The sequence below is a fragment of the Eleutherodactylus coqui genome, chromosome 8 (assembly GCF_035609145.1).
Source record: "Eleutherodactylus coqui strain aEleCoq1 chromosome 8, aEleCoq1.hap1, whole genome shotgun sequence".
In the NCBI taxonomy this organism is placed as follows: Eukaryota; Metazoa; Chordata; class Amphibia; order Anura; family Eleutherodactylidae; genus Eleutherodactylus; species Eleutherodactylus coqui.
Window position 1 is genome coordinate 46,869,850 of NC_089844.1, and position 124,449 is coordinate 46,994,298.

The 124,449-nt window shown below is 49.3% G+C and overlaps 1 protein-coding gene across 8 annotated transcripts; it reads left to right on the top strand.

Annotated features, from left to right (window-relative positions):
* The first annotated feature begins 2,222 nt into the window (after positions 1-2,222).
* LOC136576364 (DNA ligase 1-like) lies at positions 2,223-92,031 on the top strand. 8 transcript variants are annotated; one of them, XM_066575582.1, is made up of 9 exons: positions 2,240-2,302; positions 13,024-13,164; positions 16,400-16,519; positions 31,668-31,815; positions 36,226-36,341; positions 68,350-68,469; positions 90,204-90,256; positions 91,138-91,223; positions 91,306-92,031. In XM_066575582.1, the coding sequence occupies exons 6-9, from the start codon at positions 68,396-68,398 to the stop codon at positions 91,753-91,755; spliced, it is 663 nt and encodes a 220-aa protein (XP_066431679.1). In that variant the 5' UTR covers positions 2,240-2,302; positions 13,024-13,164; positions 16,400-16,519; positions 31,668-31,815; positions 36,226-36,341; positions 68,350-68,395; the 3' UTR covers positions 91,756-92,031. The 8 variants fall into 8 exon arrangements, with proteins under 8 accessions (XP_066431681.1, XP_066431679.1, XP_066431684.1 ...); XM_066575587.1 differs by lacking the exons at positions 68,350-68,469; positions 90,204-90,256; positions 91,138-91,223; positions 91,306-92,031 and adding exons at positions 44,763-44,815; positions 45,694-45,779; positions 45,862-47,572; XM_066575580.1 differs by lacking the exons at positions 31,668-31,815; positions 36,226-36,341; positions 68,350-68,469; ... (1 more) ...; positions 91,138-91,223; positions 91,306-92,031 and adding exons at positions 44,763-44,815; positions 45,694-45,779; positions 45,862-47,572.
* Positions 92,032-124,449: the final 32,418 nt, after the last annotated feature.

Genomic DNA, 124,449 nt, shown 5'->3' on the forward strand with positions numbered 1-124,449 from the left:
ACTCTTCTTCTCCCCGGTCCAAACTGATCCTCCTCTTCCTTCTTCTTCCTCTCACTCTGTTAACCCCTCCCCTACCCCTGCTCGCTTCCTCTCTTCTTGACTCCTCCCCCCAGTCCTCAGCATCTTCACTAGCACGTTTTGCTGCTATCTAAGCAGCAGCAGCATCAGCAGCACTTTCCCTGATCTATGTCAGAATGCACCTGTGGCGAGCCGCGGGTGGGGCAGATTTAAATTCTCGGTGACACCTGATCTCCCCAGCCACTCACTGCAGGGGGGTGGTATAGGGGAGGAAGTTGTAATGCCTTCCATGTCTTTCTATTGGCCAGAAAAGCGCGCAAATGTCTCAGAGATGAAAGTGAAAGTAACTCGAACATCGCGTGGTGCTCGTCTCGAGTAACGAGCATCTCGAACACCCTAATACTCGAACGAGTATCAAGCTTGGACGAGTACGCTCGCTCATCTCTAATTAAAATCTTTTTTAAAAAAACATCCACATAAAAAGCACGTCCTCTATATAGCATTTGTACAGCTTAACCCCTTCCCGCTGCAGGGCGTAAGTTTACATCCTGGCAGCCTGGTACTTCCCGCAACAGGACGTAAACTTACGTCCTGGAGATAGCGCTGGATCACATATGATCCAGCGCTATCCCGCAGCTGGAGCCATCTGTCAGTCACAGCCAGCGTCCCGCTGCAACAGAGGGGGGGGGGCATCGGCGATGCGCCACCCGCTGTTTACCCCTTCCCTGCCGCGATCTAAGTAGATTGCGGCAGGGAAAGAGTTCACAGAGCCTCTGTGTCTCCGGCCGGAACTCGTGATGTCATCGCGAGAGCCCGGCCTGTCACCATGGCAACACTGGCGTCCTGTATTGCCTATGCCTATGATCGCTGTATAAGCGATAAGGCATGGCAGAGCAGTAGCTCTGCCATGCCTTATGACAGCGATCATCAGGGCAGTGGTGAAAGTCCCTCAGAGGGACACAAACAGTGTAAAAAAAACAAAGATTAAAAAAATGAATTAAAAAAAATGTAAAAAAAGAGTACAAAAACCATTTTTTATGCTTTTTCTCAGATTAGCATAAAAAAAGGTAAAAAATAAATAAAACCCCACATATTTGTTATTGTCGCGTCCGTAACAACGCGTACAATAAGTTGCACATGCTTTTGACTGTGCACAGAAAAAAACGCTAAAAAAACGCTAAAAAACTGAGGCAAAATGCTCATTTTTAGCATTTTGCCTCACTAAAAACGCAATAAAAGTGATCAAAAAAGCCGTATGTACCCCAAAATGGTACCAATAAAATCTACAGCTCGTCTCGCAAAAAATAAGCCCTCATAGAGCTCTGTACATCAAAAAATAAAAAAGTTACAGGACTTTGAATGCAGCAATTTAGAATAGAAAAAAGATTTCCAACAAAAGGGTTTTTATTGCAGAAAAGTGGGAAAACCTAAAAAAAATGTTAGAATTTTGGTATTGTTGTAACCGTAGCGGTCTGCAGAAAAAATGGAAAGTCTCATTTATGCTGCATGATTAACGGGGTAAAAAAAAATTAAAAAATCTATGGCTGAATTGATGCGTTATCTCTCTCTGCTATCATTAAAAAAAAAAAAAAAATTTTAAATATAGTCTATGTACCCAAAATTGGCATCGATAAAAACTACAGTTCGCCACGCAAAAAACAAGCCCTCATACGGCCGCGTCGACGGAAAAATAAAAAAGTTATGGCTTTTGATAAACGGAGAAGAAAATCCGCCAAAAATTGTTGCGTCCTTAATAGAGATGAGCGAGCGTACTCGGATAAGCACTACTCGCTCGAGTAATTTGCTTTATCCGAGTATCGCTGTGCTCGGGTCTAAAGATTCGGGTGCCGCTGCGGCTGACAGGTGAGTCGCAGCGGGGAGCAGGGGAGAGCGGGCGGGAGAGAAGGAGAGAAAGATCTGCCCTCCGTTCCTCCACGCTCTCCCCTGCAGCTCCCCGCTCCGTGCCGGCACCCGAATCTTTAGACCCGAGCACAGCGATACTCGGATAAAGCAAATTACTTGAGCGAGTAGTGCTTTTCCGAGTACGCTCGCTCATCTCTAGTCCTTAAGCCCAAAATAGGCCATGTCATGAAGGGGTTAATGTTACTTTGTCACGGCTGGGGGTGGTGTGGTGTTCAGTTGCTAGATTAGGGCAGGGGAGGAGAGAGATAAGGAACAGCGAGGACTGAGTGCTTATATTATGGACTAGCGCTGTGGGGAGCCTCAGTGCCCCTCTTCTCTGTTACCAGGTCACATGTCCAAACGCTGCCAGCGCTTCTAGATGGTAAGTCGTCATCATCTCCCTCGAAGAAGCGTGATTTTAGCCTGATGATGGATTTTATGGGGTCTTTGCTTTATCTCTAATCCCTGGAGGTCGGCTGCAGCCCTTCTGGGCAGATTTTATACTGATTCTACCATTATCATCAATATTGTTAATGTGTGCGTTTAACCCCTTCATGACATGGCCTATTTTGGGCTTAAGGATGCAACAATTTTTGGCGGATTTTTTTCTCCATTTATCAAAAACCATAACTTTTTTATTTTTCCGTCGACGCGGTCGTGTAAGGGCTTCTTTTTTGAGTGGCGAACTGTAGCTTTTATCGGCGTCATTTTTGGGTACATTAATTATATTGTAAAACATAATTTTTTTTTTTTATGATAGCAGGGAGAAAAAACGCATCAATTCTGCCATAGATTTTTTATTTTTTTTTACAGCTGTAATCATGCGGCATAAATGAGACATTCCATTTTTTCTGCGGGTCGGTACGGTTACAAAGATACCAAAATTCTTACCTTTTTTTAGGTTTTTCCACTTTTCTGCAATAAAACCCCTCTTTTTAGAAATTATTTTTTGATGTACGGCGCTCTATGAGGGCTTATTTTTGCGAGACGAGCTGTAGTTTTTATTGGTACCATTTTGGGGTACATATGGCTCTTTTAATTACTTTTATAGCGTTTTTAGTGAGGCAAAATGCTAAAAATTAGCATTTTGCCTAAGTTTTTTTGTGTTTTTTTAAACGCTTTTTAGTCAAAAGCATGTGCAACTTATTGTACGCGTCGTTACGGATGCGACAATACCAAATATGTGGGTTTTTTTTACCTTTTTTATGCTAATCTGAGAAAAAGCATAAAAAATGGGTTTTTTACTTTTTTTTACATTTTTTTTATTCATTTTTTAATTCATTTTTTTAATCTTTGTTTTTTTTTACACTTTTTGTGTCACTCTGAGGGACTTTGACCTCAGCCCTGATGATCGCTATGATAAGACATGGCAGAGTTACTGCTCTGCCATGCCTTATCGCTTATACAGCGATCTCAGGCACTGGTAACACAGGACGCCAGTGTCTGGCGTCCTGTTACCATGGCGACAGGCCGGGCTCTCGCAATAACATCGCGAGAGCCAGCCGAAGACACAGAGGGAGCGCGCTCCCTCTGTGAAGTCTTACCCTGCCACGATCCCGCTGTTGCAGCGGGACGCCGGCTGTGACTGACAGCCGGCTCCCGCTGCGGGATAGCGCGGGATCATATGTGATCCTGCGCTATCCCCAGGACGTAAGTTTACGCCCTGTTGCGGGAAGTACCCCGCAAAACCAATTCTGTTTGATAAAGGAGGACTTTCAATGTCAGACTTTACATCCGGCTGTACAGGGAGGGGCAGCTCCCTCTTCCCTTGAAAATTGTATATATGTTGTTTTACGTTTTTTGTTTGCTTTTTATCCTGGTGGTGGCGCTGCAGAGGTAGGAATTCCATCTTCCTTATTTGCATAAATTACTCAGAAGAGCTTGCATGGCCTTATAAGTCTCCTTACCCTCTAGGTGTCCCCACACCTCTTTTTGATGTATTGACTGAAGGGGGTCATGAGTATTTTGACCCCACAGTTTTTTTCAGGAATTAATTCAATTTAGAGGAGAAAAAGTAAAATTTCATATTTTTGCAAATATGTTATTTTAAAGACATATTTTTTTCCTATAGTTTACATGAAAGTGAGGATTTACACCCCAAAATGGATACCACTGTTTGTGCTGTTTTCAGAAACATACCCATTGTGGCCCTAATCTTATGTCTCTATACACAACGGGGCCCAAAATGAAAGGAGTAGTCAGTGTCTTTCAGAACATAGATTTTGCTTGAAGTCCTTTTAGGCCCCATTGCCCACTTGTAGAGTTCTTGAGCGGCCAAAACCATAGAGAACCCCCACAAATGACCCCATTTTGAAAACTAGACCCCTTAACGAATTTATATAGGGGTGTACTGCGTATTTTGACCCCACAGTTTTTGAATGAATTCAAGCAAAGCAAAAGGAAAAAATGGGATTTTCGTTTTTTTGGCAATTCTGTCATTTTAAAAACAGCTTTTTTTATACAGCACACACATGAATGAAGACTTGCACCCCAAAATGGAAACCCCTGTTTGTGCTGTTTTCAGAAACACAACCCTTGTGGCCCTTATATTATGTCCGCATACACAACGGGGCCCAAAATGAAAGGAGTAGTCGGTGGCTTTTAGAACATAAATTTTCCTTGAAGGCCTTTTATGCCCCATAGCACACTTGTAGAGTTCTTGAGCGGCCAAAACCATAGAGAACCCCCACAAATGACCCCATTTTGAAAACTAGACCCCTTAACGCGTTCATCTAGGGGTGTACTGCGTATTTTAACCCTACAATTTTTGAATAGATCTAAGCAAATCAGTAGGAAAAAAATTACGATTTTCATTCTTTGGGCGATTGCGTCAATTTAAAAACTGGTGTTTTTTTAACATCACACATATAAAGGAAGACTTGCACCCCAAAATGGATCCCCCTGTTTGTCCTGTGTTCAGAAACATACCCATTGTGGCCCTAATAGACTTATAGGACACATGGCTAGGCCTATAATGAAAGCAATACCCGTTGGATTTCAGGGCACAACGGAATAAATGCCAGGCCCCATTGCCCACTTATAGAGCCATTGAGCGTCCAAAATGATAAAGAACCCCCACAAATGACCCCATTTTGAAAACTAAACCCCTTAATAAATACATCTAGCGGTATAATGCATATTTTGACCCCACAGTATTTGAATGAATCTAAGCAAAGCAGAAGGAAAAAATTACGATTTTCAAATTTTTTGGCAATTTTTTAAATTTAAAAACAGTTTTTTTGTACAGTGTACATAGGAATGAAGACTTTCACCCCAAAATGGATACCCCCATTTGTCCTGTGTTCAGAAACATACCCATTATGGCCCTAATTAACTTACAGGACCCATGGCAAGGCCTGTAATGGAGGGAATGCCCGTTGGATTGCAGGGCACAACTGAATAAATTCCAGGCCGCATTGTTATTTGTACGGAATAAAAATTGACTCCCTAAAAATATCCCCCCCCCCCCTTCGCGCCCTTTTCGGCGTTCCCCCAAATCTTAGATAAAAGTAATAATGAGAACTGTGTGGTATTTCCGAAGACAGGGGTAATTACAGAGGCTGGTTGGAATGGGCCCATGGGGCAATAAAACCGTGTATCCCCCCTCCTCTCATGCTTTTTGGGGGTCATTTCTTGACCTCAGTGGCAGGTATGGGGTGTAAAAAGTGGCGCTCTGTGACTCTCCGTAAGCTTGATGAGGTGCGGCGGTCTCACACAGAAGGCGCTCAACAAGCTGCTCCTGGAACTGCAGGAAGGCGAACCTTCCCGGGGTTTGTTGTAAATTGCGTATTACAGGTAGCGGTCTGAATAACGCCGGGCTCACGCAGCCGTAGGTGGAACCCGCTTGCGGAGGCCCGCAGCGGATCCCAGCTGTGAGCCCGGCTGTGACCCTGCGTACGGCCGCGTAATGTACTGCGCATAACTGCGTACTTACACGGGCGGTCATGCGCAGTACACTTTTTTTGTTTTGTTTGTGTTTCCCGCACCGTCACTTAGCGATGACGCGGGTACTCGCAGCCCGTACAAAATGTATGGCCAGCGGGTATATCCACGACCATGGAGCACAATAGGCTCTATGTTGCGGATATCCGCAGTAAAATAGAACCTGCTGCATTCTCTTTTCTGCGAGTGGATTACACAATTCCAACCCACTTATGTGAGCGGAATTGTGTAATCCAATGCGATTGATCTGTGTATTACCGCGGATCAGACGCATACGGAATCCGTAATTCCTATCTGGTCATGTGAGACCGACCTATGTTAGATCGCTACTTTTTTTTTTTTGTGACCGGAGACCGCTCAACGAGGCCCCCTGCCACTGCTCCAGGCTCTCGGTGACCGTTGGTCGCTGAGAGCAAGGAGATTTTAAATTTCCTGGGTTCCCCGATTCTTGCGCATGTGTCCGGTGTTTTGCCGGCAATCGCATGTGCAGAATCCGGGAAGGTTCACGAAGGAGGATTGCGTCAGGGTTCAAATACGGAGGCCTCCGGCAAAAAGTTTCATCTCCTCTCACCAATCGCATTTTTTTTTTAACTTTTATGTGATCACCATTATCCATTGGATAACGGCAAACACGTGACCAGGAACCACTCACCGCGGCCCCCGTGAAGTCTCTGGGCTCTTGGCTCAGTTTTGTAGCCAGAAGCAGGGAGAATTAAAATTATCCTGGCAATCTACAGCTTTTGCGCATGCGCCTGCCATTTTGGCGACGGGCGTGTGCGCAGAAACTGGGGTACGGTCCGTGGATAAATCCGGGGGCCTTATGTACGTACTTTTATCCTCCCTCAATGATATGATCCGTGAGGGGAGATGAAACGTAAGCTTTTTAAACTTTTTTTAACTTTTTTTTTTTTTTGAAATTTTTTACACTTTTTTTTAACTTTACATGATCACTGTTATCCATAGGATGACAGTGATCATGTCCCCAGTGACATCCCTCTGCTCCGGGCTACACATGGCAGCCAAGAGCAGAGGGATTTTGAATTTCCCGGGGCTCGAACCCCTCTTATCCAATCGGTCCCCGCTGACATCTCCTGCCTCCCGGCTACCTACGGGAATCGGGAGCCAGGAGATTTTAAATTTCCCGTGGCTCCGGGCCTTCTGCGCATGCGGCTGACGTAATGCCGTCTGGCGCGCATGTGCAGAAGGCCGGCTTCGGGGCCCGGAGGACCAGGACAGCGGGGAGCAGTGCGGCGGACGGTGGCGAGTAATCTCAGCTGCCCCCATGGATCCGATCCATGAGGGCAGCTGACTCTTTAACTTTTTAACACTTTTTAAAACTTTTATGCGATCGGCGCTATCGATTGGATAGCGCCGATCGCATTGCCAGGGGGACTGCCCGCAGCCCGGGATGACAGCTCCATGCTGTTGGCTACCTGTGGGCACCGACAGCATGGAGCTGTGACTTCCAGAGCCTGAGGGGCATTAATCCTAAGAGGACGCATAATTCTACGTAGTTTCCCGATGGGGCCGTCACTAAAGGGTTAAAGGGGTGAAATCTGCTGTGGATATGCACCAAAATACGCATCAAAATCCACAGAAAATGGTACAGAAAATCCACACCAAATCGGCCATGTGTGAGCAGACCCCAAGGTGGGCCGCTGCTCATGGGCCGGTGCTCTGTGCTTGGCCAGCCAGTCCCTGCTGAGCAGAATAGAGTCACACGAGCTCTCGGCTCGGGGCCCTTCATACAATTTGCTTTGAAGCTCTTGAATGCGTTTTCTTCCTACTTAAAGCAGCAGCAGCGTTTAGCGCCGTTTTATGTTATTCGCCCGTTTCTGTATCACTTGGTTTATTTCAGAGGAAACAGGAATTCCGTATTGTTGTTCTTCCCTATTGGACAGATATGGATCGGTGTTTGTCCAGTAAGATAAAATATGCGGAATCCAAAACCTTAAACATGATGACGTCCGGTTGTAATGTCACCTGCGACATGTCCGTATGGCGGATACGTATTGTGGGCGTGTTATAATAGGCGCGTCTCAGACCAGCCTTAGGCCGCTGTCACACCAGCGGAAGAGGATTTGCGTGTGCATTCGTGCGTGCAAAAAAACACACAACGATGCCCGCAGCCAATGAAACGGCCAATCAGTGTAATGAGGTCACGATGTGTTCTTTTCTTTTGCAAATGTGGAAAAAAAATAGAGAGCTGCGTTTTTTTTTCTCTGAAAGATGCAATTGCGCAAGCAGAATCCGCACTTGTGCGTGAACGCATATGGGATCTATTTTCTGTATATTGCGTGCACAAAATGTTCATGCATATATGCCTGTTTGTAACCAGCCTTACGCCGAATGCCCACCAAAGGATCTTCATTGCGGTATTCGTGGTCAGACACCCCCCCCCCCACCACCACAAATTCCGCAGCAATGTCCGTCCGTAGACATACTAGGTCAAAAGATTCTCCGCAGCCCACGAGCTGAAATCATCTGCGATTATTCCGCTCACGGGGGAGAATCGCAGCATGTTTTATTCTGTGTGGAAAATCACACAGACGGCTTCCATTGCAGTCAATGGAGGCCGCCCGTCCCGCGATACTTCCGTTGTGAGCACTACAGAAGTATCACGGGAATCCACGTCACAGCCCAGTGCCGGCGCGTCATGTGCTGCACTGCGGATGCGCGCCCCCTCGCAGGCCGAGACACTCACGGACAGGTGAGTATGGGTCTCTGGGGGGCACTGGGTCTGATTACGCTGCCAGATTACAGATTCGGAATCCGACGCGGGCATGAGGCCGTAGGCCGGAGTCACACGGGCGCATGTGCGCGTTCAACTTTTGTGCATGCAATATGCAGAAAATAGAACCCGTTGATGTCACTGGGTTTGCGCACAAGTGTGTATTTTGTGCACGCAAACACACAGCATTCTCTATTTTTCTGTGCATCAGCGCAGGACATGAAAATATTTGGCGCACATTAATTTGGCAGTTGCGCGTGTAAATGCGCAATTTTCATTCCGCAAAAACACGTACGCTCGTGTGAATCCGGCCTTGCAATGGGACCAAAGCCCTCGGAGTGGGGTACAATACATAGTAACACTGCGCACATTAGGGTGATGTCCGCACGGCACGGATTACGGTGGAATGTCCGCAGCCGATCCGCAGGGGAAAATACGCATCAGAAGGCGCAACATTTGGTGAGGATTTTAGTGCAGAATTCACCCCCATCTGACGAGGTGAATCGGCGCACAATCCGGCGCTATAATTGGCATTCGGCGGGCCAACAATCCCCTCCGCAGGTCAATGTCCGCGGCGGATCTTGTCCCCGCCGTGTGGATGATTGTCAGTGCGAGGGGCCATGTGGAACATCCACGGCAAATCCGCTGTGTGTGAACACGGCCTAAGGCCTCTCTCATGGGCGCAGTTAGCTGTGTGCGAGGAGGTATGCAGTGACATGGGTACTTGCTGCGTGCCGCCATGCCCCGTACCCTGTGTTGGTGGGTATGTGTGCCAAGATGCGGCGCGCCATGATGTTTTTGCGCACGTATTTCTCCTGCAGTGTGAGTCACAGTAAAGTCTATGGGAGATCGGACCTGCATATTACACCCACAAACTGCAGACGTAATACACAGTGACCAGACGCTGGTGTGAGGGATTGCTAGTCCAGCAATGTCCTGCCCTCTTCTGCCATTAGTGGGCCTTTCTGAGGTAATATGTTGCACATGGTGTCCAGCTGTGGCCCCCCTGTGCTGCAGCTGCCGGGGCCCCTGCATGGACAGCAGGAGATTTATCACTCTCTCACATTCTCCTTCCTTCATCCCGGCTGTCACTTTGACAGAAACTGCCTTCTCCAGCGTGAAATTTGCCATCCTCTCATTGGCTGGTGAGAAGGAATACTTGACAGTGATTGGCCAATCGCTGCATGAGCCTCTGGATGATTGGACAGTGAGATTTCGGCGCCCAGCTAGGGTTGTCAGACTGTGTGCCGGGTTGTACGGCGTGAGAGAGAAGGTCGTGCGGCCGGGAGCAGACATGGGGCGGCGGAGAGGTGAGTGACCGGGGAGGGTGTACGGGGGGCAGCCCGGGGATCCACAGAGGAGCTGGGGGCACTGAGGGGTGCGCGGGCCAGTCGCCATGTGATATAAGGTTGTCTGTCAGTGGGGTCACGTGAGGTGGTATTCTTATGTGAAGGATGAGACCACATATAACACCCGGGAGGAGCTGCGGACGGGGGTTGTCGGGGGAGGGAGGTCGGCCCCAGCGGAGGGAGATCTGCTCCAGCCCCGGCGGATGCGAGTTGTCAGGGGGGGGAGGCAGGTCGGCCTCTGCCCCGGCGGCCGGGGTTTGTCGTAGGGTGTTCGGCCTCTTTCCAGGCAGGCAGGTGCTGTCAGGAAGGGGGGAGGAGGTCGGCCTCTGCCCAGGTGGACGGGGGTTGTCTTATGGATTTAGTTTATGGTACAGTTCAGTTGTGTGATTGCTGGTGAGCCGCAGCGGGTATGAAGGTTGGTCCCAACGTGCCCCTTAAAGGGGTTGTCCCGCGGCAGCAAGTGGGTCTATACACTTCTGTATGGCCATATTAATGCACTTTGTAATGTACATTGTGCATTAATTATGAGCCATACAGAAGTTATAAAAAGTTTTATACTTACCTGCTCCGTTGCTGGCGTCCTCGTTCCCATGGAGCCGACTAATTTTCGCCCTCCAATGGCCAAATTAGTCGCGCTTGCGCAGTCCGGGTCTTCTACTCTCTTCAATGGAGCCGCTCGTGCAGAATGCCGGCTCCGTGTAGCTCCGCCCCGTCACGTGCCGATTCCAGCCAATCAGGAGGCTGGAATCGGCAATGGACCACACAGAAGAGCTGCGGTCCACCGAGGGTGAAGATCCCGGCGGCCATCTTCACAAGGTAAGTATGAAGTCGCCGGAGCGCGGGGATTCGGGTAAGTACTATCCGTTTTTTTTTCTTTTTTAACCCTGCATCGGGTTTGTCTCGCGCCGAACGGGGGGGCTATTGAAAAAAATAAAAAACCGTTTCGGCGCGGAGATCTTAATCAGCTCCTCTTACAAAAAGAGGCAAACTGGATCTACAGACTGCGCTCTGTGTCTCCAACTGGATTGAACGAACAGTTGTCGTTCAACTGCTTCATTGATTGATAGCATGCATGACTGCCTCTACCGACGTGTTGAGTATTAATGCAATATCTTTTCATCAGAAGAACCAAAGACGTTTATTTTTAAAAATAGTTAGCTATTATGCTACACACCACCTATGAGAAAATTTCCACGTACAAGATGTCTCATAACTATCTGTGATCATATTTGTTCATGCTAGTCCGAGGCATTTTATAATACTGATCATTAAATATATATTCTTATCAATGGTGCAAGGGTAGTGCGGGATAACTAAATCTACTCCAATTAATATTTATCGGCGTGTACATACGCTCTGAATACTCCCTTACTCGGTTTACGTATCAGAATCATCTACGTGATGCTCCTTATATCCGTTAGAGTTTATTAATACTGGATACATCTGATGATCCTGGCAGAATGTACTGCATATAACTATCCTTAAAATGAATCATTATATTCAACTCTAATGGTTTACATCCACGAGTATTGTCCCAACAGCGACTACCAGTGATCTTGTTTCGCCACCACAGCATCATTTTTATGCTCCGAGTTATGTACACTACCGTTGCCATGGCTTTGTCTCCAAGTACGCCGCTGCCGTCACTTAGTCCGTCTCCTTGGGTGTCACATGACGCTTTCATCAACGTCTAGCGTCATGTGACCACCGGCGCCGTCAGTGGAACCACGCCTCCGTGGTCCTCATGCGGTCCGCCCCCTCGGGTATCATACGATACTGTCAGTGACGCTCGGCGTCATGTGACCATGACGCGGTCGATGACGCTTAGCGTCATGTGACCTCCGGCGTCGTTAGCGGAATCACGCCCCCCGCGCTGACGTCGCTATGCCATCTACTATACCTCCGGGTTACGGAGCTAGTAGCGACGGTATAGCGCGATCGGTTTGATACATCAGTCACACATTACAGCAGCGGTTGCTGGCCCCCTTCCTTGCACCTGTTATCCCTTTTTTTTTTTTTTTCTCTCTTTCTTCAGTATGAAACATATGTTTACCTGTTACCTAGGTTACATAGCATGAGTGGTACGCCTCCCACTTTGCCTCTCATTGGCTCAGGGGATACACACCCATCAAAAGGTGTTCCCTAATGAACCCTATTTAAAGCTCCTTGGACTAGCTCTCCATTATGCTGTCACTCCACCACAAGGACTGACATGCCGCCGGTTTGTCTTTATTTTCTTTGATTTTAAGTTCTTTGTCCTGACCTAGGGGCTAGTCCCCTTCAGCTACTCACTCGAGTTGCATTATCAGTCTATTTAGCAACTTCAGATAGTTTCTTATCAGTTAGGTAGCTGCAAATCTATCTTGAGGACTTTAAGGGCTTAAGTTATTGATAGCATCTGACGGCTTATATATCTCTTTTTGATCTCATCTTGTACTTTGAGGATAATTTTGTCCTCTTAATGACCATTACCGTGACCATCATTGCCACGTCATAGGTCATTCTTTTCTGATTTTTGTAAATTGCGGTGCACTGGAATTCTTTGCTGCATTGCATTTACATTTAGAGACAGATCATTTTGGCGACCACTGGTCCATGATTATCAGTCCTGGACTATGTGTGGCTTCCACACTTTATAAAAATTTAGCCACAACCCAACCTTTTGGTTGGAACTAGCGCATTGTAACCCCTGAGGAACCCACCAGTTGGGAGAAACGCGTTGGGTAACGCGCATTTTTGCTTTAAGAGCAAACTCCTTATGTGCAAGTCCTTCCCACTATACGACGCACATTAGGATACCAGATTTAGAGTGATTCTACTTTATTTGATCACTTTTCTGGATCTATGATCAATGTTGTACATCAATTGAGCTTCATCACATGACTCGATTTCCCATTGTTCATATTTCAGAAGTGGCGGTTGCTGTCGTTTTTTAAGGTTGAGTCCTATTATACGACTCCAACCTGTTTGGTCACTAGTCACTAGTGGCCTTCTTAATCCTAATCTTCCCCTTATTTGTTTGTATTTGTTTTGTTCTTCTTTTAAAGGAATTTAATAAAAGGTATTTTTTAATTTTATTAGTTTGGAAGGTCCTAGCAGTAAATTTCCCAAAGTTCTGACTGGGATTAGCTGCCCTTGTAAATCTGCGGTCCACGGAGGGAGCAGACCCCGGCGGCCATCTTCAGCAGGTAAGTATGAAGACGCCGGACCGCCGGGATTCAGGTAAGCGCTGAGCGGGTTGTTTTTTTAACTCCTGCATCGGGGTTGTCTCGCGCCGAACGGGGGGGGGGGGGGGTTAAAAAAAAAAAAAAAAAACGTTTCGGCGCGGGACAACCCCTTTAACCCTTTAAGTATGCCGCCCTATTTTTAACACTTTTGTTTTTTCCTCCCCTTTAAAAAAAAATCATAACTCCTTATTTACCCATCGCTGTATGATTGTTTTTTGCGGGACGAGTTGTATTTTTCAATGGTGACATTTACTGTACCAGATAATGTGCTGAAAAACTTTTACAAAATTCTAAGTGGACTAAAATAAAAAAAATGACATTCCGCCATCTTTCAGTACGTCTTGTTTCTACGGCTCAGAAACTGCAAGAAAAATGACACGATAACTTCATTCTACGGGTCGGTACGATTACTACGATGCCAAACTGCTATAGTTTTTTTTACTATACTACTTTTTTTTCCCCCAAAAACATTTAATAGACTTTTTAATTCTAGATATGGCAAAAGGGGGGTGATTTAAATTTTCATGACTTTTTTTTTTTTTACAATGAAAAAAACTTTATTGCTTTTTTTTCACTTTACTTTTAAGTCCCCCTGGGGGACTACGATATGCGATACTGTGATCGCTCCTGCAGCATGACGCCATACTGCATTCTGACAGGCAGTCTATCAAGCCACCCCACGGGGATGGCTTGATAGGCAGTCTCTCAAGGCAGCCCTGGGGCCTTTCAGAAGGCCCCCGGCAGCCATGACACCTGCACGGCTCCCCCGATCTTACCGCGGGGGGGCTGTATGGGTTCGGGGGCTTTAAATGCCGCTGTCAGAAATGACAGCGGCATTTAATTGGTTAATAGCTGCGATTGGCCAAACGGACGATCGCGGGTGTCAGCTGTAGTAAACAGCTGACGCCCGCGCTGTATGCAGAGATGACCCCGCGACCTCTCTGCATAGATACCCCGACGCTCCAGGACGTAAATGTACGTCCTGGAGCGGGAAGGGGTTAATGTACTGAAATTTTTTTAACAATTTCTAAATGGAGTAAAATGTAAACAGAAAGCCTACATTCCGCCATCTTCTGGTTTGTCTTGTTTCTGTGGCACAAAAACTGAAACAAAAATGACATAACTTTATTTTATGGGTCAGTAAGATGACTGAGGTTTTCTGTTTTTTTTTTTGCTGTAGTACTTTTAGTTTATTTTTTATCAGACATTCAATTTTTTAAAATCGTTTTCTGCCACAGTCTTCCGACAGCCGTAACTTTTTTATTTTTCCGTCGACGCCGTTGTCCGAGGGCTCATTTTGTACGGTTTGTCCTGTAGTTTCCGATGGTGCCGTCTTGGAATACATACATGCGCATTTCTGAATATTTTAATTTCAGACTTTTACCATGCGCCATAAATAATGTGTTACTTTAATAGATCCGACTTTTACAGACGCAGCGATACCAAATATGTATTTTTGTTTTATTACTTAGGTTTTTATTGTAAATATGGTAAAAGTTTGTTTTGCAAGAAAACAAGAATCAGCGCCTACTCACACAAAACGATTTTAAAAGGATGTGAGATACTTTTAAGTACTCACCTGGTGCTCGGCCAAAACTCCTGTCCAGGAGATTGACCGGCACCTTATATCCGAGCTGGCTTGTAGCGTCCCTGGAGTCCAGAATCCTGATCACCGGAGAGCGTCTCTGGGGTTTACAGCCGTGACAGGCTGTTTATGTAACCACTCGTATCAAATAGAAAAATTTCCCCGCGCTCGTGGGTTCCAGCAGAGATAGAGGACACAATGTCCATAAATAACTTTAAATGATTTATTAGTTCCTTTGCTACGCGTTTCTGCGGGCTTACCCGCTCTCTTCAGGCATACAATTGAACAACACAGTACACATTTTATACATTACTAAGGCTCACGGGAGTGCTCAGACGCCGACTTTCGGAGCCGCCCTCTGCTTCATGTGGGATAACACGTCATATCATTAGTCAGTAACCCTTTACATACTACTACGTTTCTCCATTGATAAAAAGCAGCAAAATATGCTATTTAAAAGTCCGTTCGACTCGCTTATGCTCTTCATTATCTGCTATATTCCACAATATTATTTAAAAAACATAAATTATCTATATCTATAAATAACTACTACAATTATATTGTAAAAATAGAGATGTTACTATAAACGAATTAACAATTAATTACATTTTCCCGATTTTTCTGCTATATATACTCTATATAACCAGCATTCATTTTTTCTCAAATAGACCCCCTCCATTATAAAAAACAACATTTTATATATAAATACCCAAATAATTTATAAATACATTCTAAAATTATCATTCTTAAAATTTCGTTCTAAAAAATTACCATTTATATTATACTAATATTTCTATTGTTTATACCCTCTATTTATTCTATTTCTATTCGACTGTTATATATATAGAAATAGAATAAATAGAGCTCCGAAAGTCGGCGTCTGAGCACTCTCGTGAGCCTTAGTAATGTATAAAATGTGTACTGTGTTGTTCAATTGTATGCCTGAAGAGAGCGGGTAAGCCCGCAGAAACGCGTAGCAAAGGAACTAATAAATCATTTAAAGTTATTTATGGACATTGTGTCCTCTATCTCTGCTGGAACCCACGAGCGCGGGGGAAATTTTTCTATTTGATACGAAAAGTTTGTTTTGTTTTTTTTTTTACTTTATCACTTTATAAAATGAAAAAATGAGTAAAACTTTTTTTTCCTAATTTTTTCTTTTTAGCCCCCACAGGGGACCACAACTGGCGATGCTTTACATCATACTGCGATCAGGCCTCCCCTCGGGGATGGCTTGATAGGCATTCTGCGAAGACAGCCCTGGGGCCTTTCAGAAGACCTCCAGCTACTATGACACCCGCACGGCTCCCTGTAATCTCATTGAGGGAAGGGGGGCAATATGGGACCAACGAACATCGTTCAGGGCATTTAAAGGGTAAATAGCGCCAATCAGCCGCGTGGCTGATTGCAGCTATTATCGGCGGGTGTCAGCTGTAATAAACAGCCGGCACCCTGCAGCGTTAAGGGGTTAAAGAGCGCTTTGCCTTGTTCCCTCAGAGCCCTGGTAGCTGGTTGTTTGGTCCGGCTTCACAGAGGATTACCCGGACCGGATACAACTCTGGGAGTAAACAAGAATGCTTCCATTCATTAACAGCAAGCACAGATCTTGAAATGGTGCAGAATTAAAACTGTGTTTTTGTTCCAGGGGTGAAGTATCTGAGGCAGGATGATGGCCGACTCCCCAGTGATGAATGGTGGGCATGCCGATCTGTGGGCATCTCATTACCAGATGGTCCTGGAACCTCCTGAAACAAATGATCCAGAGGTAAGACATACGAGACGCTGCGCTCTCACTGCACTATAGGCGCTTCTACACAGAAGACGGATCCTCTGCTGGCTGTAATGAGTGACTGACAGTATAGCTGCCAATCAGTCCTCGTTCTGCCGCTCGCGGTATGGAGGATCACTAGTATTGGGACGACCGGTCACTAATATTGATCATCCTTCACCAGCAGCAGCTCTTTTCAGCAGCGGTCCCCCTAATTACATGGAGGATGTCCTGCCGTCGAATCAGCATTTTTATGCCCGCATGAAAGACCCAGTCAGCCGGTGAGCGAGCGTTCTGAATGTTCATCAGCTGATTGGGGCGCATTCAGGCGGGGCGATGATCGGGGAGATAAACCTTCTGACAAATGTGTGTTCCCATGTAAAAGGGTCTTAAAGAATGAGCTGCACATCCAAGACTCCAAGGTATCTTGGTTCCCTACATCGGGTAATAGATGCTGGGCGCTGACCACTAATGGAATCTATTATGTTGGCCATCGCAGTTGTCATCCAGCTTTCCATGGATTCTGCATGTCATGGACACCTGCATTATGCCATGTTACACTCCACAGTATTGGAGGTCTTTGTGTCATTCAGGCTGCTTTCACACAGGCAAGAAATTGGAGCTCGATGTGTGCGCTGTGAGACGTACAAATCTCGCTTTAATGTGAACCCCATTCTTTTGCACAGGGGGTGATATACATATAGACATGAAGGTTTTTATTTCCTTTTGGTTACCCCACTGCATGTAATCTCTTTGGGCGGTCCCTTGGAATGCCTTGTCCATTGCTTTCAATGGGGCGGAAAACATCGCGCAGCGATGCAAGGCTTCTCATTGGATCGCAACTGTAGTGAAGTGATGGGAGGAGTTTTTGTTCCGAGCTCCTTACATCTGCGGGCACATCGTACCGATAACGGGACTAGTTTCCTTGCCTGAAATAGCGCTCAGCTGTGTGAAGCTAGCCTCAGTTGGGATATTAAATCTATTTGTGACCCTCCCTAAAGTGACCCTCTAGGTCCTCAGCAACCAAACATGGCCGCACTGGTTCTCTGACTATCTGATGCACACCGTGAATTGGTTCACATCGTTAGTCTAAGGGCTTATTTACATGAGCATATATCGGCTGGCCAATATACGCTCCCATCTGAGCAGTTCTTCCCTCCTCCTCACCGTCTCTCTGCCTCTCTCCTCCACTCTGGTGGGTTCAATGAGAAGAGCTGGATGTGGGCGGAGCTCTGCTCTGCCCCGCCCGCTCCAATTGCTGACTGCAGGGAGGGGCGGGGAGCTTAGCTACACTCCACCCACTTCTATTGCAAAGAAATGGAGAGGAGGAGAGAGGCAGAAAGCAGGTGGAGAGAACTGCTCAGATGGAAGCGTTTATCGTCCGGCCGTGAAAACGCCGGCCAATATACGCTTGTGTAAATAAGCCCTAAAACGCTACACCTGCTGTGATTGGCCAGTGTTGTCCACGTGGGCAGCTCTGACCAGTCAGAGCAGCATGCAGTGTCTCAGGATGTCTTCATTCACACCTGGAGGTTTGGATGTGGATTCAGAAAGGACGGGTTCAGTTTCTACCCTTTTTTCCTTCATTTTGGTTGACTTCTGGTTCTGGCTTGAACAGCTGCACATGTGAGCACATCCTTAGGGCTCCTTTTCACTGCCGATAGCGATATCGCTGCGAGAAAATCGTATTGTTAAAATCGCATTGCAACGCTGCAAAATCACAAGCTTTTGCGTTGCGATGCGAGAATCTGTTTTGCCATTGCACATTGCACTGTATGGGCGACAGAAAAATGCAAAATGCTGAAACAATCCTCCTGCTGCGATTTTTAATCCTCGTATCGGAGCTTGTCCTTAAACATCGCTAGTGGAAAGGCTGTCATAGAACAACATGTGTGGGACTTTACTGCGAGAGCTCGCACTGTCACATCGCACTGAAAACGTGCGATTACCTCGCCAGCGGAAAGGAGCCCTAAGGGCTCATGTCCACGGGCAAAATAAGAATTAAAATCTGCAGCAGATCACCCGCATGCGGATCCGCACCCCATAGGGATGCATTGACCACCCGCGGGTAGATAAATACCCGCGGATGGTCAATAAAAGTGATTTTTAAAAAAATGGAGCATGAAAAAAATCTGGACCATGCTCCATTTTCGTGCGGGTCTCCCGCGGTGAGCCTAAAATAGGAATTTAAAAGAATTAACTCACCCGCAGCAGGCCGGGAGGGTCTTCTCTCCTCACGGCCGGATCTTTCTTGCTTCGGCTCGGCGGATGTGCCCGGCGCATGCGCGCAGCACGTCGGTTATGTGCCGACGACGTGCTGCCGGCGTGACGAGTTCATCCGCCGGCCGAAAAAGAAGATCCGGCCGTTAGGAAGAGAAGACTTTCCCGGCCCGCTGCGGGGTGAGTTAATTCTTTTAAATTCCTATTTTAAGCGCTCATGTCCGCGGGGCAGGAGGGACCCGCTGCAGATTCTACATGTAGAATCCGGAGCGGGCCTGATTTTCCCCATGGACATGAGGCCTTAGACTGCGGCTGCATACTAACACACATGTGAGCACATCCTTAGACTGCCGCTGCATACTAACACACATGTGAGCACATCCTTAGACTGCCGCTGCATACTAACACACATGTGAACACATCCTTAGACTGCCGCTGCATACGAACACACATGTGAGCACATCCTTAGACTGCCGCTGCATACTAACACACATGCGCATCAGATAGTCATAGTGGCTCGGCCGTCTGTCCAGGGCTGGAGGGTCGCTTTAAGGGAGTCTTCCGATCTTATACACTGGTGATATGTTGGTAATGTAGGTCAGCACTTTACCATCTCTGGGCTCCTCGCCAGTTGATGAAGTGACTGCAGCACTGATCTAGCACTGTGACACCTTCACTGCTTATCCCTGCCCAACAGCGCCCTCACCAGGCATTGTGCAGAAACCACAGTGTGGTCACTTATATAGGGCTGGCTACACTTCCCTCACAGACGGTCCGGCTGCCTGACGATCAGGTAGATTCCTTTTGGTCTTGGATGGGAGTATTCTTGCCCTTTGCTAGATTATCATATTTCCAGGCTACGGGGGGCTGAATTATAGTAACATAGTAACATAGTATGTAAGGCCGAATGAAGACATTGTCCATCTAGTCCAGCCTGTCTATCCTACTGTGTTGATCCAGAGGAAGGCAAAAAACCCCAAGGCCAGAAGCCAATTAGCCCTTTTGGGGGAAAAATTCCTTCCCGACTCCCTAATGGCAATCAGACTGTTCCCTGGATCAACCCCTAATAGTTCCTACCTGCCTATATACCAGGATTGACACTTAACCTAATATTTATTTCCTGTAATATCCTTCTCCAGAAAGACATCAAGTCCCCTTTTAAACTCCTCTATGGATTTTGCCATCACCACTTCCTCCGGTAGAGAGTTCCACAGTCTAACTGCTCTTACAGTAAAGAACCCCTTTCTGTGTTGGTGATGAAACCTACTTTCCTCTAATCGTAGCGGATGTCCTCTTGTTACCGTCGTGGTCCTGGGTGTAAACAGATCGCGGGAGAGATCCTTGTATTGTCCCCTCATGTACTTATACATGGTTATTTGGTCGCCTCTTAACCTTCTTTTTTCTAGAGTAAATAGTCCCAATTTGGATAGCCTCTCTGGGTATTCCAGTCCCGTCATTCCATGTATTAGTTTAGTTGCCCTTCTTTGAACCCCCTCAAGCACTGTGACATCTTTCCTGAGCACCGGTGTCCAGAATTGTACGCAGTATTCCATGTGAGGCCTGACAAGTGCCTTATATAATGGAAGGATAATGTTCTCGTCCTTCGCCCCTATACCTCTTTTGATGCACCCCAAGACTTTATTTGCCTTTGCAGCAGCTGACTGGCATTGGTTACTCCAGTTTAGTCTATTATCCACTAATACCCCCAGATCCTTTTCCATATCACTTTTCCCTAGTGGTACAGCCATTAAGTGAATATTGGTGACATCCGTTTCTCCTGCCCATGTGCATAGTCTTACATTTTTCAACATTGAAGTTCATTTGCCATTTTTCTGCCCAAGCCCCCAGCTTGTCCAGGTCCGTTTGTAGCCGCACATTGTCCTCCGTTGCATTAATTATATTGCATAATTTTGTGTCATCTGCAAATATTGATATTTTGCTGTGCAGCCCCTTTATCAGGTCATTGATAAATATGTTGAACAGAGTGTGGCCTAATACTGAACCCTGTGGCACCCCGCTAGCGACTGTGGTCCAATCAGAGTACGAACCCTTTATTACCACCCTCTGCTTTCTATCGTTGAGCTAATTTTTTACCCACTTACACACGTTTTCGCCCAGTCCGAGCTGCCTCATTTTGTATATTAGCCTATTATGTGGCACGGTGTCAAAGGCTTTAGAGAAGTCCAGATATACAAGATCAATAGATTCTCCCAGGTCCAGCTTAGAGCTTACTTCATCGTAGAAACTGATCAGATTTGTCTGACATGAGCTACCCTTCATGAATCCATGCTGGTGAGGAGTTATTCCCTTAATCTCCTTGAGGTACTCATCGATGGCGTCTCTCAGAATCCCCTCGAAAATTTTTCCCGTTACTGAAGTGAGACTTACTGGCCTGTAGTTACCAGGCTCACTTTTGCTCCCTTTTTTGTAAATTGGAACCACGTTGGCAATGCGCCAGTCCAATTCTCAGGGTTAAAATTCTAAGTACAGCACCAATCGGGCCCACCCCACTTGCCCCGTTGCCGGCCGTAAGAAGAGACACCACACAGGGATCTGGTATCATTCCTCACACGGGACATGGCTCTCAGCTGTGCCCACCGTCGCCGTCGTGCTTTATTACAGATTACATGAGATCTTATACCCTTTGTCCCCTCACCACTAGGGGGTGATGGGCTCATAACCATATATGGGAAGTCCGGATTTGCGGACTGACAGTGAAAATCATATAACAGTCATTATCTTGATACTGGCGCCTCTGGCTTACGTGCAGAAAATCACGTATTCAATTAACTCCAGTACAAAGAATCACCCACTCAATTCTAAGAAGTCCGGATTTCAGCCTAAGACAGTGAAAATTATGTACATTTGAACATCTTGATATCTTGTTCCAGCGCTTCTGGGAAATCGGCCAAGTACATGCGGCCTTCATGTCTGGTTCTTCTTTGCTGAACTTCTAGAACATCTCTCTCAGCCTTCTAAAGCCTTGGAAATATCTGATGTAAGGCGACATAAGTTTTTTTCTCTCATTTGGAATTGAATAAAACTTGCATATAGGTATAAAAGTATAAAGAAAACATATGGCTATATATATATATATATATATATATATATACCCTCACAAACCCCCCTAAAAAACTTAATATGGAGATCAAGCATCAGACTTTGCACTCTTCCTCGGTCGTCTCTCCCTTGCGTCAGGGTTTCTCCACTGCCCGTAAGTCCCTACTCCTAAAAGGGAGGGATCCCTACCTCATCTCAGAAGGAGGCCATGGATTCTCTGGGCTTATTTCCGGGCATCCACACCCTCTATCTGTACAAGTTGACACCCCACAGGGTGTGCCCTCGCCGGAACCTAAGGTCTTCTGCACTTTCCCTAGGCAAATGGGAAGTCCACTGACAGTCCATCTTATGAGACTGAGGCAGACACAGTACTAGTCCATCTCTCCATTCTTCTGGTAACATACGTGGTTGGCATTATCGGAACTGGTTCTTCATCTTTTTTCAAACAAGGGAAATTTTGGTCACATTAAAGGGATAATACACAAACAGGAAATTACATACCCCACCTCTTTCTGCTAAAATCATATCCAGGGCCACTCTATTTTGGAACGCCATGGATGCAGTGGGCCCTAACTGGTCAGCTAACCCTTGTAAAGCATCTCTGGTGTAGTTTACAAACCTCTGCTGATTGTAAAAGATATAATTCATCTAATCTACATTATTATTAACAGTGACAATAGCAAATAAGATCTCAAAACCTGCTTTAAACTGATCTCTAGAATTAAATTCATGTGGCACCCCCCTTGGCACTCCTATTGCAACTATGTGTACATGTGGATCAAGGTTACCACCTGGAGCGTTAACTTCTCTCTTAGCACGATGCAGTGTTGGATTCTCACCCTCAGTGTAGGCTTCATATTGCACATTTAATTGTATTAATTTGTTCTGAAACAGGGGGCTAGTGTACAGTAGTCAAAGGTGTGTGTTAGAGAAATTGTACCACATTATCGTATGTAAAGGATATGCAGGATCATTAGTTTTTTCAGTGCGAAGTGTGGATCCAAGTGGGTTTTCCTTCGAGCTTGACTGCATTTGGGTGAACAACATCTGGTAGGGACATTCAAACAGGGTTTCTCGCTCAAACTTTTTCACATAGACCCTGTCACCTGGTTTCAGATTGTGACACTCATCTGTAGGACCTGGGAGAAAAGCAGACTACAGAATGCATTACTAACAATTCCTTGGAGAGACCTATGACAACATTAACAAGAAAATCATTCCCCAAACTCAGCTACTGTGGCATGTATCCTCCTAAGAAAAAGAAAAAGTAATAGACACTCAATTCAAAATTTGTCCATTTCCTCTATTGCCTTTTGGATCTACTTTCCCCCTACTCCGCGGATGGTAGGGTGTGTGAAAAGCCTGGAATATACCCAAAACAGACATGATGTGTTGCATTATTTCACCTGTGAAGTGTGTACCTTTGTTTGACTCAATCACTTCCGATACCCCATATCTGCGGATTACCTCATTCATGAGCTTCCGTGCGGTTACCTGCTTATTTACTTTGGTAACAGGGTAGGTCTCCAACCTGAAAAGACATCAACAACAACAAGCACATTTTCATGCTTCCCAACAAGTAGGAGCTGAGTGTAGCCAATTTGCAATCCCTGAAATGGGTAGAGTGGTCCAGGCAAGTGTGATGTGGCAAATTTTACTTCTGCCCTGTTGCTTACGGCAAAGATCATGCAAAATTGGACAAATGATGCAGCAGCTACAGAAAACCAAGGAGCCACCCGTCCTCGTTCAAGCGTCGTCATCATTACTGCGTTGAGAGGTGCGTCTTTCCATCCGTCAGCTGGGCCATTATGGGGCACAGGGACTATGGTAAGCAAGTTCTGTTGACTGTTCACCATACGCCGTCCCTTTTTAGTCCATTTGTCTTTTTCTTAACTGTAAAGTCTTTAGCATATCAAAGTCCAAGTTTTTATCAAAGTCCAAGTGTAGTCAAAGTCCAAGTTCATATCAAAGTAGTCAAAGTCCAAAGTTATTATCAAATTCTTCTTTTCTTCTTTCTTCCACGGCTTGAGGGCCGCTGCCTTTGCTGTGTGGCCTGTGATGGCGTTGCCTCTTGTTTCTCCGGTGTAGGGATTGGTGTGAGCTTTCCACCTTGTCAGGTAGAAGTAGGGTCTCCGTGAGACTGCACCACTGCATCATTCTTAATTGGCTGTCCTGCTGAGGTAAAAAACTGTCTGGCCTTCCATTTTGGGCCTTAATCATGAGCTATGCCAAATGCATACCGGGAGTCAGTGTAAATGTTTGCCGTCTTACCTGTGGCCACTCCACACGCCTCCGTGAGTGCTTTTAATTCCGCTTCTTGTACTGCGACATGCGGAGACATTCTGCTTTTTAGGACATCTTGTTGTGTAACTACTGCATATCCAGTGTGGAGTCGTCAATCACCCTGGTACCATCTATAAAAAACAACTCAAAATATGCATTATTAACAAGGGCTTTCAGTAACTTTTTAAAACTTAAATTTTCTTGTTGCATCAATGCTAGACAATCAGGCTGGTATTCTATTTCAAAAAGATCAGAACCTTGTTGCAAAAAATTAAAAAATTAAAAAATGACTTGCAAAAATTTTTTTAAAATGGCTGAATTTAAAAATGGCTGACTTGCAATACCTAAAATGGCTGACTTGCAATACCTAGATCACCTATGCCTTCTCCTCCCCCCCCTTTAAACCAGGGTACTCAATTGGAAGAATAGTAGCCGGGTTTAAGTTAGTACCACATTGTAAAAAGATTTGATGGATGCAGATAAGGCCTGTAAGATGTTAGCACCAAAAACAGACATGAGTTACACCGGGGAAGAATAACCTACAAAACCTCTACTCATATTTGAAATGTGATCTCCCTTTAAGTGAATTCATTATTAGTCTGTTCCTGCCTGCAGTCTTATCAAAATTTCAGACAGGAGAAAAAAAAACAAAACAAAAAAAAAAACTAGCTGCTCAAAATCCTCACCCCCTCCCTCGTGCAAGAGGAGGGATGAAACATTATTACATACTATTACATCATATAGCTCCACCCCTTCGATATTGGCACATTGCGTCCGTCTTCTCAGCTCCATTTCAGCTTAACCGTCCACACGTCCACATCTCAACCAAGCAAAGTCCCATGCATGGGGAGGACTTTTATCCCCAGTCATTTATCTGCATCACACATTCCACCACAGCCCGAACACGGGTCACCAACTCTCATCCATCCATGCTCTCAAGTCTGCTCCGTCACCCCCCTTGAAGGTGTACCAGTCCATGCAGATGCACGGACAAAAAAAGTTTGACAGACATACATACATCAGCTGAAAAACACCGAGGTGAGTGCTATCATTTTATAAAGTACATAATTCTATTGAGATGAGATTATGAATGAACGCTATTTATGACAAATTATGTGAAAACGTTTGCTGAGTGACTGAGATATTCTATATTTCTGATCTACTGAAGCTATTATATGCTGTATTAAACGCTGAAGTGTTTTAGAATCTCTGGGTATTTTTCAACCCCCCTTGTGACCCTGAGCTCAGAGTGCATCTGAAAGCCCCCCTCTTTTTAAAACATCTCTTATCTCTCCGCGACTATGAAACACATACTGAATAAGTTTTCGCTTAAACTATTGAAAAAACATTTGAACTCATAATTAACACATATGCTGGGACCTTGCAACATTCATTTTCAACCCCTGTATAAGTAAGAATATACATTAGAAATTACTATATTTCCCTGCCTACTAAGACAGTATAACTAATTAAATTCATTTCAATTCATTGCAAGCAAGCAACGATATTAACCAAGGTTGTTATTGCATTTTCTCTCTCGCTGTTATCTTCCTGACCTTGGAGACTAAACACAAGTTCGCAGCTACATGTCAACAGACTCTTCTCCCCTAAAAGCAAGCTGTTAACTATTTGCACATACAGTATATATATATATATATATATATATATATATATATATATATATATATATATATATATATATATATATATATATATATATATATATATACATACACATATATATCCACCTAGTATGGATTATACATATTATCTATTATCTATCTTGTATTATACACATTCCATCTCTCTTTACCAACAAATCACGTGCATTGTAACTTACTTATCGACTTGCTTGCTCCTTCAGCACTTTTCTCCCCTACCTAACTGCCAATATAACCTTCAATAGACACTCTCCTGACGCCCTCCTGATCACTTACTGTACTTTTCAACATTTCACTTACGGATACTTTCTTAAACAAATAATGTGTACATACATAACTTTCTCTGACTGTCTCTCTCTCTCTCCTCCTCCTCCTCCAGCACTGTCTAGCAAAACCTGATCTTCCAAGGCACCTCTGGGTCCTAAAGACCTCCCTCCCAGACACCATTTTGTAATCTGCCATGCGGGTCGGTGTCACACATTTTCATTAGAGTTTTCTTACATTTTACAGATTCATCCACACGGCGGCAGCCCTTGAGGGGCTCTATCTTCTTTAATAAGATCTTACGCATATTAGAACATCAACAATAATAATAACACGCTCCATAGAATGCATCCCTCTTAATTTTCAAATTGTCAGCCCCTTATATACCGGCAGAACAACCGAGGGTCCCTTCTCCTTATGGAACCAGCCCCCATAAAATGCATCTCTCTGAAATCAAATCGCTAGCCCCATATATAAGGCAAACCGACCGAGAGTCCCTTTTTTCTATGAGACTTATCTCACAAAATGCATCCCTCTCTGCTAAACCATTAACAACTAACTAAACTAACCTGAGGGTCCCTTCTCTTGTGAGATTACCGTATATACCGGCGTATAAGGCGACGGGGCGTATAAGACGACCCCCCAACTGTCACCTTATACGCCGGTATACAGTGGAGAAAAAAAAAATTCATTACTCACCTCCCACGGCGTTCTGTCGCGCTCCGGCGGGATGCCGCTCGCTCCGGCAGGCTGTCGCTCGCTCCTCGTCCCCGGCGCAGCATAGCTTTCTGAATGCGGGGCTTGAAATCCCCGCTTCCAGAAAGCTAATACACACGCCGGCAGCCATGACATCATTGAATGGCTGTGATTGGCTAAAGCACACGTGGCTTCAGCCAATCACACTATTCAATGACATAATTGAATGGGTGTGATTGCTAACACGTGCGCCTGTCATGGCTGCCGGCGTGTGTATTAGCTTTCTGGAAGCGGGGATTTCAAGCCCCGCATTCAGAAAGCTATGCTGCGCCGGGGACGAGGAGCGAGCGACAGCCTGCCGGAGCGAGCGACATCCTGCCGGAGCGCGACAGAACGCCGTGGGAGGTGAGTAATAAATTTTTTTTTTTTACACTTTTTTTTTTTTTTGTATTACCGGCGCATAAGACGACCCCCGACTGCAGAGCAGATTTTTCGGGGTTCAAAAGTCGTCTTATACGCCGGTATATACGGTAAATGAAAAGAAAGAGAAAAAAAACTTCTGCAGATACACCAAACAATCAAACAATCTCCACTATCGCTAAAACGCTACGGACTTCAACAACAAATAGACTACAGACTAGTTTCTGGGTGACCGATTGGTGCGCATATCACGGTCAGTGGTCCATGACGGCAAACCCGGAGCCCACACGAGTTACCGTGTAGAACTCTTAACCCAACCCGTCCGGTCACAAACCACAGATAGTCAGTCCTGCTGCAAGACTCGCAGTGTAAAACACAACATAAATATATGTTTCTCTAACCTGGAGTTCTAGGAGTTGATCAGGCTCGGTTTGCAGCAGGACGGTTTCTCAGTAGCGTGGATCCGGGTGAATTGCGCTGTAAGCTCCGATTTTACCACGTTCGGGCGCCATTTATCAGGGTTAAAATTCTAAGTACAGCACCAATCGGGCCCACCCCACTTGCCCCGTTGCCGGCCGTAAGAAGAGACACCACACAGGGATCTGGTATCATTCCTCACACGGGACATGGCTCTCAGCTGTGCCCACCGTCGCCGTCGTGCTTTATTACAGATTACATGAGATCTTATACCCTTTGTCCCCTCACCACTAGGGGGTGATGGGCTCATAACCATATATGGGAAGTCCGGATTTGCGGACTGAGACAGTGAAAATCATATAACAGTCATTATCTTGATACTGGCGCCTCTGGCTTACGTGCAGAAAATCACGTATTCAATTAACTCCAGTACAAAGAATCACCCACTCAATTCTAAGAAGTCCGGATTTCGGCCTAAGACAGTGAAAATTATGTACATTTGAACATCTTGATATCTTGTTCCAGCGCTTCTGGGAAATCGGCCAAGTACATGCGGCCTTCATGTCTGGTTCTTCTTTGCTGAACTTCTAGAACATCTCTCTCAGCCTTCTAAAGCCTTGGAAATATCTGATATAAGGCGACATAAGTTTTTTCTCTCATTTGGAATTGAATAAAACTTGCATATAGGTATAAAAGTATAAAGAAAAATATGGCAATATATATATATATATATATATATATATATATATATATATATATATACCCTCACACAATGGTACTACTCCGGTCTTGATAGTGTCTAGAAATATTAGGTATAGCGGCCTCGCTATCTCGTCACTTAGTTCCTTTAGTATCCTTGGGTGTAATCCATCTGGGCCCGGTGATTTATCAATTTTAGTTTTCTTTAGACGCTTCCGCACCTCCTCCTGCGTTAGGTATGAGATATTTTGTGAGGGGTTCGTTTTATTCCCCTGCATCTCGTGTGGCATTTCCTTTTCTTTGGTGAACACACTTGAGAAGAAACTGTTTAGTAGATTTGCTTTCCCTTCGTCATCATCAATGATTTCTCCTGCATTGTTTTTTAAAGGGCCAGTACTTTCCCTGCAAATCCTTTTGCTGTTTATGTAGTTGAAAAATAGCTTCGGGTTGTTTTTGCTCTCTTTGGCGATCCGTCTTTCTGCTTCCTCCTTGGCAGTTTTGATCGTATCTTTGCATATTTTGTTTTTTTCCCTGTATGATTTTAGCGCTTCTTCGCTGCCTTGTTGCTTTAGTAGTTTGAACTTTCTTCTTTTCGTTTATTGCCCCTCGTACCGTCTTGTCGAGCCACATTGATTTCCTTTTAGCTGAGTTTCTTTTATTTTTAAAGGGAATGACCTGCTCACATGAGTTGATTTGGATCCTTTTGAATTTTTCCCATTTGTCCTCCGTACTGATATTTTTGAGGATGTTGTCCCAATTAATGTTACTGATAGTAGTTCTAAGCTCATCAAATTTTGCTTTACTAAAGTTTACTTTCTTTGCCACTCCCTGATAAGGCTTCCTATTGATTGACAGCTGGAAGTTGATTATATTGTGGTCGCTGTTCCCCAAGTGCCCCTCAACCTGCACTCCCTTTATACGTTCCGGTTTGTTGGTTAGTACTAGGTCCAGAATGGCCCTCCCTCTTGTTGGTTCCTGCACAAGTTGGTTCAGGTAATTGTCTTTAATTACTCTCAAGAACTTATCACCCCTGTGAGATTTGCAGGTTTCGTTCTCCCATGTTATATCTGGATAATTAAAGTCCCCCATGATAATTACTTTGTTTCGTTTTGACACCTCTTCTATCTGCCTTAGTAGTGAGTCTTCAGTTTCTTCTGTTGCTTTTGGTGGTCGATAGAAGACCCCTATCAGGATTTTGTTATTTTTTCCTCCCTGTATTTCTACCCACAGAGATTCCACCTGTTTGTCTCCTACCCCTATATCCTCCCGTAGCCTCGGCTTCAAGTTCGATTTGACGTACAGACATACCCCCTCCCCCTTTCTGGTTCCTTCGGTCTCTTCTGAAGAGATTGTACCCCTGCAAATTCACCGCCCAATCGCACTTATCATCAAGCCATGTTTCAGTAATTCCGACTATATCATAGCTTTCATCAGTCATTCTCGCTTCAAGCTCACCCACTTTACCGATCAGACTTCGTGCATTCGTGGTCATACAATTTATATCATTTTTTTTGTTTTTTAAATTTGTTTTGTTGCTATTTGTACTTATGTCTGATCTATCAGTTCTAACTGTACTAACCCCACCCCCTGCTCGTCCCCCATTCCCTTTGCTTGGACCCGGATCGCTAATTACACTGGCTACCCCACTATTTCTCATTTTACCCTCCCCCCCCCAGTCCCTAGTTTAAACACTCTTCCAGCCTTCTAGCCATCTTTTCCCCCAGCACAGCTGCACCCTCCCCATTAAGATGCAGCCCGTCCCTACGGTAGAGCCTGTAGCCGACAGCAAAGTCAGCCCAGTTCTCCAGGAACCCAAATCCCTCCTTCTTACACCAACTCCGGAGCCACTTGTTTACCTCCCTAAGATCCTGCTGCCTTTCTAGTGTGGCTTTAGGTACAGGTAGTATTTCCGAGAAAAATACCCTGGAGGTCCTTGCCCTGAGCTTGGACCCTAAGTCCCTGAAATCATTTTTGAGGGCCCTCCATTGACCTCTAACTTGTTCATTGGTGGCAACGTGCACCATGACTGCTGGATCCTCACCAGCCCCTCCCAGTAATCTGTCAATCCGATCCGCGATGTGTCGAACTCGAGCGCCAGGAAGACAACACACCGTTCGACGATCCCGGTCTTTATGGCTGATTGCCCTCTCTGTCCCCCTAATAATTGAGTCCCCCACCACTAGAACCTGTCTAGCCTGCCCTGCGCTCCCCGTCCCCGTCTCACTGGAGCAGTCATCCCCCTGGCGTTCAGAGGGCGTGTCGTGCTGCAGCGGTGCTGGCTCTGTAATGGCATCACCCTCATCTGCCAATCTTGCAAACTTGTTGGGTTGTGCCAGTTCAGGACTAGCCTCCCTGGTTCTCTTCCCTCTATCCCTCCTTCTTTCTGTCACCCAGCTTCTTGCCTGCTCTTCTGCTCTTCCGTACTACCATCCGCCCCCACCTCTACCCCAGCGAGTGTCTGCTCAGTGAGCACCAAACTCCTTTCCATGATGTCAATGGCTCTCAGTGTTGCCAGTTGCCCATTTAGATCCAGAATTTGGGCTTCTAAATGTGCGACGTGCACGCATCTTGCGCAACAGTATGCACCCTCGATCGGCTGATCAAGGACCGCATACATTGCACAAGTAGCACACTGGATGACATTGCCAGGCATGTAGCTCATCCTAATGGGGATCTACAATTTACTTGTGGAAGTAGTGAAGATAGACTTGTTCACACACCGCTGACCCGCTGCCGCAGCCGCTGACCCGCTGCCGCAGCCGCTGACCCGCTGCCGCAACCCCTCACCCGCTGCCGCAACCCTTCTCCCGCTGCTACCTCTATGCAACCACTCTCACGCTGCCGCTCTCGCGCAACCTCTTACCCGCTGGATTAGGCTGGGTTACATCGGAGTTGTCATTTCCAGTTTCCTGTTTTATCATTGGAGAAGAAAACTGAAAGTGCTGGAGAGCCGGATCATAAGGTATATATGGAACGGCATCAGAATGTCCAAGGAATGCAGCAGAACATCAGTACCAGGTTGTTCCACCCCGGGCTTCACAACACACCCACAATAGCCCGGATGTCGGCATCTGCTGGCAACCTTTATCCAGTCAGGAACACGTACAAACGATGCAACGTTTCACCTCCAAGATGGCCTTACCTCAAGCATTGTGTGCTTTAAGAAAGGCATTCTGAAGCTGAAACGTTGTGTCTTCTGTATGTGACATCCGGGTATTTGTGGATGTGTTGTGGAGAGCTGGATCCGTCACCTGATGGACACCGGTGGTGCCTGCTGGACTTTATTGCCCTATAATGTGGTCTGTCTGGTTCCGTTATGGCATCTGTCACTTGACCAGAATAAATGGCACCGCGTGCTGGACTAAAATTATTTTTTATTAGGGAATTGAGTATTTATCATAAACTATTTGACTTTTTATTGACAGGGGTGTATGAGGTTATCCGGAAGGAGAAGCAGCGGCAGAGCTACGGGCTGGAGCTCGTCGCCTCCGAGGACTTTGCCAGCTGTGCAGTTTTGCAGGCTCTGGGCTCCTGTATGAACAACAAGTATTCAGAGGGTTACCCAGGACAGAGGTGAGTGGGTGACACCAGTGCATCATCATAATGGGCAGGGCTGATCACATAGGGACGTGTCAGTTATGATGAGGACCGGGCCTGTAAAGGAAATGCCAACTGCTGTGTGTGTCTGGTATCCTTGGTGTTTTGTTTTTCCTTAAATTTGTATAGTCATGGACTAATACAAGACACATTCTAAGGGTAGTTTCACATCTGCGTCAGGACCTCCAGACGGAGGTGTCCTCACAGATGTGGTTGCAAAACTGGGCAGCTGGGCGGAAAGCAGGCAGACCCCATTATAGTCAATGGGGTCCGTCCGGCGCTCTTTGGTTCCATCTACAGGCGGACCCCTTGGGCTGCGGGGTTTCTTCCTTTCTGTTTCCCAAACAGAGGAGGACATTGGAATCCCCAGCGCAGATGTGAAAACACTGTAATATTACTTGTATGCCGCAAAGTGAATAACGATGCGGCGTGGGACTTGGGGCAGGGAAGGAAAGGGTTAAAGAGCGAGCTTAGGTAAAGGGGGTGGAGCTAAGACAGGAAGGAGACGGCCAGAGAGCGGGAAAGAGCACAAACGGCTTGGACAGTGAAGGACGCAGAAGAGCAGACGAAGAAAATAAGAGCAGCAGCAGAAAAGAAAAGAACAAAGCGAGACACAGAGCACAGACGACAGGAGTCTTGAAAGAAAGAAGCCGTTGGAAGATAAAGGTCAGAAGAGTCGGGTGGAAGATAGAAGCAGCGGGAGAAAGAAGGGAGAAGATGGACGACTTACGGTCCAGGATTCAAGAAGTGGTGATGCAGGACGGCACCGGATGGCTTGAAGAGGTGTTGGCAAGCTGCAGGACGATCGCCGAAGCCAGGGAGCCAGTCGGGCAGGAAGAACAGCAGCGGAGGCCAGGAGAGGAGCCAGCAAACACGGAAGAGGCGCCGCGAGGGAGACCGCGCCGACGAAAGCAGCCCCCCGCGAGACTAAGTCCGAGCCCAGCACCGAAGAGGGGAGGAGGAAGAGTCAGCCTGGGCAGCGCAGGCTCGAGGAGGGACAGAGGAGCGAGCCAGAAACTGGCGCCGGAACCGAGAGGTACGGCGGGAGGACCGGCAGCGGAGGCGCAGAGGACACTAACCACCGAGGGTCCGGAGCAAGGCGTTCGGCAGTCATATCGGGCTCCGAACAGCTGCAGCATCGCGCAGCCGGGCGCAGGACTCCAGGACATGTGCGAGGTGAGCGCGGAGGGAGCAGTGGAGAGGAGCAGGGGAGCGCGCGGTCAGGCCGCACGTCCTCGCAAGATGGCGGCGCAGCACACGTGGTGGCACAAGCAGCGCCGGGAGCGCGACAAAGAGGGAGCCCATTTTGCAGGGGGGAGGGAGGACAGGAAGCGCGAGGGGGAGAATAGTTAACAGGGGCCCACGCCTCCATTTTCGTGCGGGTCTCCCGCGGGCTTCTATTGAAGCCTATGGAAGCCGTCCGGATCCGCGGGAGACCTAAAATAGGAAGTTAATTCTTTTAAATCACCCGCAGCAGGCCGGGAGGGTCTTCTCTCCTCACGGCCGGATCTTTCTTTCTTCGGCTCGGCGGATGTGCCCGGCGCATGCGCGCAGCACGTCGGCGACGTGCCGCCGGCGTGACGAGTTCATCCGCCGGCCGAAAAAGAAGATCCAGCCGTGAGGAAGAGAAGACTTTCCCGGCCCGCTGCGGGGTGAGTTAATTCTTTTAAATTCCTATTTTAAGCGCTCATGTCCGCGGGGCAGGAGGGACCCGCTGCAGATTCTCCATGTAGAATCCGGAGCGGGCCTGATTTTCCCCGTGGACATGAAGCCTTAGACTGCGACTGCATACTAACACACGTAAGCACATCCTTAGACTGCGGCTGCATACTAACACACGTAAGCACATCCTTAGACTGCGGCTGCATACTAACACATGTGAGCACATCCTTAGACTGCGGCTGCATACTAACACACATGTGAGCACATCCTTAGACTGCGGCTGCATACTAACACACATGTGAGCACATCCTTAGACTGCGGCTGCATACTAACACACATGTGAGCACATCCTTAGCCTGCGGCTCCATACTAACACACGTGAGCACATCCTTAGACTGCGGCTGCATACTAACACACATGCGCATCAGATAGTCATAGCGGCTCGGCCGTCTGTCCAGGGCTGGAGGGTCGCTTTAAGGGAGTCTTCCGATCTTATACACTGGTGATATGTTGGTAATGTAGGTCAGCACTTTACCATCTCTGGGCTCCTCGCTGGTTGATGAAGTGACTGCAGCACTGATCTAGCACTGTGTCCCCTTCACTGCTTATCCCTGCCCAACAGCGCCCTCACCAGGCATTGTGTGGTCACTTATATAGGGCTGGTACACTTCCCTCACAGACGGTCCGGCTGCCTGACGATCAGGTAGATTCCTATTGGCCTTGGATGGGAGTATTCTTGCCCTTAGATTATCATATTTCCAGGCTACGAGGGGCTGAATTATGAGAATGTCCGCTGGATTAGGCTGGGTTACATCGGAGTTGTCATTTCCAGTTTTCTGTTTCATCATTGGAGAAGAAAACTGAAAGTGCTGGAGAGCCGGATCATAAGGTATATATGGAACGGCATCAGAATGGCCAAGGAATGCAGCAGAACATCAGTACCAGGTTGTTCCACCCCGGGCTTCGAGAAGCAGCGGCAGCGCTACGGGCTGGAGCTCATCGCCTCCGAGGACTTTGCCAGCTGTGCAGTTTTGCAGGCTCTGGGCTCCTGTATGAACAACAAGTATTCGGAGGGTTACCCAGGACAGAGGTGAGTGGGTGACACCAGTGCATCTCATCATAATGGGCAGGGCTGATCACATAGAGACGTGTCCCTTATGATGGGGACTGGGCCTTTAAAGGAAATGCCAACTGCTGTGTGTGTCTGGTATCCTTGCTGTTATGTTTTTCCTTAATTAGTCATGGACTAATACAAGACACATTCTAAGGGTGGTTTCACATCTGCATCAGGACCTCCAGACGGAGGTGTCCTCACAGATGTGGTTGCAAAATCGGACAGCTGGACGGAAAGTAGGCAGACCCCATTATAGTCAATGGGGTCCGTCCTGCGCTCTTTGGTTCCGTCCACAGGCGGACCCCTTGGGCTGCGGGGTTTCTTCTTTTCTGTTTCCCAACCAGAGGAGGACATTGGAATCCCCAGCGCAGATGTGAAAACACCCGTAATGTTACTTAACTGTGTTCTTACAGAAAGCCTTGGTGGTGGCGACAGACAAACTGCCTGTATAATAGAGAAGGTTATTGCTGCTGTACACAGTATTGACTTCCATGGACGGTCCCAAGTTACAAACTTGTCTCCTATCCACGGCATAGGTGATTAAATGTCTGATTGGTGGGGGTTCTGAATTCTCGGACCCCTGCCTATCATGAAAATGCAGGTCTTGTGTCCCCCACTGTATGAATGGAGCAGCGATCAAGCATGTGGGCTGCTGAGGCTAGCAGGGCGTGTGCGCGACTGCTACACCGTTCTTATGGGAAGCCTCAGTCCCCTCTGTTTTTGTGATCTCTGCGGATCCCAGAAGTCAGACTCACACTGATCAGACGCTTATCCTCTATCCTGTGGATAAGGAGATAAGCCTATATCTTGGGACAACCCCTGTAGACAGGGTTGCCCTTGTGTGAGATCCCTTAGACAATCCCCCATCCCAGAGAGACCCAGCTAGGAGCCCCTCATATTGAGTGTTAGAGCTGCCTTACTTAAAGGGTATGAAGAATTTTGCAACAAAAATGTCTGTTCCAGTACATCGGAAATAAAAATGTACCTTCTCTTTTGCCAATAATATGGATTTAACAATCTCTTGCTGTTTTCTGATACAGCGCTATTCGGGTTATGTGATTCCTGTGCAACAGTATTAAACTAACCCTGCGTTAGGGAGCTCTTCCATCGGCCGATTCTTGGCTACTTGTAACGTGTGCTGGAAGACAAAGCATTGTGATCAGCGCTTCATCACTGCGTTCACACACGGCAGATAATTGCATGAAGACTTAACAATTGTTAGTATGATTGTTCAGCTGGCGCTGCAGATTTTAGTGCAGTCGGCACAAGAATCAATGTCGCCATACACGCAACACGTGGATTTTGGTGTGTTTTTCACAGCCTCATTTGAAGGGGTGGAATTCATACTGAATATCCACAGTATAAGCTGACATGCTGCGGACTTAAAACCGCACCACATATCCGTTCTGTACTGACTTATGCAGATCTTTATGCACCATGTGGAAGAGGTTTACATCTCCTCCACGCGGCTCAGACTGTAAATGCTGTGGATCTTCTCTTCAGAAATTGTTCAAAATTTACACCTTGTGTGAAGCTCCTCTAGCAGGCGCTATACTACACTAGGACACCAAAAAGAGGGTCTTCATGTTCTCTCCTGCCTCTACTGACAGGTACTATGGCGGCACGGAGCACGTGGATGAGTTGGAGAGGCTGTGCCAGAAGAGGGCTTTGGAAGCGTACAGCTTGGACGCATAGAAATGGGGGGTGAATGTGCAGCCTTATTCAGGTGAGTCCATGAAGTAATATAACATGCACATTCACTATTTACTGCACCCATAGATTGTAATGGTGCGTATTACACACCAAAAAAAGACGTGCACCTAATATATCTGTGAAAAACGTAGATCCGACTGGCCCAATGTAAATCAATGGGGTTTTTAATGTATTCTAGTAGTTATATTCTTGTGCATAGGAGGCAGTATTATAGTAGTTATATTCGTGTACATAGGGGGCAGTATTATAGTAGTTATATTCTTGTGCATAGGAGGCAGTATTATAGTAGTTATATTCTTGTATATAGGGGGCAGTATTATAGTAGTTATATTCTTGTACATAGGAGGCAGTATTATAGTAGTTATATTCTTGTGCATAGGAGGCAGTATTATAGTAGTTATATTCTTGTACATAGGAGGCAGTATTATAGTAGTTATATTCTTGTGCATAGGAGGCAGTATTATAGTAGTTATATACTTGTACATATTGGTCAGTATTATAGTAGTTATATTCTCGTACATAGGAGGCAGTATTATAGTAGTTATATTCTTGTACATAGGAGAACGGTATTATAGTAGTTATATTCTTGTACATAGGGGGCAGTATTATAGTAGTTATATTCTTGTACATAGGAGGCAGTATTATAGTACTTATATTCTTGTACATAGGGGGACAGTATTATAGAAGTTATATTCTTGCACATAAAGGGACAGTATTATAGTAGTTATATTCTTGTACATAGGGGGCAGTATTATAGTAGTTATATTCTTGTACATAGGGAGCAGTATTATAGTAGTTATATTCTTGTACATAGGGGGCAGTATTATAGTAGTTATATTCTTGTACATAGGAGGCAGTATTATAGTAGTGTAGTGGAAACCCAATATTTCTATATTTTGGAATATTTTGTGAATTTAACATTCTGTATAACCAAATGTCATGTTTGCCTTCTGTTCTTACATTTACACAATATGCAATAATCCTCTCATGAAACTTCTGTTCTCAAAACGCTGACAAGATAATATATAGTATAAACACGTTACATTTTCCATCTGTTTTGCAACTTTGGAAGACAGTATAACTCAGACATGGACAACCGCAGTCTGAAACAGCTACCACAATAATTACCCAAGCAATTTTACTGGAAACGTATGCAAATAACATGGGAGGTCTATGCTATTACTAACTCATGATGTAACAGCCAATTATATCGAAGGAACCACACGTGGGCCTAAGACAACCAGTCATTTCATCCACCACCTGATGGCCAATCACAGATGACCGGAGGATGGAAGAATTGCAAGATGCTTATCCAATAATTAAACAATACGTTGTATCTATGTAATCTTTTGACCTGCCCAGATGTTAAACTCTTAAAAGAGGCTACACGCCCAACATTAAAGTTAGAATTGAGGAAGCTATACATGCTGAACCTTGTGTCAGATGTTAAAACTTCTTATGCGCATTATCAATTCAGAATTAATATGGAAGGGTGTAAACATTCCAAATTGAGTAAGCCGTGGTTCCACAAAGGAATGCCACGACAGTAGTTAAATTCTTGTATATAGGAGGCAGTATTATAGTAGTTATATTCTTGTACATAAGGCATAGTATTATAGTAGTTATATTTTTGTACATAGGGGGCAGTGTAATAGTAGTTATATTTTTGTACATAGGAGGCAGTATCATAGTAGTTATATTCTTGTACATAGACAGTATTATAGTAGTTATATTCTTGTATATAGGGGGCAGTATTATAGTAGTTGTTTTTTTGTACATAGGGGGCAGTGTAAAAGTGTATACACCAAGCACAGGAGAACATTTAAGAACATGATAAAGGAAAGGATACACGTGATACTTTGCTGGGGACTTCCATAATGATTACCAATATTGGTGATTCATCTATATACATTGTGCTGAAGGTGATCTCACCCGTGATCTGTAGGATCGTTATTTAGGATGATTTGTGATCTCTCTGTATTGGAGACACATGTGGAATATTATATGTGTACACCTTGTTTTTAAGGAATATTATTAAAGGTTATATTTGAAAAAAATAATTTTTTTCTGTTCTTCTCGGTGATGGAATAGTTGTTATAAGGACCATTCGGCTGCGGGGATTTGCTTATGATTGAAATGGCAGGTTTTCTGTCACGGAGCATCAATACTGCCCCCTGGCTATTAGAGGCCAAATCAGTTTTCTTGAATAAAGATTTGGACATACATACTCAAGCTACTTTGATTAATTATGCCTTTAAGAATCTCATTAGGCCCTATAAGGAATGTAAAAGGTCATGGTGGGAGGTGCAGAGGCTGACCAACTATTTAGAACGCAAAATAGTACCTCGAGGGCTGAGGGCTCACATTTTGCCACCACTAAAACGAAGAACGGGTCCCTTCATGACACGGTGGGAGAAGGAGGCCACTGAAAGCTCTTTTAGGCTCATGAATCTTTTATTAGAGGAAGAGAAGATAAATCTAGAAAAGAAGAGTAAGGCTGCATTCACACAGGGCGGATTTGCCGCGGTTCTGCCGCAGCAGATCCGCCCGCGGCCGCTAATCTCTGGATAAGCCAGCCATGTGGACGAGGTTTCTCAGAAACCTCGTCCACACGGGATGGCTAATCCGCAGCGGTAAATCCGTCTGAAACCGTGGCTGCGGCCGCCGCAGCCGCGGTTTCCAAAGATTGAGCATGTCTGTTTACTTTCGGTTTTTTGTTTATGTCACGGCCGCGCTCTCCTCTATGGGAGAGCCGGCCGCAACGGAAAAGCATGCGGCCGGGCCGCGGCGGTTCTCCCGGTGGAAATCTCACGGTTTTTGCTGCGGCCAAACCGCGAGATTTCCGACGGGAATCCGCCCTGTGTGAACCCTGCCTAAGAGCTTAGAGGAAATGATTAAGGATACCCGGGGGTTCTCAGGAGAGACAGAAGATGAGAAAAAGGAGAAACACTCAAACCTGCAATAGAAAAGTATACTGGATATCTGAGGGAACGGAAACCTCTTCAGTGCAATAGGGATCTCTGTGATCTCTGGTAATGAGTCATCTAAAGAGGGTCCTACCCAGAGAGACCTAGGGGTAGGGGTGGCACTATACCCAGAATGCATGGTAGGGGAAGATTTAACTCAAATGGAGCATAGTTTTTAGACCCACTAATTTTGAATTATATGTTGAGGAATCGCGGTGGCATGGGGTTTCCTGAATAGCGGTCAATAGGTCTTCCTTCCTGAGAAGTCTGATCAATTCTCATGAGAGGCAATCGCACTCTGCACCCCCAGCCATGAAAGGTGATTTACAGATCATCAATGTATCCTGAAGGGTCAGAGGTTGAGCAGGCAGTAACGAGGAAAGGCTTGTCCTTGATTCCTACTAATAAATTTGACTGTTCCATTTGGACCAAGGATGTTTCACTGTTCTTAAGAAAGTTACGCTGGCACAAGTTTGTTTTTTCTTACTATCCAGAGCAGGAAAACAATGCTCTGAGTTGGGTCTTAATCCGAATGAACTGGATACTCTTACTATGTTAGATGTGTACCTCTTGGGTTCAAAAAGAATTGCACAGCTTGCAGTTCGCCCGAGTGGGAGATAGAGCTGTAGAGGAATTCTACATCCAAACTCGCCAGCTTCGTATCTGGTGATTATATGCCTTCCAGCCGTTTGAGTACATCCGTGGTATCTCTCGTATAAGCTGGTAATGCCTCAACAAACGGTCTCAGGATAATATCTAGATACTTGCTAATTCCTTGGGTCAGAATGACGATCACCAACACTATGGGTCTACCTTTCAGTGGCGCCAAACCTTTATGTACCTTAGGTAGCCCATAGAAAGTCACGATTTGAGGAGTTTGTGGATACAAATTCAAAAACTCCCTTTTCCCTATTAGGGAGTCTTCTTTGGCTGATGACAACATCTCTAAGTTTTTTTTGCAAATCCATCCATTGGGTCATATGATAGGTCTAGCTATCATTTAGGATACATAGACACATATCACGATAGGAATTCCGATCTAGTACCACAATGTTGCCCCCTCGTCGGAGGGCTTATTCACGATAGTTGCATCGCTTTCGATGGATTCTAGGGCTTTCTTCTCCCTTGTGGTTAAATTCTGATGTTTAAATTTCTCTTCTTTTGACAGCTTCGAGAGCTCCTCGTCTACCATTACCGCAAATGTCAATAAATAGGGATGTCTTAGATTTGGGGGGGTTTAACCCTGAACTCTGGGTCTTCTCAGTGATAGTACCCTTGTACATAGCTTGCTAGTTTTTTGATTTGCAAGCAGGCTCTCTCCCAAATTCTTGCTCCGATTTAAGATCAAAAACTCTGGTTACGACCCTGCTTGCAAGTCAAAAAACTCGCAAGCTGAGGCTCAGGGGGGTCTAATACTCACCTGTCACCAGCGTTTCCGTCCTCACGATGGTCTGCGGCTCTGTTTCAGGCTGTAGCGTCCTTCTCCACGCCGACAGAGCATTGCTTTCTGGATGCAGGGCTTGAATGCCCCACCTCCAACAAGCTAATTCTGATTGGTTAACCAATCACAGCCATTCAGTGTGAAAAAGTAGCCAAAAACAAAAAATTATTACAATTTGGTATTGGCATAATCGTACTGGCCTGTAGAATGACTTTATTACATTGTGTGTACTGCTCAGAGAATGCAGTCAAAAATAAAAATAAAAACATGCCATAATTAGATTTTGTTTATCTTGGCCCTAGAAAAAATGAAATAAAAAGCGATCAAAATTTTATATGTTCCCAAAAATTAGATAAATGAAGACTAGAATTCATCCTGCAAAAAACACGGCCTTCTGGAGCGCTGGCAATGGGAAAATAATATGAATACGGCTCTTGGAATGTGGAGACACAAAAGGAAACCTTTAAGAGAGAAAAAAATGTTTTAAATGTACAAAAAAAGCAAAACATAAAAAAAAGTATAAACCTGGTATCGCCGGAATCGTGTGACTCAGAGAATAAGGTTATCACATTATTTATTCTGCACGCTGAACGCCGGAAAAATGAAGTCCAAAAGACAAATGGCAGAATTTCTTTTCTTTTCCCCCCAAATCTCCCTACAAGATTTTTTACAAAAATGATACAATACATTATATATACCCAAAAATGATGCAATCAAAAAGTACAACTTGTCCCGCAAAAAACAAGCCCTCATATGACCGTGCCAATGGAAAAATGAAAGTTATGGCTCTGGGAACGCAAAAATTAGTTGAAATTAAATGATAGTCCCATTTCAAACACCTGCCCTGGTGGGTCTGACAGGGTGGTAAGAAACCCGCCACTGAAGGGGTTAAATGTGGCCTCAGTGTAAGGAGCACGAAGATAAAACATTCCCATTTTGTAGTAGAAACACTGCAGATAAAGCATTTTCTATAACTTAGGGAGGAAAAAATTAATAAAACTGAAAGATAAAGTAATGTTCCTAAATGTTGTGTGAATGTGGCTAAAAGCAGAATAATGGCGTCACTTCAGCTCTACGGCGTCACATCTCACACCATGATATAAGGATATCCATATAGTGAACCTGCAGCTACATCTGTCACCATGGCGACAGCATCAGTGACTGACCAATAGGATCGCAGGATTGGTGTTTGAAAGTCTTCCAACTGTCACTTGTGCTCAGTCTGTTAGAGCTCAGCAGAGTGACGACGGACACCCGCACGTTTCTGCGTGATCTCAGGTAATGGAATGATGTCTCTTCTATATATTAAGACAATGTTTCCCAACTTTGGTCCTCAAGCCCCCAACAGGTCATGTTTTCTGGATTTCCTCAGTATTGCACAGGTGATATGATTATTATCAGTGCCTCAGACATTCCAACAGGCGTTCTCACTATAGGATATCCTGAAAACATGACCTGTTGGGGTGCCTTGGGGACTGGAGTTGGGAAACACTGTTCTAAGGGGTTGTGCCAAGTTATAAAGTTATCCCAAATTATCAGTGGGGGTCCGATTGCTCCATTCACTCAGGGACTGACCAGAACTGTGTTCTTGGGATCGGTGGGTTTCCCAGCAGTCGGGCCCCCAATGATCATAAAGTTACCCTGTGGATCCTGTGAAGTGGGGGCTCTTTATAACTTGGCACAACCCCTTTAATTCAGAGTTCTAGAAATTTCCTGCTGGCTCTGTTGTATTATTTCCCTGTAATGTAACCCAAAGTACTTGTGGGTGGAGCCGGGGCGGTATACACGGCTTATTTTCTGGGGTCCCATATTTTAGATGTGTTATGCATAGGGGGTTGTAGTCCCTTTCACAAAACTTCTAGGGGAGCTCAAGGATCTCCTTTAATCAATTGGCATTGAGCAGCTCTCCTACTCCGACAACAGTGGGCGTCCTGTATACTAACATGATCTGATTATATGAGGATAGCGCCCCCTAGTGCCATTCACAGCATTCCCTCCTTTCATAGCGCAGACCTGCTGGTGATGAGTTGATTACATGGATCCTGCAGCTATCACCAGGTGACTGCCCCCAGCAAGATTAGTGAAGCACTACATGGTGCTCATGTAAATAACTGGGCGTCATGTAATACAGGGTCACTCAGTCTTACAGAGCAGGAACCCATCTTTAACCCCTTGAGGACACACATTATTTGCCTCTTCATTTTCATGTTTTATTTCTCCGCCTTCTAAGAGTCGCAACGGTCATATATTTTTTTGTCACTTTTTTTTTTCTTGTGGGACGAGTTATAGTTTTTAATGTTACCGGTTAATTTACCAAATGTCCTGAAAAACTGAAATAAGTACTGTATATGCAGCATAGCGCTCTGTATATGAGTACTCTGTATATGCAGCATAGCTCTGTGTGTATATGAGTACTCTGTATATGCAGCATAGCTGTGTGTATATGAGTACTCTGTATATGCGGCATCGCTCTGTGTATATGAGTACTCTGTATATGCGGCATAGCTCTCTGTGTATATGAGTACTCTGTATATGCAGCATAGCTCTGTGTGTATATGAGTACTCTGTATATGCGGCATAGCTCTGTGTGTATATGAGTACTCTGTATATGCAGCATAGCTCTGTGTGTATATGAGTACTCTGTATATGCGGCATAGCTCTGTGTGTATATGAGTACTCTGTATATGCAGCATAGCTCTGTGTATATGAATACTCTGTATATGCAGTATAGCTCTGTGTGTATATAAGTACTGTATATGTAGCATAGCTCTGTGTATATAAGTACTGTATATGTAGCATAGCTCTGTGTGTATATAAGTACTGTATATGCATCATAGCAATGTGTGTATGAATACTCTGTATATGCAGCATAGCTCTGTGTGTACATATGTACTGTATATGTAGCATAGCTCTGTGTATATAAGTACTGTATATGTAGCATAGCTCTGTGTATATGAGTACTCTGTATATGCAGCATGGCTCTGTGTGTATATGAGTACTCTGTATATGCAGCATGGCTCTGTGTGTATATGAGTACTCTGTATATGCAGCATAGCTCTCTGTGTATATGAGTACTCTGTATATGCGGCATAGCTCTCTGTGGATATGAGTACTCTGTATATGCGGCATAGCTCTCTGTGGATATGAGTACTCTGTATATGCGGCATAGCTCTGTGTGGATATGAGTACTCTGTATATGCGGCATAGCTCTGTGTGGATATGAGTACTCTGTATATGCGGCATAGCTCTGTGTGGATATGAGTACTCTGTATATGCGGCATAGCTCTGTGTGTATATGAGTACTCTGTATATGCGGCATAGCTCTGTGTGTATATGAGTACTCTGTATATGCGGCATAGCTCTGTGTGTATATGAGTACTCTGTATATGCAGTATAGCTCTGTGTATATGAGTACTCTGTATATGCAGCATGGCTCTGTGTGTATATGAGTACTCTGTATATGCAGCATAGCTCTGTGTGTATATGAGTACTCTGTATATGCAGTATAGCTCTGTGTATATGAGTACTCTGTATATGCAGTATAGCTCTGTGTATATGAGTACTCTGTATATGCAGTATAGCTCTGTGTATATGAGTACTCTGTATATGCAGTATAGCTCTGTGTATATGAGTACTCTGTATATGCAGTATAGCTCTGTGTATATGAGTACTCTGTATATGCAGCATGGCTCTGTGTGTATATGAGTACTCTGTATATGCAGCATGGCTCTGTGTGTATATGAGTACTCTGTATATACAGCATAGCTCTGTGTGTATATGAATACTCTGTATATGCAGCATAGCTCTGTGTATATGAATACTCTGTATATGCAGCATAGCTCTGTGTATATGAATACTCTGTATATGCAGCATAGCTCTGTGTATATGAGTACTCTGTATATGCAGCATAGCTCTGTGTGTATATGAGTACTCTGTATATGCAGCATAGCTCAGTAATAATGTATTGAAAGACTTTTAAGAGAACTTTTCTCACCACTTTTTTCTTTGTGCTTTGGATGTGATGCAGATTATCAGAGACAATGTGGACTACAGAGCCCAGCAGCTTCGGATTTGGATCAGGTAGGACTCTTCATTATCTTCCTCATCTGTTGTCAGGGATAGCATTCCCTGGGCTGGGATAACGGGTAGGCAGGGGGCGAAATAACCCATGCAAGAGGGCTTTAGGGTACACGACGTATGTTTTGGCCCAACAGCTGCCTTCGTCTGCGGCGCCCCCTTGCATTGGTTATGTATTTTTATTTATAAATGTTTTATTACAATAAAGATATTGTTTTATATTATGGTGTGGTAGGTGTTTTTCTTTTTCGGTTTTATGTCTTGTTGTGTAGCCATGTTTAGGGGTTTGTACATTAGATTGTATATATAGTCAAGTATCCTGCTGGTATACCTTCCAATGTGTAGGAATACACTGGGATATGTTGCTTATAGGCTTCCAATTTAATAAAACATACAGATATATTTTTCTGTATATGTGTGTATATGAAATTGTGTTATCTAATATGCTATTCCATGCCTCAAAAATGGTACTGCGATACACTGCCCCGACAGAGGCTGAAGGGAGGCTTTTTAGGTCTTTGTTGGTTGAGTGGATCCTGATGGATAAGTTTGGCACATTTATATCTGACGGATGCAGTGAGGACACAAGGCACCCAGTAATTGTCAACTTGATCTTAGTGGTGGGCTCAGACTGCAGGAGATGGCCCATCTGGACAACTGCTTCTCCAAAACATATTGTCCTGGGGATAGGTAATTGCAGCGGGTTTGGATATTGAAACTGGTGACCATGTAGTACAGGGTGGAGATAGAGAGAACAGATGGCTGCTAACTGACCTTTATCCGTCACACTCTGAGCAGTGAGCAGGTTACATATATCTGTCAGTTTTGTGCCTCTTCCTCTACATGATTGAGCTCATTATCTGCTTGTTCTCTCTCTTCAGCTTATGCCAGCGTCACGTCGGCAGAGGAGTTCCGACTGGTGACAAAATGTATGCAACTCCTGCCGTCCCCTCTCTTCAAGAAGGAGGTGAGTAAACGTGCCAGCTATCATGGACATGTATATATGTAGTCACCTGAGCACACAATTTACTAATCCACTCTATTTTAAGCGCCTCATGCCAACAAACCCGGAAGCCCAGAGACAATATTGGCCAACTATTAAAGAAGTCATCAGACCAAGACCAACAAAGGCAGAGTTGGCACTGCGAGCAAGAGCAGCCATCGCTCGCATGCTGTGTGAAGGGCTGGAGGATGAAGATGAGGAAGAAGAGGAGAAGAAAAAAGATGAGGAAGAAGAGATGAAGGAGGAGGGAAGAGAGGAAGAAAAAGAGGAGAACATTGAGAATGAGGAGGAACGAGAGGAAGAAGATCCTGAGGATGAGGAAGAAGAGGACCAGGAATCCAGCAGTGATGTTCCATCTGACCCACTGAGAGAGATTCAGGACTGGTCACTGAAAAGAAGCAGGATCAGGCAGCGCTCTATCCGCCACAGCAGCCCCCGCATGTGGGGCAAGAAAAACATCATCTGGACGATCCTGCGAAGCACCCTCCACCTCTGAACTATTGCAGTAACATCAGCAATAGTAAAAATAATATAATAATCTTTATAATAGTAATTGTAGTAAAATAAATAAATTAATAGTAGAATAATAAAGATATCAGCAATAATAGTAGAAGGGATTTGATCCAGGGTTCTAGGACCGATCGTCTTTTCCCGGGGTCAAGAAGGAATTTTTCCCTGGTCACCAATTGGCTGAATGTGTCCAGGGTTTTTTCGCCTTCTTCTGGATCAATAATTGTAGCATTAGGGTTAGTGTAATATTACTAATAGTGAAGTACTAATGGTTTCAGGAAACGTAATAATTATAAAAAATGCTTATCTTCTGTATAAACAATGTAATAGTAATAATATTAGTATAGATAGTATAACAGTGTAATAGTAATAAGAAACAATACTAATAATGCTGTAAAATAATATAATAGTAGTTTATGGTTTATAATATAATAATATTGAGGAGTAATGATATTAGCATGCAGGTAATAATAGTGTAATATTAGTAATTAGGAACAATAGTAATAAGACTCTTAAAATGATGATATAATAGTATTTATAATATATTGATCCGGGGTTCTAGGACTGATCGCTTTTTCTCGGGGTCAAGAAGGAATTTTTCCCTGGTCACCAATTGGCTGAATGTGTCCAGGGTTTTTTCGCCTTCTTCTGGATCAATAACTATAGCGTTAGGGTTAGTGTAATATCACTCATAGTGTAGTATTAATAGTAGAAGCAAGCGTAATAATAGTGTAATACTAGTCATTATAAAAAAATAATTACCTTCTGTATAAACAATGTAATAGTTGTAGGTTAAATATTATAACAGAAAATCGTAAATTCTTTTAAAGGCTTTGATCCGGGGTTCTAGGACCGATCGCCTTTTCCCGGGGTCAAGAAGGAATTTTTCCCTGGTCACCAATTGGCTGAATGTGTCCAGGATTTTTCGCCTTCTTCTGGATCAACAATGTTAGGGATAGACATCTTAGAATTAGTAATAGAACAACATAGTACACTGATAATAACAGTAACCTTATAATACTAGTGATAGGGTAAAAATGGTCTAATGATTGTAGCAGTAGTCTGATAGCTTCATATACAACATAATAGCGTTAGAGTAACAATAGCATAATAGTAATAATAGTGATGGAATAATAATAGTAGAATGATAAAACTAGTGATATTATAACAACAGTGATAGGAAAACAGTGTAATAATACTAGTGATATAATAAAAGTATATACTGGAAATAAACAACCTTAGAAATATATCCTGTGTGCCGTCTCGTTTATACTAGTAAGAAAGAAAGATGTGTGAGATTTGGATAAAAGGGGCCTTTTTATCTTAAAACAGCGCCACTCCTGTCAGTATGTAGCATCTGGTATCACAGCTCATGCCCAGTCAGATCCATTATTCCCATCTCATACAAACTCTTTAAAGAGAACTTGTCCCCTCCTATAAGCACCATAAACTAAGACACATGCTTATAGGACGGGTCCGGCGGAGTCCGGGGATGTAATGTATATACTCCCCATTCCCACGCTGTCGCACGCGCTCCACTGTTCTCTATGGGAGTGCGCATACGAACTGAATGAAGAGTCACGCTGATAGATGGAGCATTGACTTCCTGGGGACCCTGGTAAGTATAAACATTACATCCCCGGACTCCGCAGGACCTGTCCTATAAGCATCATACTTAGTTTATGGTGCTTATAGAAGGGGACAGCTACCCTTTAATTCTACAAGGTCCACATAGAAGTTACAGCTCCTGTTTAGTTCTACAACAAATTAACCGTATAAACATTTCCATTTGTAACATTTATGAAATCTTTAATTCCTTGTAAATGGGGCCCCGTGTAGGAATCTCAGTAGGGCCACTTAACTCCAATTACATTTATTCCCTGTCAGCATTTAAAGCTGGATAGAAAAGCATCATCATCAGCGCTTTTCTATCCAGCTATAAAGACTGACAGGGATGGAAACCATGCGAAATACAGACCAAAGAGATCTTCCCTCCTCACATATCGAGCCGTATGGTTCTGTCCTGGCTCCATCCTGGTTTCGGTCCCTATACAGCTTTCTGCACCGAAGACGAAAACCGGGGTGGAACCAGCGCTGAACATGAAATGCTACATGAAAACAACCTAAAGTTACCTTTACATGGGCCGATTATCACTCAAATCATCGCTGCAAAGAGCGATTTCGGGCGATAGTAGCCCCATGTATACGCGACCACCATCAGGGCACTGAGCAAGAAATTGTTCACCTCTTGGAGTCGCGTAAAAACCAACCAACTGTCAGTCCCTGTAAATGGGCAGTCATTCTTCCTCCAGACTTTCAAAAAAATCGTAACTTTTCTTTCCCCATTGCCACAGCTGTCTGAGTGCTTGTTTTATGTGTGACAAGTTGCATTTTTCATTGGTATTACTTAAAATACCATAGAATGTTTTGAAAATTTTTTAAAACTTTCCAAGTGAAGTGAAATGTACATAAAACTCATTTGGAACATTTTGGCGTGGGGTGGAAGGGAGTATTTTTTTTTGATTGTTTTGTTTTAACACAGTAGATTTTTAGTGAAATTTTTAACAACTGTAACAATAATGATGATAAAGCAAATTGAGCAACAAATAGAAGATCGTAGGTATCCATATATGAAAAATTACACAGAACACTATTTAAACAAATGAATTCAAATAAGTGGGTAGAAGGCTAATACGAAAAATGAACTCGAATTTAGGGTTTATGCATTCTTGCTCTTAAATGAGGAACATCGATGATTAATTGATTAATTAATGTGGGCATGAAGCTGTAGGAACTCTGGAGCCGGGCTGTCCAACCTATTCTAAATGTATCTTTTTTATTAAGATCCCTTGAATGCTGTCAAACCAACAGTTTTTATTCACTGATTTAATTATTTCGAAGATAGTAACATAGTTCGTAAGGCTGAATGAAGACAATGTCCATCTAGTCCAGCCTGTCTAGCGTCCTGTTTTGTTGATCCAGGGGAAGGCAAAAAACCCCAAGAGCAGAAGCCAATTAGCCCTTTTGGGGAAAAAATTCCTTCCCAACTCCCTAATGGCAATCAGACTGTTCCCTGGATCAACCCCTAAGGCTAGGTTCACACAGGGCGGATTTGCCGTGGTTCTGCCGCAGCAGATCCGCCCACGGCAAAACCGTTCGCGGCCGCTAATCTCGGGATTAACCAGCCATGGGGACGAGGTTTCTCAGAAACCTCGTCCACACGGGACGGCTAATCCGCTGCGGTAAATCTGGTTGAAACCGCGGCTGCGGCGGCTGCAGCCGCGGTTTCAAAAGAAGCAGCATGTCTGTTTACATTTGGATTTTTGTTTATGTTACGGCCGCGCTCTCCTCTATGGGAGAGACGGCCGCAACGGAAAAGCAAACGGCCGGGCCGTTTCAAAGCCGCCGCGGTTTAGCGGCGGTTCTCCCAGCGGAAATCTCGCGGTTTTTGCTGCGAAACTGCAAGATTTCCGACGGGAATACGGCAAGTGTGAACCCAGCATAATAGTTCCTTCCTGCCTGTAAACCCGGATTAACAAATAACCTTAGATTTATAGCCTATAATATCCTTCCTCTCCAGAAAGACATCAAATCCCCTTTTAAACTCCTCTATGGATTTTGCCATCACTACGTCCTCAGGTTCCACAGTCTAACTGCTCTAACAGTAAAGAACCCTTTTCTATGTTGGTGATGAAACTTGCATTCTTCTAAGCGTAGCGGATGCCCTTTTGTTACCGTTGCAGTCCTGGGTATAAACAGATCCTGGGAGAGATCCTTGTATTGTCCCCTCATGTACTTATACATGGTTATTTGGTCGCCCCTTAAACTTCTTTTTTCTAGACTAAATAGTCCCAATTTTGATAGCCTCTCTGGGTATTCTAGTCCCATCATTCCATGTACTAGCTTAGTCGCTCTTCTTTGAACACACTCCAGTACTGTAACATCTTTCCTGAGCACCGGTGACTAGAACTGTACACAGTATTCCAGGTGGGGCCTGACAAGTGCTTTATATAATGGAAGGATAATGTTCTCGTCCTTTGCCCCTATACCTCTTTTAATGCATCCCAAAACTTTATTTGCCTTTGCAGCAGCTGACTGGCATTGGTTGCTCCAGTTTAGTCTACAATCCACTAGTACCCCCAGGTCTTTTTCCATATCACTTTTCCCTAGCAGTACCCCTTAAGTGTATATTGGTAACATCCATTTTTGCTGCCCATGTGCATCACCTTACATTTATCAACATTGAACTTCATTTGCCATTTTTCTGCCCAAGCTCCCAGCTTATCTAGGTCAGTTTGTAGCCGCACATTGTCCTCTATTGCATTAATTATATTGTATAATTTTGTGTCATCTGCAAATATTGATATTTTGCTGTGCAGCCCCTCTATCAGGCCGTTGATAAATATATTGAACAGAATGGGGCCCAATACTGAATCCTGTGGCACCCCGCTAGCGATGGTGGCCCAATCAGAGTATGAGCCAGTTATTACCACCCTCTGCTTTCTATCAATGAGCCAATTTTTAACCCAATTACACACGTTTTCACCCAATCCGAGCTGTCTCATTTTTTATATTAGCCTATTATGTGGCACGGTGTCAAAGGCTTTAGAGAAGTCCAGATATACAAGATGAATAGATTCTCCCTGGTCCAGCTTAGAGCTTACTTCATCGTAGAAACTGATCAGATTTGTCTGACATGAGCGACCCTTCATGAATCCATGCTGGTGAGGAGTTATTCCCTTGTTCTCCTTGAGGTGCTCATCAATGGCGTCTCTCAGAATCCCCTCGAAAATTTTTCTCGTTACTGAAGTGAGACTTACCGGCCTATAGTTACCAGGCTCACTTTTGGTCTCCTTTTTGTAAATTGGAACCACGTTGGCAATGCGCCAATCCAATGGTACAACACCGGTCTTGATAGTGTCTAGAAATATCAGGTATAGCGGCCTAGCTATCTCATCACTTAGTTCCCTTAGTACCCTTGGGTATATTCTATCTGGGCCTGGCGATTTATCGATTTTAATCTTCTTTAACCGATTCCGCACCTTCTCCTTCATTAGGTATGACATATTTTGCGAGGGGTTTATTTTATTCCCCTGTATCTCGTGTGGCATTTCCTTTTCGTTTGTGAATACGCTTGAAAAGAAACTATTTAATAGATTTGCCTTTCCTCCATCATCATCAATGATTTCTCCTGCATTATTTGTTAAAGGGCCAGTGCTCTCCCTGCAAATCCTTTTGCTGTTAATATAGTTGAAAAATAGTTTCGGGTTGTTTTTGCTCTCTTTGGCGATCAGTCTTTCTGACTCCTCCTTGGCAATTTTGATCCTTTCTTTGCATATTTTGTTTTTTTCCCTGTATGATTTTAGCGCTTCTTCGCTGCCTTGTTGCTTTAGTAGTTTGAACGCTTTCTGTTTTTCGTTTATTGCCCCTCTTACCGTCTTGTCGAGCCACATTGGTTTCCTTTTAGTTGAGATTCTTTTATTTTTAAAGAGAATTAACTGCTCACATGAGGTGATTAGGATCCTTTTAAACTTTTCCCATTTGTCCTCCGTACTGGCATTTTTGAGGATGTTGTCCCATTTAATGTTACCGATAGTAGTTCTAAGCTCATCAAATTTTGCTTTACTAAAGTTTAGTTTCTTTGTTACTCCCTGAGAAGGCTTCCTATTGAATGACAGCTGGAAGATGATTATATTGTGGTCACTGTTCCCCAAGTGCCCCTCAACCTGTTCCCCCTTTATTCGGTCCGGTTTATTAGTTAGTACTAGGTCCAGAATGGCCCTCCCTCTTGTTGGTTCCTGCACTAGTTGGTTCAGGTAATTATTAGAGATGAGCGAACACGTTCGGCTCCGCCCCTTTTTCGCCCGAACACCGAACTTTGCGAACACTTCGGTGTTCGGGCGAAAAAGTTCGGGGGCCGCCGTGGCAGCGCGGGGGGGTGCGGCGGGGAGTGGGGGGGAGAGGGAGAGAGAGAGGGCTCCCCCCTGTTCCCCGCTACTGCCGCCCGCGCCGCCGCGCATCTCCACGCCCCCCGGCGGCACCCGGACACTTACGCGCGAACACTGCAGTGTTCGGCAAAGCCGGTGTCCGGGTGCGGATGTGTCCGTAACGGACACGTTCGCTCATCCCTAGTAATTATCTTTAATTACTCTCAAGAACTTATCTCCCCTGTGAGATTTGCAGGTCTCATTTTCCCATATTATATCTGGATAATTAAAGTCCCCCATTATAATTACTTTGTTGCGCTTTGACACCTCTTCTATCTGCCTTAATAGTAAGTTTTCAATTTCTTCTGCTACTTTTGGTGGTCTATAGAAGACCTCTATCAAGATTTTATAATTTTTTTCTCCCTTTATTTCTACCCACAGAGATTCCACCTGTTCGTCTCCTACCCCTATATCCTCCCGTAGTCTCGGATTTAAGTTTGATTTAACGTACAGACATACCCCTCCCCCTTTCTGGTTCCTTCGGTCTCTTCTGAAGAGATTGTACCCCTGCAAATTCACCGCCCAATCGCACTTATCATCAAGTCATGTTTCCGTTATTCCAACTATATCATAACTTTCATCAGTCATTCTTGCTTCAAGCTCACCCACTTTACCAATCAGACTTTGTGCATTTGTGGTCATAAAATTGATATCGTTATTTTTGTTCTTTAAAATCGTTTTGTTGCTATATGTGCTAATGGCTGACCTCACAGTTCTAACTGTACTAACCCCCCTCCTGCTCGACCCCCATTCACATTTCTTTGACCCAGGTCGCTAGCTACACTGGCTACCCCACTATTTCTCATTTTACCCTCCCCCCCAGTCCCTAGTTTAAACACTCCTCCAGCCTTCTAGCCATCTTCTCCCCCAGCACAGCTGCACCCTCCCCATTAAGATGCAGCCCGTCCCTACGGTAGAGCCTGTAGCCGACAGCAAAGTCCGTCCAGTACTCCAGGAACCCAAATCTCTCCTTCTTACACCAACTCCGGAGCCACTTGTTTACCTCCCTAAGATCCTGCTGCCTTTCTAGTGTGGCCTTAGGTGCAGGTAGTATTTCCGAGAAAACTACCCTGGAGGTCCTCGCCCTAAGCTTGGACCCTAGGTCCCTGAAATCCTCTTTGAGGGCCCTCAAAAATAATTTCAGGGACCTAGGAAGGAATTATGTTGTTATTCCAATGGTGGTCAATGTTGGTTCTACATGCTATCAACATATGGAGTAAGGGGTGCGTAGGGTGGAAGGGAATTGTTCAGCATCTATGTTTAGCAAAGCTAAGGCAGGGTTGGCTTGAATCTGGATATTACTAACGTTTGAGATTAGCTGAAAAATCTGACTCCAGAGGTTTGAAATATATGGACAATCCCACCAGAAATGCATAAAAGTACCATTAGTTGAGCCAAATCTCCAACAGCATTTAGAAAACTGAGGAGACGTTTTATTGATAATATGAGGAGTTGGGTACCATCTATACATTACTATTCTAGAATGATCAACGTGGTTTGTGCTTTTAGAAACAGAAGTAATTGAGGAATATGCCTCACTCCATTGGTCATCTGAGATCTGAATTTTTAGGTAATTTTCCCATTTTTTTATTGATGCTTTCTAAATGGTCTATCAACAGTTGGCTCTGAATCTGATAAGTGGAGAGGCCTTTATTAAGCTCCATTTACATGCAAAGATGATCGCTCAAAATTCATTTAAAAGATAAGGAGAATGACAGTTTTGCGCGATCATTTTGCATAAAGTACTAGTTGGCACTTATCACTTATGCCTATTAGTACTTTATCAGCTTCATTTCCATGCAAATGAACCTCCTAGGAACTGTTGCAGAACATAGCAGAAGGTCTGAGCTCAAATGAAAAGTGTGCAATGGTAGCATTTACAGACAACAATTCATGCTTCAAAGCCTTTGTTTTAACAAATTTTGAGCGATCGATTAATCGTTGCATGTAAATGGGGCTTAAGTGCCCTGAAAAGATGAGAGCCAGGCATTAAGTTTAGATGGGACATTGATTCTTGTAGGGAAAAAGCTTTTAGGAGATGGCTAATTTCAAGGTATTTAAGGAAAATCTGATTGAGGCTTTATTCACATGAGTATATCAGGCGCCGGTTTCATGACCGGACGATATACGCTACCATCTGCTATATTGTACTGCAATGCATCAGATCACACAGGCGTATTCCCTCGGCATAAAAGCGTCCAGCCGGTCAATACAGTGCTAGGCGCTTTTATGTCAGGCAGGAAATATAGTCCTGGAACTATCTTTCCTGGCCGGAATACGGCTGCTGCCATAGACTCCCATGAGAGCAAATGACAGCAGCCAGAAAAGGGAGGTGGGAGGGGGTTTAGCAGCGTGACTATCCTCCTTTCTGGGTGTGTGCAATGGGAGGGGTGGGATGGGGATGGAGCTAATTGCTAAGCTTCCTCTGTCCAGCCCCCTTCAATTCCTGGCTGCCAACAAGGGGCGGAGAGGGGGCGGGAGCTTAGCACAATAGCTCCCACCCCATTCTGCCTCCTCCCCTTGCAGGGAGCCAGTGAGGGGGGAGACAGCTTAGCAGCTAAACGGTATCCGCATGCCCAGTGGCATTCCGAGCTCTGCATATTTGTGCCAGGCCAGGGCAGTCAGAACGGGTGCACAAACGTTACCTTTATGCGCTCGTTCAAGCGTTTTATGGTGCCAGCGGATAAATGTAAAAACGACAACACCCGTGTAAAAGAACCCAAAAGGATATTAAATCTAGTAGTCAACTCTGAGAATAGTAAAAACCGCTCATTATCCCAAAATTGACTAATTTAAGTTAAACCTAGATTTTGTCAGCTAAAGAGATTAGTTTTCGAGTGCAACCTCCAGCAGATCTACTTCAGCTTTTTTTTGCCACCACACTGGCACCAGCAAGAAGAGTAGCTGAATTAGAGGGAAATGGGGAGTTGAAGAATAGTTGGGCCAATAGAGTAGATTTCAGAATCGCCAGCTGCAAATAATAAGTTAATGCAATTGTATATACTTCATCAGTGCTACCCAACACCGACTAGATTTTACAAAATGAACAGGGCGCCTACTAATATATGTCACAGGTGCCAGACACCGGGACCAAATGTTAACCATCTAATATGGAGCTGCCCAGAGATCTATGCGTACTGGAGGCAGATCACAGAATTTCTATGCCAGCTAATGGAAATGCCAGTCACGCTCATCCCGACCATAAGCTTATTGGGGATCCTGGACGAGGAGGACTGGCAGTTTCATGACCGGATATTCCTCATTAACCCTTTCCAATCCATTTTTTTTCTTATCCATTCTCCCCAGCTCCAATTTATTTGGAGCTGGGAAGAATGAATGAGAAAAAATAAATTTTCCATTCAACCTCCTGATCTGACAGAGTTCAGGAGTGTGCGGGTGGTCACTACACCGTGGGGGGAATGCGGGTCAGGTGACACCCAGCAGTCACATGATTGCCGGGCGGAATGTGGAAGTAACAGTGGCCCCCCCCCCCCTCCCACAGTAGTAGTAGTAGAGCCCCCATGAAACCGATATACTTACCCTCTTTCTGGTCTTTAGAACAATGCTACTTCTCTTTTCGGCGCTGCTGCCGTGGAAAGTGTGTGCGCCCGCAGCATTACCACCTCCCCCCTCCTCTCCTCTTGCGGAACTAAAGAGGAGAGGTCAGGGGAGGAAGATCCCAGATGCACACTGACGCAAAGTGATTACCGGCGGGAAGCTGCAGCACCCCACTTGGTAATCGCTATGGTGACCAGACATCCCGAAAGTGGGACAAATGGCTTTCCTGCCAGGGTCCCAAAGCAGGACTGTCCTGTCTAAATCAGGACGTTTGGTCACCTTAGTTAAGGGGTTAAGAGAAGTTGGGGGTCTCTAAGATAAAATTTTACACCCAGGCCCATGAGCGTTTACGTACGCCCCCTGGAAATGGGTGCTCCCAGAAAGTCAGACTGGCAAACTTGGAGAAGATACCCCTTCTTGAACTATTTAAAACATAGTGCTTTAGATCATTATGAAAAGTGTCCCTAGAAAAGCAATGTATTCATTTATACCAGATGGTGGCAGTGATTGCTCATAAAATAGAATAGGAAGTGTATGAAAAGCAGGCCTCCTGTAGAGATAGCTTGTGGTGCAGTCCCAAGCAAACTCAGGGCTTTCCTGGGTCTCCTGAATCTGATTGTGGGACACCAACAGGCTATGGGAAGTCAGGGGGGGCCAGGATCCCCTGCCTTATTGCTGAAGTGCAGCCTGGTGTAGAAAGATCATCGTCCTCCAGTGAAGGAGAATCCCAGCTTGATTATGGTGCTGACGCGGCACTATAGCACTGTCTCAGTGCGGCGCCGCCTGAACCTCAGTGGGTCTCCCACCTGTTGCAGGAAGCACAGGTGCCCCAGGGGACAGCATTCCCAGCCTTGCAGTGCTTCCTAAGCCTCCCGATGTGGAGAGAGGAGACCCCAATTCCACTTGTGGAGAAGATCAGCGGGGAGCGGTAACCCCGAGGATGATTCCCGAAGGTCACCTCGGTAGTGGGACGGTTGAGGATGCTGCCTGAGCTGGGTGCCCAGGAGAACAGGCAGCTTTTGTATCCTTTGTTGTGCCGGAGCTCCTCGCTCATGCGTCGGCTCAACTAAGACTCTAGTCCACGCCCCAATGTCTTGTTTTTATGGCATACAAACTACAGCACAAATAACATGATAACTTAATTATGTGGGTCAGTAGGATTATGATAATATCGCATTTATTTACAAATTTTTCCTGTACTATTTTGAAAAAATAAATTTAAAAAAATATAGATTTTCTGCTGCCATCTTCTGACTGGAATAACTTTCTGATAGCTTTTTATTGTTTTTTCTTGGAAACAGGGTGAAAAAAAAAGTCTCTGGCGTTATGTTTTGATATGTTTTTTTTTTCTGTTTTGTTTTGACATTTTTATTATAATTACAGGAAAAGTTGTTTTTTTATTTCGAGTTTTTTTTACATTAATTTGAATGGGAGTGAAGACTTTAATTACACTTCCAGCTCTGACCACCGATGCAGCTAACCCAAATCATGTCTCAACTTCCAAGGAGGACATATATATGAGCGGACAGAAACTAGTCCAAAGAAAAATTAGTGAATAACCTTTTTTTTAAATATTCTTCCGTCCCTGATCATATGATCGTCATCACAGGTGCTTCACTTTACTAACTTCCAGAGCCGGACGGCAGCCATGTGCTGACAGGACCTGTAATGATGTCACTGTTGTGTGATCAGTTACCGACTCTTAGCTCCGCCCCTGATCGCATGACCGTGGGGTCATCACAGATCCTAAACCAGCATGTAGTACAGCTGTGTGTGTCTGTGACATGCGAATGTAATGTAGCAGGGCTGTTTGTGGTGTGTGTGTGATGCGCATGTAATGTAGCAGAGCTGTATGTGTGACGTGCATGTAGCAGAGCTGTGTGGTTTGTGTGACGCGCATGTAGCAGAGCTGTGTGGTTTTTGTGATGCACATGTAGCAGAGCTGTGTGTGGTGTGTGTGACATGCATGTAGCAGAGCTGTGTCTGGTATGTGTAACATGCATGTACGAGAGCTGTGGGTGGTGTGTGTGACGTGCATGTACCAGAAATGTGTGTGGTGTGTGACGTGCATGTACCAGAAATGTGTGTGGTGTGTGACGTGCATGTACCAGAAATGTGTGTGGTGTGTGACGTGCATGTACCAGAAATGTGTGTGGTGTGTGACGTGCATGTACCAGAAATGTGTGTGGTGTGTGACGTGCATGTACCAGAGCTGTGGGGGGGGGGGGGGGACATGCATGTACCAGAACTGTGTGTGACGAGCATTTAGCAGAGCTCTGTTGGTCTGTGACATACTCATGCAGTAGAGCAGTGTGTGGTGTGTGTGACACGCGCATGTAGCAGAGCTGTGTGGCGCATTGCCACCCGAAACACTGGTACTATAATTTCCTAATAATTACTGGTATGTTATAATATTTGTCATAATACTTGTGTTATAATTCGGATATCACAGCGTAATTTTAATAAACCTGTGTACACAATACTACTGTCTCCATTGTACACCCAGAACTGACGATACCCCCGCCCCTGATATAATCCCTACCACCTTTGAACCATTTAATGGAGGGATTTCTTTTCTGCAGATTGCTGCTTTGCATCCCCTGTAATAGGAGAGGCCATTACTAAGTGTATTACCCCCTGCATAGTCCTCCTAGACAGCCCCAGCATGGGCACAGGGCACATACTCAATTCCTGCTCTCCCAGCGCTACCCATTTTATATTCCGGACTAGAGCTGTGGGGAGCCTCAGTGCCCCTCTTCTCTGTTACCAGGTCACATGTCCAAACACTGCCCGCGCTTCTAGATGGTAAGTTGTCATCATCTCCCTCGACTTCTCAAGAAGCGTGATTTTTAGCCTGATGATGGACTTTATCGGGTCTTTGTATTATCTCTAATCCCTGGAGGTCGGCTGCAGCCCTTCTGGGCAGATTTTATACTGATTCTACCATTATCAGCAATATTTTAATGTGTGCGTTTAATATATGACTATAATTGTAATTATATAGTGAATAAAGTAATTTACCAATTGCGCCATTTTAGCAAAACCAGCTCTGTTTTATAGAGGAGAACTATCAATGTCAGACTTTACATCCGGCTGTACAGGGAGGGGCAGCTCCCTCTTCCCTTGAAAACTTAAAGGGGTGGTCTCGCGAAACCAAGTGGGGTTATACACTTCCGTATGGCCATATTAATGCACTTTGTAATGTACATTGTGCATTAAATATGAGCCATACAGAAGTTATTCCACTTACCTGCTCCGTTGCTAGCGTCCTCGTCTCCATGGTTCCGTCTAAATTCGCTGGCAGCTTGCTTTTTTAGACGCGCTTGCGCAGTCCGGTCTTCTCCATTCAGCACGAGCCGCTTCAGTGTGCTCCCCGCTACAGCTCTTCTGCGCATGCGCAGACGAGCTGTCACTGCTCGGGAGCGCGCTGAAGCGGCCATTCTGCACCATCCTCTGTTAGAGGAAGGTGCAGAAACTGGAGCTGCCCAGCGGAGAAGACCAGCCCAGCCCAGCAGCCCCGAGAAGCCTCCCAGGTAAGTGATGGGTCGGGGGGGGGCTGCCGCTGCGCCGGGGGAGCTAGCGCTAGGCCGGGGGGGCTGTCGCTGCGATGGGGGGGGCTGTCGCTAGGCCGGGGGGGGCTGTCGCTAGGCCGGGGGAGCTAGCGCTAGGCCGGGGGGGCTGTCGCTAGGCCGGGGGGGCTGTCGCTAGGCCGGGGGGGCTGTCGCTAGGCCGGGGGGGCTGTCGCTAGGCCGGGGGGGCTGTCGCTGCGCCGGGGGAGCTAGCGCTAGGCCGGGGGGGCTGTCGCTAGGCCGGGGGAGCTAGCGCTAGGCCGGGGGGGCTGTCGCTAGGCCAGGGGAGCTAGCGCTAGGCCGGGGGGGCTGTCGCTGCGCCGGGGGAGCTGTCGCTAGGCCGGGGGGGGCTGTCGCTAGGCCGGGGGAGCTAGCGCTAGGCCGGGGGGGCTGTCGCTGCGCCGGGGGAGCTAGCGCTAGGCCGGGGGGGCTGTCGCTGCGATGGGGGGGGCTGTCGCTGCGCCGGGGGGAGCTAGCGCTGGGGAGCCGGGGGCTAGCGCCGGTTACCTGCTGTCTGGTCGGCGGCTGCGGGGCGTCTGGTCGGCGGCTGCGATGCGTCCGGTTGCCATGGAGACACAGCTGGCGGCGTCTCGGGAGCGCGCACGTCGGGCTGCAGCGAGCGACTGGGAAAGAGCCGGCGGCCATCTTGAGGAAACTTTTATAACTTGCTGAAACGCTGGAACGGTAAGTACGAACCAGCTAGAAATGTCATTTACAGGGGGGCTTAGTAATGTGTGTTTAATGGGGGGGACTGGGCAAAAAAAAAAATTAACTGCTTCCTCGAGACATCTCCTTTAAAGGAGATGTCCCGAGGCAGCAAGTGGGTCTATACACTTCTGTATGGCCATAATAATGCACTTTGTAATGTACATTGTGCATTAATTATGAGCCATACAGAAGTTATAAAAAGTTTTATACTTACCTGCTCCGTTGCTGGCGTCCTCGTCTCCATGGAGCCGACTAATTTTTGGCCTCCGATGGCCAAATTAGCCGCGCTTGCGCAGTCCGGGTCTTCAGCTTTCTTCTATGGAGCCGCTCGTGCCAGAGAGCGGCTCCGTGTAGCTCCGCCCCGTCACGTGCCGATTCCAGCCAATCAGGAGGCTGGAATCGGCAGTGGACCGCACAGAAGAGCTGCGGTCCACGAAGGTAGAAGATCCCGGCGGCCATCTTCAGCGGTAAGTATTGAAGTCACCGGACCGCCGGGATTCAGGTAAGCGCTGTGCGGGTGGTTTTTTTAACCCCTGCATCGGGGTTGTCTCGCGCCGAACGGGGGGGGGGTTTAAAAAAAAAAAAACCCGTTTCGGCGCGGGACATCTCCTTTAATATATGTTGATTTACGTTTTTCGTTTGTTTTTTTATCCCCATTACCTTCTAATACTTTATTCTCTGCCTATCGTATTTCATGTGTAATTGCATCCTGATATTTGTATCTATAAAAATGCCCCCGTTCCCCTTGTTTTATTATTTCTCACATGTTCTTACATAGTGTGTCCCCAGCAAATACTGAGGGAGGGGCGCCATAACCCGTGTGGCTGCACAATTTTACCAGTGATTTGCTGTGGCCCTGGTTTGGCTGGGTGTGGCAGCTGCACTGTGTACTCCCACCCTAAGGATATATTCACATGTAGTGGATTTGCTGTGGCCGTGGTTTGGCTGGGTGCGGCAGCTGCACTGTGTACTCCCATCCTAAGGATATATTCACATATATTGGATTTGTTGTGGCCGTGGTTTGGCTGGGTGCGGCAGCTGCACTGTGTATTCCCATCCTAAGGATATATTCACATATATTGGATTTGCTGTGGCCGTGGTTTGGCTGGGTGCGGCAGCTGCACTGTATATTCCCATCCTAAGGATATATTCACATGTAGTGGATTTGCTGTGGCCGTGGTTTGGCTGGGTGCGGCAGCTGCACGGTGTACTCCCAGCAGAATAGAGTCACACGGGCTCTCGGTACGGGCCCCTTCCTACAATTTGCTTTGGGCTCTTGAATGTGTTATCTTCCTACAGATGGGGTTGTCAGGGAGTGGCCGCCTGCGTCCCGGCGGATGGTGGTTGTCAGGGAGAGGCCGCCTGCGTCCCGGCGGATGGTGGTTGACAGGGAGAGGCCGCCTGCGTCCCGGCGGATGGTGGTTGTCAGGGAAAGGCCGCCTGCGTCCCGACGGATGGTGGTTGTCAGGGAGAGGCCGCCTGTGTCCCCGCGGATGGTGGTTGTCAGGGAGAGGCCGCCTGTGTCCCCGCGGATGGTGGTTGTCAGGGAGAGGCCGCCTGTGTCCCCGCGGATGGTGGTTGTCAGGGAGAGGCCGCCTGTGTCCCCGCGGATGGTGGTTGTCAGGGAGAGGCCGCCTGTGTCCCGGCGGATAGTGGTTGTCAGGGAGAGGCTGCCTGTGTCCCGGCGGATAGTGGTTGTCAGGGAGAGGCCGCCTGTGTCCCGGCGGATAGTGGTTGTCAGGGAGAGGCCGCCTTAGTCCTGGCGGATGGTGGTTGTCAGGGAGAGGCCGTCTGTGTCCCCGCGGATGGGATTGTCATGGAGAGGCCGCCTGTGTCCCGGCAGATAGTGGTTGTCAGGGAGAGGCCGTCTGTGTCCCGGCGGATGGTGGTTGCCAGGGAGAGGCCGCCTGTGTCCCGGCGGATAGTGGTTGTCAGGGAGAGGCCGCCTTAGTCCTGGCGGATGGTGGTTGTCAGGGAGAGGCCGCCTGTGTCCCCGCGGATGGTGGTTGTCAGGGAGAGGCCGCCTGTGTCCCCGCGGATGGGGTTGTCAGGGAGAGGCCGCCTGTGTCCCAGCAGATAGTGGTTGTCAGGGAGAGGCCGTCTGTGTCCCGGCGGATAGTGGTTGTCAGGGAGAGGCCGCCTTAGTCCTGGCGGATGGTGCTTGTCAGGGAGAGGCCGTCTGTGTCCTGGCGGATGGTGGTTGTCAGGGAGAGGCCACCTGTGTCCCGGTGGACAGGGCTGTCAGGGAGGAGGCCGCCTGTGTCCCGGGGGAGTGGGGTTGTCAGGGGAAAGCCACTTACATCCCGGAGAGGTGGGCTGTGAGGGGAGAGCCGACTCTGTCTCGGGGGAGGAGGGTTGTCAGGGAGAAGGCCTATTTCCTGTGGGAGGTGGGCTGTCAGGGGGAAACTGATTATGTCCTTGGCAAGGTGGGTGGTCAGGGGGAGGCCACCTCTGTCCCGGGGGAGTGGGGTTGTCAGGGGAAGGCCACCTCTGTTCCGTCGGACAGGGGTTGTCAGGGGGAGGCCGCCTGTGTCCCAGTGGACAGGGGTTGTCGTAAAGGGGGGGGATGCCTGTATCCTGTAGGACGGGGCTTGTCAGGGGGAGGCCATCTGTGTGATGCGGGAGGTGGATTGTTGTCAGGGAGAGGCTGCCTGTGTCTCCACGGATGGGGATTGTCAGGGGACATGTGCCTCTGTCCCAGGGGATGGGTGTTGTCAGGGGGAGGCCACCTGTGTCCTGCAGGACAGGGGTTGTCAGGGGGAGGCCACCTGTGTCCTGCAGGACAGGGGTTGTCTGAGGGAGGCCGCCTGTTTTTTGGGGGACGGGATGGTCAGGGGGAGGCCACCTGTGTCCCGGCGGACAATGGTTGTCAAAGGGAGGTCGGCATCTGTCCTGTTGGACGGGGGTTGTCGGGGGGAGACTGCCTCTGTCCGGGTGGACAGTGTTTGTCAGGGGGAGGCCGCCTCTGTCCTGTAGGATGGGGGATGCCAGGGACAGGCCGCCTGTGTCTCGGCGGACGGTGACTGTCAAAGGGGCTAGTGCCTCTGTCCCGGCGAACAGTGGTTGTCAGAGGGAGGTCATGCTCTATCCCGGCAGACCTGGATTGTCGGGGGGAGGCTGCCTGTGTACTGGCGAGCTGGAGTTGTCAGGGGGAGGTCGCCTCTGTCACGGCAGACGGAGGGGTTGCCAGGGAATGGCCGCCTATGTCCTGCGGGAGGTGGGTTGTGGGGGGTGGAAGGGGCATCTCTATCTCTGGGGATGGGAGTTGTCAGGGGGAGGCCGCTTGCGTCCCAGCGGACGGACATTGTCTGGGCATTATCAAGGGGAGGTCGCCTCTGTCACGGTGGTCGGGGGGTTGTCAGGGAGAGGCCGACTGTGTCCCGGTGGGACAGGGGTTGTCAGGTGGATGTCGCCTCTGTCCTGGCAGACGGGGTTGTCGTGGGGAGACTGTCTCTGTCCCGGCGGACAGGGGTTGTCATGGGGAGGTTCGCCTCTGTCCCAATGGACGGGGGTTGTCGGGTGGAGGCCACCTCTGTCCCAGCGGACGGGGATTGTCAGGGGGAGGCTGCATCTGTCCCGGCAGATGGAGGTTGTCAGTGAAAAGCCGGTTCTGTCCCAGTGGACAAGGATTGTCAGTGAGAGGCCGACTCTGGCCCGGCGGACGGGACTTGTCAGGGGTAGGCCGCCTCTGTCCCGGCAGACAGGTAATTGTCAGGGGAAGGCCCCCTACATCTCGGGGGAGGTGGTTTGTCAGTGGGCATGCGCCTCTGTCCCGGCGCATGGGTGTTGTCAGGGGCAGGTCGCCTCTGTCCCGTGGGACGGGTGTTTGTCAGGGGGAGGTTGCCTCTGTCCTGGCGGCGGGTGTTGTCTGAAAGAGGCCGCCTGTGTCTCGGCGGATGGGGGGTGTCAAAGGGAGGCCGCCGGTGTCCCGGCGGACGGGGGTTGTCAGTGGGAGACTGCCTCTGTCCTGGGGAACGGGTTGTCGGGCAGAGGTTGGCCTCTGTCCTGACGGAAGTGGGTTGTTGGGGGGGTGGCCGCCCCTGTCCGGGCGGGCGGGGGCTGTCGAGGAAACACCCCGCCTCTCTCCTATCAGACGGGGGTTGTCGGGGGTAGGCCGCCTACATCTAGAGAGAGGTGGGTTGTCAGGTGGAGGCCGACTCTGTCCCGGGGGAGGTGGGTTGTCAGGTGGAAGCCGACTCTGTCCCGGGGGAGGTGGGTTGTCAGGGGGAAGCCAACTCTGTCCCAGGGGAGGTGGGTTGTCAGGGGGAAGCCAACTCTGTCCCAGGGGAGGTGGGTTGTCAGGGGGAAGCCAACTCTGTCCCAGGGGAGGTAGGTTGTCAGGGGGAAGCCGACTCTGTCCCGGGGCAGGTGGGTTGTCGGGAGGAGGCTGTGTGTGTTCTGACGGATGGGGTTGTCAGGGAAAGGCCACCTCTGTCCCCTCGGAGGGGCTTGTCTGGGGGTTGGCTGCCTGTGTTCCCGCGAGCGGCAGTTCTCAGGGTTCGGTCGCCTCTGTCAGGGAGAAGGCCGACTGTGTCCCGGGAGACAGTGGTTGTCAGTGAACATGCGCCTCTGTCCCGGTGGATGGGTGTTGTCAGGGGGAGGTGGCCTCTGTCCCGTGGGACGGGTGTTTGTCAGGGGGAGGTTGCCTCTGTCCCGTGGAACGGTTGTTGGTCAGGGGGAGGTCGCCTCTGTCCCAGAGAACGGGGGTTGTCAGGGACAAGGCCGCCTGTGTATCGGCGGACGGTGACTGACAATGGGGCTAGTGCCTCTGTCCCGGCTAACAGTGGTTGTCAGAGGGAGGTCATGCTCTGTCCCGGCGGACCTGGATTGTCGGGGGGAGGCTGCCTGTGTACTGGCGAGCGGGAGTTGTCAGGGGGAGGTCGCCTCTGTCACGGCGGATGGAGGGGTTGCCAGGGAATGGCTGCCTGTGTCCTGCGCCTCTGTCCCTGAGGATGGGGGTTGTCAGGGGGAGGCCGCCTGCGTCCTGGCGGACGGACATTGTCTGGGCATTATCAAGGGGAGGTCGCCTCTGTCACGGTGGTCGGGGGGTTGTCGGGGAGAGGCCGACTGTGTCCCCCTGGACAGGGTTTATCAGTGGGGCCCCTGTGTCCCGGAGGGACAGGGGTTGTCAGGCGGATGTCGCCTCTGTTCTGGCAGACGGGGTTGTCGTGGGGAGACTGTCTCTGTCCCGGCGGACAGGGGTTGTCATGGGGAGGTTCGCCTCTGTCCCAATGGACGGGGGTTGTCGGGTGGAGGCCACCTCTGTTCCAGCGGATGGGGATTGTCAGGGGGAGGCTGCATCTGTCCCGGCAGATGGAGGTTGTCAGTGAAAAGCCGGTTCTGTCCCAGCGGACAAGGATTGTCAGTGAGAGGCCGACTCTGGTCCGGCGGACGGGGCTTGTCAGGGGTAGGCCGCCTCTGTCCCGGCGGACAGGGGATTGTCAGGGGAAGGCCGCCTACATCTCGGGGGAGGTGGTTTGTCAGGGGGAAGGCGACTTTGTCCCAGGGGAGGGGGGTTGTCTGGGGGTAGGCTGCCTGTGTTCTTGCGAGCGGCGGTTGTCAGGGTTAGATCGCCTCTGTCAGGGAGAAGGCCGAGTGTGTCCCGGGAGATGGTGGTTGTCAGTGGGCATGCGCCTCTGTCCCGGCGGATGGGTGTTGTCAGGGGGAGGTCGCCTCTGTCCCGGCGGATGGGTGTTGTCAGGGGGAGGTCGCCTCTGTCCCGGCGGATGGGTGTTGTCAGGGGGAGGTCGCCTCTGTCCCGTGGGATGGGTGTTTGTCAGGGAGGGGTTGCCTCTGTCCCAGCGGACGGGTGTTGTCAGGGAGAGGTCGCCTCTGTCCCAGCGGTGGGTGTTGTCTGAGAGAGGCTGCCTGTGTCCCGGCGGACGGGGGTTGTCAGTGGGAGACTGCCTCTGTCCTGAGGAACAGGGGTTGTCGGGGAGAGGTCGGCCTCTGTCCTGACGGAAGTGGGTTGTTGAGGGGGTGGCCGCCTCTATCCTGTGAGACGGGCGTTGTCGGGTGTAGGCCGCCTACATCTAGAGGGAGGTGGTTTGTCAGGTGGAAGCCGACTCTGTCCCAGGGGAGGTGGGTTGTCAGGGGGAAGCCAACTCTGTCCCAGGGGAGGTGGGTTGTCAGGGGAAAGCCAACTCTGTCCCGGGGCAGGTGGGTTGTCGGGAGGAGGCTGTCTATGTTCTGACGGATGGGGTTGTCTGGGGGTAGGTCTCCTCTGTCAGGGAGAAGGCCGACTGTGTCCCGGGAGACAGTGGTTGTCAGTGGGCATGCGCCTCTGTCCCGGCGGATGGGTGTTGTGAGGGGGAGGTCGCCTCCGTCCCGTGGGACGGGTATTTGTCAGGGGGCGGTCGCCTCTGTCCCGTGGGACGGGTGTTTGTCAGGGGGAGGTCGCCTCTGTCCCGTGCGACGGGTGTTGGTCAGGGGGAGGTCGCCTTTGTCCCAGCGGACGGGGGTTGTAAAGGGGAGGTCGCCTCTGTTCCGGCGGACGGGAGTTCTCAGGGAGAGGTCGCCTCTATCCTGGCGACGGGTGTTTTCTGGGAGAGGCCGCCTGTGTCTCGGCGGATGGGTGTTGTCAGGGGAAGGCTGCCTCTGTCCTGGGGGACAGGGGTTGTCAAGGAGATGGGTCGGCCTCTGTCCTGGGGGACGTGGGTTGTCAGGTGGGTGGCCGCCTCTGTCCGGGCGGACGGGGGCTGTCGGGGAGAGCCGCCTCATGACTCAATCCTGAGTCTTATTGCCGTGAGGATACTGCAGGGAGGGGTCAGTGAATTAGTTCTGCAGGTAACCAGGAGGATTTAGTTTATGGTACTTTTTTCAATTTGTTTGATTGCTGGTGAGGCTCAGCAGGTATAAAGGTTGGTCCCAAGGTGCCCCTTAACCCCTTAAGGACATTGCCTTTTTTCCATTTTCGTTTTTTCCTCCACCTGTTTAAAAAATCAATTGTTTTTTGTGGGATGAGTTGTATTTTTCAGTTCTATTTAATGTACCATATAACGTACTAAAAAAACTTAAAAAAATTCAAAGTGGAGTAAAATTTAAAAAAAGTTCTTTCGACATCTTCCCGTGCATCCTGTTTCTAAGGCGCACAAAATGCAACAACAATGCCATGAGTTTATTCTATGGTTCAGTACGATTACTACGATACCAAGCTTATATTGTTTTTTTCCTGTACTACTTTATTTTTATTCAGTCATTTAATTATTTTAAATTATTTTCTGCCGCCATCTTCTGCATGTAAGAACTTCTTAAAATTTTCCATCAACGTAGTTGTCCGAGGGCTCATTTTGTACGGTACATCCTGTAGTTTTCATTGGTACCATCTTGGAATATATACAAGTTTTTGATCGCTTTTCATTGCATTTTTTTACTTGGAGACCCAAAAAGCGCATTCCTGGAGTTATTTTTTTTTTTACAGGCGACGTTCACTGTGTGAGGTAAATAATGCATTACTTTGATAGATCGGACTTTTACGGACACAGCGATACCAAATATGTATTTTTATTTTATTACTTAGATTCTTTTATTGTAAATATGGCAAAAGGGTTGTTTTTTACAGTTGTTTCTTTTTTTTTTATACTAAAACTTTATTAATCTTATTTTTCCTTTTTTTAGCCCCCATAGAGGACCACAACTAGCAATGCTTTGATTGCTCCTGCAGTATCATGTAATGCCATACTGCGATTGGGCAGGCAGTCTATCAAGCCACCCCACAGGGACGCCTTGATAGGCATATTGCGAAGACAGCCCTGGGGCCTTTCAGAAGGGCCCTGGCTGGCATGACACCTGCATGGCTCCCTGCGATCTCATCGCAAGGGAAGGGGCCGTATCAAAATTGACAGTGGCATTGAAAGGGTTAATAGCGCCGATCAGCCACGCGGCTGATTGCAGCTATTGCCCGCAGGTGTCAGCTGTAATAAACAGCCGGCGCCTGCGGTGTATGACGAGAGGTGGCCCTGCGATCTCTCTTCATATATACCCTGCAGCTGCAGGACATAAATGTACAACCTGCAGCGTTAAGGGGTTAAAGAGCGCTTTGCCTTGTACCCTCAGAGAACGGTACCTGGTTGTTTGGTCCGGCTTTGCAGAGGATTACCCGGACCGGATACAACTCTGGGAGTAAACAAGTATGGTTCAATTCATTAACGGCAAGCAAAGATCTTGAAATGGTGCAGAATTAAAACTGTGTTTTTGTTTCAGGGGTGAAGTATCTGAGGCAGGATGATGTCCGCCTCCCCGGTGATGAATGGCGGACATGCTGATCTGTGGGCATCGCATTACCAGATCGTCCTGGAACCTCTTGAAACAAATGATCCAGAGGTAAGACATACGAGACGCTGCGCTCTCACTGCACTATAGGCGCTTCTACACAGAAGACGGATCCCCTGCTGGCTGTAATGAGCGACTGAAAGTATAGCTGCCGATCAGTCCTCGTTCTGCCGCTCGCGGCACGGAGGATCACTAGTATTGGGACGACCGGTCACTAGTATTGAAACGCCTAGCATCCGCGGGGACATCGCACAAGCGTGATATCGGGACGAGCTTCCTTGCCTGAAATATCGCTCAGCTGTGTGAAACTAGCCTCAGTGGGGAAACTAAAGCTAGATGTAACCCTCCTTAAAGTGACCCTCCAGTCCTAGACAAACAAAGATGGCCGCACCCGTTCTCTGACTGTCTGCTGCACACTGTGAATTAGTACACATCGGTAGTCTAAAACACCACACCTGCTGTGATTGGCCAGTGTTGCTCACGTGGGCAGTGCTGACCAGTCAGAGCAGCATGCAGTGTCTCAGGATGTCTTCATTCACACCTGGAGGTTTGGATGTGGATTTTGAAACCAAAACTTGGTGAGGCTCATAAAGGGTAGACTAAAGGACGGGTTCAGTTTCTACCCTTTTTTTCCTTCATTTTGGTTGACTTCTGGTTTGAACAGCTGCACATGTGAGCACATCCTTAGACTGCGGCTGACGTCAGTGTGCAGCCAGGATTCTCCTCCCCGAGTCCCCTGCTCATTAGTTCCGCAGGAGAGGACTCGGGGAGGAAGCGTTCCGGGCTGCACACTGACGTCAGAGCAAGCAGACAGAGAGCGACGCTGTAGTAAGTATATGGGTTGGGGGGCTGCTTAGAATTGCGGGGGGGGGGGGGGGGGGCTATTACTGCGGGGGCTGCTTACTACTGGGGGGCTGCCTATTACGGGAGGGAGGGGTGCTGCATATTATGGGGGGGCTGCCTATTACTGGGGGGTGGGGGCTGCCCATTACTGGGAAGGGGGTGGGGGCTGCCCATTACTGGGAAGGGGGTGGGGGCTGCCCATTATTGGGAAGGGGGTGGGGGCTGCCCATTATTGGGAAGGGGGTGGGGGCTGCCCAATATTGGGAAGGGGGGGACCTGCCCATTACTGGGAAGGGGGGGACCTGCCCATTACTGGGAAGGGGGGGACCTGCCCATTACTGGGAAGGGGGGGACCTGCCCATTACTGGGAAGGGGGGGACCTGCCCATTACTGGGAAGGGGGGACCTGCCCATTACTGGGAAGGGGGGACCTGCCCATTACTGGGAAGGGGGGACCTGCCCATTACTGGGAAGGGGGGACCTACCCATTACTGGGAAGGGGGGACCTGCCTATTACTGGGAAGGGGGGACCTGCCCATTACTGGGAAGGGGGACCTGCTCATTACTGGGAAGGGGGACCTGCTCATTACTGGGAAGTGGGACCTGCCCATTACTGGGAAGTGGGACCTGCCCATTACTGGGAAGTGGGACCTGCCCATTACTGGGAAGTGGGACCTGCCCATTACTGGGAAGTGGGACCTGCCCATTACTGGGAAGTGGGACCTGCCCATTACTGGGAAGTGGGACCTGCCCATTACTGGGAAGGGGGACCTGCCCATTACTGGGAAGGGAGACCTGCCCATTACTGGGAAGGGAGACCTGCCCATTACTGGGAAGGGAGACCTGCCCATTACTGGGAAGGGAGACCTGCCCATTACTGGGAAGGGAGACCTGCCCATTACTGGGAAGGGAGACCTGCCCATTACTGGGAAGGGAGACCTGCCCATTACTGGGAAGGGAGACCTGCCCATTACTGGGAAGGGAGACCTGCCCATTACTGGGAAGGGAGACCTGCCCATTACTGGGAAGGGAGACCTGCCCATTACTGGGAAGGGAGACCTGCCCATTACTGGGAAGGGAGACCTGCCCATTACTGGGAAGGGAGACCTGCCCATTACTGGGAAGGGAGACCTGCCCATTACTGGGAAGGGAGACCTGCCCATTACTGGGAAGGGAGACCTGCCCATTACTGGGAAGGGGGTGGGGGCTGCCCATTACTGGGAAGGGGGTGGGGGCTGCCCATTACTGGGAAGGGGGTGGGGGCTGCCCATTACTGGGAAGGGGGGGGGGGGGCTGCCCATTACTGGGAAGGGGGGGGGCTGCCCATTTCTGGGGGGGGGACCTGCCCATTACTGGGAAGGGGGGACCTGCCCATTACTGGGAAGGGGGGGACCTGCCCATTACTGGGAAGGGGGACCTGCCCATTACTGGAAAGGGGGGGGGGACCTGCCCATTACTGGAAAGGGGGGGGGGACCTGCCCATTACTGGGAAGGGGGGGGGGGACCTGCCCATTACTGGGAAGGGGCGGGGACCTGCCCATTACTGGGAAGGGGGGGGGACCTGCCCATTACTGGGAAGGGGGGGGGACCTGCCCATTACTGGGAAGGGGGGGGGACCTGCCCATTACTGGGAAGGGGGGGGGACCTGCCCATTACTGGGAAGGGGCGGGGACCTGCCCATTACTGGGAAGGGGGGGGGGACCTGCCCATTACTGGGAAGGGGGGGGGACCTGCCCATTACTGGGAAGGGGGGGGGACCTGCCCATTACTGGGAAGGGGGGGGGACCTGCCCATTACTGGGAAGGGGGGGGGCCTGCCCATTACTGGGAAGGGGGGGGACCTGCCCATTACTGGGAAGGGGGGGGACCTGCCCATTACTGGGAAGGGGGGGGGACCTGCCCATTACTGGGAAGGGGGGGGGACCTGCCCATTACTGGGAAGGGGGGGGGGGGCCTGCCCATTATTGGGAAGGGGGGGCTGCCCATTATTGGGAAGGGGGGGCTGCCCATTATTGGGAAGGGGGGACCTGCCCATTATTGGGAAGGGGGGGGGGCTGCCCATTACTGGGAAGGGGGGGACCTGCCCATTACTGGGAAGGGGGGGACCTGCCCATTACTGGGAAGGGGGGGACCTGCCCATTACTGAGAAGGGGGGGACCTGCCCATTACTTGGAAGGGGGACCTGCTCATTATTGGGAAGGGGCTGCGCATTACTGGGGGGGGGGGGGACCTGCTTATTACTGAGGTGGGGACCGGTTTATTACTGGGGGGTTGCTTACTGGGGGGGCTGCCTATTACTGGGGGGGGCTGTCTATTACGCGGGGCTGCTTATTACTGGGGTGGGGAGCTGCTTATTACTGGGGGGGTTGCTTACTGGGAGGGCTGTCTATTACGCGGGGCTGCCTATTACTGGGGGGTGGCTGCCTATTACTGGGGGGGAGCCTGCTTATTACTGGGGGGGGGGTTGCTTACTGGGTCGGCTACTTATTACCGGGGGGGGGGGGGCTACTTATTACAAGGGAAGGGGCTGCCTATTACTGGGGGGGGGGGGGCTGCCTATTACTGGGGGGACCTGCTCCTTACTGGGAAGGGGGACCTGCTCCTTACTGGGAAGGGGGACCTGCTCCTTACTGGGAAGGGGGACCTGCTCCTTACTGGGAAGGGGGACCTGCTCCTTACTGGGAAGGGGGTGGGGGCTGCCCATTACTGGGAAGGGGGTGGGGGCTGCCCATTACTGGGAAGGGGGTGGGGGCTGCCCATTACTGGGAAGGGGGTGGGGGCTGCCCATTACTGGGAAGGGGGTGGGGGCTGCCCATTACTGGGAAGGGGGTGGGGGCTGCCCATTACTGGGAAGGGGGTGGGGGCTGCTCATTACTGGGAAGGGGGTGGGGGCTGCTCATTACTAGGAAGGGGGTGGGGGCTGCCCATTACTGGGAGGTGGGGGCTGCCCATTACTGGGAGGGGGGGACCTGCCCATTACTGGGAAGGGGGGGACCTGCCCATTACTGGGAAGGGGGGACTGCCCATTACTGAGAAGGGGGACTGCCCATTATTGGGAAGGGGGGGGGCTGCCCATTATTGGGAAGGGGGGGGGGCTGCCCATTATTGGGAAGGGGGGGGGGGCTGCCCATTATTGGGAAGGGGGGGGGCTGCCCATTATTGGGAAGGGGGGGGCTGTCCATTATTGGGAAGGGGGGGGGCTGCCCATTATTGGGAAGGGGGGGGCTGCCCATTATTGGGAAGGGGGGGGGGGCTGCCCATTATTGAGAAGGGGGGGACCTGCCCATTACTGGGAAGGGGGGACCTGCCCATTACTGGGAAGGGGGGACCTGCCCATTACTGGGAAGGGGGGACCTGCCCATTACTGGGAAGGGGGGACCTGCCCATTATTGGGAAGGGGCTGCCCATTACTGGGGGGGGGGGGGGGGACCTGCTTATTACTGAGGTGGCGACCTGCTTATTACTGGGGGTTGCTTTCTGGGGGGGGTGCCTATTACTGGGGGGGGGGCTGTCTATTACGCGGGGCTGCTTATTACTGGGGTGGGGAGCTGCTTATTACTGGGGGGGTTGCTTACTGGGGGGGCTACTTATTACCGGGGGGGGGGGGGGGCTACTTATTACTGGGGGGTGGGGCTGCCTATTACTGGGGGGTGGGGCTGCCCATTACTGGGAAGGGGGGGACCTGCCCATTACTGGGAAGGGGGGGACCTGCCCATTACTGGGAAGGGGGGGACCTGCCCATTACTGGGAAGGGGGGGGGGACCTGCCCATTACTGGGAAGGGGGGGGACCTGCCCATTACTGGGAAGGGGGGGGACCTGCCCATAACTTAGAAGGGGGGGACCTGCCCATTACTGGGAAGGGGGGGACCTGCCCATTACTGGGAAGGGGCGGGCCTGCCCATTACTGGGAAGGGGGGGGCTGCCCATTACTGGGAAGGGGGGGGCTGCCCATTACTGGGAAGAGGGGGAGCTGCCCATTACTGGGAAGAGGGGGGGCTGCCCATTACTGGGAAGGGGGGGGGGCTGCCCATTACTGGGAAGGGGGGGGGGCTGCCCATTACTGGGAAGGGGGGGGGCTGCCCATTATTGGGAAGGGGGGGGCTGCCCATTATTGGGAAGGGGGGGCTGCCCATTATTGGGAAGGGGGGGGCTGTCCATTACTGGGAAGGGGGGGACCTGCCCATTACTGGGAAGGGGGGGACCTGCCCATTACTGGGAAGGGGGGGACCTGCCCATTACTGGGAAGGGGGGGACCTGCCCATTACTGGGAAGGGGGGACCTGCCCATTACTGGGAAGGGAGTGGGGGCTGCCCATTACTGGGAAGGGGGACCTGCTCATTATTGGGAAGGGGCTGCCCATTACTGGGGGGGGGGGGGGGACCTGCTTATTACTGAGGTGGGGACCTGCTTATTACTGGGGGGTTGCTTACTGGGGGAGCTGCCTATTACTGGGGGGGGGGGGCTGTCTATTACGCGGGGCTGCTTATTACTGGGGTGGGGAGCTGCTTATTACTGGGGGGCTGCCTATTACGGGAGGGAGGGGTGCTGCATATTATGGGAGGGCTGCCTATTACTGGGGGGTGGGGGCTGCCCATTACTGGGAAGGGGGGGGCTGCCCATTACTGGGAAGGGGGGGGCTGCCCATTACTGGGAAGGGGGGGAGCTGCCCATTTCTGGGAAGGGGGGGGGGCTGCCCATTTCTGGGAAGGGGGGAGGGGCTGCCCATTTCTGGGAAGGGGGGAGGGGCTACCCATTTCTGGGAAGGGGGGAGGGGCTACCCATTACTGGGAAGGGGGGAGGGGCTGCCCAACACTGGGAAGGGAGTGGGGCTGCCCAACACTGGGAAGGGAGTGGGGCTGCCCAACACTGGGAAGGGAGTGGGGCTGCCCAACACTGGGAAGGGAGTGGGGCTGCCCAACACTGGGAAGGGAGTGGGGCTGCCCAACACTGGGAAGGGAGTGGGGCTGCCCATTACTGGGAAGGGAGTGGGGCTGCCCATTACTGGGAAGGGAGTGGGGCTGCCCATTACTGGGAAGGGAGTGGGGCTGCCCATTACTGGGAAGGGAGTGGGGCTGCCCATTACTGGGAAGGGAGTGGGGCTGCCCATTACTGGGAAGGGAGTGGGGCTGCCCATTACTGGGAAGGGAGTGGGGCTGCCCATTACTGGGAAGGGAGTGGGGCTGCCCATTACTGGGAAGGGGGCGGGGGGCTGCCCATTACTGGGAAGGGGGCGGGGGGCTGCCCATTACTGGGAAGGGGGCGGGGGGCTGCCCATTACTGGGAAGGGGGCGGGGGGCTGCCCATTACTGGGAAGGGGGCGGGGGGCTGCCCATTACTGGGAAGGGGGGGGGGCTGTCCATTACTGGGAAGGGGGGGGGGCTGTCCATTACTGGGAAGTGGGGGACCTGCCCATTACTGGGAAGGGGGACCTGCTCATTATTGGGATGGGGCTGCCCATTACTGGGGGGGGGACCTGCTTATTACTGAGGTGGGGACCTGCTTATTACTGGGGGGTTGCTTACTGGGGGGGCTGCCTATTACTGGGGGGGGCTGTCTATTACGCGGGGCTGCTTATTACTGGGGTGGGGAGCTGTTTATTACGGGAGGGAGGGGTGCTGCATATTATGGGGGGGCTGCCTATTACTGGGGGGTGGGGGCTGCCCATTACTGGGAAGGGGGGGGGGGCTGCCCATTACTGGGAAGGGGGGGGGGGCTGCCCATTACTGGGAAGGGGGGGGGGCTGCCCATTACTGGGAAGGGGGGGGGCTGCCCATTACTGGGAAGGGGGGGGGGGCTGCCCATCACTGGGAAGGGGGGACCTGCCCAATACTGGTAAGGGGGACCTGCCCAATACTGGTAAGGGGGACCTGCCCATTACTGGGAAGGGGGACCTGCCCATTACTGGGAAGGGGGACCTGCTCCTTACAGGGAAGGGGGACCTGCTCATTACTGGGAAGGGGGTGGGGGACCTGCTCATTACTGGGAAGGGGGTGGGGGCTGCCCATTACTGGGAAGGGGGTGGGGGCTGCCCATTACTGGGAAGGGGGTGGGGGCTGCCCATTACTGGGAAGGGGGTGGGGGCTGCCCATTACTGGGAAGGGGGTGGGGGCTGCCCATTACTGGGAAGGGGGTGGGGGCTGCCCATTACTGGGAAGGGGGGGACCTGCCCATTACTGGGAAGGGGGGGTCCTGCCCATTACCTGGGAAGGGGGGGACCTGCCCATTACTGGGAAGGGGGGGACCTGCCCATTACTGGGAAGGGGGGGACCTGCCCATTACTGGGAAGGGGGGGACCTGCCCATTACTGGGAAGGGGGGGGGCTGCCCATTACTGGGAAGGGGGGACCTGCCCATTACTGGGAAGGGGGACCTGCCCATTACTGGGAAGGGGGACCTGCCCATTACTGGGAAGGGGGACCCGCCCATTACTGGGAAGGGGGACCTGCCCATTACTGGGAAGGGGGACCTGCTCATTACAGGGAAAGGGGACCTGCTCATTACTGGGAAGGGGGTGGGGGACCTGCTCATTACTGGGAAGGGGGTGGGGGACCTGCCCATTACTGGGAAGGGGGGTGGGGGGCTGCCCATTACTGGAAGGGGGTGGGGGCTGCCCATTACTGGGAAGGGGGTGGGGGCTGCCCATTACTGGGAAGGGGGTGGGGGCTGCCCATTACTGGGAAGGGGGTGGGGGCTGCCCATTACTGGGAAGGGGGTGGGGGCTGCCCATTACTGGGAAGGGGGTGGGGGCTGCCCATTACTGGGAAGGGGGTGGGGGCTGCCCATTACTGGGAAGGGGGGGGGAACTGCCCATTACTGGGAAGGGGGGGCTGCCCATTACTGGGAAGGGGGGGACCTGCCCATTACTGGGAAGGGGGGACCTGCCCATTACTTGGAAGGGGGACCTGCTCATTATTGGGAAGGGGCTGCCCATTACTGGGGGGGGGGGACCTGCTTATTACTGAGGTGGGGACCTGCTTATTACTGGGGGGTTGCTTACTGGGGGGGCTGTCTATTACGTGGGGCTGCTTATTACTGGGGTGGGGAGCTGCTTATTACTGGGGGGTTGCTTACTGGGGGGGCTGTCTATTACGCGGGGCTGCCTATTACTGGGGGGGGCTGCCTATTACTGCCGGGGGCTGCCTATTACTGGGGGGGGGAGCCTGCTTATTGCTGGGGGGGTTGCTTACTGGGGCGGCTACTTATTACCGGGGGGGGTCTACTTATTACAGGGGAAGGGGCTGCCTATTACTGGGGGGTGGGGCTGCCCATTACTGGGAAGGGGGTGGGGGCTGCTCATTACCTGGAAGGGGGTGGGGGGCTGCCCATTACTGGGAAGGGGGGGACCTGCCCATTATTGGGAAGGGGGGGGCTGCCCATTATTGGGAAGGGGGGGCTGTCCATTACTGGGAAGTGGGGGACCTGCCCATTACTGGGAAGGGGGGGACCTGCCCATTACTGGGAAGGGGGGGACCTGCCCATTACTGGGAAGGGGGACCTGCTCATTATTGGGAAGGGGCTGCGCATTACTGGGGGGGGGGGAACCTGCTTATTACTGAGGTGGGGACCGGCTTATTACTGGGGGGTTGCTTACTGGGGGGGCTGCCTATTACTGGGGGGGGGCTGTCTATTACGCGGGGCTGCCTATTACTGGGGTGGGGAGCTGCTTATTACTGGGGGGGTTGCTTACTGGGAGGGCTGTCTATTACACGGGGCTGCCTATTACTGGGGGGGGCTGCCTATTACTGGGGGGGAGCCTGCTTATTACTGGGGGGGGGGTTGCTTACTGGGTCGGCTACTTATTACCGGGGGGGGGGGCTACTTATTACAAGGGAAGGGGCTGCCTATTACTGGGGGGGGGGGCTGCCTATTACTGGGGGGACCTGCTCCTTACTGGGAAGGGGGACCTGCTCCTTACTGGGAAGGGGGACCTGCTCCTTACTGGGAAGGGGGACCTGCTCCTTACTGGGAAGGGGGACCTGCTCCTTACTGGGAAGGGGGACCTGCTCCTTACTGGGAAGGGGGACCTGCTCCTTACTGGGAAGGGGGACCTGCTCCTTACTGGGAAGGGGGACCTGCTCCTTACTGGGAAGGGGGTGGGGGCTGCCCATTACTGGGAAGGGGGTGGGGGCTGCCCATTACTGGGAAGGGGGTGGGGGCTGCCCATTACTGGGAAGGGGGTGGGGGCTGCTCATTACTGGGAAGGGGGTGGGGGCTGCTCATTACTGGGAAGGGGGTGGGGGCTGCTCATTACTGGGAAGGGGGTGGGGGCTGCTCATTACTGGGAAGGGGGTGGGGGCTGCCCATTACTGGGAAGGGGGTGGGGGCTGCCCATTACTGGGAAGGGGGTGGGGGCTGCCCATTACTGGGAAGGGGGTGGGGGCTGCCCATTACTGGGAAGGGGGTGGGGGCTGCCCATTACTGGGAAGGGGGGGACCTGCCCATTACTGGGAAGGGGGGGACCTGCCCATTACTGGGAAGGGGGGGACCTGCCCATTACTGGGAAGGGAGACCTGCCCATTACTGGGAAGGGGGTGGGGGCTGCCCATTACTGGGAAGGGGGGGGCTGCCCATTACTGGGAAGGGGGGGGGGGCTGCCCATTACTGGGAAGGGGGGGACCTGCCCATTACTGGGAAGGGGGGGAACCTGCCCATTACTGGGAAGGGGGGGGACCTGCCCATTACTGGGAAGGGGGGGACCTGCCCATTACTGGGAAGGGGGGGGACCTGCCCATTACTGGGAAGGGGGGGGACCTGCCCATTACTGGGAAGGGGGACCTGCCCATTACTGGGAAGGGGGGACCTGCTCATTACTGGGAAGGGGGACCTGCTCATTACTGGGAAGGGGGACCTGCTCATTACTGGGAAGGGGGACCTGCTCATTACTGGGAAGGGGGACCTGCCCATTACTGGGAAGGGGGACCTGCCCATTACTGGGAAGGGGGTGGGGGCTGCCCATTACTGGGAAGGGGGTGGGGGCTGCCCATTACTGGGAAGGGGGTGGGGGCTGCCCATTACTGGGAAGGGGGTGGGGGCTGCTCATTACTGGGAAGGGGGGGGACCTGCCCATTACTGGGAAGGGTGGGACCTGCCCCTTACTGGGAAGGGGGGGACCTGCCCATTACTGGGAAGTGGGGGACCTGCCCATTACTGGGAAGGGGGGGACCTGCCCATTACTGGGAAGGGGGGGACCTGCCCATTACTGGGAAGGGGGGGACCTGCCCATTACTGGGAAGGGGGGGACCTGCCCATTACTGGGAAGGGGGGGACCTGCCCATTACTGGGAAGGGGGGGACCTGCCCATTACTGGGAAGGGGGACCTGCTCCTTACTGGGAAGGGGGACCTGCTCATTACTGGGAAGGGGGACCTGCTCATTACTGGGAAGGGGGACCTGCTCATTACTGGGAAGGGTGACCTGCTCATTACTGGGAAGGGGGACCTGTCCATTACTGGGAAGGGGGTGGGGGCTGCCCATTACTGGGAAGGGGGTGGGGGCTGCCCATTACTGGGAAGGGGGTGGGGGCTGCCCATTACTGGGAAGGGGGTGGGGGCTGCCCATTACTGGGAAGGGGGTGGGGGCTGCCCATTACTGGGAAGGGGGGGACCTGCCCATTACTGGGAAGGGGGGGGGGGACCTGCCCATTACTGGGAAGGGGGGGGGGACCTGCCCATTACTGGGAAGGGGGGGCTGCCCATTATTGGGAAGGGGGGGGGCTGCCCATTACTGGGAAGGGGGGGACCTGCCCATTACTGGGAAGGGGGGACCTGCCCATTACTGGGAAGGGGGGACCTGCCCATTACTGGGAAGGGGGGACCTGCCCATTAGTGGGAAGGGGGGACCTGCCCATTACTTGGAAGGGGGACCTGCTCATTATTGGGAAGGGGCTGCCCATTACTGGGGGGGGGGGGACCTGCTTATTACTGAGGTGGGGACCTGCTTATTACTGGGGGTTGCTTTCTGGGGGGGGTGCCTATTACTGGGGGGGGGGGGCTGTCTATTACGCGGGGCTGCTTATTACTGGGGTGGGGAGCTGCTTATTACTGGGGGGGTTGCTTACTGGGGGGGCTGCCTATTACTGCCGGGGGCTGCTTATTACTGGGGGGAGCCTGCTTATTACTGGGGGGGTTGCTTACTGGGGCGGCTACTTATTACCGGGGGGGGCTACTTATTACAGGGGAAGGGGCTGCCTATTACTGGGGGGTGGGGCTGCCCATTACTGGGAAGGGGGTGGGGGCTGCTCATTACTGGGAAGGGGGGTGGCGGCTGCTCATTACTGGGAAGGGGGTGGGGGGCTGCCCATTACTGGGAAGGGGGTGGGGGCTGCCCATTACTGGGAAGGGGGTGGGGGCTGCCCATTACTGGGAAGGGGGTGGGGGCTGCCCATTACTGGGAAGGGGGTGGGGGCTGCCCATTACTGGGAAGGGGGTGGGGGCTGCCCATTACTGGGAAGGGGGTGGGGGCTGCCCATTACTGGGAAGGGGGTGGGGGCTGCCCATTACTGGGAAGGGGGGGACCTGCCCATTACTGGGAAGGGGGGGACCTGCCCATTACTGGGAAGGGGGGGGACCTGCCAATTACTGGGAAGGGGGGGGGACCTGCCCATTACTGGGAAGGGGAGGGGGACCTGCCCATTACTGGGAAGGGGGGGGGGACCTGCCCATTACTGGGAAGGGGGGGGGACCTGCCCATTACTGGGAAGGGGGGGGGACCTGCCCATTACTGGGAAGGGGGGGGGACCTGCCCATTACTGGGAAGGGGGGGGGACCTGCCCATTACTGGGAAGGGGGGGGACCTGCCCATTACTGGGAAGGGGGGGACCTGCCCATTACTTAGAAGGGGGGGACCTGCCCATTACTGGGAAGGGGGGGACCTGCCCATTACTGGGAAGGGGGGGGGGGGGGACCTGCCCATTACTGGGAATGGGCGGGCCTGCCCATTACTGGGAATGGGCGGGCCTGCCCATTACTGGGAAGGGGCGGGGGCTGCCCATTACTGGGAAGGGGCGGGGGCTGCCCATTACTGGGAAGGGGCGGGGGCTGCCCATTACTGGGAAGGGGGGGGGCTGCCCATTACTGGGAAGGGGGGGACCTGCCCATTACTGGAAAGGGGGGGGCTGCCCATTATTGGGAAGGGGGGGGGGGCTGCCCATTATTGGGAAGTGGGGGACCTGCCCATTACTGGGAAGGGGGGGGACCTGCCCATTACTGGGAAGGGGGGGACCTGCCCATTACTGGGAAGGGGGGGACCTGCCCATTACTGGGAAGGGGGGACCTGCCCATTACTTGGAAGGGGGACCTGCTCATTATTGGGAAGGGGCTGCCCATTACTGGGGGGGGGGACCTGCTTATTACTGAGGTGGGGACCTGCTTATTACTGGGGGGTTGCTTACTGGGGGGGCTGCCTATTACTGGGGGGGGCTGTCTATTACGCGGGGCTGCTTATTACTGGGGTGGGGAGCTGCTTATTACTGGGGGGGGTTGCTTACTGGGAGGGCTGTCTATTACGCGGGGCTGCCTATTACTGGGGGGGGGCTGCCTATTACTGGGGGGGAGCCTGCTTATTACTGGGGGGGGGTTGCTTACTGGGTCGGCTACTTATTACCGGGGGGGGGGCTTTTTATTACAAGGGAAGGGGCTGCCTATTACTGGGGGGGGGGCTGCCTATTACTGGGGGGGCCTGCTTATTACTGGGGGGGGGGACCTGCTTATTACAGGGGAAGGGGCTGCTTATTACTGGGGGGGGCTGCTTATTACTGGGGGGGGCTGCTTATTACTGGGGGGGGCTGCTTATTACTGGGGGGGGGGCTGCTTATTACTGGGGGGGGGGCTGCTTATTACTGGGGGGCTGCTTATTACTGGGGGGCTGCTTATTATTGGATGGCGTGGGGGCTACTTATTACAGGGGAAGGGGCTGCTTATTACTGGGGGGGGGCTGCTTATTACTGGGGGGGCTGCTTATTACTGGGGGGGCTGCTTATTACTGGGGGGGGGGCTGCTTATTACTGCGGGGGGGGCTGCTTATTACTGGGGGGCTGCTTATTATTGGATGGCGTGGGGGCTACTTATTACATGGGAAGGGGCTGCCTATTACGGGGGGGGCGCTGTCTATTACTGGGAGACCTGCTTATTATGGGGGGGGGGACCTGCTTATTACTGGGGGAGGGGCTGCTAATAACTGAGGGGTGCGGGCTGTCTATTACTGAGGGGGGAGACAAATTATGTGCTGCCCTATCTGTGTGCTGGGGGGGGGGGATAGATTATATACTGCCCTATGTGTGTACTGCCAGGACATTCTAAATGTCATAATTAAATAAGAATGCACTAAACTCCAACCCCCTTCATAACCCCGCCCCATATAACCAAAGCCCCGCCCATGTCCCGGCCAACCCTTACGGGCCTTGTAAAACTGGTCTTGCTTGAAGCCGGTCCCTGGTGCCAAAAAGGTTGGGGACCACTGCCTTAGACAATCCCCCATCCCAGAGAGACCCAACTAGGAGCCCCTCATATTGAGTGTTAGAGCTGCTTTACATAAAGGGTATGAAGACTTCTGCAACAAAAATGTCTGTTCCAGACAGTCTCTTGCTGTTTTCTGCATACAGCGCTATTCGGGTTATGTGACTCCTGTGCAACAAACCCTGCGTTAGGGAGTTCTTCCATCGGCCAATTCTTGGCTACTTGTAACGTGTGCTGGTCGACAAAGCATTGTGATCAGCGTTTCATCACTGCGTTCACACACGGCAGATGATTGCATGAAGACGAACAATTGTTAGTATGATTGTCCAGCTGGCGCTGCAGATTTTAGTGCAGTCGGCACAAGAATCAATGTCGCCATACACGCAACACGTGAATTTTGGTGTGTTTTTCACACCCTCATTTGAAGGGGTGGAATTCATACTGAATATCCACAGTATAAGCTGACATGCTGCGGACTTAAAACCGCACCAAATATCCGTTCTGTACTGACTTGTGCAGATCTTTATGCACCATGTGGAAGAGGTTTACATCTCCTCCACGCGGCTCAGACTGTAAATGCTGTGGATCTTCTCTTCAGAAATTGTGCAAAATTTACACCTTGTGTGAAGCTCCTCTAGCAGGCGCTATACTACACTAGGACACCAAAAAGAGGGTCTTCATGTTCTCTCCTGCCTCTACTGACAGGTACTATGGCGGCACGGAGCACGTGGATGAGTTGGAGAGGCTGTGCCAGAAAAGGGCTTTGGAAGCCTACAGCTTGGACCCATAGAAATGGGGGGTGAATGTGCAGCCTTATTCAGGTGAGCCCATGAAGTAATATAACATGCACATTCACTATTTACTGCACCCATAGATTGTAATGGTGCGTATTACACACCAAAAAAGACGTGCACCTAATATATCTGTGAAAAACGTAGGTCCGACTGGCCCAATGTAAATCAATGGGGTTTTTAATGTATTCTAGTAGTTATATTCTTGTGCATAGGAGGCAGTATTATAGTAGTTATATTCTTGTACATAGGGGGCCAATAGTATAGTAGTTATATTCTTGTACATAGGGGGCCAATATTATAGTAGTTATATTCTTGTACATAGGGGGCAGTATTATAGTAGTTATATTCTTGTACATAGGGGGCAGTATTATAGTAGTTATATTCTTGTACATATGGGCAGTATTATAGTAGCTATTTTCTTGTACATATGGGCAGTATTATAGTAGTTATATTCTTGTACATATGGGCAGTATTATAGTAGTTATATTCTGGTACATAGGGGGCAGTATTATAGTAGTTATATTCTGGTACATAGGAGGCAGTATTATAGTAGTTATATTCTGGTACATAGGAGGCAGTATTATAGTAGTTATATTCTGGTACATAGGAGGCAGTATTATAGTAGTTATATTCTGGTACATAGGAGGCAGTATTATAGTAGTTATATTCTGGTACATAGGAGGCAGTATTATAGTAGTTATATTCTGGTACATAGGAGGCAGTATTATAGTAGTTATATTCTGGTACATAGGGAGCAGTATTATAGTAGTTATATTCTTGTACATAGGGGACAGTATTATAGTAGTTATATTCTTGTACATAGGTGGGCAGTATTATAGTAGTTATATTCTTGTACATAGGGGGCAGTATAAAAGTGTATACACCAAGCACAGGAGAATATTTAAGAACATGATAAAGGAAAGGATACACGTGATACTTTGCTGGGGACTTCCATAATGATTACCAATATTGGTGATTCATCTATATACATTGCCCTGAAGGTGATCTCACCCGTGATCTGTAGGATCTTTATTTGGGATGATTTGTGATCTCTCTGTATTGGAGACACATGTGGAATATTATATATGTACACCTTGTTTTTAAGGAATATTATTAAAGGTTATATTTGAAAAAAATTCATTTTTTCTGTTCTTCTCGGTGATGGAATAGTTGTTATAAGGACCTTTCTGCCCCGGTGATTTGCTTATAATTGAAATGGCAGGTTTTCTGTCAGGGAGCATCAATACTGCCCCCTGGCTATTAGAGGCCAAATCAGTTTTCACGAATAAAGATCTGGACATACATACTCAAGCTACTTTGATTAATTATGCCTTTAAGAATCTCACTAGGCCCTATAAAAAAACAAATGGAATGTGCGCCACAAGGTCCTGTTGTTCCTTTCTGAAGTCACCGATCTCAAATCCCCTAAACATAGGGAGAGCTGCAGGGTAAAAAAGGGGTTCCCAGTAGAGAGCCCCCCAAAAACAAGAAAACAATACACAGTTAAAAAAAACACAGCGCAGAGTTTTTTTTAAACTAGGCCCTATAAGGAATGTATAAGGTCATGGTGGGAGGTGCAGCGGCTGACCAACTATTTAGAACACAAAATAGTACCTCACGGGCTGAGGGTTCACATTTTGCCACCACCAAAACTAAGAACGGGTCCCTTCATGACACGGTGGGAGAAGGAGGCCACTGAAAGCTCTTTTAGGCTCATAAATCTATTATTAGAGGAAGAGAAGATAAATCTAGAAAAGAAGAGTAAGAGCTTAGAGGAAATGATTAAGGATACCCGGGGGTTCTCAGGAGAGACAGAAGATGAGAAAAAGGAGAAACACTCAAACCTGCAATAGAAAAGTATACTGGATATCTGAGGGAACGGAAACCTCTTCAGTGCAATAGGGATCTGTGATCTCTGGTAATGAGTCGTCTAAAGAGGGTCCTACCCAGAGAGAACTAGGGGTAGGGGTGGCACTATACCCAGAATGCATGGTAGGGGAAGATTAACTCAAATGGAGCATAGTTTTTAGACCCACTAATTTTGAATTATATGTTGAGGAATCGCGGTGGCATGGGGTTTCCTGAATAGCGGTCAATAGATCTTCCCCCGTGAGAAGTCTGATCAATTCTCATGAGAGGCAATCGCACTCTGCACCCCCAGCCATGAAAGATGATTTACAGATCATCAATGTATCCTGAGGGGTCAGAGGTTGAGCAGGCAGTAATGAGGAAAGGCTTGTCCTTGATTCCTACTAATAAATTTGACTGTTCCATTTGGACCAAGGATGTTTCACTGTTCTTAAGAAAGTTACGCTGGCACAAGTTTGTTTGTTTTGGGTTTTTTTTCTATCCAGAGCAGGAAAAAAATGCTCCGAGTTGGGTCTTAATCCGAGTGAGCTGGATACTCTTACTATGTTAGATGTGTACCTCTCTGGTTCAAAAAGAATTGCACAGCTTGCAGTTCGCCTGAGTGGGAGATAGAGCTGTAGAGGGATTCTACATCCAAACTCGCCAGTATCGTATCCGGTGATTATATGCCTTCCAGCCGTTTGAGTACATCCGTGGTATCTCTCGTATAAGCGGACGGGGGTTGTAAAGGGGAGGTCGCCTCTGTTCCGGCGGACGGGAGTTCTCAGGGAGAGGTCGCCTCTATCCTGGCGGCGGGTGTTTTCTGGGAGAGGCCGCCTGTGTCTCGGCGGATCGGTGTTGTCAGAGGAAGTCCGCCTATGTCCCGGCGGACGGGGGTTGTCAGGGGAAGGCTGCCTCTGTCCTGGGGGACAGGGGTTGTCAAGGAGATGGGTCGGCCTCTGTCCTGGGGGACGTGGGTTGTCAGGTGGGTGGCCGCCTCTGTCCGGGCGGACGGGGGCTGTCGGGGAGACCCGCCTCATGACTCAATCCTGAGTCTTATTGCCGTGAGGATACTGCAGGGAGGGGTCAGTGAATTAGTTCTGCAGGTAACCAGGAGGATTTAGTTTATGGTACTTTTTTCAATTTGTTTGATTGCTGGTGAGGCTCAGCAGGTAAAAAGGTTGGTCCCAAGGTGCCCCTTAACCCCTTAAGGACATTGCCTTTTTTCCATTTTCGTTTTTTCCTCCACTCGTTTAAAAAATCAATTGTTTTTTGTGGGATGAGCAAGCTGGGTACTCATTTCACCGACCTCGGAAGGATGGAAGGCTGAGTCAACCCTGAGCCGGCTACCTGGCCTATGCGGGGTTTGAACCCGCATATACTTCAGGTCGTGAGCGAGAGCATGCACGGCCACTGCCCTAATGCTCTGCGCCACACGAGGCTCACAATGTAACTATGTGTCGGTTTACATCTATAATCCTGGTCCAGTGTCTAGCTTGGAAACGAGATGCCATATAGACAGGCGTGGAGGCTCTGGTACCCTGCTGTACCGCCTCTAGCTTGGATACAAGATGTGCTACGGTGTGGTGGGGCATGGATGCTGTAGTGCTAAGTTGGGCCACCTCTTGCTTAGATTCAGGATGTGATACGAGCGGGCATGGAATCTCTAGTGCCCTGTTGGGACACTCCAGCTTTCATATAAGATGTGATACGGGGGTGGGAGAAGGGGAAGGTGGCTCTAGTAGCCTGTTTCACCGCCTTTAGCTTGGATACAAGATTTGATACTGGGGGGCATGGATGCTCTAGTGCTAAGCAGGGCCACCTTTTGCTTGGATGCAAGATGTGATACGGGCTGGCATGGACTCTTTAGTTCCCTGTTGCTCCAGCTTTCATAGAAGATGTGATACGGTTGGGCATGGAGGCTCCCATTCACTGTTGTACCACCTCTGACAGCTGAGCTGTCATCAGCTCCCTTCCGACAATGCTTTCAGTTTTCAGGCCCCGTAAGGTGTTACACCCCTGGGGTTCAGCTGCAGCACCACCGGCCGCACTGTGTTCTAATGCCAATTTGGAGCCATTACCCTGGGCGCGGGCCTATGGCTGCTTTGAAATGCCCATAATGAATCGCCTTGCGGGTGGTGCTACACTAACCATAAAGCTACAGTGCCAGTCATTCACAGCGCTTGCTTAGTGACGTATGCAAAGGAGCTGGTGGAATAAGCAGATAGGCAGGTGACAAAGCCACTGTTTTTCCAATGGCAATCTCCTAGTGGTTAATTTCGGTTGGCTCTTTCAGGGTTTTCAGCACGCGGAGCTAAGATTTCGGCCGGAATTTTGCATTCTGTTGTGATAAGTAAAATGCGCGCGTCTCCCTGAGGGCAAAGACTCTGCGGTTGGTGGCATAGAAATAGTGCTCAGGTTGACAGTCACGATTGGGCGGTACTATGGGTCGACCCTCACAAAGGCGAGGGGGTGCGGCAGTGGAGCTGCGAGGCCCGGCGAGCCAACCGACCTCGGAAGGATGGAAGGCTGAGTCGACCCTGAGCCGGCTACCTGGCCTATGCTTGAATGCCCCACCTCCAACAAGCTAATTCTGATTGGTTAACCAATCGCAGCCATTCAGTGTGAAAAAGTAGCCAAAAACAAAAAATTATTACAATTTGGTATTGGCATAATCGTACTGGCCTGTAGAATGACTTTATTACATTGTGTGTACTGCTCAGAGAATGCAGTGAAAAATAAAAATAAAAACATGCCATAATTAGATTTTGTTTATCTTGGCCCTAGAAAAAATGGAATAAAAAGCGATCAAAATTTTATATGTTCCCAAAAATTAGATAAATGAAGACTAGAATTCATCCTGCAAAAAACATGGCCTTCTAAAGCTCTGGCAATGGGAAAATAACATGAATACGGCTCTAGGAATGTGGAGACACAAAAGGAAACCTTTAAGAGAGAAAAAATGTTTTAAATGTACATAAAAAAACAGTATAAACCTGGTATCCCCGGAATCGTGTGACTCAGAGAATAAGGTTATCACATTATTTATTCTGCACGCTGAACACCGGAAAAATGAAGTCCAAAAGACAAATGGCAGAATTTCTCCCCCCCCCCCCCCCCCCCCCCCAATCTTCCTACAAGTTTTTTTTACAAAAATTATACAATACATTATATATACCCAAAAATGATGACATCAAAAAGTACAACTCGTCCCGCAAAAAACACGCCCTCATATGGCCGTGCCAATGGAAAAATGAAAGTTATGGCTCTGGGAACGCGAAAAATTAGTTGAAATTAAATGATTGTCCCATTTAAAACACCTGCCCTGGTGGGTCTGACAGGGTGGTAAGAAACCGGCCACTGAAGGGGTTAAATGTGACCTCAGTGTAAGGAGCACGAAGATAAAACATTCCCTTTTTGTAGTAGAAACACTGCAGATAAAGCATTTTCTATAACTTAGGGAGGAAAAAATTAATAAAACTGAAAGATAAAGTAATGTTCCTAAATGTTGTGTGAATGTGGCTAAAAGCAGAATAATGGCGTCACTTCAGCTCTACGGCGTCACATCTCACACCATGATATAAGGATATCCATATAGTGAACCTGCAGCTACATCTGTCACCATGGCTACAGCATCAGTGACTGACCAATAGGATCGCAGGATTGGTGTTTGAAAGTCTTCCAACTGTCACTTGTGCTCAGTCTGTTAGAGCTCAGCAGTGAGTGACGACGAACAACCGCACGTTTCTGCGTGATCTCAGGTAATGGAATGATGTCTCTTCTATGTACTAAGACAGTGTTTCCCAACTTTGGTCCTCAAGCCCCCCAACAGGTCATGTTTTCTGGATTTCCTCAGTATTGCACAGGTGATATGATTATTATCAGTGCCTCAGACATTCCAACAGGCGTTCTCACTATAGGATATCCTGAAAACATGACCTGTTGGGGTGCCTTGGGGACTGGAGTTGGGAAACACTGTTCTAAGGGGTTGTGCCAAGTTATAAAGTTATCCCAAATTATCAGTGGGGGTCCGATTGCTCCATTCACTCAGGGACTGACCAGAACTGTGTTCTTGGGATCGGTGGGTTTCCCAGCAGTCGGACCCCTCGCTGATCATAAAGTTACCCCGTCCTGTGGATCCTGTGAAGTGGGGGCTCTTTATAACTTGGCACAACCCCTTTAATTCAGAGTTCTAGAAATTTCCTGCTGGCTCTGTTGTATTATTTCCCTGTAATGTAACCCAAAGTACTTGTGGGTGGAGCCGGGGCGGTTATGTAATGAACATATATTTATCTCTATACACGGCTTATTTTCTGGGGTCCCATATTTTAGATGTGTTATGCATAGGGGGTTGTTGTCACTTTCACAAAACTTCTGGGGGAGCTCAAGGATCTCCTTTAATCAATTGGCATTGAGCAGCTCTCCTACTCCGACAACAGTGGGCATCCTGTATACTAACATGATCTGATTATATGAGGATAGCGCCCCCTAGTGCCATTCACAGCATTCCCTCCTTTCATAGCGCAGACCTGCTGGTGATGAGTTGATTACATGGATCCTACAGCTATAACCAGGTGACTGCCCCCAGCAGGATTAGTGTAGCACTACATGGTCCTCATGTAAATAACTGTGCATAATGTAATACAGGGTCACTCAGTCTTACAGAGCAGGAACCCATCTTTAACCCCTTGAGGACACACATTATTTGCCTCTTCATTTTCATGTTTTATGTCTCCGCCTTCTAAGAGTCGCAACGGTCATATATTTTTTTTTGTCACTTTTTTTTTTCTTGTGGGACGAGTTATAGTTTTTAATGTTACCGGTTAATGTACCAAATGTCCTGAAAAACTGAAATAAGTACTGTATATGCAGCATAGCGCTCTCTATATGAGTACTCAGTATATGCAGCATAGCTCTGTGTATATGAGTACTCTGTATATGTAGCATAGCTGTGTGTATATGAGTACTCTGTATATGCAGCATAGCTCTGTGTATATGAGTACTCTGTATATGCAGCTTAGCTCTGTGTGTATGAGTACTCTGTATATGCGGCATAGCTCTGTGTGTATATGAGTACTCTGTATATGCAGCATGGCGCTGTGTGTATATGAGTACTCTGTGTATGCAGCATAGCTCTGTGTGTATATGAGTACTCTGTATATGCAGCATGGCTCTGTGTGTATATGAGTACTCTGTATATGCAGCATGGCTCTGTGTGTATATGTGTACTCTGTATATGCAGCATAGCTCTCTGTGTATATGTGTACTCTGTATATGCAGCATAGCTCTCTGTGTATATGAGTACTCTGTATATGCGGCATAGCTCTCTGTGTATATGAGTACTCTGTATATGCGGCATAGCTCTCTGTGTATATGAGTACTCCGTATATGCGGCATAGCTCTGTGTGTATTTGAGTACTCTGTATATGCAGTATAGCTCTGTGTATATGAGTACTCTGTATATGCAGCATGGCTCTGTGTGTATATGAGTACTCTGTATATGCGGCATAGCTCTCTGTGTATATGAGTACTCTGTATATGCGGCATAGCTCTGTGTGTATATGAGTACTCTGTATATGCAGTATAGCTCTGTGGATATGAGTACTCTGTATATGCCGCATAGCTCTGTGTGTATATGAGCACTCTGTATATACAGCATAGCTCTGTGTGTATATGAATACTCTGTATATGCAGCATAGCTCTGTGGATATGAGTACTCTGTATATGCGGCATAGCTCTCTGTGTATATGAGTACTCTGTATATGCAGCATAGCTCAGTAATAATGTATTGAAAGACTTTTAAGAGAACTTTTCTCACCACTTTTTTCTTTGTGCTTTGGATGTGATGCAGATTATCAGAGACAATGTGGACTACAGAGCCCAGCAGCTTCGGATTTGGATCAGGTAGGACTCTTCATTGTCTTCCTCATCTGTTGTCAGGGATAGCTCTCCCTGGGCTGGGATAACGGGTAGGCAGGGGGCGAAATAACCCATGCAAGAGGGCTCTAGGGTACACGACATATCTTTTGGCCAAAACAGCTGCCTTCGTCTGCGGCGCCCCCTTGCATTGGTTATGTATTTTTATTTATAAATGTTTTATTACAATAAAGATATTGTTTTATATTATGGTGTGGTAGGTGTTTTTCTTTTTCGGTTTTATGTCTTGTTGTGTAGCCATGTTTAGGGGTTTGTACATTAGATTGTATATATAGTCAAGCATCCTGCTGGTATACCTTCCAATGTGTAGGAATACACTGGGATATGTTGCTTATAGGCTTCCAATTTAATAAAACATACAGATATATTTTTCTGTATATGTGTGTAGATTGATTTGTGTTATCTAATATGCTATTCTATGCCTCAAAAATGGTACTGAGATATACTGACCCAACAGAGGCTGAGGGGAGGCTTTTTTGGTCTCTGTTGGGTTAATGGATCCTGATGGATAAGTTTGGCACATTTATATCTGACGGATGCAGTGAGGACACAAGGCACCCAGTAATTGTCAACTTGATCTTAGTGGTGGGCTCAGATTGTAGGAGATGGCCCATCTGGACAACTGCTTCTCCAAAACATATTGTCCTGGGGATAGGTAATTGCAGCGGGTTTGGATATTGAAACTGGTGACCATGTAGTACAGGGTGGAGATAGAGAGAACAGATGGCTGCTAACTGACCTTTATACGTCACACTCTGAGCAGCGAGCAGGTTACATATATAGGTCAGATTTGTGCCTCTTCCTCTACATCCATGATTGAGCTCATTATCTGCTTGTTCTCTCTTCAGCTTATGCCAGCGCCACGTCAGCGGAGGAGTACCGACTGGTGACGAAATGTATGCAACTCCTGCCGTCCCCTCTCTTCAAGAAGGAGGTGAGTAAACGTGCCAGCTATCATGGACATGTATATATGTAGTCACCTGAGCACACAATTTACTAATCCACTCTATTTTAAGCGCCTCATGCCAACAAACCCAGAAGCCCAGAGACAATATCTGCCAACTATTAAAGAAGTCATCAGACCGAGACCAACAAAGGCAGAGTTGGCACTGCGAGCAAGAGCAGCCATTGCTCGCATGCTCTGTGAAGGGCTGGAGGATGAAGACGAGGAAGAAGAGGAGAAGAAAAAAGATGAGGAAGAAGAGATGAAGGAGGGGAGAAGAGAGGAAGAAAAAGAGGAGAACATTGAGGATGAGGCAGAAAGACAGGAAGAAGATCTTGAGGATGAGGAAGAAGAGGACCAGGAATCCAGCAGTGATGTTCCATCTGACCCACTGAGAGGGATTCAGGACCGGTCACTGAGAAGAAGCAGGATCGGGCAGCGTTCCATCCGCCACGGCAGCCCCCGCATGTGGGGCAAGAAGAACATCATGTGGACGATCCTGCGAAGCACCCTCCACCTCTGAACTATTGCAGTAACATCAGCAATAGTAATAAAAATATAATAATAATCTTTATAATAGTAATTATAGTAAAATAAATAAATTAATAGTAAAATAATAAAAATATCAGCAATAATAGTAGGAAGGGATTTGATCCAGGGTTCTTGGACCGATCGCCTTTTCCCAGGGTCAAGAAGGAATTTTTCCCTGGTCACCAATTGGCTGAATGTGTCCAGGGTTTTTTCGCCTTCTTCTGGATCAATAATTGTAGCGTTAGGGTTAGTGTAATATCACTCATAGTGATTAAAGGGGTGGTCTCGCGAAAGCAAGTGGGTCTATACACTTCTGTATGGCCATATTAATGCACTTTGTAATATACATCGTGCATTAAATATGAGCCATACAGAAGTTATTCACTTACCTGCTCCGTTGCTAGCGTCCCCGTTGCCATGGTTCCGTCTAACTTCGGTGTCTTCTTGCTTTTTTAGACGCGCTTGCGCAGATGCATCTTCTCCCTTCGGCTGGTCTTGGAAGCATCGGAGTTTTGGCTCCGCCCCCTTTTCGCGTCATCGCGTAGCTCCGCCCCCGTCATGTGCCGATTCCAGCCAATCAGGAGGCTGGAACCGGCACACGTCATGGGGCGGAGCTACGCGATGATGCGTACAAGGGGGCGGAGCCAAAATGCCGATGCTGCCGAGCGGAGCCGAAGGGAGAAGAAGGGAGAAGACGGATCTGCGCAAGCGCGTCTAAAAAGGCAAGAAGACACCGAAGTTAGACGGAACCATGGCAACGGGGACGCTAGCAACGGAGCAGGTAAGTGAATAACTTCTGTATGGCTCATATTTAATGCACGATGTATATTACAAAGTGCATTAATATGGCCATACAGAAGTGTATAGACCCACTTGCTTTCGCGAGACCACCCCTTTAATGGTTTCAGAAAACGTAATAATTATAAAAATTGCTTATCTTCTGTATAAACAATGTAATAGTAATAATATTAGTATAGATAGTATAACAGTGTAATAGTAATAAGAAACAATAGTAATAATGCTGTAAAATAATATAATAGTAGTTTATGGTTTATAATATAATAATATTGAGGAGTAATGATATTAGCATGCAGGTAATAATAGTGTAATACTAGTAATTAGGAACAATAGTAATCTTAAAATGATAATATAATAGTATTTATAATATATTGATCCGGGGTTCTAGGACCGATCGCCTTTTCCCGGGGTCAAGAAGGAATTTTTCCCTGGTCACCAATTGGCTGAATGTGTCCAGGGTTTTTTCGCCGCCTTCTGGATCAACAATGTTAGGGTTAGGTATAGTGTGATATTAGTAATAGTAGAATATTAGTAGTATTAGCACAAAAGTAATAATATATTAGTAATATAAATAATAGTAATAATACTCTTAAAATCATAATATAATAGTATTTATAATATAATACTAACTAGGAATTTGGTAATTGCGTGAGGGGCTTTGATCCGGGGTTCTAGGACCGATCGCCTTTTCCCGGGGTCAAGAAGGAATTTTTCCCTGGTCACCAATTGGCTGAATGTGTCCAGGGTTTTTTCGCCTTCTTCTGGATCTAAAGCTTTAGGCTTACTTATAGTCTAATATTAGTAATAGTGAAATAGTAGTAGTATTAGCATCTAAGTAATAATAATATATTAGTAATTATAAACAAGAGTAATGATACTCTTTAAATTATATGATAATAGTCTTAATAGAGTTAAAAATATAATACTAACTAGGAATTTGGTAATTGCTTTAGAGAGTTTGATCCGGGGTTCTAGGACCGATCGCCTTTTCCCGGGGTCAAGAAGGAATTTTTGCCTGGTCACCAATTGGCTGAATGTGTCCAGGGTTTTTTCGCCTTCTTCTGGATCAACAATGTTAGGGTTAGGCATCTTAGAATTAGTTATAGAACAACATAGTACACTGATAATAACAGTAACCTTATAATACTAGTGATAGGGTAAAAATGGTCTAATGATTCTAGCAGTAGTCTGATAGCTTTATATACAACATAATAGCGTTATAATAACAATAACATAATAGTAATAATAGTGATGGAATAATAATAGTAGAATGATAAAACTAGTGATATTATAACAACAGTGATAGGAAAACAGTGTAATAATACTAGCGATATAATAAAAGTATATACTGGAAATAAACAACCTTAGAAATATATCCTGTGTGCCGTCTCGTTTATACTAGTAAGAAAGAAAGATGTGTGAGATTTGGATAAAAGGGGCCTTTTTATCTAGAAACAGCGCCCCTCTTGTCAGTATGTAGCATCTGGTATCACAGCTCATACCCAGTCAGACCCATTATTCCCATCTCATACAAACTCTTTAAAGAGAACTTGTCCCCTCCTATAAGCACCATAAACTAAGACACATGCTTATAGGACGGGTCCCGCGGAGTCCGGGGATGTAATGTATATACTCCTCATTCCCACGCTGTCACACGCGCTCCACTGTTCTCTATGGGAGTGCGCACACGGACTGAATGAAGAGTCACGCTGATAGATTGAGCATTGACTTCCCGGGGAGCCTGGTAAGTATAAACATTACATCCCGGGACTCCGCAGGACCTGTCCTATAAGCATCATACTTAGTTTATGGTGCTTATAGAAGGGGACAGCTACCCTTTAATTCTACAAGGTCCACATATAAGTTACAGCTGCTGTTTAGTCATACAGCAAATTAACCGTATAAACATTTCCATTTGTAACATTTATGAAATCTTTAATTCCTTGTAGATGGGGCCCCGTGTAGGAATCTCAGTAGGGCCACTTAACTCCAATTACATTTATTCCCTGTCAGCATTTAAAGCTGGATAGAAAAGCATCATCATCAGCGTTTTTCTATCCAGCTATAAAGACTGACAGGGATGGAAACCATGCGAAATACAGACCAAAGAGGTCTCCTCCTCCTCACATTGAGCCGCATGCTTCTGTCCTGGCTCCATCCTGGTGTCAGTCCCTATACAGCATTCTGCACCGAAGATGGAAATCTGGGGTAGAACCAGCGCTGAACATGAAATGCTACATGAAAACAACTTAAGGGCTCAAGTCCATGGGCGGGTCGGATTCCCGATGCGGAAGTCCACAGTGGAATCTGAACCTGGCCCCAGCCGGCGACCCTGCGTATCTGTGCCCGTCTTCTTTTTTCTCCACTGCAGACGTGTGCGGAACTGACAGCCAGTGTTGCGGCGCACATGCGCAATATAGTTTTTTTTTAAACTCCTGCTTTGCTGCGGACGGGCCGCAGATTGGACGGCTTCCATTGCATGTGTAAATTGAAGTGCGGGTGTCCCCTGCAGATTCCGCAAATCAAATCCGCCTGTGGACATTGGGCCTAAAGGTATCTTTACATAGGCGATTATCACTCAAATCATCGCTGCAAAGAGCGATTTGGGGCGATGGTAGCCCCATGTATACGCGACCACCAACTGGGCACTGAGCAGGAAATTGCTCACCTCTTGGAGTTACGTAAAAACCAAGCAACTGTCGGCCCGTGTAAATGGGCGGTCATTTCTCCTCCATACTTTTAAAAAAATCCTGAATTTTATTTCCCCATTCACATAGCTGGCCGAGTGTTTTTTTTGTGTCACAAGTTGCATTTTTCATTGGTACTAATTAAAATACCATATCATGTTTTGAAGAACTCTTAAAAATTTGCAAGTGAAAGAAGGGGCTTAGGTCCCCTGTCCACGGGCGTTGCCCGGGAGCAGGAGCCGCAGACAAATCTCCGCCGGTCAGCCTATCTGACAGATTGGCTGACCACGGAGAATCGTGGCAATTTGCAGCGTGCTGCGAATTGTCGGCCGCAAGCAGAGAATCGCAACGATTCTCTGCTCGTGGACACGGGGCCGGCGCTTTCCATAGCAATGCTATGGAAAGCTTCAGACGACGTGATTCGCCGGCGATTTACTGACGGCGAAATAACGTCCATGGACAGGGGACCTTAAAGTTATAGTGGGGTTATACACTTCCGTATGGCCATATTAATGCACTTTGTAATGTACATTGTGCATTAAATATGAGCCATACAGAAGTTATTCCACTTACCTGCTCCGTTGCTGGCGTCCTCGTCTCCATGGTTCCGTCTAAATTCGCCGGCAGCTTGCTTTTTTAGACGCGCTTGCGCAGTCCGGTCTTCTCTATTCAGCACGAGCCGCTTCAGTGTGCTCCCCGCTACAGCTCTTCTGCGCATGCGCAGACGAGCTGTCACTGCTCGGGAGCGCGCTGCAGCGGCCATTCTGCACCTTCCTCTGTTAGAGGAAGGTGCAGAAACTGGAGCTGCCCAGCGGAGAAGCCCAGCCCAGCCCAGCCCAGCAACCCCGGAGAAGCGTCCCAGGTAAGTGATGGGTCGGGGGGGAACTAGCGCTGCGCCGGGGGAACTAGCGCTGCGCCGGGGGGGGGGCTGTCGCTGCGATGGGGGAACTAGTGCTAGGCCGGGGGGGGGCTGTCGCTGCGATGGGGGGGCTGCCGCTGCGCCGGGGGGGGGCTGTCGCTGCGCCGGGGGGGGCTGCCGCTGTGATGGGGGAACTAGCGCTAGGCCGGGGGGGCTGCCGCCAGGCCGGGGGGGCTGCCGCTAGGCCGGGGGGGGCTGCCGCCAGGCCGGGGGGGGCTGCCGCTAGGCCGGGGGGGGCTGCCGCCAGGCCGGGGGGGGCTGCCGCCAGGCCGGGGGGGGCTGCCGCCAGGCCGGGGGGGGCTGTCGCTAGGCCGGGGGGGGCTGTCGCTAGGCCGGGGGGGGCCGCCGCTAGGCCGGGGGAACTAGCGCTGGGCTCCGGAACCTAGCGCTGGGCTCCGGGGCCTTCACCTGGGCTGAGGGTCTAGCGCTGGGGAGCCGGGGGCTAGCGCCTTACCTGCTGCCTGGCGGTGGGCGTCTGGTCGGCGGCTGCGGGGCGTCTGGTCGGCGGCTGCGATGCGTCCGGTTGCCATGGAGACACAGCTGGCGGCGTCTCGGGAGCGCGCACGTCGGGCTGCAGCGAGCGACGGGGAAAGAGCCGGCGGCCATCTTGAGAAAACTTTTATAAGTTGCTGAAACGCTGGAACAGTAAGTACGAACCAGCTAGAAATGTCATTTACAGGGGGGCTTAGTAATGTGTACTTAATGGGGGGGACTGGGCAAAAAAAAAATTTAACTGCTTCCTCGAGACATCTCCTTTAAGTCATATACCCTAGATAGCTCGCCTCAGACACACACTGGGAGAGTATAGGGAAAGTGCTGCTGAGATAGAAATCCTACACTACCACTTTCCCTATCTTCAAGAACCCCAACGGTCCTTCTTAGGGCCACAACTGACCGTGTGCATTACTGTTGTGGCTGGCTGGGAACAGTTTTGCACAAAATTTTTTTTTTCATCTCGGGCTGTGCAGGCTATTACAGCTATAGCGTTCTCAGTCTATTATACAGAGTATAGGGAAAGTGCTGCTGACATAGGGAAAGTGGGTAGTGTAGGATCCTGTCTACAAGAACTGCAACGGTCCTTCTTAGGGCTACCTCTGACTGTGTGGATTTTACTGGGTGCCTGCTGGGAGTTGTAGTGCTTCAGTATTACGCAGCTAGGCTGTCAGCGTGAAAGTGTACGCAAATAATTCCATAATTATTTATACAGTTCTCTGTCTGCAGTGAATTAGACCACTGTCTCACCGCTAAACAGTACTGTAATGTTACCGGGGCCACTGCAAAGTATTTCAGCTCAGCCGCTGTGCAGAGCGTCCCACAATACCATTTCCGTTGGTGGGGTTGAGAACGCTGCAATTACCAGCACTATCCACTGGCTTTACAGTCTTCTCGCACTCCACACAGCCTCTATAATCTACAAGTCTCTGCGAGCAGTAAATTACCCCAAGGTATCAGCGCGAGACAGCGGGTTACTTTTTCCTAGTCACAGCATAGAGCCTCCGCTATCTACAAGTCTCTGTGTGCTTTAAATTAAGGCCCAGTTGTCAGTGCTGTACAGTGGGGTAATTTATTTGGCCCCTGCTCTATTCGTAATTTGCCATGATGAGGGGTAAGGGTCGAGGACGCGGACGAGGACACGGAGGTTGAAGTGAGGGTGTGGGCACTGCCCGAGTTCCTGGTCCAGGTGAATCACAGCCGGCTGCTGCAGGATTAGGAGAGAGGCAAGTTTCTGGGGTCCCCAGCTTCATATCACAATTTATGGGTCCACATGGTAGACCTTTATTACAAACAGAGCAGTGTGAGCAGGTCCTGTCGTGGATGGCAGAAAATGCATCCAGCAATGTATTGGCCACCCAGTCTTCTACGCAGTCTACTGCTGCAACTCTGAATCCTCTGGCTGCTGCTCCTCCTTCCTCCCAGCCTCCTCACTCCATGAAAATGACATATACTGAGGAGCAGGCAGACTCCCAGGAACTGTTCTCGTGTCCCTGTCATGAGTGGGAAAAATGGTTCCTCTCTCACCTGAGGAGTTTGTCGTGACCGATGCCCAACCTTTGAAAAGTTCCTGGGGTCCGGGTGATGAGGCTCGGGACTTCCGGCAACTGTCTCAAGAGCTTTCAGTGGGTGAGGAGGAGGATGATGAAGATGAGACACAGTTGTCTATCAGTGAGGTAGTAGTAAGGGCAGTAAGTCCGAGGGAGGAGCGCACAGAGGATTCGGAGGAAGAGCAGCTGGACGATGAGGTGACTGACCCCACCTGGCTTGCTAAGCCTACGGAGGACAGGTCTTCAGAGGGGGAGGCAAGTGCAGCAGCAGGACAGGTTGGAAGAGGCAGTGGGGTGGCCAGGGGTAGAGGCAGGGCCAGAGTGAAGAATCCCCCAACCGCTTCCCAAAGCACACCCTCGCGCCAAGCCTCCGTGCAGAGGGCTAGGTGTTCAAAGGTGTGGATGTTTTTCAGTGAGAGCACGGACGACCGACGAACAGTGGTGTGCAACCTGTGTCGCACCAAGATCTGCCGGGGAGCCACCACTACCAGCCTCACCACCACCAGCATGCGCAGGCATATGATGGCCAAGCACCCCACAAGGTGGGACGAAGGCCGTTCACCGCCTCCAGGTCGCATCACTGCCTCTTCCTCTGTGCCCCAACCTGCCACTCAGATCCAACCCCCCCTCTCAGGACACAGGCACGAGCGCCTCCCGGCCTGCACCCACACCATCACTTCCACTGTCCTCGACCCCATCCAGCAATGTCTCTCGGCGCAGCGTTCAGCTATCGCAAGCGTTGGAGCGTAAGCGCAAATACGCCGCCATGCACGCACAAGCTTTAAACGTGCACATTGCCAAATTAATCAGCCTGGAGATGCTGCCGTACAGGCTTGTGGAAACGGAGGCTTTCAAAAACATGATGGTGGCGGCGGTCCCGCGCCACTATTTTTTACGGTGTGCTGTCCCAGCCCCACACCAGCACGTCTCCCGCAACATAAATCGTGCCCTCACCAACATGGTTACTGGAAAGGTCCACTTAACCACGGACACGTGGACAAGTACTGGCGGGAAGGGCCACTACATCTCCCTGACGGACATTGGGTGAATTTAGTGGAGGCTGGGACCGAGTCAGAGCCTGGGACCGCTCACGTCCTACCCACACCCAGAATAGCGGGTCCTACCTCGGTGCTGGTATCTGCGGCGGTCTATACCACCTCCTCTAAACCCTCCCTCTCCTCCTCCTCCTCCTCCTCCTATGCAACCTCTACCTCTCAATTAAGAAGTGTGAGCAGCACGTCGCCAGCAGTCGGTGTGGCACGGCGCGGCAGCACAGCACAGCGCTGGGCAAGCGTCAGCAGGCCGTGCTGAAACTACTCGACTTAGGTGACGAGACACATGGCCCTGAACTGTTGCAGGGTCTGACAGAGCAGACCAACCTCTGGCTTTCGCCGCTGAGCCTCCAACCGAGCATGGTCGTGTGTGACAACGTTCGTAACCTGATGGCGGCTCTGGAGCATGGCAGCCTCAAACACGTGCCATGCCTGGCCCACGTCTTCAATCTGGTGGTTCAGCGGTTTCTGAAAAACTACTCGCACTTGTCTGACCTGCTCGGCAAGGAGCGCCGCACCTGCGCACATTTCCGCAAGTCCACGACGGACGCTGCCACCCTGAGGACCCTGCAACATCGGTTTAATCTGCCAGAGCACTGACTGCTATGCGACGTGCCCACATGGTGGAATTCTACGCTGCACATGTTGGCAGGCTCTATGAGCAGCGTAGAGCAATAGTGGAATACCAACTCGAACATGGGCGGCATAGTGGTAGTCAGCCTCCCCAATTCTTTACCGAGGAGTGGGCCTGGATGGCAGACATCTGCCAGGTCCTCAGAAACTTTGAGGAGTCTACCCAGATGGTGAGCGGCGATGCTGCAATTATTAGCGTTACCATCCCGCTGCTATGCCTGCTGAGAAGTTCGCTGCAAGGCATAAAGGCCGACGCTTTGCGGTTGGAACAGGAGACGGGGGATGACAGTATGTCGGTTGATAGCCAGACCACCCTTATGTCTATATCTCAGCGTGTTTTGGAGGAGGAGGGGGAGGAGCAGGAGAAGGGGGAAGAGACAGCTGGGCACACTGCAGAGGGTACCCATGCTGCTTGCCTCTCATCTGTTCAGCGTGTATGGGCTGTGGAGGAGGAGGATCCTGAAAGTCATCTTCCTATCGAGGACAGCATGTCTTGCGTACTGGCACACATGGCTGACTTCATGTTAGGCTGCCTTTCTCGTGACCCTCGCGTTAGACGCATTCTGGACAACACGGATTACTGGGTTTTTCACCCTTCTTAACCCACGGTACAAGGAGAACCTTTCCACTCTCATTCCCGAAGAGGAAAGGGATATGAGAGTGATGCAATACCACAGGGCCCTGGTGGACAAAGTGATGCTAAACTTCCCATCTCACAGCGCTAGTGGCAGAAGGCGCAGTTCCGAGGGCCAAGTAGCAGGGGAGGCGCGGAGATCAGGCAGCATGTTCAGCGCAGGCAGGGGAACACTCTCCAAGGCCTTTGCAAGCTTTATGGCTCCCAAGCAAGACTGCGTCACCACTCCCCAGTCAAGTGGGAGTCAGAGGGAGCACTGTAAAAAGATGGTGAGGGAGTATGTAGCCGATCGTACCACCGTCCTCCGTGATGCCTCTGCTCCATACAACTATTGGGTGTCAAAGCTGGAGACGTGGCATTAACTTGCGCTGCATGCCCTGGAGGTGCTGGCTTGCCCTGCCGCTAGCATCTTGACAGAGATGGTGTTTAGTGCAGCTGTCAACTGCCAGTGCCGACATGCTTACACTCATAAAGATGAACAAAGCCTGGATTTCCCCAGACTTCTCTTCTCCACCGGCAGAAAGCAGCGGAACCTAAAGATTCTTTTCGCTGCAACCGCAGATAAAAGCATTCTTCTCTATCACCGGAAAAACGGGGCATTTAGCTTTGTCAATCTGTCTCTGATATTAGTCCTATTCCTCCTCCTGAAACATCTTGTCATCACGCTAAACTGTCAACTTTTCTGTGGCCCAAAAGGCTCATCTAACAATTTTTTTACAATTTTTCAAAGTTTCAAAAATATTGATACTTTAACATGAACCAATTTTTTCAACAGGGCTGCCTCCAGGCTCTGTTACAAATTAAGCTACAGCGAGCTATATCTTTTTTTAAAACATATTTATGGGTTTCACCTACCCTCTCGTATGGGCAAATTTTCAGGGGTACATTTGTACTGTTGGCACACTAATTTTTCTGGCCCTCGCCTATACTCTTATCCAACTAATTTTTCCGGCCTTTGCCTACACTCCTAGTGCCTCAATGTTTCAGGGGTTGGCCTAAGAAATGTTACTGGGGTCTGCCTATACTGTTACTACAGAAATGTTACAGGGGTCTGCCTATACTGCTGCTACATAAATGTTATAGGGGTCTGCGTATACTTATACTACAAAAATGTTATGGGGTTTGCCTATACTTCTGCTACAGAAATGTTACAGGGGTCTGCCTATACTTCTACTACAGAAATGTTACAGGGGTCTGCCTATACTGTTACTACAGAAATGTTACAGGGGTCTGCCTATACTTATGCTACAGAAATGTTACAGGGGTCTGCCTATACTTCTGCCACAAAAATGATGCAGGCGTCTGCCTATACTTCTACTACAGAAATGGTACTGGGGTCTAACTATACTGCTGCTACAAAAATGTTACAGGGGTCTGCCTATACTGCTGCTACATAAATGCTACAGGGGTCTGCCTATACTTCTGCTACAGAAATGTTACAGGGGTCTGCCTATACTGCTGCTACAGAAATGTTACAGGGGTCTGCCTATACTGCTGCTACATAAATGTTATAGGGGTCTGCCTAAACTTCTACTACAATAGCAAAAGGTTGTCAGCAGCACAATGTAAATACCATAAGGTTGAACAGGTGTCCTGCACGCCCACTGAGCTTGGGATCCATACTTGACAAAGACTCTCGTAGTCGAAATGTCATGTTTAGCTGTCTGGGAGGAAAGAAATAAAAGAAAACTTCATTGTTTTGCACCTTGATCTGCTGCCTTCACTACTTTTTCAACATTTATACTTCTACTACAGAAATGTTACAGGGGTCTGCCTATACTGCTGCTACAGAAATGCTACAGGGGTCTGCCTAGACTTCTGCTACAGAAATGTTACAGGGGTCTGCCTATACTTCTACAACAGAAATGTTACTGGGGTCTGCCTATACTGTTACTACAGAAATGTTACAGGGGTCTGCCTATACTGCTGCTAAATAAATGCTACAGGGGTCTGCCTTTACTTCTGCTACAGAAATGTTACAGGGGTCTGCCTATACTGCTGCGACAGAAATGTTACTGGGATCTGCTTATGCCTTTGCTACAGGAATATTACAGGGGTCTGTGTATACTATGGATGCGCTAAGTCTTCCCATCACGGTGTTCTACCTGTCTGCCCCAAAAACACTGGCTGACTAGGGCATGGATTGTGGGCCGAGGCCAATATGTATTTTCTCTCGCGTTACCACAGTTATCTGAGAAACTCGTTTGGGACAAGCAAGAGGAGCGATGCAGCGCTAATGAGACGTTCACAGCTGTACTAGCATCGGAGTCTGCTCTTTGCCCGTGATTGCTGAGGGTTTGTGCAGAGGTCTATGTCCTCGGCGCAGTGAAAGTCTGCCATGTTTGGGCACTCTGATTTCTTTATGTGTACTGTCTTTGGGTTCCTTGGACCCACCCATGCTGTGGGTGCACACAGACTTCCCATAGCGGTGTTTTACCTGTCTGGCACAAAGACACTGACTGACTTGGATAGGGTGCAGAGTGCAGATGGATTTCCCTTTGCGTTATCGATGAGGTATCTGACACCAAAACAGAATGAGTAGTGTGTGGACACATGGATTCCCCATTGCTATGTCACTCGCAGCACCTTGGGCCACACAAGGTGTTTGCTGGGACCGAGCCTGACCCATGGCCCGCTCACATACTTCCCACACAAAGTATTGTTGCATTGTGGAGATGTGTAGAAGTGCTGGCACCTGAGTCCCCTTTATGCCCACGTTTGCGGCTCGTGACATTTTTGCGACGGAGGTGGCACGGGATTGGAATGATGATCGTACGGCATTTTATCATCGATTCTCAACAGCATTGTGGGCTATCACACCCCCTTTTGAAGAGGGTCGCTGCCTGGCCCTGCCAACCCTCTGCAGTGTGTGCCTCCAGTTCCTCCTCATTGCAGACGCACTGAGAAATAGACATGAGGGTGGTGTGGCTATGAAGCGAGCGTGTGGCATGAGGGCAGCTGAAGGCTGCACAGGGACACTTTTGTGTGCGCTGTGGACACAGGGTCGTGCAGGGTGTTGGGCAGCATGCAAGCCAGGAGAAGAGGCAGTGGTGTGACCCGCAGGCAGTGATTTCCTTGGTTGCAGGTAGTGTGGTGCTTAGCTAAGGTGTGCCTTGCTAATGAGGGTTTGTCCAAAGTAAAAATTGTTAGTGGGGGGCAGACGCTAGCCCCTATTGTGCCTTAATAGTGAGACCTGGAAGCCTGAGATGCAGCCCTGCATGCTGCCCCTGCCCTTCCCTATCCGTTTCTGTGGTGTTTCCATGACTTTCGGATGTTCTCTGGTTTTTCACAAGTGAAGACCTATGCGGAGCATCCGTCATATACAAAAATGCTCGAGTCGCCCATTGACTTCAATGGGGTTCGTTACTCGAAATGAGCTCTCGAGCATCGCGAATAGTTTGACTCGAGCAACGAGCGCCCGAGCATTTTGGTGCTCGCTCATCTCTCGTCGTGTGGCCAAAATCTTGGCAAAAAATGTTATATCAGAATTTAATAAAGAAATGGGCTTAAAATTTCCAGGAATAGCGTGCAATTTACCTGCTTTCAAGAGTGTGATAATTGGTGTGTTTAGCATTTCATAGAGAAAGGAGTCCTTTTGAACTGCGTGGTTAAAGATTTTTAAAAGATATGAGGCAAGACTGCTGGCAGATTTTTTATAATTAAAGTACTAACCACCAATTGTTTGTGAGTGAGGGAGTTACATGCTCCATCCCTGATCACATGACTGTGACAACATCAAAGATCCGTCATGGAGAGTAAGTTACATGCTCCGCCCCTGATCACATAATGGTGACATCCTCACAGGTCCTTCAATTTTGACCAATTCCAACCCTTATCACAGGTCCTTCAGTGAGTTACATGTGATGATGTCATTCACAATATTATAAGTGGCACATTGCGTCACCAGAAACACTGATACTATAAATAATACTAAGAACTATTATTCATTAGATAGACCATCCGATCCCAGGGATTTGTTTAGATGTACTCGAAGTATCGTTGATGTCATTTAAATGGTAGTATATCTCCAAATTTTTCAGAGTTTCTATTGAGAAGTTTATATTAAGTGGCAAATGATTAAATCTCCAAGGGGATGACGAGGGTAGATTACATTCCTCTTTAATACATATAGGTATAGGGGCATGGTTTTACCAAAACATGATATCTATGTTGGAGGACAGCATTTTCTGCAGTAGCCATTTATCTACCATACAGTAATCAATGCATAAATATATTTTATGGCGGTGTGAGAAGAAAGAATAGTCTTATTCATTAGCATATTGTATTCTCCAGACGTCGTACAAGTCATCTTTGAAAATTAGATCTTGCGAATCTTGAGTTGTATTAGTTGGATATGTGACCCTTTTGGGGACAATATTAAAATTTCCACAGATTATTGCAGCACCTTGTTTAATACTAGACATTTGAGGTACGGGGGTGAGCATTAGCAGAAGAAAAAACATAAGATTTAGGCTTAAGCTTTGCCTCGGGTAGAGAGGGACAAATATTGAATTTCACGTTACGTGTCTTGAAGAAGAGAAGGGGAAAAAAAGATCACACAAGTTCCTCGAAATGTCAAACATGACAGAAACAATTGAGTGACTATTGTGTATTTTCAAACAGAGGTTTTGGAGACATGTTTTTGAGGAACTTTAGACCATTCCTGACTAAGGGAGGGAGGCCGTTTTCTTGGTGTGGTCTTGGAGTCTTCCCTGGGTGTGGTAATAGACCATTTGGCGAACATGGGTTCCGCTTCCTTAGGAGAAGAGGTATTGTGTATAATTCCTTTTCTGAAAATCAGGAAGCCCCATTTGTAGGGTATTTTTTCTTCTCTTAGAAATGTTGTAAATTTTCAGATTCTCTGCCTCTAGCTAGTGTGGCAGGTGATGGGTCTGAAAAAAGGGAGATCTGCTGGAAGGGGTCTGGGAGGTTTTTGTTTGAGCCTTTAGGCAGGGTTCACACAGGGCAAATTTGCAGCGGAAATTCAGTCTGGAATTTCGCTGCGGCAAATCCGCCTGTGGACGCTAATCCCGGGATTAGCCAGCCATGTGGACAAGATTTTTTCAAAAATCTTGTCCACATGGGATGGCCAATCCGTTGTGGCAAAGCTGGCATAAGCCGGCACTGCGGTGCGGATCCCCTGGCCGCAGCATGTCAATTTTTTTCCCCGCTGCGGTAGCGCTCTCCTTTATAGGAGGGCCAGCTGCAACGCAAAAGCATGCGAGCAAGCCGCTCGAAAACCCACAGCTAAGTGCCGCAGGTTTTGAAGCAGCACTTTCCCGTTGGAAATCTTGCGCTTTTTTGCTGCGGCCAATCTGCAAGATTTCTGGCGGGATTCCGCCCTGTGAGATCCCAACCTTAGGAGAACTTCCTTGTGATCGAAAAAAATTTAACCTTGTGGGAACATCTGTGTGCGCTCCTGCAGGTTAAGTTTAAGGTTTGGGTACTCTATGAACTCTGTCAATCAGGAGGTCGGATTGTTGAGCATCAGGAACAAAAGCAGCGAAGAGATCTGTGAGGAATTCTATGATCTGAGAGTCATTAACGGTTTCTGGAATGTTTCTGAATCTACTATTATTCCTTCTCGATCTATCCTCCAAGTCTGCAGCTTCAATGTTATTGCTGCAATGTCATTCTGTGCCTCATTGTGAGGCCCTAGTGTGTTGTGAGCCATCACAAAATCCTCCATCTTCTCCTCAAGGTGTGAAGTATGTTCACCTATGGCCATGATATCGCTGGGAATAGAGGAAATTTTTTTCTATTATCTTTTGAATGGTGTCTTTAAGGTCATGAAACATAGCTTTTACTGCCTCAGGTGAGATATGATCCCCTGCTGCAGAGTCCCGTAGGGTGACCCCGGACACAGGGCATAGATTGAGGAGCTGGGAAGTCAAGATGTACACTGGTCATAGTGAACCATACTCCTTCCCAGAGGGATGCACGTAGCCTCGACCAGGGCAGCGCTGGGCCTTTTCCAGGCACCCCTCGGAAAGAGATGGCCAGATAACTTTGCGAACAGGTATAGGGGTTCTCACTTGTGATGCCACCATTTCATTATCCACCGCAATGACCCTTGGCGGTAAATAAATGAGCTGCAGACTGTAATAACGTACCTCAGGTCCCTGGGAAGGGTTAGGGCCTGGCAGAACTTTACTTCATATAAACACTGGATGAAAGGCACAGTTTACACACAATGGACGTGCAGACAAACAACAGTATTATAGCACCTCTAGATGGTAATCCCTAGGCATAGGACGGCCGTGTAGGAACAGCAGAATTAAAGTACCTCTGCACGGGGACTTGGCCTTAACTTGCCACCAACACGCTCATGCTCTCTCTCTCTCTTGGGGCTAATTACGGCACGGTCACTAGCATACAGATATTCGGGAACCGCTCTTCCTTCTCCATTCTTCACCACATGGGAGTTTAAGGTACTCCCATGTGGCTGGCACCCTCAAAATGCAACTCTGAGAATCGAAGAACCAAGCAGAGCCCCTGTCACACACTCCAAGCACTCATATTTATATCTTCACTCTTGCACGTGACAAGACAAATTGATACGTTGCAAGCATCTCCCCATTTGCTGTAGCTGTTCAATTCACATAACAGAATGACAAGACACTTTTGCACGGCGCACCTACAAAAGACATTACATGTATGACACTTATGGAGGGGCCAGCAACATAGACTTCTGGCCACTACACTTCTTTCTTCGTTAAACAAGGTAGAGGATTTATGCTCCAAAAAGAGGGGATGCGTGATGGAGTGGAGCTTGTCCTCATATCTTGTGAGGAGGCAGAGGATGAGCTAGCATCTTGAGGTATAATGTCTTGCTTAGGTAAGGTGTTCTGGGTCTCTTTGTTAGGTGAGGGTGAAAGCTGAGATGCTTGAGGTGTAGAAGACGTTCCAGCAGTCGGTGTTGTCTGCTCCCTGTTGTAGGTTGGCTGCAGCTACAATAAAATATGTCAATTTAGGAGGTCTAGCGCCTCTCTTTTTGCTTCTTGTTATCTTTGTAATTATTATGTCTAAAATAGGATATGAAAAGAAACCGGTACCCCAGAGAGTCAGACTGGCAAACTTGGAGGAGAAGGAACCCCTGCTTGAACTGTTTATAACATGGTGCTTTAGATCATTATGAAGTGTCTCTAGGTTATATATGGAAATGTAGATTTATTCATATATACCAGATGGTGGCGGGGGTGGCTCATAACATAGAATAGAAAGTGTATGAAAAGCAGGCCTCCTGTAGAGATAGCTGGTAGTGCAGTCCCAAACAAACTAGGGCTTTCCTGGGTCTCCTGAATCTGATTATGGGACACCAACAGGCTGTTGAAAGTCAGGGAGGGCCAGGATCCCCTGCCTTATTGCTGAGGTGCAGCCTGGTGTAGTAAGATCAGCATCCCCCAGTGAAGGGGAATCCCCAGCGGGGGTATGCTGCTAACGCAGTGCAGTGAGCAGAAGGGTGCAGAAGAAGCCTGAGTGGATGTGCTAGCTTTTGCGTGGTCAGCAATGGTGTCTACTCCGTCTCCGAGGACTACTCGCGCAGTATACAGATTGTAATAAGCCTCTGTACGGTTATGGGGGTTGACAATTCGTGATGCCAGTACCTTTTGAAGGTAGACTTATGTTGATGTCATACGAATGATGAGACAAATCCACGGTGCATTAGGGGTAATCTGAAGGTACACAGTTTACTCAACACTTTGTAAAACAGTCTCTTGAATAATGCACTTTGCAGATTTTGACACAGTAATAACTTGTACAGTCTTCCTGTAGGTAACAGTAGCATACAACCACTACTGACTCCTTGCTTTGCTTGGAGAAATGAACCCGCCGGTCTGTTATCCGGGGTTGTTCTCTGGAAGGCTCTTTTTTTGACTAACAGTATGGAGGGACTAGTGCCAGGCCGACTACACTTCCATTTTCTCTTCTGTTTTTTGTGCAATTTTGTCAGAATCTTTTGTTTAACAAAATATTTATTGGTTTTATGATGTTCCAAAATATATCAATCAGGAATGTCAACATTACAGTCATGTGTAAAGTCCAGGGGCAAGTAGATTGGACAGATAAGTCAGGAGTTATACTCCCAGATATCATTTTTAATAAACATATAAAGTAAAATAAAAGTAAAGTGTCAATTTTCACTTCTTCAATTACTGCAACTCCTAATCAGATTAATCAGTATAAAAATTTGAGAACCATAAATGAGAGTAACGAGTGGGGGAACACAAGAGGAACACAAGGGAATAACGAAAGGGAAATAAGGGATGAGGCTGTAATATGATTTATTATGTGGGTGAGCCTGAAAAGGAAAAATAAAATGAATGTATTCTATTAACCTGGCTGGAGCCATGCTCCTCATAAATCTGTTGAGGGACTAGATGAAATGCTTGAAGGTAAACTAGACTGCCCTGGAAGGGTCAAAGCTCTGGCTGTTGGGCTCCATAGGGGCATAGTCTGCGAATAATGGTACCAGGACGCCCACGTTTTTTTGTACAACCCTTTCCGATCCATAAGAATGGCTGCCGGCTTCTCATTGACCATGATCCTAGATAATTTAGTTTTCCCAAAGTCCATACTAACTGAGGTTTTCCTCCAGCAGCGGGCGATTGGGATCCGTGCAGCTAGGAAGCAATAGGACATCCATTTGTGGGTGTGTTTGGGGATGTTGGGGATCCGTTTACCCAGTAGAGCTTCCCAGGGCCGTCAGAGTCTTTTGAACGAGACGTAAGGTATATTTGTGCTCCACTTTTTATAGTGGGCACTTTTGTAGCTCAGGAAGCTGTTGGTGTCAGCGGGCTTAAAAAAATGTTTTTGATTCAGTACGAGGTCAAGATATTCGACGCTTCAAGCAGAGCTTTTTCCTGAGAGTTTAAAATCATTCTGGTTAAATATGTAATTAAAGCATTAAAATTAGAGATGAGCGAGCACCAAAATGCTCGAGTCCTCATTACTCGAGACAAAGTTTTCGTGACGCTCGAGGGTTCGTTTCGAGTAACGAACCCCATTGAAGTCAATGGGCGACTCGAGCATTTTCTGTATATCGCCGATGCTTGCTAAGGTTTTCATTTGTGAAAATCTGGGCAATTCAAGAAAGTGATGGGAAACGACACAGCAATGGATCGGGCAGGTGAGGGGCTACATGTTTGGCTGCATCTCAAGTTCCCAGGTCCCACTATTAAGCCACATTAGCGGCAAGAGTGGGGCCCCCCCTCCCAACAATTTTTACTTCAGAAAAACCCTCATTAGCGAGGCATACCTTAGCTAAGCACCACACTACCTCCAACAAAGCACAATCACTGCCTGCATGACACTCCGCTGCCACTTCTCCTGGGTTACATGCTGCCCAACCACCCCGCACGACCCAGTGTCCACAGCGCACACCAAAGTGTCCCTGCGCAACCTTCAGCTGCCCTCATGCCACACGCTGGTCTCATAGCCACACCACCCTCATGTCTATTTATAAGTGCGTCTGCCATGAGGAGGAACCGCAGGCACACACTGCAGAGGGTTGGCAGGGCCAGGCAGCGACCCTCTTTAAAAGGGGCGGGGCGATAGTCCATAATGCTGTACAGAAGCAATGAGAAATCCAATCCTGTGCCACCTCCATCAGGAGCTGCACACATGGGCATAGCAATGGGGAACCGATGTGCCACACACTATTCATTCTGTCAAGGTGTCTGCATGCCCCAGTCAGACCGGGGTTTTTTATAAATAGTCACAGGCAGGTACAACTCTGCAATGGGAATTCCGTGTGCACCCACAGCATGGGTGGCTCCCTGGAACCCACCGGCTGTACATAAATGTATCCCATTCCAGTGCCCAGCACAGCTGAGGTAACGTCAGGTTTAATGCAGGTGGGCTTTGGCCCACACTGCATGCCCCAGTCAGACTGGGGTTCTTTAGAAGTGGACACATGCAGTTACAACTCCGTGTGGACTGACAGCATGGGTGGGTCCCAGGAAGCCACCGGCAGTACATAAATATATCCCATTGCAGTGCCCAGCACAGCTGAGGTAACGTCAGGTTTAATGCAGGTGGGCTAAAAATTACTAGGATTACACTGTAGGCGAGGGCCCAAAAAATTGGTGTACCAACAGTACTAATGTACCTCAGAAAAATTGCCCATGCCTAATGTGGCTTAATTTGTAACTAGGCCTGGAGGCAGCCCAGTTAAAATAAAAATTGATTCAGGTGCACGTTTCAACGCTTTAATGAGAATTGAAACGTATAAACATTGTTTACAAAAGTAATATAAATGAGCCTTGTGGGCCTAAGAAAAATTGCCCGTTCGGCGTGATTACGTGAGGTTTCAGGAGGAGGAGCAGGAGGAGGAGGATGAATATAATACACAGATTGATGAAGCTAAAAGGTCCCCGTTTTTGATGGTGATAGAGAACGATGCTTCCATCCGCGGGTGCAGCCTACGTATTGTTTAGGTACCGCTGCTGTCCGCTGGTGGAGAAGTGAAGTCTGGGGAATTCCAGGCTTTGTTCATCTTTATGAGTGTAAGCCTGTCGGCACTGTCGGTTGACAGGTGGGTACGCTTATCCGTGATGATTCCCCCAGCCGCACTAAACACCCTCTTTGACAAGACGCTAGCCGCAGGACAAGCAAGCACCTCCAGGGCATACAGCGCGAGTTCAGGCCACGTGTCCAGCTTCGACACCCAGTAGTTGTAGGGGGCAGAGGCGTCACGGAGGACGGTCGTGCGATCGGCTACGTACTCCCTCACTATCCTTTTACAGTGCTCCCGCCGACTCAGCCTTGAGTACGGAGCGGTGACACAGTCTTTCTGGGGAGCCATAAAGCTGTCAAAGGCCTTGGAGAGTGTTCCCCTGCCTGCGCTGTACATGCTGCCTGATCTCCGCGTCTCCCCTGCTACCTAGCCCTCGGAACTGCGCCTTCTGCCACTAGCGCTGTCGGATGGGAATTTTACCATCAGTTTGTCCGCCAGGGTCCTGTGGTATAGCATCACTCTCGAACCCCTTTCCTCTTCGGGTATGAGAGTGGAAAGGTTCTCCTTATACCGTGGGTCGAGCAGTGTGTACACCCAGTAATCTGTAGTGGCCAGAATGCGTGTAACGTGAGGGTCACGAGAAAGGCATCCTAACATGAAGTCAGCAATGTGTGCCAGGGTACCTGTACGCAACACATGGCTGTCCTCACTAGTAAGATCACTTTCAGTATCCTCCTCCTCCTCAGGCCATACACGCTGAAAGGATGACAGGCAAGCAGCATGGGTACCCTCAGCAGTGGGCCAAGCTGTCTCTTCCCCCTTCTCCTCATGCTCCTCCCCCTCCTCCTCCTCAACGTGCTGAGATATAGACATGAGGGTGCTCTAACTATCCAGCAACATACTGTCTTCCCCCGCCTCCGTTTCCGAGCCTGCCTTTATGCTTTGCAGGGAACTTCTCAAGAGGCATAGCAGAGAAATGGTGACGCTAATGATTGCAGCATCGCCGCTCACCATCTGGGTAGACTCCTCAAAGTTTCCAAGGACCTGGCAGATGTCTGCCAACCAGGCCCACTCTTCTGTAAAGAATTGAGGAGGCTGACTCCCACTACGCCGCCCATGTTGGAGTTGGTATTCCACTATAGCTCTACGCTGCTCATAGAGCCTGGCCAACATGTGGAGCGTAGAGTTTCACCGTGTGGGCACGTCGCACAGCAGTCGGTGCACTGGCAGATTAAACCGATGTTGCAGGGTCCGCAGGGTGGCAGCGTCCGTGTTGGACTTGCGGAAATGTGCGCAGAGCCGGCACACCTTTCCGAGCAGGTCTGACAAGCATGGGTAGCTTTTCAGAAACCGCTGAACCACCAGATTGAAGACGTGGGCCAGGCATGGCACGTGCGTGAGGCTGCAGAGCAGCCACCAGGTTACGGCCGTTGTCACACACGACCATGCGCGGTTGGAGGCTCAGCGGCGAAAGCCAGCAGTCGGTCTGTTCTGTCAGACCCTGCAGCAGTTCGTGGGCCATGTGCCTCTTCTCTTCTAAGCTGAGTAGTTTCAGCACGGCTTGCAGGCGCTTGCCCACCGCTGTCCTGCCACCCTGCGCGACACCGACTGGTGGCGATGTGCTGCTGCTGACACATCTTGATTGCGAGACAGAGGTTGCGTAGTAGGAGGGTGGTTTAGTGGAGCAAGCATACACCACCACAGATACCACCACCGAGCTGGGGCCCGCAATTCTGGGGGTGGGTAGGACGTGAGCAGTCCCAGGCTCTGACTCGGTCCCAGCCTCCACTAAATTCACCCATTGTGCCGTCAGGGAGATATAGTGGCCCTGCCCGCCTGTGCTTGTCTACGTGTCCATTGTTAAGTGGACCTTGGCAGTAACCGCGTTGGTGAGGGCGCGTGCAATGTTGCGGGAGACGTGGTCGTGCAGGGCTGGGACGACACATCGGGAAAAGTAGTGGCGACTGGGAACCGAGTAGCGAAGGGCCGCCGTCATCATGTTTTTGAAAGCCTCCGTTTCCACAAGTCTATACGGCAGCATCTCCAGGCTGATCAATTTGGCTATGTGCACGTTTAACGCTTGAGCGTGCGGGTGCGTGGCGGCGTGCTTGCGCTCAAACAGTTGCGCTAGCGACGGCTGGATGCTGCGCTGAGAGACATTGGGGCCGAGGACAGCGGAGGTGAGGGTGTGGGTGCAGGCCGGGAGACGGTCGTGCCTGTGTCCTGAGAGGGGGGTTGGATCTCAGTGGCAGGTTGGGGCACGGGGAGAGGCAGTGTTGCAAACCGGAGGCGGTGACCGGCCTTCGTCCCACCTTGTGGGGTACTTGGCCATCATATGCCTGCGCATGCTGGTGGTGATGAGGCTGGTGGTGGTGGCTTCCCGGCTGATCTTGGCGCGAAAAACCTTGCACATCACGGTTCGTCGGTCATCTGTACTCTCAGTGAAAAACTGCCAGACTTTTGAGAACCTCTGCCTTTGCAGGGTGGCATGGCGCTTTGGGAAACAGTTGGTGGATTATTCGGTCTGGCCCTGTCTCTACCCCTGGCCACCGCACTGCCTCTTCCAACCTGCCCTGCTGCTGCACTTGCCTCCCCCTCTGAAGACCTGTCCTCAGTAGGCTTAGCAAACCAGGTGGGGTCAGTCACCTCATCGTCCAGCTGCTCTTCCTCCGAATCCTCTGTGCGCTCCTCCCTCGGACTTACTGCAATTACTACTACCTGAGTGATAGACAACTGTGTCTCATCGTCATCGTCCTCCTCACCCACTGAAAGCTCTTGAGACAGTTGCCGGAAGTCTCCAGCCTCATCCCCCGGACCCCGGGAACTTTTTAAAGATTGGGTATCGGTCACGACAAACTCCTCCGGTGGGAGAGGAACCATTGCTGCCCATTCTGGGCAGGGGCCCGAGAACAGTTCCTGGGAGTCTGCCTGCTCCTCAGAATGTGCCATTGTAATGGAGTGAGGAGGCTGGGAGGAAGGAGGAGCAGCAGCCAGAGGATTCAGAGTTGCAGCAGTGGACAGCGTAGAACTCTGGGTGGTCGATAGATTGCTGGATGCACTTTCTGCCATCCACGGCAGGACCTGCTCACACTGCTCATTTTCTAATAAAGGTCTCCCGCATGGACCCATTAATTGTGAGATGAATCTGAGGACGCTAGAAACGTGCCTCTCTCCTAATCCTGCAGCAGTCGGCTGCGATACACCTGGATCAGGAGCTCGGCCTGTGCCCACACCCTGACTTGGGCCTCCGCGTCCTCGCCCGCGTCCATGTCCTCTAGGCCTACCCCTACCCCTCAGCATGGTGTATTACGAGTAGAGCAGAAACAGAACGTTGTAATTAAATGTTCCGCTTATTGGCCTGTGGTTGGAGGCTGACTTCCCTTACGGAACGCACAGCAGAGCCATGAAACAATTTTCCGCACGCCTGTAGTGAGACGTAGGTGCGTATCACTGAGCTAGTGGAATTCACAGCGCAGACGCAGTCAAGTCGCCAAAGGGCAGTGGTACGCCTTAAGTATTTGGCTTCCCTTTTTTTAAAGGGTGAGCTGAAACAGCAGACAGATACTGTATGCAGTGTATATTATGTATACTGTTTCCCTCTGGCGCTATCACGGCGGTGATGTAACGGGCACAGCAGAGCCAGGAAACAATTTTGCGCAAGCCTGCTGTAACGCTTAGCTGCGTATTAATTGGACTACTACCCCCAGCAGACATGTAGTACACTCAGGACGGTCACAGGCAGCCCAAATATAGTATTTTTCCCCAATTTTTTTGAAAAAGCCCACTGCCTATATAGACAGTATATCTCTTTCACCTTTCCCACTGTCCCTGCCTCACCAGTACTGCCCCTATACTCTGTACAATGACTGCAGACTGAGGACGCAATGCTCTGCACGCCCGATATACAAAAAAAAAAAAAAATTGTGCAACACTGCTAAAAGCAGCCTCAACAGTACTGCACACGGTCAGATGTGGCCCTAAGGACCGTTGGGGTTCTTCAAACCTAAAATAACTCCTAACGCTCTCCCTATGACTGGGGGGACTTACCGACTAAACCCGCTCCCCATTAAACAAAGACCAATACAAGTATATGCTGGCGTATTGTGGGTAGGCCACAGCCTTTATTTAACCGTATAAAATTTTAACCGTTAATCCTTTTCTTTTTCTCCTTCCATGCCAAATATTAAAATGTCCAATTCTAACCAAAACGTTTGCTGTATAACTGAGGCGTAAGAAGGCCCCCTAACTGCCTGAAAAGCCCTTCCATTCCTTGCTGGCATGGAAATCCTAAAATTCCGCCAACCGGCTGTGACAGCTTCCTACAACACTTTCCACCTCTTCCGTATGCTCTTCACCCCCCCCCCCCTCAGCTCAGAGGGGGCGGGTGGGCGGGCGTCTTCACTCTTCTTCTCCCCGGTCCAAACTGATCCTCCTCTTCCTTCTTCTTCCTCTCACTCTGTTAACCCCTCCCCTACCCCTGGTCGCTTCCTCTCTTCTTGACTCCTCCCCCCCCCCAGTCCTCAGCATCTTCACTAGCACATTTTGCTGCTATCTAGACTGGGGGGACTTACCCACTAAACCCGCTCCCCATTAAACAAAGACCAATACAAGTATATGCTGGCGTATTGTGGGTAGGCCACAGCCTTTATTTAACCGTATAAAATTTTAACCGTTAATCCTTTTCTTTTTCTCCTTCCATGCCAAATATTAAAATGTCCAATTCCAACCAAAACATTCGCTGTATAACTGAGGCGTAAGAAGGCCCCCTAACGGCCTGAAAAGCCCTTCCATTCCTTGCTGGCATGGAAGTCCTAAAATTCCGCCACGAAGGATGCAGCATATTCCTATGCTGCACTCCGCCCCCCACATGCCAGCAAGGGAGCCGACTCTACCCCATCCTGCAACCTGAACAGAAATGTATCTAGTCCTATATCACTAAGATGCACCCCGTCACCCCGCATCATCCCGCGCTCTCTTCTTTCCAACTCCCAGTGACACCTGTCTATTCCACCTAACGCTTGCACGTGCTTGGACAATCTGAAATTAACGGTCCTCCGCACTAGCTCAATCGCTTCGTTGTCTCTCACCTCTCTCCAAATTCTTCTGGCCCCGATGTCCGATCACACACTTACGACTCTCTTAAAAACTGTTTGAACCGGTATATGTCCTCCTTCATCAACGCAATGAGCTCAGCTACTTCAATCCTTCCGATATCTTTTCCTCCTAAAATCACTCTATCCTTATTCCAGCTGCTGATTTTTAAGACCTCCTGAAGCAGCCTGGGCCATTGTAAGCCTCTGATACCGTGCCAACGTACTTGAACATTGAGCCCTAAATTCGCTCCGATAGGCCTATTTCAGGCTCTCCTTTCCGCCCAGTATATATAAGAGTGGCCTACCACCCATACTGTCCAATCCGACACTGTAAATAAAATAAAAGCAAAACACCGAAAACACAAATCGCAACACAGTGGCAATTTCTAGAAAACTCTCAAATCCGGTCGAACATATGACCGGTACGCATCTGATCTCCAACGACCCACCTTTTTGACACCCTCAATACCCATACCGCACGTAAAAGCGGACGTTGCAGCTCCAATCCTGAATGAGTGCGATCCGAATTCTGTAGGATTAAGGCCTAGTTCTCTTATGCTACCACGCGCGACCGCCGTGAATTGATATCTCGTTAGAGGAAGGCCCGACGCATGTCTCAAATCGGGCCCGTCCCGCAATGTCGCGCCGAAAATTCTGTTATAAGTGACACCGGGCACCACTTTGTCCCCAATTTCCCTATCCTGATCCATTCACCCATCCTGTGTATATCGGTTTTTGATCTTCTAACACATATCTTGATACAGACTCCGTCAGCTACCACTTCTGCAAAAAGCAGTCCACCGGATCACGCTTTACACGCCTACACTAACTCCCCTATTCGCAACGCTGCGAAAAAGGCAAGTGAAAAGGCCACGTGGAAGAGCTCCGCATCGGAGCCCTCCATGCAGACTGGCTCTAACACGTCGAGTATAGCATTCAATAATTCAAACGTAATCGGGCGCCTGCTGTCCTTGATCGCCTTGTCCTTCCTCCACCCTTTTACCTTTGCCCGAAAACGAAGTCCTTCGTCACGTCCCTTGATCCGTGTAAACGTAACAAAAAGGCTATAGCCGATAGCTGTTTTTTCGCCGCGTCCGCTGATGCCCCGTTTTTCCACATTGTCCCGCTGCCGCTAACCATTCTTTCCATACATTGTTATATCATCTCCATGTGGTAATTGTTACTGACACTTTAACGAGAGCTAAGACCTCTCTTCTATTATTTCCCACAAGAAAGCAGGGCAACATACCCCCTCGACATCCGCTGCCGGGTGTAGCTCCCCGAAACTTGCCATCCGAAAACGAGAAAGAGCATCAGCCATTGCATTCAAGTAACCAGGGACATATCTCACTTTAAACTTAACGTTGTGCTGTAAACACCGTAAAATCAAATGGCGTAATGCTGCCAGCACCAACGTTGACGATTGCTTGTTGACCGTCTGTACCACCAATCGATTATCCGACCAAAACAGATATTACTGTTGGCCAACCTTTGACCCCATATTTCCATAGCCACCATTAACGGGAAAATCTCCAATAATGCCGTGTTCTTTATCCACTCTCTTTCTCTCCATATTCCGGGCCATGCAGCACAACACCACCGGTCACCAAATATCACTCCCAATCCATCTGAGCCAGCTGTATCCGACACCAAACAGATCTCCTCGTTTTCCCTTTCCTCATCCGGACATATAACTTGCCCATTGAACGAACTCAGAAAACTTTCCATATGTGCAGGTCCAACCTCATCCCTTTTGTCACCCTGAGAAAATGATGGGGTTCCCTTGCCCCTTTCCTCGCCATTGAAAAACGTCGGGAAAAAGCTCGCCCCATATGAATGACCCTGCACGTGAAATTAAGTAAACCTAATAAAACTTGTAGTTGATGCAGTGTGACCTTTCGTGAACTGCCGACCAACTCCACCACTTGCCGCAAATGCGCCACTTTGTCATCTGGCAAGCGGAAAATCATTTCCACTGTGTCAATTTCTATATCTAGGAAGCCTAAACTTGACATGGAGCCCACCGTTTTTTCCCTCTGATAGTAGAAACCCAGCTTTCTGGGTGCATCACCGATGAGATGCCCGTCTCCATTCTTAACATCCACTTCAAAAAAGGATCTGAAAACCTCGAAATAATACCAAGAGATGGAGCAACCCATTGGCAGGCACATATCAACAAAAAACTGGCCCTCGATGCCAAAGCAACCGCGCAATCGAATGACGCATATGACAACGCCGCTTGTTCCTTTGGTATTCCGTCGTTGCTGATTCACCCGACGGATAGGATAATTGATGAATAAGGGTGCCCACCCACTAGCGTTTTTTTACTGCGAAATTCGCAGCGTTTTTTTTTTCTGCTGGGGTCTTTGGGCTATGGGACATGCAAAGCTAAATCGCGATATCGCGCAAAATCGCGATTTTGCGCGATCGCGATTTTTACATTACAAGTCCCATAGACCCCCTGCAGAAAAAAAAACCCTGCGAATTTCGCTGTGAAAAAAAACGCCAGTGGGTGGGCGCCCTTAGTGTGAAATTGCCCGTTTCCTTCTTCGGTACTAATCCCAAAGGGGAAACCCGCAAGTTCCCGAAAGGCGGCTCCTGAAATGGGCCCACCATTCGTCCCATTTCTATCTCCTTCAGCAACTCTTCCAACACTAACTCTTTATTATCGCGAGCGGATTTTAAATTATGGCAGAAAAAAACGCAGAGGAAACTGGGGAATGTGGAATGAAGAAACCTTCGGCAAAGCCCGCTCTAAGCAGGTTTGCTTCCAGTCTCCGGGGGTACCGGTCGAGCCACGGCTCCATGTACCATACGCTCACTGGCGTTCGTTCCTGTGCCGGGAACCGTCGCTCGTTGGCGTCGGAAACAACGCAGCGCTGCGTGCGAACCTGCGCAGATTGAACAATCGTGCCGAGATTTGCATGATGCATGCAAACGGCAGTGGCCTTCGCTGAAGGTCCAGCATAAACCGGATGGCTTTGGGGCCACAGGAGCCTGCTGTCCGCTGGCGCCTGTGGCCGTTCCTTGAAAATAGACTTCACCGGTTTCTGCGCCTGGATCAGGTGGATCCACACATAGTTCGCCTTTGACGCCCAGCTGATATGCTTTGAACCCGAGATCCTACAACGAAAATCCTCGTCGTAGCGCCACCAAGCCGATCCCCCGTGCAACTGATATTCACTGTGTATCGTGTTGATGTAAACGAGCAGCTCGGGCCCCTTCTGCGGATGCTGTTTGCACACTACATGTGCCAAAATCAAAAAGGCCTGTAGCCAGTTCCCAAAGGTTTTAGCCTCCTCAGGTTTCTTATCACTCCCACGCTCCGCGAACCGTTCCCTGTCGACTGACACGTGTTCGACGGATAACAGCGACCATATGTCCACATAGCATCCGCTTGCTATTTTCAACACCACCTCGTCCTCCAGTCCCGTATCCAACGGGGCTACGCCACAAAAAAGCGAGTCTGCTAATTTCAGACCCTCGCTCACTCCTGCCCCCGAAGGCAGGCACCTTTGTAGTGGACCACCAACCTCGGGCGAGGCCGACCTCCCCGGTTGATTATAGGACACTAGAAGCCCTTTATCCATATCGTAATTTTACCACCAACCTCGGGCGAGGCCGACCTCCCCGGTTGATTATAGGACACTAGAAGCCCTTTATCCATATCATAGTTTTCCACCAAGGCTCTCAGAGCCACCATAAAATCTTCCTTCTGGCTCGCGCCGGGCACATTATCCCAAAGTGTATAAAATTGTTTTTTTTTTTTTGACTCACCCGCCTCGTTGACCTCCGGCATAGCCAAGGGAAAATTGGGGGCGGGCAGTGATGATTGCTGGTAATCTCCTCGTGCCGCGTGTCGTGCCGTCCGATTATCGTGGGGGACACCCCAGCGCCTCGGGCTCCCTGGCCTTGTAGCCCCGCAAGCTGAAATCCTGGTGTTAGGTCTGCTACTACTCTCTCCTTGTCTGAAATCCGCAGAAGAAGCCAGTGAACGTGGAAAAAATAAATAAATAAATTAAAAAATGGGTGCTTTGCGACCTGCGTGTCCAAATCTCGGTTGCTCCGCCTATCCCTCCGTGTCACCGCTTCTGACTGACCACTCCGTGCGAACTCTCGCGGGAACCTGCTCCTCCTATTCTCCACTCGTGCTGCTGAGGAAGACGAGCTGCTACGCTCCTCCCGCGTGCTAACTGTCTGTCTACCTTCCGCAACTGCTAGCCGCCCGCGTCTATCCTGCCCTAATTCCCTACAGCTGGTATAATAGGCGCGCCATGTGCTAGCATGCGCTGCGCAATCCTCCGGGGAGTCCCTCTCTGCACTGCTGCTAGCTGCAGCCCTGTAGTCCCTGCGCTTCCCCCTAGCTCCCCCGGGGTGCCCAGGGCCCCCCCGCGCTGTGGCGCGAAAATACGGCGCCTCTTCGCCCCTGGCTGCCGCCCCACCCCCTCCCCCCGCGCTGTGGCGCGAAAAATTGCCGCTTCCTCGACCCAGGCTGTCGGCCCTGCCCGCTTTCCCCCCCGCTGCTATCGGCGCACGATGAGGGAGATGCACTTTCTGGCATCTCTCTCCTCACGGTCGCTGCAGATCCGCGGCCGGATCTACTTCCTGTGCGCGTATGCCTACGCGCGCCTGCCGCTCCACGTGGGGAGCGCTCCGGGACCTCGCTCCTCGCTCTGCCGTCAGCCACGAGGATACCTCCCCCCGCGCTGGACTTACCCGACCTGGACCCCGCCGGACATCCACAGGTTGGTGCTGTCCTCCCAGCTACCTCTGTCACACCGACACACGTGCGTCCTGCTGACTCCGCTTCCTCCCTACCGCGCTGTGACCGCGCGGCGCTGCTACCTACAGGTCGTACCGTCTTTGGGCTGCCGGTACGTCCGCCTCTCATCGCCACCGGGCTGGGGCTCAGTCGCGCTGGCGGGTTTCTGCTTCGGGTCGGGCTTCCGCGGGGCTCTTCACTGCTGGGCAAAGCTGGCTGGCTGCTACCTGCCCCGGTTTCCCAGCTGTCATCCCAGAAAGGTCTTCAGCCATCTTCACGAGCCAGCTAGTGCCCTGGCTGGCCACCACGTCCCTGATCTTTTGCATGAGCTCCTCTTATGCAGCACAGTGCGTAACGCAGCGGCATGGGACTGGGGGCGGAGCTTAATATGGTAATAGCGAGCTAGATGGGGGGAGGAGTTAAGAGCGGAAGGTGAAGGAAGAAGATAGGAAGAGGAGCATAAAGAGAAGAAGCGTGGAAGAGAGAAGACGGAGCCGGGCAAGACGCAAGAAGAGACAGAAGGACTAAAACTAAAAGCAGAGAAAGCGGAGCGGAGGAGAAGAGAGAATCAGGCGACTGGACAGCGGAGGTCGGGAGACGTCAGGAGAAGATAGAAGAGGGGAGTCGGCAAAAAAGAAAAGAAGAAAGGCAACATGGAGGACCTGAGGGCGCGGATCCAGGCGGCGGTCATGCAGGATGGCACCGGCTGGCTTGAAGATCTTTTGTCGAGCTGCAGGACGGCCGCGGGAGCGGCGGAGATGGAGGGATCCGGGACGCAGCAGAGCGGAGCCAGCGAAGCACCGCCGGAGGCAGAAGAGCAGTTGCGGGAAAGACCGCAACGAAGAAAGCAGCCGCCAGCGAGGCTCAGCCCGAGCCCAGCGATCAAGCGCCGTGGACAGCGAAGTAGCCGGGGAGAAGAAAGAGCGGCGGGAGCCGCTAGCACCGGAAGTAAGATGGCGCCCAATTCAAATCGGGTGGCAGGAAAGCGGCCTGCCACGAGGCAGCGCTCACCGCCGGCGAGCGGGAGCAGATGAAAAGACTCACGGCAGTCAGCAGCAGCTGCAGCAAGCCCCACACCGATAGAGCAGCGCGCGCCTGGGCGCAGGACATCACAGAGAGGGAGAGGTGAGCAGAGGAGAGAGGCAGCAGAGGAGAGAGGCAGAAGAGAGAGGGAACACGCGGGGAGGGCGCGTACCCCACCAAGATGGCAGAGCACCGCAGCCAGAATGCAGCGCAGCACAGGGTAGGCGACAGAAGGGGGGGGACAACTAAAGGGGGGAACATACCACAAGCAGCGGCCCCCCTTAGCACCCCCACCAGCAGCCCAGCAAGCAGCCCAGGCCCCGCCACTTTACCCCCAGGGAGGGGACAACGAAGGGGGGGTAGTTCATTCTCGGGGTCACATAGCCCGACCCCTGAGCCCCACGCATCTAGCCACACGGGCCATAGGCACAACATAGCGGATTTCCATTACGGGAATAGAGCTGAGGCTGCCCTGTACCGGGGGCAGCAGGAGGCGGTATACCCCACCCAAATGCCAAGCGGACACGCTTTACAATTGCAGCCACCCGCTACGGTCACGCAGTGCCGGTGTTTCGTTAACCCGAGATACCTTGACCCACGGCTGCAAGAAACGCTGGGTTATTCGTCCCAAACATCTGATAATCGCGCTAGCAGTAGCCGTCAAGGGCAGGGCGCCAGGCGTAGGCAGAGGGATAGAACCAGGGCGTTAAGACAAGAAGCCAGGCGTTCTAGGCAGTTAGAGCAGGCGAGCAGAGCTTCAAGTAGCAGCAGCTGTAGGGCGCGAGGAGCTAGCAGGGCAGATTGGAGCAGCTCAGAGGATGAGATACGGCGCTCAGAAGACCAGCGGCAACCGCTCAACTCACAAGCCACGCAACGTGCAAAAGACCACAGGAGTAACAGGAGTCAAGGCCATTTGCATGGACGGTCAAGCAGACACCAGCCTGGTTTGGCCCAACAGCAAAGGGCGCAGGAGGCTACGCGAAGGGACAGTCGGCAGCCCATGCCAAAGCACAGGATCCGGAGGAGGGATACAGCGAGGACATCACCCTTGGCATTGCCGGAGGTCGGTCGAGCTGGTGAGTTATCATTGCATAATGCTTGGTGTAATGTGATGGATCCCGCGAAGGGCGCGGATAAACAGGATTTGGTCACGGTGTTAAAGTCATTGTTGAGCAAGGTGGATCCGCAAGAAGGGCTTTTAGTGTCCTGTGGTTCACCAGGGGGCAGAGGCCCGCCTGTGAGTAATGTGTCTGGAAGCTCAACGTTGTGTACGGATGGTGACCCAACGGAAGGTTTAAAATATGCAGATTCGATGTTTTGCGGTGTTGCCCCTTTGGGGGTAGGTTTGGCTGATGATGCCACGGAAAGGATCAAAAAAAGGTTATATGTGGATATTTGGTCCCTACTGTCTGTGGACCACATTATGGTAGACAAGGAACGTTTGTCCGAACGTGGAACGGAGAAGAAGCCAAAGATTGCCAAGACGTTCGGCAATTGGCTTCAAGCTTATTTGGTTTTGGCTCATGTGGTGTGTCAGCATCAGCCGAGTAAAGGCCCGGAGTTGATGATTTATTTAAACACCATTTACAGCGCCTACAAGCTGCACGGTGGGTCAGCTTGGTGGCGCTATGATGAAGACTTCCGTCGGCGGGTATCGGGAATGAGCCACATAAGCTGGGCCACAAAAGCAACTGATGGGTGGATCCAGCTGATCCTGGCACAACGGCTCGCCAGAGCGTCCTTTCCTACGGGAGCCGCGGGAGGCGGGCAACAGCCCCCCGCGGCAGCTCAGAGACCCAATGGCTCATGTTGGCTCTACAACGAGGGCCATTGCAGGTTTTATGCCACCTGCAAATTCCGACATGAATGCTCGTTTTGCGGGGGCCAGCATGCAGCAGTTCGCTGCTTTAAGAAACAAAGAGCGTCTGCCACAGTGGGTGGTGCCGGTGGAGCACCGAACCCCAGTGAGAAGCCGGGTCCTGGATCAGTGGTTAGACAGATACCACATGAAGCAGGCGGCAAAAATTCTTAAGGATGGTTTTTCGGAAGGTTTTGTGATTCCGTTTGTTTTTTCCCCCGCGTCTATGTTTGCCCCTAATCTAAAATCGGCGTTATCTAACATCCAGTTGGTTAAAGAAAAATTGATTAAGGAAGTGGAGCTGGGCCGCATGTCTGGCCCTTTCGAAGTACCGCCTTTTACGAATTTACGGGTCTCCCCCTTGGGTTTAGTACCCAAGAAGGAAACCGGGAAATTCCATTTAATTCATCACCTTTCTTTCCCAGCTGGAGATTCAGTTAACGACGGAATATCAAAAGAACAGGCAGCGGTCTCGTATACGTCGTTTGATTGTGCGGTTCGTTTGGTCAGGGGCGGCGGGTAAGAGAGCCCAACTGGCAAAGACGGACATTGAGTCCGCCTTTCGCTTGTTACCAGTGCACCCCGATTGTTTCCACCTCCTGGGGTGCCGGGTTGACAATCAATTTTTTATAGACATGTGTCTGCCTATGGGATGCTCGATTTCGTGCTATTATTTCGAATTGTTTAGTTCTTTTCTGGAGTGGTTACTCAAGTATGAGACGGGCA

Excerpts from the sequence above, each read along its gene's own strand:
- LOC136576364 (XM_066575584.1), top strand. The coding sequence starts at position 16,446 with ATGGTGGGCATGCCGATCTGTGGGCATCTCATTACCAGATGGTCCTGG. Across the intron at positions 16,520-44,762 it reads CTGAAACAAATGATCCAGAG|ATTATCAGAGACAATGTGGA; the intron begins GTAAGACATACG and ends GATGTGATGCAG. Across the intron at positions 45,780-45,861 it reads CCCCTCTCTTCAAGAAGGAG|CGCCTCATGCCAACAAACCC; the intron begins GTGAGTAAACGT and ends CTCTATTTTAAG.